Raw genomic sequence first — 142952 nt, 5'->3', positions numbered from 1 at the left:
GTTTGCTTTATGAGAGAAGCCGTGCCTGATCTCTCATCTGTCCCAGTTTTCTCAATATTCCTGGCAGGTTCCATCAGGGGCTGGGACTGGCAAGGGCTGCGCCTTTCCCTGGGGCATAGCCTTTTCACATAGCCCTGCTGAGAGCTTGGAGAAGGAAATAGCAACCCACTCCAGAATTCTTGCCTAGAGAATCCCATGGACAGAGGAACCTGGGAGGCTATAGTCCATGGGGTCGCAAAGAGTCAGACACGACTAAGCGACTAACACACAGAAGAGCTGGACTTCAGGGCTGGCAAAGATGGGAACTTGCCTGACGCGTGTGACTTCCCAAAGTGGAGACCTCTGGCCGAGAGGGCCTCAGAATGTGTTCTGCTTCGCTGACCAGAGCACCTACTTAGCAGCTGGCTGATGGCTTGAATTTGTCCTCATCTGCTCGCTTCTTTCTTTTCAGTTTGGTCTGATGATGACTGGTTGAAGAAGTTCTCTGGGAAGACTCTTGAGGAGAACAAAGAGGAGGAGGGGTCAGAGCCCCCCAAAGTGGAAACGCGGGAGGTAAGATTGCAGGCTGGCACTTCCCCCAGGAGACTTTGTTTTTTTAGGTTTTTATGGAAATCTGCAAATGCTCATGCAAAAGCAGAGAGAATGAAAAGTGAACTTAGGGTGTTTTGGTGGGGGTTGGTAATGAGTGAGCTGAAGAGAAGCTTTAAGTCTCTCGCCCTTGTGCTCTGCCTGAGGAACTTCTCAGCTCTGCTGGATTCTGTTCTGTGATTGTTACTGAAGAGGAGGAAGTGTGAGGTGAGGAAGGGCGGTGAGTGGTCTCTGCACCCTCCTCATCAGTCCCCCTCCTTCACGCAAGTGTTGGGCTCCCAGCTCACCGTCTTCCTGTCCTGACGCAGGGGAGGCAGGGCAGGGTGGGGGTACCTTCCCTTCAGTCTTGGCACAGGTTTGAGGTCCTCCCTCCCAGGGAACCTGCCTTGGCACTTTCTTCTGATTCTCACTGCACCTCTCTAACCATTGCCTCTCCGGCTGCCCCTCCCCCTTGTAACTGGTGTTCCGGGTTTCTTTCTTGACTCGTGGTCTCTCTCCCGTCTCTGCCAAAACAGCAGCAGTCACTCTGATCTTTCACAGCCTCTCATGTGCTGTTGGACTCTCCTGGCCTCTGTTTCTAGCCCTGAGCTTCAGACGTTTCTGCTGCAAGTCTCACCCTCCCTCCTCTAATCTTGTTCATCCTGTGTCCTCCAACTCACCAACTTGCCACTTTCCATGCACACTGACACAAGCAGGAAATGCAGAGGCTAAGCAGAGTGCCTTCAAGTGGAGTATAAAGCAAGGTCCCGGTCACCTCCATTGTAAGCACTTTGGTGCTCCTTGCTTCCGTTGCAGCCAGCCTGTGCACACACAGGGCTACACACAGAGGGAGGGGGTGGTGTTGCAGAAATGGGTCCGTTTAACTGGATTAAGGTGGGTGACCTTGAGCTGGGGTGTGAAGGTGTTGAGGGTTGTCTGTTTGGGGCCAGAAAAGTGTTGTTTGTGACCCCAGGGAGGGTGAAAGTGAGGCAGCCTCATGTGTCTGAGGGAGTGTGATGAGATGACATGCCTGCAGGGTGGGGCTCCAGGTAGACCGTGCTGAAGTCTCCTGTCACTGGATGTCCAGCTGGGGTCATGGCTCTGGCCTTCACCTTCTTCTGCAGCCCCAAGGCCTTCCCTGTCGTCACCCTGTTCAGCTTGCTCACTGTAGTTGGGTTCTCAGGTGTGTTCATTCACACTCGCTCTCCTAGTTGGGGAGTCAGGGCGTTCTCTCTAACCTGGCCGTTTCTCCTGCATCTAGGGAGAGCCCGCTGTAAAAAAGGCCCGGTCAAACCCTCAGGTGTACATGGACATCAAGATTGGGAACAAGCCGGCTGGCCGCATCCAAATGCTCCTGCGTTCAGACGTCGTGCCCATGACAGCAGGTGAGCAGTTTTTTCTGTAATACAAGTGAATGCGTATTCATGGCTGGTTTGTTTTTTAAAGTAAACACACACACACACTCCAACAGTATTGAAGGCAATAAATTGAAAACCTGAGTCTTTGTTCCTTCTCCACATTTAATCGTACTCTTCAGAAGTAACTACCGATAACTAACAACTTCTTGAACATTTTTTCATTTGTTAAATATTGAATTCTGTTTATTCTTCTTTTAATCTAAATATTATTATGTAGACATATAGTTAGGAGTGTTAATTTCACAGTTTGTTTGGAAAAACACAGCAGTGCCCCCCCATGCTGTCCTCTTGCCCTGCTGCATCCCCCAGCACCGTTTGCTGCTTCTCAGAGGCAGCCAGTTTCAACTCTTAACTGATTCTTCTGGTTTTTAACCTCTGTATTTGTAGATGACAGATGTATGTTGCTACTTTCTGTTTTTTTTGTTTTAATATCTTTTCATTTTAGACATCTATTGGCTTCCCACTTGAGAAGTTAAGAAATTAGCTTTTTAAATCACCTTCCCAGCTCCTTCATCCTCCTCATGTTGTTACCATAATTTTGGTTAGGTCACAGGTTATTCTGACTATGTAAGCATCATACTGTGATAGCTTCTTTTCATACACAGCACTTTGTTTTCCCTGGAATTCATAATTATCTTGTTTTCACATTTGCTTAGTATTCTGTACATATATTCCTGAGCTTTCCCAAATTTTCCTGCTTCTATAAATCTCCATCATGTTCAAACACATCAGATATTTTGTCAGTTTCACTTATTCCTCCCTGGAGCCCTCTGACCTCCCCCGGCCTGGACCAGTTGCCTTCCAGGCCCATCTCATAGCTTTTGTCGTGGGATCTCCTGCCTTCACTTCCTATGTTGGAACCTCTGTTGTCTTTTTTGATTTATTCCCTCATTTTGGTAGAGGACGTAATTCTGTAGCTTCTGGAGAAAAGAGCTGGGAGGGTCAGGTTTTTGAGACTGATGTATGAAAATTTCTACTTTCCCATCTGATAGTTTGGATGTAGAATTCTAGAGAAGTCTAATGTCATTCTGATTCTTGGTCCTTTATACAAAACCTTTTTTTTTCTGTCTAGAGCTGAGCTGTCCGAATATGGTAGTCACTGTCCACATGTGACTCTTTAAGCTTAAATTAATTCAAGTTAAATAAAATTAAAATTCAACTTCTTCAGTGATTCAGATGCCTAAAAGCTGTTAGATACTGGTCTGGAGGCTCGGAGGATGTCTGTGTCTGTGTTCTGAAATCCTGTCCCCTTGGAATAGGTCTCCTTCCATCCATGCTGCCAGATATTCAGTGGGCCCTACTGTATTGGTTTCTCTTGCTGCTGTAACAAATTATCACAGACTTAGCAGCTTATAAGAACATAAATTTATTGTCTTAACTGTTGTAAAGGCCAGAAGTCCCAACACAGGTCTCACCAGGTTAAAGGAAGGTGGTGGCTGGGTTACCACATTCCTTATTGGAAGCTCTGTGGGTAGATCTGTTTCCAGAGACAGTCAGCTTGTTGACAGAATTCAGTTTCCTGCATCTGCAGATGAAGGTACCCATTTCCTTGTTGGCTGGCAGCTGAGGGCTGGTCCCAGCTTCCAGAGGCTTGTGACCGCCTTCCTTTGTCATCACAGCCAGCAGTGATTGATTCAGTCCCTCTCATGTTTTGAATCGCTTGCCTCCTTTTCCATCCACTTTTTTTTTTGGGTGGGTTGTGGGGGAGACGGAATATCATTGCTTTACAATGTTTTGTTAGTTTTTGCTGTACAACAGTCCATCTACTTCTAACTATCTCTTTCTGCCTTTAGCTGGGAAGGGTTCTCTGGTTATAGATTTGTGATTATACTAGGCCCACCGAGGTAATCTAGGCCACTCTCCCCATCTCAGTGTCCGTAACCTTAATCACATCTGCACAGTACCTTCTGCTGTGAGCAGCATATTCTTAGGTTCCAGGAATTTGGACACAGACATCTTTCGGAAGCCAATATCCTGCATACCACACCCATCAATTAGGACAGTCCTATCTTTTGAAAAATTTTCCTTGAATTATCTCTTTACTTTTATCCCTTCTGATTTTTCTCTACTCATATTTTGGAATCTTTCTAAATGTTCTTTTTCATAGCACCCTGTGCTTATTTCAGGCATGTACTATCATTTCAACTTGAGAGATTAGTATACTAAAGTTTCTTTTTCCTATACAGCTTATATTTGAAATTACTTTTTTCAGTTTTTTTTCCTGTTTGTTTTTCTTTGTTTGTTATTGATCTCTTTGCTTGTTTCAATCTTTGCTTTTCACATTAGATGCCTTTCTCATATTTAAGACTAGGGTCCTTAAACTCTGCTTGGAAACTCCCTGGACATTGGTAAGGCTTGCTGACTGAGGCTTCCTCTATGAGGTGATTTTGTCTTTCTGTTGGACCCTGGATATCCATATCCCTGAGTTACAGTCTCTTGGATAGAGCAGAGGCCACAGAGAAGACTCTAGTCTCTTGCTAATGGTCCTGTGTCCAGTTGTTTGCCATCATGGAAGGTGGGAGGTTGTGGGAGCAGTATATGAACTTCACTAAATCTCCGTTTGTCTCCATAACTCAACCCTCAGGTATGTGTAGAGCATCCCAGACCAGAGACCCTCTGCTTTAACCTGCTGGAGGGTAGACCTCCCACCAGCAGCCAGGGCTAGGGAAGAGAGAGGATCTGGGGGCTAGCTACTTTAAGTGAGCTTTCAACCAGACTTACTGCTTTTAGAACCACCTTCATCCTTGTCACTGAGTTTTTGGAATTTCTGCAGCAGAAATCAAATTGCTTCTTGGCTTTATCAGCTTAAGCTTCAGCTTTGTTAGGTCTGCTCTGTCAGTTATGGCTCATCTGTTTGTCTTCTAGGTCCCGAAGATTTTTAGTTGCTGTTGTCTCTTCTCTCACTCCTTTTTAGGGGATAGTCATTTTATCCATTTTTTAAGTGTATGATTTACTGGCGTTAATTGCATTCACAATGTTATACAACCATCACCACTATCTACTCTCAAAACTTTTGCACCACCCCTAGTAGAAACTATACAGTCCATGGAATTCTCCAGGCCAGAATACTGGAGTGGGTAGCCTTTCTCTTCTCCAAGGGATCTTCCCAACCAAGGGATTGAACCCAGGTCTCCCACATTGCAGGTGGATTCTTTACTGTCTAAGCCACCAGGGAAGCTCGAGTCCTGGAGTGGGTAGCCTATCCCTTCGCCAGTGGATCTTCCCGACCCAGAAATCAAACTGGAGTCTCCTGCATTGCAGGCAGATTCTTTACCAGCTGAGCTACCAAGGAAGCCCGGTAGAAACTCGGGACTCGTTAAACAGTCACTCCCCTTTCTCTACTCGCAGCCTCTGGTAATGCTAATCTACTGTCTGTCTCTCTGAATTTACTATTCTAGACATTTCATATAAATGGAGTCATAACAGTAGTTGTCCTTTTATGTCTGACTTATTTCACTTAGCACTGTTTTTTCAGGGGTCTTTTAGACATCAGTATGGCTGGGTAATATTCCCTTGTCTGGATAGTCCACAATTTGTTTCTCTACTCATTTGTTGATGGACACTTGAACACTGGCTCCACTTGCCAGTTATTATGGATAATGATACTGTGAACATTTGTGTACAAACAAGTATTTAAATCCCTGTTTTCAATTATTTTGGATGCCTCCCTAAGACTGGAAATGCTGGGTCATATGGTAATTCTAGTTTGACTTTCTGAGGAACTACCAAATTACTTTCTACAGTGGCTGCACCATTTTCCATTCTCATAAACAATGTATAAGCACTCTAGTTTCTTTACATCCTCACTTGTTTTCTGTTTATCATAGCCATCCTAGTAGTTGGGAAGTGGGATCTCATTGTGGTTTTGATTTGTATTCCCCTAATGACTAATGCAGAGAAGACAATGGCAACCCACTCCAGTACTCTTGCCTGGAAAATCCCATAGATGGAGGAGCCTGGTAGGCTGCAGTTCATGGGGTCGCGAAGAGTCAGACACGACTGAGTGACTTCACTTTCACTTCTCACTTTCATGCACTGGAGAAGGAAATGGCAACCCACTCCAGTGTACTTGCCTGTAGAATCCCCGGGACGGCGGATCCTGGTGGGCTGCCGTCTGTGGGGTCGCACAGAGTCGGACACGACTGAAACGACTTAGCAGCAACAGCAATGACTAATGATGTGAAGCATCTTTTCACGTGCTTAGGGGTAGGGGCCATTTGTTTATCTTCTTTGAGGAAATGTCTGTGCAAGTCTTTTGCATATTTACTTACTAGGTTGGTTTTTTGTTGTTGATTTGTAGGAGTTCATTTTATATTCTGGATGTTAAACACTTAAGAGATATGATTTGCAAATATTTTCTTCCATTCCCTAAGTTGCCTTTTCATTTTGTTGAGAGTGTCTGTCCTTTGATGTCCAAAAGTTTTTCATTTTGATGAAGTCTCATTTGCCAATTTTTTGTTACTTATACTTTCAGTGTTGCAGTTAAGACATTGCCAAGTGCAAAGTCACAAAGACTTGACCTGTCTTTTTCTCTAAGATCCTGTTTGGTCTTTCTTTTTAAAAATTGCTTTACCACCAGTTTAGGGTGGATAATGCATGTTTTCATGCCTTCTTTAACTAGAATCCCTTCTAATCCTTCAAGATAGTCAGTATCTCAAAGGTTTATAATGAACATGTCGTATTTTGAAATGAAAATATGAACATTAAACAAATATAACATAGTTTTTCAGAGTCTAGTTAGAGATCTCGTTGTTTGGGGTTTTTTTGACCATGCCCCCGAGGCATGTGGGATCTTAGTTCCCCAACCAGGGACTGAACCTGTACTCCTTCCTTGGAAGCATGGAATCTTAACCATTGGATCACCAAGGAAGTCCCCCCATTGGTTTGTTTTTTGACTCAGGCGCCTTTTCCTTTCTTGGCCCTAGAGAATTTCCGCTGCCTGTGCACCCATGAGAAGGGCTTTGGCTTCAAGGGCAGCAGCTTCCACCGCATCATCCCCCAGTTCATGTGCCAGGGCGGTGATTTCACCAACCACAACGGCACCGGGGGCAAGTCCATCTACGGGAAGAAGTTTGACGATGAAAACTTTATCCTCAAACACACGGGACCAGGTGGGATCTGATTGGTGGATGATGGTCGGTGGGCCGGGCTGGGGCAGGATGACTGCGCACGCGTGGGTGACAGGCTGTGGTTCTGGTCTCCTCCAGACCCAGGGAACAAAGGAGAGGCCTTCGGCCTGGCTGGAGCGGAGCGAGCTTGTTTCCGTCTGAGTGCTGCCCGTCCCCCACTGTGTCCACAGCTGTGGGCGTAGCGTAAATTTTGTGGTCAGCCATTGTAAGCCCGCTCTTCTTCCCTCAACCCCTCTGCCTGCCTCTCTCTGTCAGACTCTCTAGTAAAAAATTTCAGTGGTTGGTTCCCCAGCAGCTAGAAAAAAATACAGAACTGTACTGATATTTAAGACTGCAGTTCTTTAGGGGGCCCTCGGCAGCCGCACTGGACAGAGCTCCCTAGTTCATGCTCAGTCTTGGTCAGAGACGACAGTTGCCTCCTTCACTCCTAAAACCTCCACTTCACCCTCTGCCCCCACTGATGCTTGGCCTCCTGCATCTGTCCACACCTGCCTGCACCGACTTCCCCGCCAAGTACAGGGGCTGAGCCACCTCCCCTCTGCTTGCGACCCAGACCCTCCCTACCCCGCGCCCTTCGGAACCTGGTTCTGCACTTGCGCCCCGCCACTGCCTCGTGTAATGCCTGTCCCCTGCTCTGCTCGATCAGCCCATCAGCACAAAAGCACACAGTGTCGATCTTTGACTCATGTGCCCCCTCAGCTATCACCCACGCCTCTGGTCCCCTTTTTCACCAAAACTTCTTGAAAAAGTTGTCTAGACTCCCTGTCATTGGTTCTCTCTGTCCCCCTCTAGTCTGACTTCCAGCGCCACTGGTCCACTGAAGCCACTCTTCTCCACCCGGCGCATAGTCAGCTCCTGGTCCTCGTCCCATTCGCCCTCCCGTCTGCAGGTGCAGAGGCAGCATCTGCACTCCCCCCTCCATGCCCAGGACCACCAGCAGGGTCGGGAGCTGACGGGCGCTTCTCTCCCCCAGGCCTGCTCTCCATGGCCAACTCTGGCCCAAACACCAACGGCTCCCAGTTCTTCCTGACATGTGACAAGACAGATTGGCTGGACGGCAAGCATGTAGTGTTTGGGGAGATCACGGATGGCCTGGATGTCTTGCGGCAGATTGAGGTAGGTGGCTGCCGGGGCCCCTGGGGCACAGCCGTGAATGTGGGAGAGCTGAATCGGGGACCTAGAGAGAGACCACAACAAGCTGCTGTTGGGGGGTGGGGGTGGGATGGGCAGAGGGGCGGGTACCCCTGAGCCACCCTTACTCTCCACCCTCCCTCCCCTGATTCCTCCTCTTCTTTTCGGTCCGCAAAGGCCCAGGGCAGCAAGGACGGGAAGCCCAAGCAGAAGGTGATCATCTCCGACTGTGGGGAGTACGTGTGAGAGGGGAGCTGTCAAACCGGGGATCCGGCGCCCAAGGTGTCCTGTTTGCAGCGAGCGGGGCTTCGTGTCCTGGCCCTTCCTCGGGGTCAGCGTGGGGCAGCTCCTCTGCAGGCACAGCCTGCGCCACCTCCGGCCTTCCTCAGGTGTGGCCTTGGACTCAGGGCCGCCCTCCCCACTGTGGACAGCTGGGCGTGGCCTTTCCAGGCCTCTGCCGCCAGGGCTTCTCCTGGGCCCACCTGTGTGACTCCTGGACATTTTCTTCTGGTAAATAAATCCTAGTTTTTGTACTGCTGCCTCCAGCTAGTTCCTGGGAGTTGTCAGATGTCGCCTGTCAGGGCTAAAGTGTCCCCCGAGACAGGTTGGTAGGAATAGGGCATAATCTATTCCCCACAGCTTTTCTTTTCTTCCCTTGGACAATTCCCTGAGATGCTGGGTGATATATCTTCAGGCCAGATACCCTTGTCAGATGACCGTCAACACCATGGGCATCAAAGACAGTGGAAAAATTCCTGTCTTCAGTGCCTCCACTCCCACATCACACTGCCAGCCTCAGAGCCAGTGAGTGTATTTCTGTCTCCATGATGCATTTGCTTATTTGCTCACTTTCATTCTACAGATTTTTTTAAATGATACTTTATTACTCACAGTGCCTTCTCCATGCTAGGTACTATACCTGTTTGTCAGGAGACAAGAGGTTAGCAAACCCCTTGGTTCTAATCCAGTCCACTACCTGGTTTTATGAGTAAAGTTTTATTGGAACACAGTCATAGCCATTGGTTTACATATTCTTACTGCAGTGACAGAGTGGAGTAATTGGTGACAGACCATATGGTCCCTGTATTAGAGTTCTCCAGAGAAACAGAACCAATAGGATGTGCATATGTGTACACAGAGAAAGATTCATTATACAGAACTGGCTCTACAGTTGTGGGGGCTGACAAGTCTGATAGCTGCAGGACAGGCCAGCAGGCTGGAGCCCCAGGGAGAGTTGATGTTGAAGCTTGAGTCCAAAGACTGTTCTGAAGGCAGAATTCCTTTCCCTCATGGGATCCTAGTCTTTGTCTCTTGAGACCTTTAACTGATTGCATGAGGCCCACCCACACTATTTGGGGGAGGGTCATCTGCTTTACTTTCAGACATACTGATTTAAGTGTCAGTCACATCTGAAAAATACCTTCACAGCACCATCTGGACTGGTGTTTGGCTAAACTGTGGATACCGCGGCCTAGCTATAGACAGAAAATTAACCAACACCATCCCTCACTAGCTCCTCCAGGGCCAGGCCCCATCTTTGCTGGGTGTGGTGGCTGCACAGAGGAAGAGACCCAGGGTTGTGGCCCCAGGACTCTGTGGCTTGGGAGTGTTTCACAGCATGTCTGCTCCAGATGCTGCTGGCGCAAAAAAAAGACTGTTGAACCTACTTTTTAGTGGTGAAAAACGAAGAGTTCCAGTTTGAAAATATATTTTCAAAACGTATTTATTAGGGGAAATTATACCATATAATAAAGTGGAGAAAGCACATCTAAAGCAGTTTATATAATACAGGATAATTCCAATTTTGTACAAATACCTATCTGTAATATGTAAACATCTATATTATATATATATATAATATATCCTAATAATAATAATAATATATATATATATATATCCTAAGAAAAAAGCCTAGAAATAAATTCAACAAAATATTAACTAGCATGTTTATCTGACTTGTAGGATTATGGTAATTTGAATTGTATTTTATTTTTTTGTTTTTTGCAAACTTTCCTTCTAAATTGCATTATTGCTGTAATAAAAGCACATTAAAAAAAAAAAGTGGGTCAAGTGCTTATAAAGGGCCTCCCCATGAGGAGTGACACTCAGGATGGACAAGCCCTGTCTAGATTGCCTACAGGGCACCTCGGCAGCGCTGAGCGCCCTCAGCAGGCTCCTGGGAACACACAGCACGGAGTCACTGCCCCGGCCACTGCCGCGTAACCGGCCACTTGCCCAGACCTTTAAAGCAGTGAGAACACAAGTCCTGTCCTCAAAGGATTGTGGTGTGTAAATGTTTTAGGAAAAAGCACAGCTCTGAACAAACACCATCACCCACAAAATACATTCTCAGAAGAAGAAAGTTTTAGTGACCAAACACAGAAGGGGCGCAAAACTAGCAAATTCTTTTGTAATAAAACCAACAGATATCAGTTGTTAAGTAGAATCTGCCTGCAGTGCAGGAGACCCAGGTTCAGTCCCTGGGTCAGGAAGACCCCCTGGAAAAGGGAATGCAGCTCACTCCAGTATTCTTAGGGGCTTCTCTGGTAGCTCAGTTGGTAAAGAATCCACCTGTAATGCAGGAGACCTGGGTTCAATTCCTAGGTCAGGAAAATTTCCTGAAGAAGGGCTAGGCTACCCACTCCAGTATTCTGGCCTAGAGAATTCCATGGACAGAGGAGCCTGGTGGGCTACCATCCATGGGGTTGCAGAGAGTTGAACACAATTGACTTTCACCAGTTGTTAAATATTTATATGCCAGAATGGTACTAAATGTTTGTGTACACAGATGACTTTTTAATAGCTTGGAAGGAGAGCGCCACTATCCTGCTCTACAGAGGAAGAATACCCAGGATTCAAGTCCATTTGGCTTCAAAAATCTGTGCTCTTGTTATGCCTGCTGCCTCTTTTCCTATTTCTTAGGAAATTTTCCAGAACATGTTACTAGCCTACCTTGGTTTGAAACAGTGAACCTGACTTGATGACTTGCTCTTGAGGCCAGGATTATACTGCAAATAGCAAAACTTGTGTGTTTCTCCTTTCACTTTTTTTCCCCATATCCTCCTTACCTATCAGCTGTCATTGACTTCCCATTGCTGTCAGTGGGTCTGAACTGACCACCTTTATTTATCTTTCTAGTCTGGCCAGGTAAACAAGCCAGGCCCTGAGCAAGAGAAAGGGAAATGGTGGCACCTCTCTTGCCACTGCACCGCTTGGCTGAGCAAAGATAACTCTCGGGATAAAATACATGGGCCTTGTGTTCATTTACTACTGTGGCACCCCTCAGGGTTTTTCCTATTTGATTTCACTTAGTGACCGGATGGCAAAAGTTGCTGAAGTCTGACTACCAGGTACATAAACAACAACACTTTTTCAGTTGTTCCGGATGAAAGCAAGACTGCAGCTCCATCCCTAAGCACCGCTTGGTTGGGAGGTGAGGTGTGCTCAGCATCTGCCAACCTTTGGGTAACCGGACAGACATGCCTGGTGTGCCCCTAACTAAGCCCATTCCAGTACTGCCTGGGAGAATCTCATGGACAGAGGACCTGACGGGCTACAGTCCGTAGGGTCACAAGAGCCGAACATGACTGAACGACTAAGCACATGCACAGGAGACTATCTTTGCTGTTGGGACGAGAAAACTCTTAGGTAAGCACTAGAATAAAAATAGGTTCCACCTTATGTGCCAGCTCTGATTCATGATGGCCACCTGAGCTCCACGTTCAGGGTCTCCAGGTTGCCTCTGGGCTCAGTGTGAGACAAGCTTGGCAGACACAGTTTCCCAGGCTGAAGGTCCTTTGCAGATCAAAAAGCTTTGTATTACAGATGGGAAATGAGGCCTAGAGGAGGAAGTCAAAAGGCACATCCCTAACATGTAGGCCAGAGCCTAGATCCCTACACTGTTGCGGAGCTCACTGCTTTCCTGTGTCCGTGGAGGGGTCTCTTCCGGTGCACTGGCTCCCAGAGCCCTTCCCAGGTCCAAGCGGAGGGGCTGCTGTCCCACAGCCCAGCCCCCTCCTCCACCCCTGCTGCGCTCCCGGAGCCCCTCGGCATAGAGTGAACTCCCGGGGTGTCATCCTGGGCTGTGCCCCTGGGTTGGGGCGGGCCCAGGATCTGTTTTTAATGATATTTTGGGGTTTGGACAGCTGGGTTCTGTCTGCTACACCAGGTAAAATTACAGGCTTACCAAGTCAGAAATCAAATAAACACTCCAGCTGCCGGTGGCTGCTCCAAGGAGAACAGTGGTTTCCGGGAACCTCCCCACCCAACTCGGCCTAATTGCCACCTGTCACTCCCCTGGGATGCAGGCCTTTTCTTTGGCTCACAGACCCCAAGAAACAGGATGGGACTCTGGGGCACACAGGGTGACGCAGACTTGGGTGACCAGTCTGTTTTTGACAACTTCTGGACACAGGCAGGTGCTGGCCAGCCCTGCCCTTGCCCCATGCCTGGCCACAGGCCACCCAGTGTCCCTGGGTGCAGTGAATTGCTCCTTAGCAGGAGAAGGCAGGCAGTTTTCACTCTACAAACAACTCTAATCAGTTGGTGGTGGCCACCTGAGTTTGGCGCTGATCACTTTGAAATTCTCTCCAGAGCTGAATGAAAAAATATCAAGGTTGATAATTGATGACTGCCATGCAGAAAGTTAAGAGAAACTTTGTCACCCTTGCTGGGCATTATCATCCTGGGCCACCCAATGTATCCACCATACTGGGCCCAGTGAAAAGGTAACTTTTTCACAGAGCTGAACTCCTGATTGTTCAACACAGTGACTGACAGATGGGGTCAATAAAGCCCCCAAGATTTTTTGTTTCACCAAAGTGTCCATGCAAGGCACATCTTCCCCAGACAGCAGAGACAGATCAAGGCAGGAGGACAGGGAAGGTAATTGACACTGGCCTTGGCCCTAAATCATGCTATTCATTCAGCTCTTTCTGGAGGTGACCGACATGCCTCCTTGTGGCCAACAGTCTGGTCATTCAGATGCACAAATATAGAAAACTGAAGATGACTCCACGTTCTGAGTGCCCAGAAATGCCCGGTTTTGCACCCGGGAGGGTCAGGCAACTGGAGATGGACCAGGACCTGTCTGCACATCCCCAAACCCAGTCCTGGGTGGTGAAGGGCCTGAGGTGGCCATCCTGGACTGCAGGTGCCTCAGTTCACCCCACATCCGCCCGCAGCTGGGCCAGCAATGGACAAGAGTGGGTCCTCAGACAGGACTCTCTGTCAACCCCAAAGATAAGTCAGCCTGAGCCTCTGGGGAGGGAGCTGGGGTAGAACCCTGCTGGATGACTGAGACCACCATGCAGAGTTCCACCAGGACATCAGGCACGCGATGGGGCAGAGGGCCTGGGAAGGACCAGCCCATTGGAGGATGTGGGCAGGGGAGGGGGGCCCTCACTGCCACCCTGCCTGAGCTGTGACGGCGCTGGGGGGACTCCTGGCCCCCGCGCCCGCGGAGGGCCGGCCGGCGGGGGCGGGGCCTCAGTGGCAGCCGCAGGCGCGGACCACCATGTTGCGGTGCTTGCGCAGGATGACGTTGTTGCTGCTGTCGTAGTAGAGCACGGAGGTGGCGCTCAGCTTGGTGGGCGCGCAGCACGCCTTGGGGACCGCGTCCGGCTTCATCAGGTGCACCTGGCGGGGAGGGGGCGGCGGGCAGAGACGTGAGAACCGCGGGCTCCTCCCGGGACCCCCGTCCCAGCGCCCAGCTCCTGCCGCCTGGGGCTCCGGCCGCTGGCCCCTTCCCAGCTCCATCTCCCCCCCGCCCCCTCTCCCCCCCTCTGCCCCCCCCTCTCCCCCCGCAGCCCGGCCGGGCAGGTGCTAGCGTAAACTCTGCCCCGGCCCCGCCCCCTTGACCCTGGCCCTGACCACTGCCCTCAGGCTCAGACTGAGCATCTGGGGCTCCTGCCACAGCCCCTCCCCTTAGATGGGGCGACCCTGACCCTGCGGGTCCCCCGCACCTGTGCCAGCGCCGGCCTGGCGCTGCTGCAGCACCGCCTCCCCCTCCCCCTCCCCCATCCCCTCTGCCCCTCTGCAGCACCGCCTCCCCGCCCCCCATCCCCTCTGCCCCTCCGTCCCCGATCGCTTCTATTAACATCCCTGATCGTGTCTTGTCCACATGAGCCGTTTCTGGTCCATCCGCCCCTCCAGGCTGGGAGCCGGTGAAGGAAGGTCCCTGTTACACCTCTTAAAGCCCAGACTTCCAGGCTTACTCTTGGGATATCTGACACCTTTGTTTCTCAAAGCACCTCCACTACCTCCAGGCAGGGATTGTTCTGGGCAGATGACCGCTGGGGGCACAGGGGCTGAGTCACCTGCACAGTTGCAGGGCTGGGCCGGGAGAGGGGAGAGGGCCGGGAGGGGGGAGAGGGCCGGGAGTCCCTGCTACCCTCCTGCAAACAGCTCTACTCCTAAAAACAGCCCATCTGAGGGAGCTGGGGCAGCCTCTACACAAATGTTTAGGCAGAGACTCGGCAGGATGAGCTGCAGTTCATACTGGACTCCTCATTAGGGCACCACAGGGACAGGCCCTGAAGGCACCCCCAGTCAGTGGAGGCCCGAGAGAAAAGGGAACCTGCATCTATCCACCGGACCTCCCAGCCCTCACCGAGGCCGATGAGCAGGACCAGGATGAAGCTGTCTGATTGGGGTGGGGGGGGGGGTGTCCTGTCCAGCAGCTTGGCCCGGGGTCCCCAGAACCCAGCCTTGTCCTGGGAGCCCCAGCTCGGAGCCAGCCTGCTGCCAGGACCGTCAGCCAGGCACCAGGCTGGCCTGGGGCCCAGAGCCTCTCTGAGGCCCCAGGGGGAGCTGAGGCCTCTGTGGGGATGTCCAGCCAGATGTCCAGCACTGCTCCCCAACTTCCCAGCCTCCACCTGGGGTGGCTGGGCTCCACTTTCATAGGCCCACATGAAAGAAACCAGGCGACCCTGCCCACCTGTGCCAGCCAGCCATGGGGCTTTAAGTAGCTGGAAACCTGGGAGGGCCTTTCCTGGGTTGGGACCCTCAAGAGAGGAGTCAGCACCACAGGGGTGCAGCTGTTCTGGAAGTCCATCCTGGACCAGCTTCACCAGGTGATCGACAGAGAGGATGGTCCTTGCCCTGTCTGCACCAAACAGACTGACCTGAAGCCTAATTTGCCTTTCCATTCAATTCACTTTAGAACCATGTGGGAGACCAAATCAGAGGCTCTGTAACTTATTGCCTGTGCATCCTTGGGGAAGAGTCATGCATCTGTGCGCCTCAGTTTTCTCCTCTGCCAAATGGGTATAATGGTATTTTCCTCCCTTCCAACACAACACAACACAACACAAATGTATTTCACATGCCTTGTGCCAACCCTACCCAGGTGGAGAATACAAAAGTGTCCCAGACATGGTCCCCGCTCTCATCCTCAGCAGGAGAGGAGGGGACACGGGAACATCCCAGCAAACACCCAGGACCCAAAGAGCAGCACAGCACACAGCAGCCGTCCTCGCTCGGGGAACACGAGCACTGAGACCAACCCTGGCTGGGAAGGACCCAGAGACAAGGCAGCAGGGTGAGCAGCAGGAGCTGGCCTGGCACAGGGCGGGCGAGGAGGCCCTGGGCAGAGGCAGGGAGGTGCGGGCACTGGGACGTGGGCTGGGGGGCACTGGGGAGGTGGGTAGGCCAGGGAGGGGCCCCAAGTCACAGGCCAAAGGCTCAGACTTCTCCCAGGGATAAGGGATGCATTATCGGGGGGTTTCCTGGCCCAGAAGGAGGTGGTCACATTTGTGCTTCAGTGCCACCCTCTAGCTGCTGCATGGGGAATGTGGGGGGTGAGGCATGGACCCACTTCCTCCTCTTCGGCCCCAGGACACCCTAGCCACCATCTCACCCCTCTCCCTCCCACCCAGGCTCCTCTTCCTCCCCAGGCCTCTCCAGGGAGGAGGCCCATCCTCGCCCACCTCTCCCATCTCCGCTGTCCCTCCAGAAAATCTCTTCTGCTCTCATGACTCGGAGACTCCAGATTTGCAGCGCCCCCAACTTCTCACGTAGGGTCCTGCAGGGTCTCACACACATGGGGGTGGAAGCAGAACCACTGATTCCCTCCAATCCTTTCTTCAACCCAGTACCTTCGCTGCCCCCTCCTCGTCCTGGGAGAGGGTCTCACCTGGAGGCCTGGGCTCCTGCCCTCCTGCCTCCACCATCCACTTCTCACCCCACCAGGTGCCTGGTCCTCCTGTCGGGACCATAGCAGCTCCTCACTCCTCCCTGCCTCCTCCACCCTAGATGACACGGTCTGTCCTCCTGCAGCTGCCAGAGATGCTTCCAGAGAGTGCCCAGATGAGGCCCTGCTTCTCTGAAACCTGCTCCACCCCTCAGTTTACTTGGGATTAACTCCACCACCTGCCGAGCTTGTGGGAGAGGCCCTGCCCACCCCAACATCACCTGCCTCCGTCCTCCTCCCCTCCAAGCCAGGGTCCTTGAGCCCGCCCAGCTCGCCCCAGTCTCCCCTTCCTCAGGGGACCCATGGTCTTGGCTGTTCCTTTCTTCTCGTGTTCACTGACAGCCTCCCCCGAGGGCAGCCACTGCCCTGACAGCACCTAGCACAGAGCTGGCACTCCCTCCTGCTGACTGACAGCTCGGGGACCGAGGGGCGGGGCTGCTGCAGAGCCAGGGGACCAGTCCTGGGGGAGCAGTGCCGTCATCACCCGTGCCCCCCTCACAGGGCAGAGAAGCCCACACACTCTCATCACCCCTGAGATTCTGCAAGGAAGGCGGCTCCTGGGGGAGCAGGTGTCCGGCAAACCCCACGTGACCACCAGGAAAGGAGGCATCACCGGGGGTCCAAGCTGCTTTCTTAACTCACTCACTCACTCTGTGGCATCAGCTTGAGCAGCCTCTAACTAGAGTGCCCAGGTCAACATTCTAGAAATAAGCCTCAGTACACACACACACACAAACCACTGCAAACACTTAGCAATAAGCAGCCTCAACCATGTTCCTACTAGAAACGTCCAGCAAAAGTTACCCCAGACACCAGGGCATCAGAAGCCCTAGGATCTGTAGAAACACAAAGAGCGAGAGGGACCCAGAAGGAAAAGGAGAGGGACGGGAGGGGCAGCCGAAGCCAGAGGGCACAGGGCGCCCTGTGAGTCTCCTGCGGGAAGAGAGGACAGAGCGTCCACGTGTGTCCCCCAGCCTGACCCCCGGGGTGTGTGGCCCACACAGGAGGCCGCACTCAACAGTGAACACGGTGCACATGTGTGTCCCTGGGGCACAGGTGGGCGTGTGGGACGCCCACTTGTCCTGAATGTGCTGTGCCTCTGACCGCCAGCAGGCAGGCCCACCCAATGGACGTGAATGCCCCCCATGTGCACGTGGAGTGCACACGTGTGTATGTGTGCACACCAGTCAGCAAGAGCCTCCTGCACGCTGTTCAGGTGCATGGGAGGCAGGGTCTCCACAGTGTGGCCACACAGGGGCGGTCTCCGTACGGCTGTGGGATTTCACTGCACGTGCAGGCAGGAAGGTCTCCATGTGAAGAAGGCTCCCTGACACAGCAGTGCCACCATCACCTCCTGGCTGCACGCCCCGCTCCCCGGGGTGAACCCCTCTCCCCCGGGTGTCGGGCAGGAGGGCGCGGTACTGACCAGGGACTGCAGGATGGCGTGGTTGGTGGCGTTCATGCAGGAGTCCAGCGGGAAGGAGCACTCCCCTTCACAGTAATAGGCTGAGTAGCCTTGGGGGGCGATGACCCAGTCCTGGGAGGTAATGGGAGAAGGTGAGTCCCATCCATGCGCCCTCCCAGCCCTTCATCCAGCACCTGTCACAGCACGACTCAGGGCTGCCCCCTCCCTCCCTCAGCCTCAGGACACCTCCCAGGGCAGAGTGCCCCCCCCCCCCCCGCCACCAGGCCAGACATCCACCAAAGTCCCTCGGTGGGCAGATCTGGGCAAGAGCTCCATCCCCTTCACGCGCCATCAGCGCTCAGCTGTGTCCTCCCCCACCGCCCCGGTCACAGCGCCCCCAGAGGCACAGCCCACCCTGGCCTCAGCTTTCCTGCTGCAGCTCTGACATTTTCGGCTGAGGACTCGGTCTCCATATTCATGGTTTTACAAAACAGCACTTTTCACTATCAAAGCAACACATTCTCCCTTTAGAGAACTTGGAAAACAGAGGAAAATAAAGACAATCCAAGTTCTCTGTGGGTCTGCCTCCCCTGGGACGCACCTGGGGTCTCCAGGTGGGGACGGTCGTTTAGGAAAGAGGAGAGTCGCACTCACCAGCCAGCCCAGGTCCTGGAAGCTCACGTACAGCTCGTGCCGACGGCACACCTGCCGGCCGTGGGAGCCGTGGACGTCGTCTGCGGGGACACGAGGGGCAAGGACTTTGCTGGGCTGCTGCCAGGGCGGGGAGCCATGACGCGCACATTTGTTGAATAATAAATGGTGGGAAACTGACCCATTTGGTCTCGTGAAGCCCATGTCTGCATCTCTGCTGGTGCCATGACCCAGTTCAAGAACTTTCGATGGCTCCCTATGGTTGCGGTCACCCCACACTCAGCCCAGCCTCCCCTGACTTTCAGCCTGTGGGGTCCTGATAATCCAGTAAAAGCCCCAGGGGCCCTCGGCCGTCCAGGGGCCCCTCCTCCTCTCCCTGGAGTCACCCCGACCTCCTCCGCCTGTCCTGCCACGCCCATCCCACAGGACAAGTGGCGCCCACTGAGGCCAGGCAAAGGCTGGCTCCCGCGGAAGAAGGGCCCCTGGTGGCCTTGACCCGGCGGGGCTCGGCCTGGTGGGGTGACCTCACACAGACACCTGGAGCCTGCGGGGCGCCCGGGGCAGCACGGAGGCCCGCAGGGACCCCTGGTTCTGACAGAGACCAGGGCGAGGCCTGCTGAGCCCCCGAGGCAGAGAAGGGACTCTGGGGCGGTGCGGGCAGCAAGGGTGGATGCTCATTGCCTCGGAGACTGTGGGGGCGTCGCTCCGCAGGGGCAGGGCAGAGGGTGTCAGGAAAGGCGGCTTGGTGACCGTCGGCCTGACCGCGCTGAGGCCAGAGGAGCTCCGTCCCCGCCTCCGTCCCCAGGCTCACCGAAGATCCCCGGCAGTTTGTTCGGGGGCGGCAGCTCGTTGGTTCTTTTCGGCGGCCTCTTCTTCAGCGGCCTCGCCGCTCGAGGGGCTCGGGCGGGGCCCGGGCCGGGGCTCGCCCTGAAAAAGGTGACCACGAAAGGCTGTTTGGAGCGCGGAGCTTGTCGCCCCAGCAGACCGGCCAGGCCAGGATCCACGCTGCGCCCTGAGATGGAGAGAGCAGAGAGGGGTCACTCGGGGGCGGGCGCTGCGCGGGGACACAGCGGGGACCTCTCTGTGGGCGGGCCGGGAGCTCTAGGCTGAGACCTCGGGGGACCCACTGGGCCTGGGTTTCCGCCTCTGAAGCCCCGGGTCCCCAGTCCAGCCCCAGCCCCGCAACCTCCCTGCCCGCTCTCCCCCCACCCCCCTGCCGGGGCGGCGCGGCTACGGGGTCAGGGAGGGGCCTCGCGAGCGCAGGGTCAGGATTAGTGATGACCGAGGGCGTCTCTGGTGCTAACAGCGCTTTACAGACTCCTGTCAGTTCACGTGAGGCTCTCAGCCGGTCTTCACGGTGACCCCGGACCCATCATTTCACCGAGAAACAGAGCTGCTCAGTGACTCCCCAGAGCCCCACTGCCGGGGACTCTCAGAACCAGGGTCAAACCTCTATCGTGCGGCTCTAGCTCCCACCCCATCCTTTCTGGGGATCAGTGTAGGATTTACAGCCCTCACTGGGGAAAGGGTGGGCTCAGTGCTTGCTCTGCTGATACCGCCCCCTAAAGCCCCCAAAGGAGACCCCAGGCTCAGCAGGCAGACATTTACTCCAAGTCCCAGAGTCGGGTTCAAACACAAGCATCTAATCCCAGAGCCCAAGTTCTTGTCCACTTATGTTCTTAGCCACCAGGTCTGTGGTTTAAAAAGGAAGAAAGAGAAAAGGCTGTGGGCAAAGACACAACTGGGGCTTTAGCCTCAAAGCAGGGATGCTTGTAAAAGCAGAATTTTACCCACATCCGCCTAGAGCCTGAGGATGCAGGAAAAACACACTGATTATCCCTGGAAAAGTCAGCTCCACCAATAAAACCATCTTCTTGTACCTCTTTGTATTCCCAATAACCTCTTGTGTTTTAATCGTCAAAGTGATATAAAAACAACTGTAAAGAAACTTAGAAAAAATATCACCCATAAAACCCCTTCCGCACTACAATACACCATTTTCACATTTTCTAGGCTTTCGTTTTTCATGTTAATTTAAATTGTGAGCATAGTGCTGCAACTGCTGAAGCCCGTGTGCCTAGAGCCTGTGCTCTGAAACAAGAGAAGCCACCACGGTGAAATCCTCAGGCACCACAACAAAGAGCAGCTGCACTAGCCGCAACCAGAGAAAGCCCCTGCACAGCGACAAAGATCCACACAACCAAAATAAAAAATAGTTTTTAAAAAAATTTTCCGCAAAGCAAAGAAATCCGTATTTTTTCCCCAATTTTTCCACCTAAACATTTTCTCGGTTAAGTCTCAACTATGAACGTTTCAAATATACAAAATTCCTTTGAGTAGATCTGAACATTTAGATATTAGTTCATCTTTAGACATTTAGGTTATTTCCTGGCTTTCATCATAAAGATGAGAAAGTCTTTTCCTTTTCCATAAAGGGAAAATGTCATTTCCTTTCCTGATGGGATTTTCTCAGACTAAACAACAGGGATGTGACTACAAGCTCACTGTCACATTTCTTAAAACACAAGGCGGAGCATCCCATTTCCACATACATTTCACCCCAATATTACAACACTGATGCACAGGCATGTACACACGTGCACATAAATGTATGTGTACACACAAACACACACAGGCGTGTTGATATGAAGCAAGTGTACACATTAGCGGGTCGGTCTCATGATCTCCACTGCACACGACATGTCAAGGACATTGCCTGCCCCACACACAACTTACCTCAAAGGTCACCCCTTACACGGCTGTACTTTACTACGCCCAAGTCCAGGGGCCAGAGTTGACTGAACAACCAACTGACCAGAAACTAACCTTTGACCTATGACATCACCTGCCACTACATGCACTGGGCCCATCAGAGGGCTCAGCAGAGATGACCCTGCTGAGACAGGAGCTGACACTGAAGGGGCCCGGGGAGAAGCCGTTCGGGGAGTTCGGATCATGGCAAGTGAGGGACCCAGGAAGAGCCGGCCCGTGAGGAGGCGAAGCCACAAGACACAGAGCAGCCCGTCCGCAGAGGGAAAGGGCCCGAGGGCACCAGGAGGTGGCCAAGGAGTGACACAGGCAGGCGGACGGCTGTCGGCCACGCAGCACTGGAGTGGAGCTCCATGCCCAGCGGACATGTGGGGTGGCCTTGGCCCAGCAGCCCTCCGGGCCTGTGTGTGCAGCCCCGGTCCTGTGAGTCCCTGGAGAGCCCTGTCCACGGACGGGCCAGGGAGACCTTCAGTGCCCCAAGGCTGGGCCCACTGTGGGCTTTTCTTTGTGCAACTGTCTGATATTGGGGTCTCCTGGGGGCAGAGAGGTGGGGTCACAGGGCAGGCCTGGGTTGTCCAGGTGGTGGCCCCCAGGCTGCCTGACTCTGGCAGGACCCATTCGAGAAAGCAGAGTGGGAATTCCAGGAGCCTCTGGGGCCCAGAGTCCCCACTCTAGACCTGAGCTGTGAGGGTGCCGGCAGGCATGCCGTCCCTTTGCAGGGGACGAGGGTGTGTGGCCACGCCTGGAGATGGGGGCCACTGTGGCCTTCCCTCCCCCACTGCAGGCACAGATGAAGATGCTGCTCTTCTGGGCCAGGCGGGCCCCCGACACGTCCAGCCTCCTCCCATATCTGAGTCCTCCCCATCAGCCCCCTCCGCATGGGTCAGGCCAAGGTCGCTCCCATCCGTCCCCAAGGCCTCTTTCTGCCCTGGGTGCCACCTGACCCTCCCTGCAGCCCCTGTCCCCTTCTCAGCCTGCAGTCATGGGTGTCCACGTTGAAGGACAGTCAGGACGCCTGGGGACCCTTGGAGGGAAACCAGCTGTGACCAGGCGTGCTTTTGTCCCGCAGGTTGTTTCCTCGCCGGGAGAACTAGGAACGCAGCGCTTTTCCTTCTTTCTGCTGTTGACCAGCCCTCTCACTGCTCTGCTTCTGGAAACCTCTGCCTGTCCTGGCTGCTGCTGGAAGACCTCTCCCGACACCCAGGGCACGTCAAGTCCTCGTCTCCAGAAGCCCCGGAAGGTGCTGCACCCTCCACCCGGTGACGCCCATCCCCTGCCCGCCTGGTGACGGTCCCCTGACACCCCGTGGCTGTCCCTTCAGGGGCACTGTCTTCACTTCAGGATCTGGGCCTCCCGCCAGGGTGAGGCTCCAGGGAGGCCGCTCCGAAAGGCCTTCCTTGACCAGCTGGAGCTTCGTGTTCTTACCCACGAGCTCCTGTGCAGCCCTAGGGCCTCACTGAGAAAGCCTGAGTTCCACGGCAGGCCTGAGTTTGAACCCTAGACACACACATACACACACACACACATTTTTTTCTGTTTAGCTTGTGAGACTGTGGATTCAGGATGAAGTACCTCTCTGCCTCTCTTGAGTCTCAAGGGAGTATGAACAAAAGGCTGGTTTAGGCTGTGATAGAGAGGAAGGGTCCAGTGTCTGATCTGGATGATCTGAGATGAGAAAATTCACTGAAGTCCATCTGTCAGGTTTGTAGATCCCTCCCATCCTAAGCCAAAGCCTTTGGAAGCACATGGCTAGACTGTTTATTCAGAGGAGACCACCCCACAGAACATTAGTACTCACGGTCTCTCCCCCTTCAATTGCTCCTATGACCAGTTTACTGGCTGCCTAGACACTCTTGCTTCCCTTCTAGAGACATATGCTTAGCTACAAGAAGCAGAAATATGGGGGGCAGAGGTGAGGCTACAATGAAAACAAACTTTAGGGACAAAATGAAAGTTCCAGAAGGAAAGTCAAAGGGGCCAAAAGAAAAAAAAGTCATTCTCTAAGATAGCATTTCTCCTGATCACAAATTCACATTTACGTGTGTATGTTTTCATGGTTCTAGGAAACTCCAGACGCAGACTCTGGGTGGACTTGTTCCTCCCCCGTCACTTTCCCTATGGTTCATGATTCATTCATGCCAACAGGCACTTCAATGAAACCCTTTCTATGGGATCATCTCAAACCGCATAGAATTTAATGTAAATATAACAGACAGTGAGGAGGGCGATGGGAGCAGAGCTTTCTCAGAATTCACAGGACATACAAGGTCAACGTCTTTGCTTTCCTTTGGTTTTTAATTAAAGGCATGTCTCTCCTGAGAGAACAAAGCCTATCCAGGGGCAACCAGTCTGGGATGGCAGGCTAAAGCCGGCCAGATGCTGGTGAAATGTACAACTGTGACTGTGGCTTCCTTGGAATGCAGTCCTGGGAGGTGAAGGCAGAAGCACACACTCTGGGACTGAGGTTCACTCTCGGGCTACATTTTGACCTGCTGCATGGGTCTGAGATTTGGGGAGATGGCAAAGGGGCTCCCCGTGCTCTTTTTGATGTCCTCCACGGTTAGGCCTTCCCAGAGCTCAATCAGGGTCAGTCCTGTCTTCTTGTGCACGTCAAACACGGCCTTCTCGGTGATGATTCGGTCCACGCACCGCTTCCCAGTCAGCGGCATGGTGCACTTCTCCACGATCTTGGGTTCGTTGGCCTTGTTGCAGTGCTCCATGGTGACCACCACGCGTGTCTTGGAACTGGACACCAGATCCATCGCACCCCCCATGCCTTTCACCTTCCTGCCGGGTATCATCCAGTTAGCCAGGTCACCATATTTGGAAACCTGCATGGCTCCCAGCAAGGTCAGGTTGATGTGTCCCCCCCGAATCATGGCAAATGACTCATCGCTGGAGAAAAAAGAGCCCCCGGGAAGAAGGGTGACTGTCTGCTTGCCCGCGTTGATGAGGTCCGCGTCCACCTCCTCTTTTAATGGAAAGGGACCCAAGCCCAAGATCCCATTCTCATTGTGAAGGTGCACGGTGATGTTGGGGCTGATGTAGTTGGGGGCCAGGAGAGGGATGCCGATGCCCAGATTGGCGTACATGCCGTCCTCAAATTCAAGAGCTGCCCGCTTGATGATCCGTGTCCTTATGTTATCTGAAGACTTGCATATTTCATCATTCTCTTTCCGGATGGTTAAGCGCTCAATTCTTTTCTCATATTTTTCCCCCTGTATAATGCGATCTACATAAATGTTAGGAACATGGATGTCTTCTGGGGCAAAGGACCCCACATCCACAATTTCTTCAACCTCCACCACGGAGGTTCTGGCAGCTTTGCACATGGGCACGTTGAAGTTCCTGGCGCTGGCCCTGAAGATGACATTTCCTGCCCAGTCGGCCTTCCAGCCTTTCACCAAAGCAAAATCAGCGGTGATGGCGTGCTCCAACAGGTAGTGCTGCCCATGAAACTCCCTCACCTCCCTGGGCTGGCTGAGGATGGCGATGTGGCCGTCCGGTAAGTACCTGATGGGTGCGCCTCCCTCCCGGACCAAGGTCCCGTAGGCCGTGGGGGTGTAGAAGGCGGGCACACCGGCGCCCCCCGCGCAGATGCGCTCGGCCAGGGTGCCCTGGGGCGTGATCTCCAGCTCCAGCTCGCCTGCCAGGTACTGGTGCTCACAGAGCGAGTTCTCCCCCAGGTAGGAGCAGATGATGCGGGTGATCTGCTTGGTCCCCAGTAAAAGGCCGAGACCGAAGTTCTCCACCCCCACGTTGCTGCTGACCACGGTCAAGTCCTTCACGCGGGTCTTCAGCAGCGCCCCTATCAGGTTCTCTGGGATCCCGCAGAGCCCGAAGCCCCCGATCATGATCCTCGAGCCGTCAGTGATGTCTCCCACGGCCTTTACCGGGTCCGTGTAGAACCTGGCGCGCGCGCGGGCGCTGCAGGCGAAGCCGCACGCGCCACCTTTGGCCAACGCGCGCCCCGAGCGGCCGGCGGGAACCCGGCGCCCGAGCACCGACGCCAAGAGCCGCAGAGCCGCCATCGTCCGCTCCGCTCCGGCTCGGGCTCCGGGCCCAGAGGGGACAGGCGGGGACAGGAGATAACCGTGCGTCCCCGCCCGCGCGTCACAGAGCAGGGGGCGCCCAGCCGTGAAGCGCCCGCCGGCTGGTTTCCGCCGCTCCGCTCGGTCTCCGTGCTCAGAGGGCCCGAGGGGCCGAGCTTCCCAGGCCGCGAAGGCGGGAGGCGGGACCGCCTGGATCGTCTGGAGGACCAGAGGGATCCGGGGCCTGACGCTCGGAGACCCCGAGGCGACGTCCCTCCCGGGAAGCCTGGGCCCCGGCCTCCTGCCCTCGCCATCGTCACCCTTCCTCCCAGGCACGCTACTCCCGTCGCCCCACTCCCGTCGCCCCCCACCCTCCAAAAAATCCACCTCTGGGTCACGGGCTCCAACACCTGTGTCCCCAGCACTCCCGGTCCTGGAACATTTCCACGGATGTCTAGCCAGACCTCAGCGACACCCCTGCCGAAAGAGACCTCTTGCCTTCCTGCCTCAAACCTGCTCCTCCTCTGTTTTTCCCCAACTCGGGCAAGAACAACACCAAACCTGTTAAAAAGAGCCACTGGCTCATTCCTGTCACCTACGTCTTCTCCAAGCACCCTCCTCTGTTCACACTGGACAAGCTCCCCCACCCCCAGCTCCCACCGCGACCCTGTGAGGCTCTGGGGCCTCTCTGACTTCACTTTCGTCCCCCAGAGTCTACTGTCCCAACTGAAGTCAGGGGGTCTTTATTTATACCTAAGACAAATGAACTTTTCATTTTACCATAGTTGAGATTCATAGACAATACACCAAGATGGTAAAGAGAGTTATACACTCAGACCAGGTTTCCCCTGGGAAGTGTTAACATTTAAACAACTATAGTACCTTTGTTACCCACTCAATGGACATGGACATGAATTTGAGCAAACTCTGGAGAGAGTAGAGGACAGAGATCTGCGGGCTTCAGTCCATGGGGTTGCAAAAGTCAGACACGACTTAGTGACTGAACGATGTTTGTTACAACTAATGAACCAGCACTGGTGTCTTAATATTTACTAAATACCATGACTGACCCGAGTTCACTAGTTTCTCTAGTGTCTTTTTCCAGGATCCCACCCAGGGTCCTACATAGCACTTAGTCATCACAACTCCTTATGCGCCTATGGGCTGTGAATTTCTCAGATTTCCTGTGGTTTTTGATGACCTTGACAGTTTTTGTATTTGTATTCTGTAGCAAGTTCTTCAGTTTCGAGTTGTCTGGTGTTTTTCTCATGGTGAGACTGGGGTTCTGGGTTTCAGGGATAAAGACCACGGAGGTAAAGGGTTCTCATCTTGTCTGGGAGCTACATGAGGTGTTCATGGGAGCCCGAGCGCCTGGTTGAGGGGGTGCTGCTGAGGTTCCCCCGTAAATTAAATTTACTGCCTCAGTCTGTGCATACTTTTGGAAGCAGGTCACTAAAGTGTAGCCCACACTGAAGGAGAGGGAGATGCTACAACCCCCGTGCGGGGGAGCATCTCAGAGGGTTGTTTTATAAAAAGCTGAATCAGATCCTGCCATCCTCCATTGCTCTTAAATAAAACAATACTGATTTCATACTTCATATTTTGACCACTTCTTTCAACCTCCTCACAATCGCTCCCTGGCCCCCCATGCTCCAGCCACGGCGGCCCCTTATTGCACTTCAGACACACCAACCATGGGCCCACCTTCAGGTTTTCTAGTCATACTGCCGGGATAAAAGAGGCTCTCCCTCAAACACCTGCTGAATGAATGAATGAAGGCATGAATCCTTATTTTACAGATGAGGAAACTGAGGCCTGGAAAGGCAAGCAACCTGCCCTACTGTTGTCCCGCACTGAGGAACCCTCACCCTCTACCCACTGGGTCCCCTCGCCTGAGAAAGGCCAGCCCTCGGGGCCAGATGAGGGGGCTCCAGCTGTGTCTGCTGCCAGCAGCTTCCTTGGAGGAGCCCCCAGAGGACGGTTCGGTGCTGACCCCAGTCTTACCATCATCTGTTTCCACATAGAGGCGGAGTCCCAGGTCCTTGTTACGGTTCAAGAGCCAGCGGTCACTGGCTGCTGTCACGTCCAACACCAGCCAGCCCTCGTCCCCAGATCGGAGCGTCTGAAGATCCAAAAAGAACAAGTCAGACTCCCTGTGGACACGAAAGAACAATTAACCAAGGGCCGGCACAGCTGCCTTTGTGTTTCCAGTGCCCGCCGGGGGACCATGAGTGGGGCATCTACCCGCCTGGCTCTGGCCTGGGTGCCTTCCAGGCCTTATTTCACTGTCTACTCTACAAAGGTGTTACAGAGCCTGTGTACAGATGGGGAAACTGAGGCTCAGGAGTTCAGTGACCCATCCATGGTCCCACAGCCAAGACAGCAAGGCGGGGACTTGAATCCAGGGCTGATGCTGGCCTGTCCCCATGGTGACACGAGGCCTTGGGCCAAACATCTTCTCTGAGGGTGGGCTGCCCAGGAAGCTCCCCTTCTGTCTTCTGGGAAATGCACCCCAGGCCTGGACCAGACACTCGGACAGAGGCTTGAGCGGGTGTGTAGGGGGGTGTGGGGCAGGCACCTGTTGGACTGCTCCGGGACCACCTCAAACATGCTGATGTGGAGTGTCTGGTTGAGCGGGTGGGTGCTGGGCAGCTTGTAAATCCGGAACTCCGCGGCCGTGACGGCTTCCCCGGCCGGGATCTGAGTCAGGTCAAAGCGGAACTCCTTCCAGTGGGGCTCCTGGTGGCCCAGGGCGGGGTCGCGCTCCACTGCAAGGCAGAGCGGGGCTGGCGGTCACTCGTGGTTCGGGCTCGGGCTCCAGGGTGGGAGCCGGGGGCCTGGGCAGTCTAGGCGGGACTGACTGCCTTCTCGAGAACAGGCTTGTCCCAGCTCTGCCTCCTGGGTGCTCAGAGGGCCCCGAGAGCCGTGTGGTGAGATGCCTGGCTCAGCGCCCGGCACGTGCGATGCCACAGGGCAGCGTCCACGTCTGGCCCCCAAGCCCCAAACCTGGCCTGCCCCGCTCAGCGTCCTGCTGGACCCACAGATGGGGTACAGGACAGGTCCCTCCTCTGGGGAGACAGATAAGACCCAAGGCTGAAAAGAGACATAGCTGAGTGCACTTGAGTGGGACAAGGGCTCCCAGCGCCTGCTGGTGTCTGGATGGCAGGTGAGAGGAGATTGGGCGTGTAGCTGACTTAGGAGCTGGGCCTTGGGGGTGAGAGTGGATGTGCCATGATGTCAAGGGAGAGGAAACCATAGCGCCAGGGACCAGCATGAGCAATGGCCGAGAGCTGAGGGACAATGGCACCAGCAGGGAAAATAGCAGCCGTGACACCCAGCAAAGGGTGAGAGGGCCAAGCGGGAGGAGGAGGGGGACCTGAGGGAGACGCGGAAAGGACCAGAAGGCGAGGTAGGATGACAGCGCCCAAAGATGCTGTGCCGAGTGCGGGGGAAGCTGAAGGGTCCCATGGCGTGATCTGAGGGGGCTTCCTGAAGGAGGCGACACCTGAACTGGCCTTGAAGGACAGGAAGGAGTCTTGGAGGACAGGCTTTCTAGGCAGAGGGGACCTCTACGCACAGGTGGGCAGAGCTGGGGCTCGGGGTGTGAGTCTCGCTGTGGCCTAAACGCAAGGGCTGGAATCCTGGCCTCGGAGTGTGGGCTGGGCTCTGACCGTGGAGGGCCAGGGTTCTGGGCAGCAGGAGCTGTGGTCTGAGGGTGGAGTGGAAGCTGTGTGTGGAGGCGAGGGTAAAGCCCAGACTGCAGGGGCCCGAGGTGAGCTGGTAGCGAGGCTGCTCTCACAGTCTGGGCGGGAGACCGCAGGAGTGGAGTAAACCCCACATTTCCCCAGCTGCCGGAAATGCCCAGGACAGTATATTTAGGGCATCTCACTTTAGCCTTCTGTCACTTTCAAACACTAAAAATCTGTGTTTCCATAAAGCAGGGGCGGGAGCCGCCCTAAGCCTTCCCCTAAAACCAACACTGAGATTTTAATTACATGTTTGTGAGTCTTTTTAAAAATTCTCTCTCTGGCTACTGGACTCAGCGACCACAAGTCACCAGGCTGGTGGTGGAGGAGGATGTGGGAGCACTTCCTGTCCTCGCGGTGGGGACCTGGTCCAGGGATGGGCAAACAGCTGTGCTGGGTGGGGCCGGTGGACACACGTGTTTGGGAAGGAGATGGGCTTTTCATCCCCAGACCAGGGAGGAGGGAACAGAACCTCCATTGTCTGTCGGGGGCTGGACCCACAGCAAATGCCCACCCATGGGCCAGGCTGTTTCGTGGGCAGCATGACACAGGTGGATTCAGGTCCTTCCACACAGGCAGGGCATGGAGGGCAGGGTTCTGGACCCTCGCCGAGTGATGCTCACCATGAATATCACCACATGAGTCCCCTCCTCCCTACAGACACACACACACAGCTTTGGGGACAATTTCCATGGATTAGGTAACTGCAGAGACCACCTCTGTTACATGGCTATGGAAGCGGCCCTGATCTGCAGGATGAACTAGGTCCAGGCTGTTAGCTGTTCCAGGGAGTGACCCCAAGAATGAAAAGGGGTCGCCCAGCCATGCCCTGTGCTGGACCCCTCTCAAAGCATCCTTGAGTGTATCTGCCCCCGAGGCACAGAGGGGGCTGACAGGTGGGTCCCTGGGAACCTGTCTGCAGGCCTGACACTGACTCACGTTGGATCCAGGACTGAGGGAACCACCAGAAACCGGCCAGCTCCATGGACACCAAGCTCAGCAGTCTCTGTATCCTTTGCTGACCTGGGGGCCCACATGTGCTGGGTCCAGAGAGCCCTGTTCCCCTGGACTGACCTCAGCTCCCAGCTTCTGTGCTGTGGGTTTGTGAAAGCGATGCCCACCCAACGCCCACCCCATAGTTCCTGCACAGGAAACTGCCTGCCCCAGCTATCCCAGGCAAGCACTAGCGGTGGGACATTTTTAGGAAAATGACTTTCATTAGAAATTGGCTAGGGTTAGGGTTAGTGGGGAGGGAGGGAGAGGCCACTTTGGATTTGCAGCTTTTTCAGTGCCTGTGGCCTTGAGTTAGGAGAGAGATTTTTCCAAAAGTTGGTGTTCTAAGAAAGCATTTTTCTGGCACTTCTCTATCCGCCGTGTTAACTGTGCAGACCAAGCCTGCTTCGGCCAGGGAGGCAGCCTAAGGCAGCCCAGAGGGCCCTGGCCAGGGGTCAGGGCTTCGGTGCAGGCCTGTCCCTGAACTAACCAGGAACGGACATTCCCCTCTAGACCTGGTCTCCTCCTGTGTGAACCAAGAATGAGGAGACAGCCCAGCTTTCCTCACGAGGTCATGAAAGGAGTTTGTAAACAGTCAGGCAACCGACTGGGAGGAATGGTTGTTCAACAGGAGTTTGGGATGAGCTTGACTTGCAATCTCCTAACTTTGAGCGAAGATGTGAGAGGCCGTGTCAGCAGTTCCAAGGCCAAGGGGTGGAGGGGAAGGGGAGATTTTGAGTGATTGTTTTCTAAATAAATGTATGCATCATTCATTTATTAATCCATTCATTTATCAAGTTCAATTTATAAACAAATGTATCAAATTCTTAGTGTGTGTGAAAGCATACTGTTCTGAGCACTGGGAACACAGCAGTGAACAAGACAGAAACAGACAGTGCATTCAAGGGGCTTTCCTGGTAGTCCAGTGGCTAAGACTCCATCCTCTCAATGCAGGGGGCCCAGGTACCATCCGTGGTCAGGGACCTAGATCCCATATGTGATTACTAAAGATCCTGGGGCTTCCCCTGTGGCTTGGCAGTAAAGAACCCGCCTGCAATTTTGGAGATACGGGTTTGATCCCTGGGTCGGGAAGATCCCCTGGAGAAAGGAATGGCAACCCATACTCCAGTATTTTTGCCTGGGAAATCCCATGGACAGAGGAGCCTGGCGGGCTACAGTTCATGGGGTCACAAGGGTCAGATATGACTTAGTGACTAAACCACCACCATGCTACAGCTAAGACCCAGTGTAGCCAAATAAATAAATTTAAATATTCTTTTTAAAAGATTGTGCATTCACAGTGTTTCCAGTCTAATGGGGGAGACAGAATGGAAACAAACAAGACAAGTAAAATAGGGGGTGTCATTTCTATTGTAAGTGAACTACAGAGTGATCTGGGCTCAAGGAATTGGAAGGGGTGTGGGACTTGTCCAGGGGTGCTTAGTATGACCTGCGAGAAGGAAATAAGTAAGTGCAGTTGTGCATATTCCCATATATGGTGCTGATAGGAATACCACGGAGAGGACTTCGGCAACATGCTTTTGCAATATCCTGAATTTATCCTTTGGAACACAAGAGTTCCAAAGACACACTGGGAAAAATGTGAAAGGACAGCCACAGAGCTCTTTATTGGGCACAGGGAGAAGACAGAGTTATGTCTGGCTCCACAGGCATATGTTTCTTTTCCAAAAATTATAAAAGCAGCCCAAAATGTTCAATCACTGATCCAGCTTTTCTGTCTGGGGTGTGTGCTCAGTTGCTCAGTCATGTCCGGCTCTTTGGAACCCCATGGACTGTAGCCCACCAGGCTCCTCTGTCCATGGAATTCTCCAGGCAAGAATACTAGAGTGGGTTGCCATTTCCTTCTGTCTGCGGAAGCAGCAGCAAATGAATTTACCTTCTGGATCACCTTAATGCGGCCCTCCGAACAAAGAGCAGTCATGATTCACCAGTGAGTGCTAACTGGAGCCTCAGCCTTCTCCTCCAGCCTCTGATAAACCACCTCCAGGATCCCCGGCTGAGGGAAGGGCCCTCTGTGGGCAGGAGGCAGCCTCCACCACCATGTCCGTCATCCTCATTCTGCCTTTCCCCTTCTGAGGCCCTGCACCCACCACTCACAGGCTAGAGCTCCAGATGCCACACCCTACGTACACCACCCAGAAGCTACATAGGCTTTGGCTATTTTTGTGCCCTCAACAAAATTTACAGTCACCCGGACAATCTGAATCTTATTTCTGACCAAAAAAGTAAGACTTCAAAAGACACCCACTTCCTCCAGTTTGTTGTGGCTACTAAGAACCTAGAATCTTCTGCCCTGTCTGACCATCCCTCAAGCCCTTCCCCAGCCCCTCAGGGCCCACGGGAGGGTCTTAAGCTTGGCTCTGCTTCAAGGCCTCCCAAGCTGGCCCGGCCGATCCTCATGGTCTCCTGGGCCTCCTTGAAGAGGAGACCCTCCTTGAAGCCCTCTCTGGGGGGTTGCCCCATCCCACCAAGCATGAAGGCTATTTTCTTCTCGGTCCAGCTGTAACAGCCCCTTGCCCTCCCCTGATCCCACACAACAGCCTGCCAGTCTCTCCCTTTCCCTGTCCCGGGGTCCCCATCCCTGGCTCATCTGTCCTCTGGGCGATGACCAGCTTGAGGACAGAGACTGAACAATGGTGTGGAAACGGGAGGCCTCTGCGGTCTGCTCCTCCAGCCCCCCGTGTCCCCGGGGCCCAGAGAGGGGATGTCCGGCCCCTCTTCCCAAGGGCTCCTGGTTCCCAGGACAGCGACTCAGTGTCCAGCAGTGGAGCCCCTGAACTGGGGCGTCCTGCTGGTCTGGGAGTGGCTTCCAGGTCACCTCTGGCCTCCATCTGAAGCCACCCATGTTCTCACTTTTCTGCGGGACTCACCTCTGTTCACAGTCCGACAAGGAGGACAGGCTCCCTCGGGGCCCTGGAGGCGAACGGGCTGGGCCTGTCTGGCTGGTCCCACCAGTAACGAGGCCAAGGGGCCCCTCAGACCTAAGACAAGACCCAGTCTCTGCGGCCCCAGGTCCCAGGGGAGCCGCGGACTCCATCACCTCCTAGTTCAGGCCCCTGAAGGGCTCCCTCCCATCCAGGAATCTCAGCGCTGCCGAGAGCAGGCCCCCGCTTCATTCTGGGGCATTTTTAGTCAGTTCTCATTACTGACTTTTTCAGGGCCTGTTTCCATAAATGGTTCCGTGCTCATAATTACCATCCAGACCTCAGCCAGCTTCAGAGCCCAAATTAAAAGGGGCACCCACCCGCTGCACCACATCAAGACCGTCACGGCCAAAAATAGATCCCAGGAGATGTGAGCAAGGAGGATGCGGCTCCTCCAGGTCAACCAGGAAAAGATCCGAACTGTGGGGCTTTCCAGAAGTACGTGGTCATGGTGACACATGTCCTCTGTCCCGCGGCCCGCGGGGAGCGCGTGCCTGTAAGGACTGGCCGTGTGCTCCCTCCCTGAGCCTGCCTCACCCCAGGGTGGGGGTGGGGGGGCATCAGCGGGCAGGGAGAGTGGGGGGCACGTTCTTTGGTGGGAGCTGGAAAGGCCTTCGGGGCCACCCTGCATAGATGAGGAAACTGAGGCCCAGGGGGGCAGAGGATCGCCGGGCGTCAGGTGTCAGTTTAGGGGTCTTTCACGTGGAATTGAGTTGGACATGACAGCGACTTCACTTCCACTTATCACTTTGATGCATTGGAGGAGGAAATGGCAACCCACTCCAGTGTTCTTGCCTGGAGAATCCCAGGGACGGGGGAGCCTGGTGGGCTGCCGTCTGTGGGGTCGCACAGAGTTGGACACGACTGAAGCGACTTAGCAGCAGCAGCAGCACGTGGAATTGTAGACTTGGAGCCTGTGTGAAATGAGTGGACCTGGACTTGCTCTGGTGGTGATACTGGGATGGAGGGGAGGGGAGTGGTCACCTGTTCACAAGGTTCTTCCATCAACAGGTGCCTGACAGCGACCTGCTGAGGCCACGGTCCTCCAGGCAGGGCCCTGCGGGGACTCAGGTCCCAGGGGAGGGGAGGGTGATCCGCACAGACGGGGAGGCTGGCCCTGCTCTGTGCTCCTTCTCCTGGCTCTCGGTGCTCCCTGCCTCCCGCGGCTGCTTCCCCTCAGCGTCACCAGTCTGCCCTGAGAGCTGGCCACACAGGGGTGGGGGGAGGGCTGGGGGGAAGGCATGAGAGCCAGGTTTGGTCCCTGCTTTCAGGTTGTTCATGGTCTCTTGGCAGGCTGGCGGAGGTGGGGGCATCCTGGGCATTTTTGTTCATCATTACTTCACTGTGTGAGTTAGCTATTGCTGTGTAACAAATCACCCCAAATGTAGCAGCTGAGAACAAGCAGCACTTGCTATTTCACGTGGTTTCTGAAGGTCAGGAATCCAGGCGCTTAGCTGGGTGGCTCTGGCTCAGGGTCGCTCAAGAGGCGCCAGGCAAGCTGTCGGGTGGGGCTGAGGTCCCTGGAGACCTGACTGGGATGAACAGATCCTCAGCTCATGCTTGGGGCTGAGGGTAGCAGCCTCCCACTGTGGAGCTCTCACGACATGATCTTCCCTCAGGATGAGCTCCCTTGGGGGTGGGGGGTGCGGGGCACACACAGAGCCCAAGAGGGAAGCTGCAGTCTTTTATAACTATCATCACACAGACCAGCTCTGCCCCAGTGTGGTGGGGCATGAGGACGTGAAAACCAGGAGGCAGGGTTCTTTGAGAGCCATGTTGGAGGCTGGCGGCAACAGCAACCCTGAGAAAGAAGCATTATTCACTGCATTTTGGAGCTGAGAACACTGAAGATAAGAGGAGGTGGCCAACTTGCACGAGACCACACCCAGAACCCCCAAGGTGGGATGAGGATCTAGGCGTGTCTGTCTGCAAAGTCTACTCTCCTTCTCCTCATCTAAGGCCTTGTCAGGTCAGGGACGTGTCAAGGGAACACGGCGGGGTGGCACATACCAGAACTGAATGCTGAGTACCAAGCTGGCAGGAAGAAACACACAGAAGCACCTCGAGCAAGAGAAGCCACGAGTGCATTTCCATGCGAGGAACTGGAGTTCCAAGAACAGAGCTTCTTCACCTCCTTTTCTCCCCTCGGCTTCTCCACCTTCTCCTCTCACTCCCGTCTAACTAAATTCTACCCTTCTTTCAAGGTTCAGTATAACTCCACCTCCTCCCAAGACTTCCCTGCCCCCAGCCAAGAGGCCATTCGTCCCCATCTTCTGGCTTTGTTCATCTCCCACTGATGAGAGAGGGATCTGGTCTCTCTTCTGCAGTACTGCACCTTCATGTTCATATCTGAGTGGGGAAATGGCCATTTCTCCCACTTGGTGATCATTTATACTGGGTTTTCCGTGGGCCTGTCTTTCCCACTGTAATGAGTGGACCTTGGGCTCAACTCTGCTTTGCAGTGGACACCAAGATAACCAGGGAGGGCTAAAGCACACGCTGGGTTCCCAGGAATATTTGTGAGGGAATGACCGCAGGCTGAAGGATCCAACTTTCTCCGTACCTGGGTCTGGCAGCCTTTGGCTTCCCCAGAACCCTTTGTGGACTTGGAGCCCTAGACTGTTCTGAAGGAATGGCTGCTGCTCAGGGGACAGAGCCAGCAGTCAAAGAAAATAACTGTGCTTTACTTTAGGTCTTGTCACTACCAGCTGGACTTACTGACACTAAAAACAAACCAACAAACGGAGCTAACATTTACTGGGCATTTACCAGGCACTGTTTCAGCCCTTTATACAGAGTTAAGTCGTTCAACAGTCACAGCCAGCCTAGGATGGCTATTATCGTTTCTCTATTACAGATGAGGAAGCTGAGGCACAGAGCAGTAAATAACTTACACAAAAATCAAATAAATAGGGGACTTCCCTGGTGGTCCAGTGGTTACGAATCCACCTGCCCAGGCAGGGGACACACACGGTTTTGATCCCTGGTCTGGGAAGATCACACATGCTGAGGGGCAATTAAGCCCACATGCCACAACTATTGAGCCCTTGCACCTAGAGCCCATGTTCTACAACAAGAGAAGCCGCTGCAATAAGAAGCCTGCACACCGCAACTAAAGGGTAACTTCTGCTCACTGCAACTAGGAAAAGCCTACAGAGCAACAGAGACCCAGTGCAGCCATAAATAAGTATATGTACTAAAAACCATATAAATATATCCTAGGTCAGACTTCCTGGGCAACAGACTGGTTTAGTGGAGAGGGTTCTTGCAGGGAATGCAGGGAGCAGGAGCGGGCACAGGTGATGCAAACAAAAGGGCCAAGCCCACTCCAGCTGCATGGGGAGCTCTGGGGCTGATGGCCCTTCAGAACTGTCCCTCCTTGAGGCAATGAGGCTGGGCATTTATATTCTGATAAGCCTGTCACTGGATGTGCAGTGACCCCAGGGAGGGAGCCCAACCTTAAGCAAGAAGCTAGTGGATTGATGCCTAGGGACAGACCCACTCTCTAGGCAGCTGGGGCAATGAGTAGGGACAGACCACCCTCTAGGAAGCTGGGGCAATGAGTGACTCAACCCCAAAGAGAAGATCTGGGCAGCACCATAGCATCCACTAAAAAGTACACAGTGGAGTGGGGATCTGATCCTGGCACTGTTCTCTTACCACTCAGCTCCAGGCCCTCAATGATGGGGGTGGAAAGGTAGATAAACACAGCAGGCTCTTCCTCATCATTCTGGCTGTGTTTATTGAGCGGTGCCAAGCACTTGCTTGGAGAAGGAGGTGGCAACCCATTCCAGTGTTCTTGCCTGGAAAATCCCATGGATGGAGAAGCCTGGCAGGCTACAGTCCATGGGATCGCAAAGAGTTGGACACGACTGACTTCACTTTTCAAGCACTGGCTAAGTTTTTCAGTGTTGTAACCTACTTATTTAACCATTGCACTATGATACAGATATTATTTATCCTGATGTTTAGAATGAGGAGGGACTTCCCTGGAGGTCCAGTGGCTAAGACTCCTCGCTCCCAGTGCGGAGAGCCAGAGTCCAATTCCTGGTCAGGGTACTCGATCCCACATGCCACAGCTGAGAGTTCACCTACTGCTACTAAAGATCCCACATGCCACAACAGAGACCCAGCCCGGTCAAAGAAACAAAAATAAATAAAAATGAGGAAATTGAGATGCCAAGATTTTAAGTAAGCTATTCAAAACTTCACAGATCTCAAGTAGCAGACCTTGAATTAAAACCTGGTCTTCCGAGCTCTGCTCTCCCATTACCAAGGCCAACCCCCTTCGGGGCTGTGACCCAGCTCTCGTGGCTGCTCCTTTGAATATGGGTACCCAGGACCTTGGGTCAGTCATTTAGACTCTGACACTCTACTTCTTGTCTGTCACCTAGGGGCAGTAGTAGTCATTTACTCCAGAAAAGTGAAAAAAGACCGAGAAGATGGGGGCTGGACAGTGGTAGTCAGTCATCAGGGATTCACAGGGCACACCATCCTGGTGGCAGACAGGGCTTTGGAGAAAAGAGACCCATCCATCTCCAACTCTTGGGAACCATCAACAAAATGAAAAGGCAATCTACTAAATGGGAGAAAATATGTGCAAACCACATACCTGATAAGGGGTTAATATCCAAAACATATAAAGAACACCTACAATGCAACAGCAAAAAACCTCGAACAATCCAGTTTTTCAAATGAGCAGAGGAACTGAATAGACCTTTTCTCAAAGAAGATATACAAATGGCCAACAGGACCAAAACCACATTGAGATATCACCTCACATCTCTTTGAATGGCTGTTGTCAAAAAGATAAGAGATAGTGAATGTAGGGAAAAGGGAACCCTTGTGCACTCTTGGTGGGAATGTAAATTGGTGCAGCCATTACGGAAAATAGTATAGAGGTCCCTAAAAAAAATTAAAAATGGAACTATCATATGATCCAGCAATCCCATTTCTGGATATATATCCAAAGGAAATAAAAAGGAAATATCAAGGAATAAAAAAAAGTATAACTATGTATTCAACACAAATACTGAATCATTATGTTGTACACCTGAAACTGATATATGATGTCACTTGTATCTCAGTTTTTTAAAAAAGAGAGCTATCTGTACTCCCATGATCATTGCAGCACCACTCACAGTAGCCAAGACCTGAAAACAACCTCAGCTTCCATCTACAGATGAACAAAGAAGAAATGGCAGGGACTTACTTGTCAGTTCAGTGGTAGAGAATCTGCTTTCCAATGCAGGGAACATGGGTTTGGTCCCTGCTCAGGGAACTAAGACCCCACATGCTGTGGGGCAACTAGGTCCATGTGCCACTAAGGAGAAGCAACACAATGCAAAAAAAGACCCCAGAGGCTGCGGCTAAGGCCCAAGGCAGCCAAATAAATAGATAAATATTGTTTAAAAGATACAGCATATATATAAATATAATATCTATGTGTGTATATATATACATATATATATATGAATGTTATTCAGCTACGAGAGAAAAAGAAATCCTGTCATTTTCAACAACACGATTGAAACTTGAGAGTATTATGCTAAGTGAAATAAGTCAGAGAAAAACATATATGACATGGTATCACTTATATGTGGGTTTAAAAAAAAAAAAGTCACAAGACCAGAAAAAGTATGTACCAGGAGCTGGGGGTGGGGGAAATAGGGAGAGGTTGGTAAGACAGTACAAAATTTTAGTACTAAATTGAATAAGGTATGAGGATCTAGTGTAAAATACGGTGATTACAATTGATAATACTGTGTTGTATAACTGTAATTTGCTAAAAGAGTAGAAATTAAATGTTCTTACATATGCAAAAAAAGGATACATATGTGAAGTGATGAAATGTGTTAACTGGATGGGGGGGATGCTTTACCATCCTGATGTACACTTTAAATAACTTAGAATTTTATACGTCAATTATACGTCAATAAAGTTGAAATATCCTAAAGGAAATAAACCCTGAGTATTCATTGGAAGGACTGATGCTGAATCTGACGCTCCAATACTTTGGCCACCAGATGTGATGAGCTGACTCATTAGAAAAGGCCCTGATGCTGGGAAAGAGTGAGGGCAAGAGGAGAAGGGGGTGACAGAGGATGAGGTGGTTGGATGGCATCACTGACTCAATGGACATGAGTTTGAGCAAACTCCGGGAGATGGTGAAGGACAAGGTAGCCTGGCATGCTGCAGTCCGTGGGATTGCAAAGAGTCTGACATGACTTAGCAACTGAACAACAACAAAGTTGAAATGAAAATAAATAAATGAAAGGTAGATAGATAAAAAGAGAAATAATGTGGTCATTCCAATATTTGACTTTCAAGATGGATAAAGGATTTATTAAGTGAAAGACAAAAAGGCAAACCAGCAGGCGCTTAGATCCCACTTAAGATCTTAAAAAAGATCTTAGAAAAGATGAACACAAATTGATTTTTTTTTTTTTTTAAATCAGAGCTAAGGACTTCCCTGGTGGTCCAGTGGCTAAGAACACACCTCTCAGGAGACACAGGCTCGATCCCTGGTCTGGGAAGATCCCACATGCTGTGGAGTAACTAAGCCCGTGTGCCATAACTACTGAGCGCTTATACCACAACTAGAGAATCAATGCACTGCAACAAAAGATACTGCATGATGCAACTAAGCCCCAACGCAGCCAAATTAATTAATTTTAAAAAATCAGGGCTGGTTGTGGGGAGGGTTACGCTAAAGGATTAAGACACTGGTTCTCTCTAAGGTACACAGAAGATTACTGGAAGCTTCCATATGATATATTTCCAGACACATGGTCTGAATTTTCTATGATGAAATTCTATAACGAATCTATATGGCATAAATTTTCTAGTGAACATGCATTAGTTCTGTAAATCCCAAAACAAAGATATTTTAAAAATCATGTCCTAGTTTACAACAAAGTCTCACATTTAATACAGTCCAATTCAGCAGCACGTACTGCACCTGACAATGGTCCCTGGGCCGGGGGGAGAGGCCACTTCTGTGTAGGACAAGAGCAGAAGATACACAGGCTGGAAGATGACCAGCTGTGTGGCCTTGGGAAAACCGCCTAACTTCTCTGAGCCTTTGAAAACAAAGATGTGACAGTACTTGTGAGATGAGATGAAAGGACAGACACGGAGGGTCTCGGCATGTGCTCGTCACTGGGTGTCAGCTCACACAATCCCTAAGCAGCCTCCAGGGAGGGTACCGTGAGTATCTCCGTTTACTGCGGAGGAGACTGAGGTTCCGAGAGGCGGACTGGAGAGTCCAGATCACACTGAGAGTAGGAGGCCGAGTCAAGATGCAAATTCCGAGCCCAGGTCAGAACCCCCAGCCCAGTCCTGCCTGTCCTCACGCTGTCCATCCCCTCCTGGCACCCAGAGAGGGGGTCCCTGTAGCCCAGGTGACCGTCACCTCGTGACTGATGCATGGTTGTGCGTCTCTCCCACCAGAAGGTCAGCTCCACAAGAGGCTCTTTGCTTAGTTCCCTCTTATGTCCCAGGAGCTAGAATGGAGCCTGGCACAGAGCAAGCACCACACAACTGTTGAGTGAATTCAGGAAAATATCAAAGAATTCCGTAGTAAGGAACCAAAGTAAGTGACCCCGGGGCTCATGGGGGTGAAGCGTCACCCCTTCCAAGTCAGGGGGCTGAACAGGCCCCGGGCAGGCCCCTTACCCCCACGTAGCCCTGCCTCTCCCAAATCCAAGAGCCTCAGCTCCTTCCCACCCCTCTCCTCAGCTGCCCGGGCCCACGGGAAAGAGTGAGTCCAGCTCAGGGAAGGGTCAGGACAAAGGAGAAGACGGTCCCGTTCAGTTCTGACTACACGTCAGCCTGCAGAGCTGTTTGTGCCTCAGTTTCTCAGTCTGGAGCATGGGCACCCACGCTCTGCGGACAGGAGGTGGGGAAGGATTCAGGAGGAACATGAGAGGTGTCTCTCCTGCCTCATTCCTCTCTCCAGAGGGGCCGGGCCGGCCTGACACACTCGGGGTCCAGCCAGTCACACCTGAGCTGGGCGGAGGGGTGGGCGGTGTGCTGAGAAGGGACCAGATAAAGGGGGGACGTGCAGGAACCCACGGCAGGCCCAGGAGGGCCGAGACCCTGGGTGCTGCCTCCCAGCTCAGGGTCTCCTCCCCGGAGCTCAGGCGACACCAGGGACCAGCTCTGTCCACTCCTCGAGGTCCCAGCCCTATCTCTGTGTCCTGGCCAAGGGGAGCCAAGAGTCCACGGGCAGAGACTGACAGGCAGGCCAGGCGGGGCCCGGCTCTGACCACAGCCCTGGCCCCCAGCACAGGCCCTGGTAGTCACAACTTGGCCCCTGAAGTGTCCGCACGGATGGAGGCCCGACCCCTGGACGGGAGCCTTTGAGAGGCCCAGGCCCCCGGGTCCTACGGGCGCTGCTGAGGGTCAGGGCCCAGCAAGCCCCAGGCCTGGCCTCTCAGGAGCCATGAGGCCGGTGGCCACACGTGTGGGAGCCTCGGCGTGGGCGCTGACGCCACAGCGACTCTGCTGTTGGACTCCACGGTGGTTCAGGGCCCGCCGACCTTCAGGGGCCCGGGGCCGGGGCCTCCAAAGCAGGAAACAACGCTGGTAGGTGCCTAATCCCCACATCAGCCCACGTAATTACCAGTTAAACTGCTCCAACTGAAGGAGTTTTACTAGTGCAATTAGTACATCAGAATAAAGAAGGCCCTCTGACAGCTGGCTGGACCTGCCCACACACCAGGCTTCCCCTGAACAAAGATCGGCTTGTTAATCCACAGCGTCACAAGCCTTAGATCTCCATGAAACATGCAGAGGTGGCGTGGGAAGAAACTGGAATTTGGAATCCACGGTCTGGATGATACCGCGGATGTGCTGTGTAGCCCTGGGTTGCTTATTTAACCTCTCTGAGCCCATGGCTGGTAAAACAGCTTCACAAGTTGCTACATGGATGAAATGAGTATTAAAAGGACTATGGAACTTCAAATGTTAATTTTTATTCAAAAACAGAGACACCTTTGGTTGGCTTTAAAAATCTGTTTCTGGGTCTTGTGTGTCTATAGACAGGTGAGGACATTTCCATACATCCACACCAAGGCTGAGCAGCAGCTGGGAGAGACCGCGGTCAACACTCACCAGGGCTGGTTTCCCCTAAAAGGGGGCTGATTTTCTGCCCCTCCCCCTCTATCAACCTATCTCACAACAACTCTGAAGACAGATCACGAGGAGCCCCATTTTGCAAGGAGAGATCTGAGGCTCAGAGAGGGCAGGGGCGTCCCCAGGACCACACAGCAGAGGCAGGAGGGGAGCCAGGTCCTCCTGAGCTCGGGGTGCTGCTCACTCACAGCAGCAGCGCCCACCAGGGCCGTGTACCCCTTGTCCGGGGGGTGCTGGGGAAGAGGGACCTGGCTAGGTGGTGACTCACGCAGATGGAGGGCTCCTGTGAGGGCATTCTCAGGGGGACTGTATCCACAGCTCTTCTTGGTCCTGTGCCCGGAGTCAGCTTGTCCCCAGCACAGAGCTCCAGCCTCAGTTCCACATATGGATGCCTCTGTCCCCAGCTCCCCACCCTGTCCATCTCTAACCACGAAGGTGGCATCTAGAATCCACCAGCCCAAGTCCTGAGCCTGGCACAGGGCTCTCAGCAGAGGTTAACGGCTGCCTCCTGCGGCTCGCTCTCACCTGAACCCATCACCAGGTCTGGTTTGAGGGGACAGGCCTCCCAGATTGTCCCCTCTTCTTGCCCTACCAGAGAAAGCAAATGGCTGAAGATGCATAAAATCTGCTGTCACTCTGACCCATGAATCCCTCTGCCGAAACCCCTCTGACAGCTCTTTCCACCATGAAAGCCTGACCTCCTGACACAGAACTGTCACCTCCTTGAGCCCGGGATGGAGACCAAACACCCTGAGCCTGTCCTGGCTCGGCCACACAGAGGTCACGTTGTCCTGAGCCAGACAGCGCCTCTCTGAGCCTCACTGTCCTCATCCGGGAGATGGGGATGAATATCATGTCTGCCGACAGGGTTGCTGGGAGGGTTACAAGGTGAAGGGAGGCTGGTGTTCCTGGCCAGGGGCCTGTCCCCGCCCTGGGTCCCACGGCTCTTCCCACCTCGGCCTGATCTATGGTCCTTGGTCCCCAGGTCTAGCCTGGCGTCTGCCGCAGCCCAGATCCCCGCCCCTCACTGGCCTCAGACAGGAAACAAAGCGGATGGGAGACCTATGTTCATGAATGTAAATTAAAGAAAGTTTAGTTATGGACAAAGTGATCTTTGAGAACTTTAAGGGTAAATGGTTTCATGATTTGGAGTATAATTCCTGCAGAGAGGAAAAGCTGGGCTTTGCCTGGAGAACAAAGCGGGTTCAAACTGCCCATCGGGTCATTCACTGGGCCTGGACACTCAGTCCTGACAAGCCAAGTCCCAGATGTGGGCCCAGGGTGACAAGACCACAGTCTCTGCCCCACTGAGCTCAGTCCATGCCTTCCCCTCCCCTACCCCACCCCTAGGTGGCCCAGGGAAGAGGCTGCTCAGTGTGGGCTCAGGACATCTGGGTCCTCACCTCAACTCTGCTGCTTTGATGCCGTGACAGGGTTTTCCACTCTGACCTTTGTCCTGCTCTTCACACCGCCCTTATCACAGGGACAGCATCACAGCCTCTGCTTACTCATCCGTCTCGCCAGGACCAGACTGTCTTCCTGGCACTACCCGGGTCCACCCGACACTACAGGATCTTACGTCGGGGTGTCTGGGGGCGGGTGAAGGTACATGCCTCTGGGACTCACATTCCTCGTCCGTCCCAGTTGGTCCAGCAGCTCACCGACCCCCACATCCCTGAGCCGGGCAGGTTTTCCTCCCGCAGGTCCTTGTCCACGACAAGGTGACTCCCCGCCCCCAGCAGGCGCTCCCCCTGCCCGAGGTGGCGCACACGCCCCAGCCGCTCGCGCGCAGCCCCCGTGGGGCCATTCAGCTCGCTGCCTTCTCCCGGGGTCGCCGCCGCCCGCCCGGGACCCGCGCTCACCCATGTTGACGAAGCTCATGACCAGGTCTGCGCGGCCCAGGCGCCGCTCGGGGGCCCCGCCGTCCTCGTCGTCGTCGCTGGCCACGGCGCGGTACAGGTCGAGCATGAAGAGCGGCGCGGACGCCGGCAGCAGGGCGGCGGGGGGCGCGCGGGGCCGGGGCCGGCCGGGCAGCCCGAGCACCGCCAGGATCTCGCGCTGCAGGTCGCGGCGCTCGCGCGGGCCCAGGCGGCGCTGCGGGCAGCCGAGCGGGGGGCGCGGGCCGGGGACGCCGCCGCCGCTCAGCGCGCACAGCGCCAGGCCCAGCAGCCAGAGCGGCCCGGGGCGCGCGGCCATGGCAGGACGCGGCGGCCTCACCGCGCGCGCATCCGCTCCCAGCGGGGCCCGGGTCGGGGCGTGGGTCGCCCGCGAATGCGGCGCGGTCCCTAGAGCTCCCGGACCGTCGGCTGCGGCCGCACCGCCTCGGGCAGGGGCTCCTCCGGGAAGCAGGGACGGTCGGCTAGTCTGTCCGTTCCGCTGCGCCCGACAGTCCGGCTGCTGCCGAGGCCGCTCAGCTTAGAGGCGCAGGGAGAGCGGGCGGTCGGGTTCCGGGAGGCGCGGGCCGAGTGTGTACCTCTCCGAGGGGCAGCGGCCGCCTCTCTCAGTCCAGCTGGGAGCCGTCGGGTCCCGCCCCTCCGACCCGACCAATGGGGGTGCGGGGGCGGAGACAAGGCTAGGAACCTGTGCCCCAGGAAGGGGCGCTGGGTGGCGGGTCGCGACGGCCCCGAGGTGAGACCCGCCTGTAGGTGGCTGGCGGGACAAGTGAGGAGTCCACAGCCCAGCCGTCAGGGGCTAGCTGTCGTCCTGGGTTCCGCTGCCCACTCTGGCCGCGCTGTCCGGAGGGCGCGGGGACTGGGCCTGGGGAACCCAGGGTATAGGCGCGATCTGAGATCGGACCCTGCGCTCGCACGGGGCATGTTCTTGATCGCCCTGCCGGGGCGTGATCCTAACTCTCTGTCCCGCCGTGGAGTGACCCGAAAGCCCTGCCTGGTGCGTGGGTGTCGCCCCAGGGCCCGAAACGCCTCAGGCTAGTCTAGAGGTGGAGGGGTTCGCAGGTGCCAGCCAAGCCTAGAGAGTGGGGCGCATCCTTTCGCCAGTAGTATCCGGGCAGGAGTTCCTCGCCACCGCAGCTCCTGACCAGCCTCTGCGCTTTTGGGGGGCTCCTTCCGGGACATCTGACACTCGCTGGGTCACGGCTCGCGGCGCGCCCACCCACCTGGCTCCGGCGCGCTCCGGATCAGCGCCTCTGGCGGGCGGCCCCAGCAGCTCCAGCAGCGGCGCTATCACCACCAGCTCTGCTGTGCGCCCTTCGGACCCCGGTGCGGGTCCAGCCGCGCGCGAGATATGCCTCCCACCGGTCAAGGAGCTCTGGCGCCCTTCCTGATTTTTTGCGCGTCTTAATTATTACGGCCCTCAGCGATTTTTGAGAGAAGAATCATCGTGGAAACTCTTTGATTGACTATCCCCTTCTGCATAGCCTGCTCTTCCCTAGGCGCTTTCTCACCGCGTTTATTCAGTTCATTACGGACTCAAGGTGTTAAGCACGATGAGACAGTCCTGTCTTCATGGGGAATGTCCAGCCAGTGGGTCAGGTTACCTCCTGTTAATACACCAATTAAAAATCAGAGATTGTCAAATGATTTAGGGTGGGGGGAAAGCAAGAACAAATGATAAGCTAGACCCCCGTTCGATTCCTGGGTCGGGAAAATCCCCTGGAGAACGGATAGGCTACCTGCTCCAGTATTTTTGGGCTTCCCTAGTGGCTCAGCTTGGAGAAGGCAATGGCAACCCACTCCAGTACTCTTGCGTAGAAAATCCCATAGTTGGAGGAGCCTGGTAGGCTGCGGTCCATGGTGTCGCTAGGAGTTGGACACGACCTGAGCGACTTCTTTCCCATTTCACTTTCATGCATTGGAGAAGGAAATGGCAACCCACTCCAGTATTCTTGCCTGGAGAATCCCAGGGACGGCAGAGCCTGGTGGGCTGCTGTCTGTGGGGTCGCAGAGTCGGACATGACTGAAGCGACTTGGCAGCAGTGACTCAGCTGGTAAAGAATCTGCCTACAATGCGGGAGACCTGGGTTCAGTCCCTGGGTTGGGAAGATCCCTGGAGAAGGGAAAGGCTACCCATTCCAGTATTCTGGCCTGGAGAATTCCATGGATTGTATAGTCCACGGGATGGTGAAGGGTCGGATACTACTGAGCAACTTTCATAATCTTTTCAAAACCATATCATTTAAAAGATTCACTGTAAATACAAAACACAAGTTGGAAGTCAATGGGTGGAAAAATTACATCATGCAAATAAAAGAGTAAGAAGGCCGGAGGGGCTGTATTAATATCAGGTAGACATTAGACTTCAAGATGCAAAATGTTAATCAGAGATAATGATAAAGTGTCACTTTATGTGAATCCACCCTACTGAAACAGAAGGCTTTGTGCAGCTAAATATGACAGACTCATGCAATTCTAAATACTGATGCTTATGGTTCCAAAGTGGTTAAAAGGTCCTCACATTTATCTTGGGAGTCAATGGAAAAGGGCATCTATCCACATGAAATTAAATCCATTTTGTGACTCGAATGATACCAGTGGGTGGTTGGACCAGGGATGGGGGTGGAGGTGGGAGAAACCTCTCAAAATGAAGTTCACACATTGCCAAATCTGAATCAAACCAACTTTGGTCAATTCTTTGTGACTGATGCAGAATTCTGGCAGGAGTTTGCTTAAACACACAGAGGAAGGAGACCCCCCTCTCCAAAAAGCAGACTCTTTGAAACTTTCTTTCTCCCCTAGAAGAGCAGCACGAGCAGAAGGCACTCATGGGTGGAGGACCCAATGGCTTTGCCCTCCACTAAGCCCAGATCTCATCCCTTACCTTGTGGGCATCCATGAGGTTCGTGATGAGATTGAGATTCCCATGCACAGGCTGGTCCTCAGCCAGCTTTGGCTTCATCTTGTACTACCAGAGGAACAAGGCCTGCAGAGCGTCCATGAACTGGCCTGAAATCAGCAGGGCCTCCTCCAACCTGTGCTGCCTGAGACGAGCACACAAACCTCACCATTGGCAAGGGGATGTCTCTCTTATGGGGTGTCCCTGGAGGCAAGGTGGTAAAGAGTCCGCCTATCAATGCAGGACATGGGGGTTCAATCTCCAGGTCGGGAAGATCCCCTGGAGTAGGAAATGCCAACCTGCTCCAGTAATCACGCCGGGAAAATCCCATGGACAGAGGAGCCTGGTGGGCTACAGTCCATAGGGTCATGAAGACTTGGACACGACTGAGCATCTGAGAACACATGCACAATCTCTTCTATGAATGGCCCAACTGAAGAGGAATGTTGCTTGAAATCTATATAAAGAAAATGGCCCAACTGAAGAGGAATATTGCTTGAAATCTATATAGAGAAGGACCTCCATATTGGAATGGTTAGAAATATAGTTAAAAGTTATCAAGATGATGGGAATTCCCTGGTGGTCCAGTGATTAGGACTCATCAGTACATTCACTGCCATGGCCCAGGTTCCATGCCTGCTCAGGGGAACTAAGATCCCACAAGCCATGTGGGATGGCTTAATAACAAAAAAAAGTTATCAAGATGACAATAACATTATAGACAACAAAAGAAAAAACAGATCAATTGGACTTTTAATTATCATTAAAATTTGAAACTGTTTATCAAAGGACATTGTCATTAGGGTAAAAGGCAACCCACAAAATGGAAGAAAATACTTGCAAGTCATGTATATGATAAAAAATTAATATCCGGAATAAATAAAAAACTCATAAAACTAAATAACAATAAACAAACAACCAATTTAGAAATGGGCAAAGGACTTAAATAGACATTTCTCCAAAGAAGATGTATAGATGGCCAATAGCATGTGAGATGTTCAGCATTATTAGTCATTAGGGAAATGTACCCTGCTTATTTAACTTATATGCAGAATACATCATGCAAAATGCCAGGTTGGATGAAGTCCAAGCTGGAATCAAGATTTCGGGGAGAAATATCAATAACCTCAGATATACACCAATCTTATGGCAGAAAGCGAAGAGGAACTAAAGAGTCTTTTGATGAAAGTGAAAGACGAGAGTGAAAAAAACTGGCTTAAAACTCAACATTCAAAAAATCTAAGATCATGGCATCCAGTTCCATCACTTCATGGCAAATAGATGGGGAAACAATGGAAACAGTGACAGATTTTATTTTCTTGGGCTCCAAAAATCACTGTGAACAGTGACTGCAGCCAAGAAATGAAAAGAATCTTGCTCCTTGAAAGAAAAGCTATGACAAACCTAGATGGCATATTAAAAAGCAGAAACATTACTTTGCCAACAAAGGTCCATCTAGTCAAAGCTATGGTTTTTCCAGTAGTCATGTTTGGACATGACAGTTGGACCATAAAGAAGGCTGAATGCCAAAGAATTGATGCTTTTAAACTGTGGTGTTGGAGTAAACTGTCGAGAGTCCCGTGGACTGTAAGGAAATCAAACCAGTCCATCCTCAAGGAAATCAGCCCTGAACATTCATTGGAAGGACTGATGCTGAAGCTGACGCTCCAATACTTTGGCCACCTGATGTGAAGAGCCAACTCATTGGAAAAGACCCTGATGCTGGGAAAGACTGAAGGCAGAAGGAGACGGGGAGACAGAGGATGAGATGGTTGGATGGCATCACTGACTCAATGGAGCAAGCTCCGGGATTTGGTAACGGACAGGGAAGCCTGGCATGCTGCAGGATTCGCTAAGAATCAGACATGACTGAGCGACTGAACTGAACTGAAGAACATCGACAAACCTTGAAGACCTTACACTTAACTAAAGGTAGACATAAAAGGACAGATATGATTTCATTTACATGAGATGTCTAGAGTCATCAAAATTGTATAGACAGAAAGTAAATGGTAGTTTCCAGGGGATAAGGGGAGAGAGGAGTTATTTTTTTTTAATGGGTATGAAAGTCAGTGTGGGATGCTGAAAAAGTTCTGGAGATGGTTGGTAGTGATGGTTGGAAAACAATGTCAATACATTTAATGTCACTGAACTGTATTCCTAAAAGCAGTTAAAGTGGTATCTTTCATGCTATGTATATTTTACTACCATACGAAAAAACTGACCAAGAGTAACGCCTAGACATTTTTACTCAAACCACACTCTAGATGGATTAAGCAGAGTGCAGGGGTCAGGTATAGAGTACCTCAGACATCTTATCATCCAACAACTATGCACATGAACACACCCTAATGACCGAAAGTCTGCACTGATTACTTCATACACTGCTGCAGCAGAGGGCAATGGTTGAGGGTAAGGTAATGGTCAAGAGCACAGGCTCTGGAGTCAGACAGGCAGGAATTCCTATCAAAGGTCCATGCCAGCTGTGACACATATCCCCAGCCTCCTTATGTGTAACCTCCTCTTACTCCTCATGTGTAAGATGGGATCATAATTGTATGCACCTAGATTGCTATAATAGCAGCAGGACAGCTGTCCCTAATTCACCCCAGCCCAAGGCCGGGGTCCCAGGATCTCAGCCCCACCCCTCACTGCCAAAGGACTTCCTGAACCTCACCTCCTCGTCTACAGAATGGCAGAAGTGACACCTGCCTCCCTTGGTTGGTGTTGTTAATAATAAAATTTAGTAATAATAAAAAGAGCAACAACCACAGTGATATAGCCACTTCTCTGAGTACTTCCTCTGTGTTAGAGCTTTACATGAATCTGCACAATAGTGCTATGAGGCAGTTGCTCTCCCCATTTTATAAAGAACTTAGTAATGACTGTGATGAGGAGCCTTGCTCAGGAAATGCAGCTGACTCCCTTGAGTGTGCAGGGCAGTGTGGGTTGTGTGGGGCCCCTGGTGTCTGTGGAGTTCACAGCTGGGGAAGGAGCCCCCACTGTGGTCCAGAATCCATGCCCATCCTGTCTCACCCGGGTGCGGAGGGTCACCTAAGTCTAGGGCCAAGGTCAAAGCTGCCAGGAGGCTGGAGTCCTGGGTTCTGGTCCCACTTGTGCTTCAAACTGGCTCTGCCACCTGGGTTGGTCACTATCCCTCCCTCCCCAGGTTTACCCTGTTGTAACGTGAGAAACAGGGGTCAGATCCTTGACCAAGATCCCTCACCACAAAGAAAGGCTGGAAGTTCAGACGTGGAGCCTGTGTCTGAATGTCTGACTTCTCTCTGCCCCCTGGTGGACACCAGCAGCCTAGCACCTGGGGGAAATAGACTAGAGACCCCAGAGCTATGTGACCTCAGCCAAGGCTCCCCTCCTCTGAGATCCATTAAATGTGGATAATAATAATACCTACCTCTTTGGGCTATTATTGAGAATGCAAAGAGATAATACATGAGAAGTGCTTGGACTTTAGAAATGATCACAGACTAGCCAATCAACAGAAGCCAGATCCTACAACTGAATTGGCAAATCCTATCATCAGTGAAGAATGTAATGACTACAAGCTTTAGGACATACTTGTTACTGGCAGTTGTTTACTTAAGTTGTAAATGGATTCAGGCTCTATGATAACTACCCCATCTCTGGACAATTACCAACTATATGTATTTTTTTCAAGAAAATAAGTTTAAAATATTTTTCCTTCTTTTTTTGCTCTTTTTCCTTGATTTGTGACTTTATCATTTCCTTTGTTCCTGTTTTTAGGGGTTTGTTTTATTGCTGTTCTTCACCATCTTAAATTGAATGCTTGCCTCATTAATCTTTAACACTTCATTAAGGTATAATCTATACACCATAACATTAACCTGTTTTAAGTATAAAATTGAATAATTCTTAGTATAGTTACAGAGTTGTTCAACCATCACCACAGTATAATTTTAAACTATTTCCCATCACCCTCAAAAGACAGAAACACACCCACTTGCAGTTTATTCCCATTTCCATCCCCAGCCCTAAGCAACCACCAATCTACTTCCTCTCTTTAAAGATTTGTCTTTTCTGGACATTTCACAAAAGTGGAATCATATGTGTCCTTACTTAATATGTTTTTGAGGTTCATCTTTGTTGTAGCATGTAGCAGTACTTTATTCCATTTTATGGTGGAAACATTCCATTGTATGGACATGCCACATTTTGTTTATCCATTCACCATTTAATGGACATCTGTATTGTTTGTACTATATGTATACAATAGTTAAAACATTTGCATTATTATGAGGCTATTTTAAACAGTTGCTGCTCTGAACATTTGCTTACACTTTGTCTGTGTGAATGTATGTTTTCAATTCTCTTGAGAGCTTGTTAATTTTTATACATTCACTGTTTCCACTAAATGTGTTTTAATATAATAAATTTGCCTCTAGTACTGCTTTAGCTGTGTCCCACAAACTTTGACCTGTACTTCTGTCATTATCATTCAGAACTAAATATTTTTCAAATTTCTTTTTTATTTCCTTTTTCAACAAAATGTATTTATCAGTAGGATGGTTCCCAAACATGTAAGCCCATTATAATATGCAATTTTACTGAATCATGATTGGGGAACTTAGACTGTATGACATTAACGCTTTAGAATTTGTTGAGGCTTTCTTTATAATTTTTAACACACATGCTTTATTTTTGTAATTGCTCCATTTGCATTCGTTGGAAACTGCTTGAAAGAAATGATTTCTCTAAAATATTCTAACCCTATGGGTTAGCCTAATGGTTAGGATTCCAGGCTTTCACAGCTGTGGATTGATTTTAATCTCTGGTCAGGGAACTTGAGATCCCACAAGCTGTGTGGTGTGGCAAAAATAAATAAATTTTTAAAAAATTCTAACTGAAACACAATGCAAACTCTTGTGCTTCCACACACTCTCCACACAAGTGTGGCCAAGATCCTCTGAAAAGCTTCTATCTGCAAAGAAAGGCACAGGACCATGGCCCATGACTCTGCCCTCCCGGATTCCTTATTCCTTACCTCCTCACTGTCTTCTGAACTTCCCTGTACCCCTAATATCTGTGACAACCCCCTGTACCTTGTCAAAGAGCAGAGTCACTGTAAGCTCACAGTTTTGCGTCTTTCCAACTTGCTTTTCTCCACCCATCACACTCTTCTCTTCTTGAACCTCCTCAAGACATCCAGTTCACTGAACCATCCAATTTCTCCCTATCCATCAACTCTTTTCTGACTTCATTTTGCTCTTTCAGTTCAGTTCAGTTCAGTTCAGTCGCTCAGTTGTATCCAACTCTTTGCAACCCCATGGACTGCAGCACGCCAGGCCTCCCTGTTCATCACCAACTCCCAGAGTTTACTCAAACTCATGTCCATTGAATCGGTGATGCCATCCAACCATCTCATCCTCTGTCATCCCCTTATCCTCCTGCCTTCAATCTTTTCCAGCATCAGGGTCTTTTCAAATGAGTCAGTTCTTCACATCTGGTGGCCAAAGTATTGGAGTTTCAGCTTCAGCATTAGTTTCAGCTTTGCTCTTTAACCAACTTAAATTTCATGTTCTATTGTTTTATTTCATTTACTTATTTATTTTTGGCGGTGCTGGGTCTTCACTGCTGCACGGGGGCCACACTTTGTACAGTGCATGGTCTTCTCATCGCGGTGGCTTCTCGTGTTGCTGGTGAGCACTGGCTCTGGGGCTCTTAGGATCCAGTATCTGTGGCTATGGAAGCCCAGTTGCCCTGTGGCACGTGGGATCTTCCCGAACCAGGGCCCGAACCCACGCTCCCTGCCGTGGCAGGCGGACTTTCAACCCTTGGACTAGCAGGGAAGTCCCCTGTTCATCACCTCCTCAAACAATCTGAACCCCATTGCCTTTACCACTTACACATCAAAACTCCAAACTCTAGGTGAACCCAGCTACCCATCTCCATTGTGCCTACATCCATGCTGCTCAATTGCCGAAGAACATGAACTACAGGGCATGTAAGTGACACTGTAAATTCATAGTTACCAATTTCAAGGCTGCTATTCACTTTTATTATGTTTTGTTTAGATACACTGTTCTCAGACTTCTATCTTCTCTTCTAACCTGTTCACACTTGGCAAATGATGGAATGTTCTACTTGACAGAGAAAATAGAAGCTGTCACACAACTGCCTTCTCCTCCCTTAATTCCCTCCTATCCAAGGACACTTCTTCTGTGCTCAGAATTCCATCTCTCCAGGCTTCTGGGAATTTTGCACTATTCTTTGCAGGGAAACAGGATACTGTGAAGGGAGAAGATTTAGGATATAGCTGCAGAGGTGCTTGCTCTATTTTATTTATTTATTTAATTTGGCTGCACCATACAACATGCAGGATCTTAGTTGCCTGACCAGGGATGAAACCCATACCCTCTGCATTGGAAGCATGGAGTCTTAACCACTGGATAGCCAGAGAAGTCCAAGAAGTGCTTTTATAAAGTGCAAATTTGCATATATTCATTCCCAATAAGTAACCCTATAGCACTTTCCTATTGCTCTTAGAATTAAAAAAATAAAATAAATAAAATTTAATATGCTTGACATGACCTTCATCAATACACAGTTCACAAGAAAAGAGATGCAAGCAATCTTTAAATATATAAAAAATATACCAACTTCACTCATAATAAGAAAAGTACAAATTTTAATTGCATTGAGCTAAAATTTCACACCTATCAAAAGAACAAAAAAAAATCAAAAATTTTATCAATACAGCTGTGATGAGACTGTAAGGAAACAGGTACTCATAAATTCCTGATGGGAGTACGAAAATAGTACAGTGTCTACCAAGGGCAATTTGACAGTATCTGTCAAAATTTTAAATGCACTTGCACTTAGACTCAGCAATCCTTCTTGCGAGAATTTGCTGTATAGACATGTCTCTGGACTGAGAAATGATATATGTAAAAGGATGATATTCAAAATATATAACAAGTGGGTGTGATCATTAAAATGTATGTGTATTTGTCTATATGCTTGTATAGCAATAATTTTAAAATATTCCCTTTTGTCTACATCTTCTATGATTAACAAGTGACACAAAATTGTAGGTGATAATCTTTCTTTATGGGCTTCTAAGGTGGCTCAATGGTGAAGACTCCATCTGCCAATGCAGGAGATGTGAGTTCTATCCCTGGCTCTGGAAGATTCCCTGGAGGAAGAAATGGTAACCCACTCCAGTATTCTTGCCTGGAAAATTTCCTTGGACAGAGGAGCCTGGTGGTCAACAGCCCAGTGGGGTCTCAAAGAGTCAGACATGACTGAGCACGTACACAACCTATTCATCAAATTATTCTAATGATTTCCAAATCATATATTGGTTTTTAGAAAATGTGAGCATGTTACTCATATAATGCAATTGTCACTAGCTAAATGATACTGTCATCTGAGCCATGATTTGACATTAAACTCTTCTTATACTTTCTCCATTAAATTGATCATCATTTAAAAAAAATTGATCATTATTAGGTCCTGTGTCCTCTCAATAGAGAATTTTTCTTCAAAAGCAGTGATATTGTTCATGGTGTTAAAACTTTTCTTAGCTTGTTCTGAACTAACTGTTTATATTCAAAGTTATTCTAACCATTATAATACTGTGTAAGATTTTTTTTATTATTTTGGTTGTTTATTGGACTAGGTAACAAGAAAGGTCCTACCTTTTTATATAAAGTCATGTAAATTGAATAGAAAAAAACATACAGTGAATGAAATTGAGAATTTCTTTAGAAATGTTACTACTGATATTCTCCAGTTTAGTAGGTGTGTGAGATTTTTATATATTATAGAATATCTCTATTATCAACCCAGTCATGAAGATCATTAATTTAAATGTCATACTTGATTAATTGGCTTAATGTTATTGATTTTTTTCTTTTGCCTTCAACTCACATAGCTTTATAAGCATACTTTGACCAAGTTTCAGGGTTCAATAAGCCAGAAGAATTTTTTTTTTAATAGCATATTTTACAAGAGTTTATTCTGTCGTCTGAAAACATTGAAGGCTGAGTCTGGGGGTTTGTTTCCTTTATTATTATTTTATTTTATTTTTGGCCATGCTGAATGTGGGATCTTAGTTCCCCAACCAGGGATTGAACACTTGCCCTTGGCAGTAAAAGCTCAGAGCCTTAACCACTGGACCACCAGGGAAGTCCCAAAGTTGAAGTTCATTATATGTTTTGCTTTTGTTCAAATAACCTCTTTGACTTGCGCCAACAAAATGTGCTGGGCCCTTGGCCCTAAGTCCCTTAGCTATGGCGAAACCCACTGCATGTATAGCTTCCAACTTGGCCCCAGTCTGTTACCACAAAAGTCTTGGAGGTGCACGTTTTTATGTGGGGGAGAGTGAGGCATGAATGCTTCCCCACTAAGGATGGGGGTTGCTTTCTGACTTATCTATCACCCTCTGTAATTATTGACAATTGCCCTGCCCCTTGGGTCACATTTTCTTTGTTGGGTTCCCAGATAAAGGGGGGTTCTAGGAACCAGGAGCATACACTGACCCCGGTTCTGTATAGCAGTATGAGTCATTCCTTGTCAACAGAGACCATGATCCCAAGACCATAATCAGTTACCCACCTAGAATTCCCTGAGGGTCCAGTGGATAGGACTCTGCACTTCCTCTGCAGGGGCACGATCCCTGATCAGGGAACTAGGAGATCACAAGCTGCATGGCGCAGCCAGAAAAAAAATAAAACCAGAGACGCACCTTTTACTTTAGCCACGGAGCCACAGAGATGGCACAGGTCCAAGGTCAGCAGGTCTGTCTAAGCTCTCCTGTGTGGCTGCAATGGCTAGGAGTCTAGCTTTATACTCCCTTGTGGGTGTATGGTTGTATGCATGTGAATTTGAATTAATGCCATAGTCTAAGCGAAATGGCAACCCACTCCAGTATTCTTGCCTGGAAAAGTCCATGGATGGAGGAGCCTGGTGGGCTACAGTCCATGGGGTCGCAAAGAATCAAACATGACAGAGCGACTTTACTTTCTTTCTTTAAGCGGAACAGTCCACCTACAGCACAAAGAAGGAAGCTCAGGTTATCTGAAACAACCCCTACCTATCCCTCTGGGACTTACTCGTTTGGCTGAGTCCAGGAGCCTGGGTCACTACTGCAGCCTGGACTCATATGGCCGATTGGGCTTCTGCTGATGGGGTCTAATCTGAATTTCTGATAGGATGGTCTATTCATGTGAAAATTTGAATTCATTTACAAATGTGGAGCGTTGAGGGGTTGGATTATTGGGAAAGGCAGCCACCTTGGGCCCTGAGAGCCCCTGTCTATCCTTGCTGGACTCAATCAAACTACCTGGCACTGAGCAGTCTCTGCAGCTTATCAGAGAGATGACGGGGCAGGTCAAGGAGACCACAGGAGGCTGATGTGCCCATTCATTCTCCAGGGGATGAGACTGGCTTGCTGCTCATTTCAAAAAGTGCTAGGCCCTTGCAGCCATGGTGGGAAACAGTATGGAGGTTTCTCAAAAAACTAAAAATAGCAATTCTATCCTGGGTACCTATTTTAAGAAAGCAAAAGCACTAATTTGAAAACACACATGCACCCCAATTTTCATAGTAGCTTTATTTATAATTGCTTAGGTATGGAAGCAATCTAAAAGATCAGCAACAGATGAATGGATAAAGAAGATGTGGTACATATATACAGTGGAATACTACTGGGGCATGAAAAAGAACAAAATTTTGCTATTTGCAACAACGTGGATGGATTTGAAGGGCATTATGCTAAGTGAACTAAGTCACACAGAGAAAGACAAATACTGGGCAACTTCCCTGGCAGTCCAGTGATTAGGGCTCTGTGCTTCTATTGCAGAGGGCAGGGATTCAATCCCTGGTTGCGTGCTGTGTGCTAAGTCACTTCAGTCATGTCTGACCCTGTGCGACCCAATGGACTGGAGCCCACCAGTCTCTTCTGTCTGTGGGATTCTCCAGGCAGGAATACTGAAGTGGATTGCCATTTCCTACTCCAGGGGTTCCCGACCCAGGGTTCAAACCCACATCTCTTAAGTCTCCTGCATTCTCCAGTGGGATCTTTACCATGGTGCCACCTGGGAAGCCCCAGTCCCAGGTTGGGAAACTAAAATCCTTCATGCCTCACAGTGCAGCCAAAAAAAAGAAAATAATAGCCCAAAAGAAAAACACTTGAAAAATACAATAAAGATCTGTCTATAGCTCCAATACCTGAAATCTCTGAGGTCTGTTTTTTTTTTCATCTATTGTTGTACTGATTTTGTTCATGTTAACTCCTCATGTGCTTGCTGTGTGTTTGTGTTTACATATGTGCATGTACTGGGTCATCACTGTATTTGGACCATTCCTTACAGAAACAATTTCAGGCTGAGAGTGGTGTTATCTTCCTCCAGAGACCAAGTCCAGAGGGGACTTACTCTTTTGCTTTTGCCCAACACCTGGAGAAATTTGCAATCTAGGATGCTCTTAGTACAATTTCAGGGATTGTGATGGTATAGAGTTGAGGTGCTTTCTTTCTTTTTTCTTTTTGTGGCCAAGCTGCTTGGCTTGTGGGATCTTAGTTCCAAGACCAGGGATCAAATCCATGCCCTTTGCAGTGGCAGCATGAATCCCTAACCATCAGACCACGATGGAATTCCCAATGGACTCATTTAAACCCATTCAGGTGTTAGATAGAATGATTTTTAAGTGAACATGTCCAACTTTTCCTCAAAAATAAGATTGATCTGAATCACCCAGGCTTCCCAGATGGCGCTAGTGGAAAAGAATCTGCCTGCCAATGCAGGAAATGTAAGAGATGCTGGCTGGATCCCTGGGATGGGAATATCAGCTGGAGAAGGAAATGGCAACCCACTCCAGTATTCATGCCTGGAGAATCCCATGGACAGAGGAGCCTGGCAGGTTACAGTCCATGGGGTCCCAAAGAGTCGGACACGACTGAGGTGACTTAGCACACGCACCCAGTCCATAATAATCTGAAGCACAAAACTATCAATATTTTTATTCTATAAATGTAAATTATTTGTCTGATTTTGCACTGATTCTTGCATATTAATAAATTCTCCAGTCTCTGTAGATTTGGACACAGTAATAAAAAGCTACCCCAGGCTGTGATGGATTATTGTTGTTGTTTCTTCTTCCTCCCGGGAAAGGAAGATTCACATTTAAACTATTTAAAAGAAATATTCAGAAACATCCAACATTTCTTGTTTCTTCATTTTGGTGTTTGTTTTTAACATTTTACTGTAAGTCTTAAATTTACAGATATCAAAGCACTGCATGCATCTTACTGAACAAGAATTAAAATGAACCAATAAAAGCTCAGTGAAAACTAAAATATATACAAGCAGTAGGAGCTAGATAATTAGAGGAGAATGATAAACCGGCAAATGTTCTAAAATACAAAATGTTCTATAAAGAATGCTGAATGCAGCCCCAAAGTTCCCCTGCAGCATGGGCCATCCTCCCAGCTGGTCCTGACATTGTTAATCAACCAGGAGGTCCTGTCAGCCTAGAAGCACAGCTTGAACTGAAGCGTTCGAGCAGAGTTTTGTAAGTATATTGATTGTTACAGATGCGGTGGTACTATTTACCAGGCACCACACAAGCATTTCAATATTTTAACAATTGGTTCAGCCCTGCCACTGCCGTGCTCTTGACACTCTTGCTGTGCCCTTGACACCCTTGCCTAAAAATCAGCCCTGGGCAGGTAAGATCACTCATTACAGTCTTGTTTGTGATAGCCAGGGGTCTGGAAACAGCTCAAGTGTAATAAGGAAGGAACTGGCCGATAAACTCTGCTACACCCCATCACGTATTAGGAAGCTCAAAGAAGAAAGCTCTCTATGGACTGATTAAACTACAGAACTCCTTTTGAAATATAATTTATATTTTAAAGTTATTTATTTATTTATTTATTTGGCCATACCAGATCTTAGTTGCAGCATGCAGGATCTAGTTCCCTGACCAGGGATCAAGCCCAGGGCCCCTGCAGTGGAAGCACAGAGTCTTAGTCACTGGGCCATCAGAGAAGTCCCCAAAACACTTTTTTAAGTGAAAAAGGTAAGATGCAGAGTATAGTACGTCCTCCCTTGAGTAAAAGAGGGGTGTGACTGAATAAGAATGCATATCCATATTTGATAGTATTTACTCACCTGAAAAGGATACATAAAAAACTAATAAAGTGGATTACTTGTAGGACATGTGCTAAGACACTTCAGTCGTGTCCAACTCTTTGCAACCCCATGGACTGTAGCCTGTCAGGCTCCCCTGTCCATGGGATTTTCCAGGCATAAATACTGGAGTGGGTTGCCATTTCCTTCTCCAGGGGATCTTCCCAACTTAGGGATGGAACCGGCATCTCTTAGATCTCCTGCATTCAGTTCAGTTCAGTTCAGTCGCTCAGTCATGTTCGACTTTTTGTGACCCCGTGGACTGCAGCATGCCAGGCTTCCCTGTCCATCACCGACTTCCGGAGCCTACTCAAACTCATGTCCATCGCTTCAGTAATGCCATCCAACCATCTCATCCTCGGTCGTCCCCTTCTCCTCCCACCTTCAATCTTTCCCAGCATCAGGGTCTTTTCAAATGAATCAGTTCTGCACATCAGGTGGCCAATGTATCGGAGTTTCAGCATCAGCATCAGTCCTTCCAATGAATATTCAGGACTGATTTCCTTTAGGACTGACAGGTTGGATCTCCTTGCAGTCCAAGGGACTCTCAGGAGTCTTCTCCAACATCACACTTCAAAAGCATCAATTCTTCGGCGCTCAGCTTTCTTTACAGTCCGGCTCTCACATCCATATATGACTACTGGAAAAACCATAGCCTTCACTAGATGGACCTTTGTTGGCAAAGTAATGTCTCTGCTTTTTAATATACTGTCTAGGTTGGTCATAACTTTTCTTCCAAGGAGTAAGCATCTTTTTAATTTCATGGCTGCAGTCACCATCTGCAGTGATTTTGGAGCCCCCAAAAATAAAGTCTGCCACTATTTCCACTGTTTCCCCATCTATTTGTCATGAAGTGATGGGACCAGATTCCATGATCTTAGTTTTCTGAATGTTAAGTTTTAAGCCAATTTTTTTCTCTCCTCTTTCACTTTCATCAAGAGGTTCTTTAGTTCTTCTTCGCTTTCTCCCATAAGAGTCGTATCATCTGCATATATGAGGTTACTGATATTTCTCCTGGCAATCTTGATTCCAGCTTGTGCTTCATCCAGCCCAGCATTTCTCATGATGTACTCTGCATAGAAGTTAAATAAGCAGGGTGACAATATAGTCTTGACGTACTCCTTTCCCGATTTGGAACCAGTCTGTTGTTCCATGTCCAATTCTAATTGTTGCTTCCTGATCTGCATACGGATTTCTCAAGAGGCAGGTCAGGTGGTCTGGTATTCCCATCTCTTGAAAAATTTTCCACAGTTTGTTGTGATCCACACAAAGGCTTTGGCATAGTCAATAAAGCAGAAATAGATGTTTTCTGGAACTCTCTTGCTTTTCCAATGATCCAAAGGATGTTGGCAATTTGATCTCTGGTTCCTCTGCCTTTTCTAAAATCAGCTTGAACATCTGGAAGTTCACGGTTCACGTACTGTTGAAGCCTGGCTTGGAGAATTTTGAGCTTTACTAGCGTGTGAAATGAGTGCAATTGTGTGGTAGTTTGAACATTCTTTGGCATTGCCTTTCTTTGGGATTGGAATGAAAACTGACCTTTTTCAGTCCTGTGGTCACTGCTCAGTTTTCCAAATTTGCTGACATATTGAGTGCAGCACTTTCACAGCATCATCTTTTAGGATTTGAAATAGCTCAACTAGAATTCCATCACCTCCACTAGCTTTGTTCATAGTGATGCTTCCTAAGGCCCACTAGACTTCCCATTCCAGGATGTCTGGCTCTAGGTGAGTGATTATACCATCATGATTATCTGGGTCATGAAGATCATTTTTTGTACAGTTTTTCTGTGTGTTCTTGCCACCTCTTCTTAATATCTTCTGCTTCTGTTAGGTCCATACCATTTCTGTCATTTATTGTGCCCATCTTTGCATGAAATGTTTCCTTGGAATCTAATTTTCTTGAAGAGATGTCTAGTCTTTCCCATTCTATTGTTTTCCTCTATTTCTTTGCACTGATCACCGAGGAAGCTTTCTTGTCTCTCCTTGCTATTCTTTGGAACTCTGCATTCAAATGGGTATAACTTTCCTTTTCTCCTTTGCTTTTCACTTCTCTTCTTTTCACAGCTATTTGTAAGGCCCCCTCAGGCAGCCATTTTGCTTTTTTGCATTTCTTTTTCTTGGGGACGGTCTTGATCCCTGTCTCCTGTACAATGTCACGAACCTCCGTCCATAGTCCTTTAGGCGCTCTATCAGATCTAATCCCTTGAATCTATTTTTCAGTTCCACTGTATAAGGGATTTGACTTAGGTCATACCTGTTCATGGGGTCGCAAAGAGTAGAACAGGACAAGTGATTTGGCACGTAGCACGGGTTTCCCCCTGGGTGCTAGGCTGCTTGTGTCCACCAGGGGGCAGAGAGTAGCCAGACATCCAGACACAGGCTCCATGTTTGCCTGAACTTCCAGCCTTTCTTTGTGGTGAGAGATCTTGGTATCAGGGATCTGATCCCTGTTTCTCACGTTACAATAGGATAAACCGGGTGAGGGAGGGAGAGTGACCGACCCAGGTGGCAGAGCCAGTTAGGAGCGCAAGGGGGACCAGAGCCCAGGACTCCAGCCTCCTGGCAGTTTTGACCTTGGCCCTAGACTTAGGTGACCTGGGGAAGACAGGGTGGGAGCATGGATTCTGGACCATGGTGGGGGCTCCTTCCCCAGCTGTGAACTCCACAGACACCAGGGGCCCCACACAACCCACACTGCCCTGCACACTCAAGGGATCCAGCTGCATTTCCTGAGCAAGGCTCCTTTCACTAAGTCATCACCAAGTTCTTTGTAAAATGGGGAGAGCAACTCCTTCCTGCACTGTTGTGAGGATTCATGCAAAGCTCTAACAGAGAGGAAGTGCTCGAGAAGTGGTGGTATATTATTGTTACTGCTGCTGTTATTATTAATAGGAATTTGTGCAGCAGCCAAGGGAGGCAGGCGTCATTGATGCCGTTCTGTAGGAAAGGGCGTGAGGCTTAGGAAGTCCTGCTTGCAGTGAAGGCTGGGGCCATGGTCCTGGAACCCCAGGCCCTGGCAGCCCCAGTGGCCTCATGAGGGCCTCTTTCTCTGGAAGATTCTCCCATTCATCTGTGCAGGCCATGCTCTGAGCTGGCTCTGCAGTGGGTCAGGGCCCCATGTCCTGGGCTCTGTGATGAACTACAGGGACTGAAATGAGCAGAAACAGGCTGGCCAGGCCCCGAGCCTCCAGGCTCCTGGGTCCAAGCACGGAGCAGTAAGCACAGGGACCAGAAAGCCGGGCCAGAGGGTGCTGGCTCCGTGCCGCCTCTGCCTGATCGTCCACATAGACTAACACACCAGGCGTAAGAGCATGTCCCGGCTAGCATCCTGCCCCCAGAGTGGCCTTGAGGCCACCAAAGGAGCTGGGAGCTCCTCCTCCAGGGGCTGCCCCGGGGCCAGGAGGTGCTGCCTGCGGAGAAGGCGTCCCTCAGTGGTGTTGGGAGCTTTTTCTAGGGAACCCCTCTTGAATCCTTGCCCTGCTCTCTAGAGTTGGTTCGGGCCCATGAAGAAGGACCACCTCTGAAATGGCCTTCCTTCATCCAGCCCAGGGAATATCCAGGTCAGGGGAACAGGGATTGGCCTGGGAATCAGGGGCCGAGGGTCCCGGCTGGGGATTTTCCTCCCAGGCCTTGTTGCTCTGCATGAAGCACCGCCGCTTGGGTCTGCACACACGCACAGAGCGAGAAGCAAGCAGGGGCTGAAGTCCAGCTCCACGCCCTGCTCCGCTTGGCACAGCTGGGGGCCCTGGAGGAAGGCTGCGTCCACCTGGAGAAAGCAGCTTCCTTAGCTGAGTCACCAGAAGCACCACACGGGCTTGCGGTGGCCCGGCTGACATGGTCACTAGAGCACAGGGGTGGGGAAAGGCGCGCTGCCGGCTGGGGCTGGGAGTTGGGCCTGGGGCTCCGGGGTTTTTTGAATGAAAGAGCTGCGGTGGGGTGGTCTCTTGCCCATATTCATGCTCCCGAAGTCTTGTTCACAGGAAGGAGGGGAGGAGAAGGAATGGGCCATAGGCTGGCTACCCGCTCAGGAGGCTGGCTCTCCCCTCTGAGGAGTGTCCAGCTTTGCTCAAGATATGTCCACCAAGAACCACGCCACTGCCCTGAGGGGGGTGTCCAGAGTCTTTTCTATATTTCACTCTCCCGGGCCCCTAGTTCAGATTCCTCTGTGGGGCCACTGGCTCTCCACCAGGGGCTCTCACCCGTCCAGTCTGCTCCGCTGAGCAGCCAGGGCTATGAGATGGCCCTCCTGGCTGGGGGTTGCCAGGCCCTAGAGCTGTGAACCACCTGCCCTGTGAAGACACCTGGCGGGAGAGTGGCAGTAACCGGAAGTCCAGGCAGCCCAAAGAGCCCCTGGGTGAAAATGGGGTGAGAGGAAGAGCACCCCCTGGGATGCCCACCCCAGAAAGCCCGGCGGGTGTTCCCGGCTGGGCCTCCTGAGGCCGTGTAAGGACCCGGCCTGGCCTGGCCCGGGGGTCAGATTCCTCAGCCTCGGCGCTGCAGGCACAGGAGAGGCGGCCAGTCGTGGCGGGAGGACGCCTTTGTTCCAGGTATTTTCTCAACGGTGGGGCCGGGCTGCCTGCCAGGTGCCAGGGTGCGGCTCTGGCCTCCCGCGCACAAGCAGCTTTGCCGCCAAGCCCTGGCCTGGCCTGGCAGCTCCTTCCCGCGCTTCCTCTGCCAGGCCCGGCAAAGCGAGAGGCAGGACCTGGGGGGCAGACAGAGAGATCTAGGCTCTCGGCCCCACCCAGCTTCATTTAGGACTCACTCAGGGCTCCTAGTGGTGTTTAGCATTTAGAACGAAATTCTTCCAAGAGAATGCGTTGAAGATGTCTAAAAATACAAACTTCAGCTCAACAATATATGGTAAAACTGCAGTGTTGGGCATGGGCTCTGTCTGGATGTGAGTGAATCCCAGCTTCACCACCTCCTAGCTGTGTGACCAGGGCAAGTTACTTACCCTCTGTGCCTCAGTTTCCACATCTGAGAATGAGATGATAGTGCTACCTACCTCAGAGAAATGTTATGAGGATTTAACAAGTTATTGCATGTAGAGCTCTCAGACCAAAGTGTGGGGCAAGGTGGGAGGTGTGGAAGTGTTTGCTGAGAGCGTGATGGTGACATCAATGACGTAAATGTTAGCCAAGACTCTTGGCTGCGCAGAACAAAAACCGCTCAGCCAAGCTGAATAAAAGAGAATTTAATACAAGTCTTCAGAGATGTCTCAAGGAACCCAAGGGTAGGGGGCAGCCAGGCCTCCAGGGAACAAGGCAGGCTCTTTAAAGCCATGGGGCAGGGGACTTCCCTGGTGGTCCAGTGGTTAAGAATCACCTTGCAATGCAGGTGATGTGGGCTCGATCCCTGGCTGAGGAACTAAGATCCCACATGCAGTGGGGCAACTAATCCCACACGCCACAATGACTGAGTCTGTGCACTTCCATGGAAGGTCCTGCATGACTGAACAAAGATCCCGAGTGCCACAGTTAAGACCCAATGCAGCCAAATAAATATATAAATAAATATAGGTGTGTGTGTGGTGGGGGAAACATGGAGAGGAGAGCAAGCTTCTCTCCCTCTCAGGGCCTCACTTTCTACTTCCTTAAACACATGGCCAAACGTGACCAGCTTTCAGTTCTCGGGGCAGATGAGCTCAGAAATGGACTGGCATCTCTGAAGCCCAACGGCAAAAGCAGGGAAGGGAGAACCTGTTCCCTAGTCTGGGTCATGCACCCAGAGCCCATCAGCTGCAGCTAGTGCTGGGAGACAGCAGCACAGGCAGGCTGACATCCCCCAGAGCATCCACCTGCCCCAGTGGTGCTCCGGAGCAGGGAGCCTGAGAAACCTGGGCACCAGTTCTGGTATAGCCTCGGGAAATCACTATGTCTCTGGACCCCTTTCCTCTTCCATCATCTTTTATCTCAGTGATTGTGTTGTATTAGAATGATGTGCTTGTGTATCTGTCTTCCCCACTAAGCTGTGATTTTCATTCACTCTTTCAACATAATAAATGTCTACCAAGCACCACCCATGTGTTAGGGATACAGTGATGAATCCAACTCAGTGCTTTCTCCTTCCCAGGGGCTCAGTCTGGCTTGGGGTGTAGCCATGGGAAATAGGGTCACAGCCTCAGTGTCTGTTCTGAAGACTTTCCTACAACTCTGATACTCAGTGACAGGATCCCACCCTTTTCATTTTTTGAGGCTTATAAGGTTCCTGAGCTGTTGTGGACAGTGAGTGTCCACAGGAAATGGCTCTGTTGGGGCATGGCATGGGTGGGCCCCCATCTCCTGCTGGGTGATGGATTCCAGGGCAACGGCAGGCAGCTGTTAAGAGAAGGCCTTCACCGGCAAGTGAGGAGCAGAGCGGGGACTGTGTTCCTCAGCACGGGTGGCGGCAGTGCGGACGCAGAGCGCCATGGATGGTGACTGACGTTGGCTGGACTGTCCTAGCACAGCCTGACCCAGCTGGGCTCCTCTCCAACGGGCTGCCGAAGAGTCCAGGGACTAAACAACAACTGCCGATTAACAATGTTGTGATGGCTTCAGGGGGATAGCCGAGGGACTCAGCCACACATATACATGTATCCATTTCCCCCCAAACTCCTCATATCCCTCTTTGGACTGGGTGGTAGACTTAGTCCAGATGGCAGAGGCAAGCCTGGCTCCTCCCAAGAGGTGCCCAGCGTGTCACCCCTGGTGGCACAGGCAGCCTCACCGCTGCCAGGGCTTGCAGGGCAGCGCGCAGGGCGAAAGTCCAAGTAGGTGAGCTCTGCTGAGCCACATCTGCGTGAGCTCCATCGGATCCGCTGGGCCATCTGAAGACACGGTGTAATGCCCGAGCCAGTTCACCTCGGGGTAGCTGGGGACAGAACCACGGTGTTTCTGACAGGGACAAAAATAACTCGGTGGAGTTTCCCATGAGTTAAACCAAACATTCAAACTCTGAATACAAAGTGCATAGGGTGAAAGTCACATATCATAAAAACATAGCAAACACCAAAGCCTGCTCTTCCTGCGAAACAAGCGGGAGCCGAGGCCTGGGAGCAGATGAGATCATTGAGATCATGCAGGGAGGACTTGTGGCCCTAGAGAAGAGGAGGGCCAGCGAAACCAGCTTCCACAGGGGGTGCAAAAGCGGGGGCGGGGGAGCCCTGACAGCCTCAGTTTATATCCCCAGGGTTGATCAGTGGGAAGTCCACAGATGCTTGATGACTGGCTTGATTTGTGTTTTATCTTCTGTAGAATATTAAAAGGAAAGAAAGAGTATGTGGGGAAATATGTGTACCAATAAAAACAACAACACGAAACCAAATACATACTTATTTTTCAGAGAACTAAATTAAGTATGTGTGAAACTGGATTTCACTCAGGGAGGGCTTAAACTGCAAACAAGATGAATACAAAGTTATCTTAGAATAATGCCAAACTGTAAAGAATTTGCCTGCATTGCAGGAGACCCAGGTTTGATCCTCCGGTCGGGAAGATCCCCTGGAGAAGGGCATGGCAACCCACTCCAGTATTCTTGCCTGGAGAATCCCATGGACACAGGGGCCTGGTGGGCTAAAGTTCGTGGGGTCATAAAGATTCAGACATGACAGAGCAAGTGACACTTTCACTTACTTTCACTAGTGAATAAAGTGAGTGCAAGTTCAATTGCCTTAAGACAACATTACAGGACTATAAAACTAGGCGGAAAAAAAAAAAAAGAGGTAAGGAAGCCCGAAGTTGACGAGGCTGTGGGGAACAAGGGCCCCGCCAGTTGCAGGTGAGAAGAGCATCATGGGCATCTGGACAGCAGCAATAATCGGGTGCACACCCCCAGAGCAGGGCTCCTTAAACTGCACTTTAAAGAAATTCACATAAGCAAAACTGGGACTTTTCAAAAGGAAATGGAGGTGTCCAGGAACCCCAGGAAGCCCCTGAGGCTTAGGGAGGGTCAGAAACCAGGAAGTGGGTGGGAAGCCTGCAGTAAGCTCTTTCATCTGGGCCTCCCTGGCATATCAGCTTTTTTTCCTCTTTCTCTGCAGATCTTTTTTGCCATGCACCCGTTCATACAACCAATATTTATTTTGTGTATGTGTTCAAACATTACATTTCCGTGTTCGACATACCCAGCAAAGATTGAGTTGTAATTTGAAATCCTTGGGAGGAGGAGTCTGATTGACTCAGCCTTGGGTCCTACACTTGTCTAATCAACTAGAACCCAGGGGCAGGGTTTCTTATCTCACAGAGGGCTGGACTCTCTGATTCCTTTTTCGACCGAAAGATGTCTACGTAAAAGTGATCTCTAATTGACATGATCACATCTAATCATGAATGGGATTAGATAAACTGGGGAGGGGTTGTCCCAAGGCAGGGAGGCAGGTAACAACGATCAACCCACTCAGAACTTCTGAACTCCAGGCTTCCAGCCAGAACATCTTTTTCCTGCTTCCACATTCCCTATCCTTAGAGTCCATATTCCACATAGCCGCCAAATTGATCTTTTAACTTGCAAATCAGATTATATTCTTCCACTGCTAAAATCAAACAGACAAAACAGCAAAAGACAAACCAAAAAGACCTCTTCAACTCTTTCCAGTGGCAATTAGAATTATGCATGGCCCACAGCATTCTGCACTCAGGTGTTATCATCCCTCAGAGGGTCTTCCCTGACTTTCCTACCTAAACTAGTAACACCTCCCTCAACACAAATTCTCTCCAGGCTCAACCTGAATATCCAGTTCTATACAGTAGCTCCCATTAGGATTCTCTGCAGACAGGTCAATCTCAAGTTCCAAAGGGAACTCGTCCGATGCCTCCAGCCAATCCTCAGGCATTCTCTTCCTGAGGTGCTCTCCGTATTGGCCAAAGGACCCTTTTTACTGCCTCACCACCAGCATTTAACCAATCAAGTCCTGCCAATTCTACCTGATCAATACTGACACTAGAACCATCCCCCTGCCTCTATTGCCTCTAGGTTGCCTCCAACCTAGAGTGATTTCTCCAGTAAACCCATTGAGGTTGTTATCTTGGGGTTAATCGTTTACAGGGCCCTCTATGACCTAAATCCTACAGCCAGCCTTTCTCCTAACATTCCCCTATCTGACTCACTCCTGTCACTTTTTCTGGTGTTTGCTTAGATGTCATTTCTTCAGAAAGTCTCCCCAGGCTCCTCTGAACTGGGTCAGGTACAGTCATCTCTATTACAGACAGCATTTATCACATTCACTGAAACAGCCTGGAAGACTTGAACTTCTTTGAAGACAGGAATTGTCCTGTTCACTGATACATCTACAGCACCTGAAATGGGGAATAGTAAGCACCCATCAAGTCTGTCGGACAATTTAAACAGATGTTGCTAACCATAAAGCTTTTATCTGTTTATTGGATTAGGCTCCCAAAGTTCTCTACTTGCCTTCATGTTAGTCCAATTCAAGTTATCGTGTGCCTGAAGGAAACTACAACTACTTTGTTGGAGTGCTCATTCCAAATAGCTAGAAGCAGCGTCAAATAGCAGAAAGAACACAACTCTGAAGGCAGGAGACCAGGCTTCCAGTCACAGCTCTGCTGCTCTTTGTGGTGTTTTCAGGGACCCACTTAGCCTCTCTGAGCCTCAATTTTTTCACCTGTGAAATAAAAGGCTGCTCTAGATCTGTGATTCTCAAAGTGTGTTCCACAGGAGAAGGGACTGAATCAGACAGTTCAGAGTCCTCTGTGACCTACCTAGACCCCAAGTCACTCTGCTCTTATCTATATTATATATATTGGAGTTCAGGTGACGTTTTCTTTAGAGAAAGGAAAAAAAAACCTAAAGGATTCACATTCAAAGCAAGTATGAAAACTGAACCAGATGATCACTGAAGTCCCTGCTCTCTTTATATGTTCACATTTAGAACAACTGAAAGGCACGAGTGTCATTATCAAGAAGGCAGTGTCTAAAAAGCATGTGAGGGTTCTGACTGTGAACGTCTGGGGAGGTAGACTGGCACTTCTATCTGCCATCAAGAACTCAGTGATTTTCATGCAACTCTACCTCATTATTCAGATCTAACAGGACCCAGATACATTTCTGAATCCACAAATAACATTTATACAATGGTCTGTATCCCTCTATCCCCTTCATAATGAACAAGGAAGCTCAGACCAAAAATATAGGCCTAAACGGTTCTCTGTCTAGTCTCACTTTCAGATGGCTCATCACTCCAAATCTGGTGACTCAAAGGCTGACCCCAGCCTCACAGGTGAGATGCACTGTCCTGGAGGCCTTGCACACAGAGGGCCTTTCTTCTGCATGAAAAGCATCAGCAGCGTGTGTGTGTGTGCATGTGCGGGCCTTGCACACAGAGGGCCTTCCTCTGCATGAAAAGCATTCAGCAGTGTGTGTGTGTGTGTGTGTCCATGCATGCGCGCCACTGAGGGCTGCAGTCAGATGACCTGAGCTTCTCTCATCTGCCACTTAACTGGCTCGGTGTCACTGCTGCAGACACCGATTGTTCTCTCTACTCAGCATCAATCTTTCTGAAAACTGTTTTTTCCTCAAGCCCCAAGCTAGTCACGTGTTTCTATAATGAGCTGCCATGTTCTCAAGTGACCAGTTCTCTTGATTAATCTGGAGTAGGGGGTGGACAACAGAATTCAGCTCCACTCAAGAGTCCCTCCTTAGGATTTCTGAACTTGGGGCTCAGGTCCACTTCTGATGTGAGGTGTAGAAGCTTCCAGCAATCATTTGAAGAAAACTGGTGGGCGTGGAGGAGAGAGTGAAGTCAGCACACGAGAACGGAAAGGCGGGGCAGACCGTGCTGGTGGTGCCTGAGTCCCTGGCGGCACTTGTTCCTGATACCACAGGCACCTGACCGGCCTTTCAGGAGGGGCTTGGCTGTTCACTTGTCCACAGGTTCCATGAGCCAGTAAATCCTTCTTTATACCTAAATGATTTCAAATTGGCTTTGAGTCCCTCACAGCTGACACCACCTCTACATTAAAACACTTGAACATTGTGAGTTTGATTGCTCATTTGTAGAAACTATTTCAAAGATTTTTGGCAAAGACTAATGAGATATGTAACTCTGTTAAACCCCAGTGAGCTGTATCTCTGTAAGGAGTGACTGTGACAGATGACTGATGAAGATAAATGCAAGTGATACCCCAGCGGTTTGGACACAACATAATCACCCCTGCTGCTTCGAAAAACAAGCATCTTGCTGACTAGAAGGCAGTTTCTCCACAGTGGATATTCACTGCTTGCACAACCAGTTACCCTCCCTCACAGCAACCCCCATGCTCCACCTCTGGAAATCACTCCACATCCACCTACCTGGTTTCCATGGGAACTGCCCTGTTCTTTCAAGACTCCGTCCTACCCTGGCTGATGGGCCACAGGGTAAGCACCAGTTCCAAGCTGAATTAATAAACCCCTTTCCTGGGACCTTTATTTTTAAATTGTGGTAAACATACATAACATAAAATTTACAATCTTAATCATTTTTAAGTGCACAGTTCAGTAATGTTAAGCATTTCATATTGTTGTGCAGCCAATCTCCAAAGCTTTTTTCCATCTTGCAGAATTGATACTATACCCATTAAGCAACTCCGCATTTCCTCCTTGCCCCAGGCCCTGGCAACCTTTTTACTTTCTGTCTCTATGAATTTGACTACTTCAGATACCTCATGTAAGTGGAGTTGTACAGTTTTTTTTTTTTGACTGGTTTATTTCATTTACCATAATATCCTTAAGGTTCATCCAAACTGCAGCATGTGTCAGAATTCCCTTCCTTAAGAATGAATAATATTCCATTGTATGTATATACCACATTTTGGTTATCTGTTCATCTATCGATGAACATGTGGGGGTTATTTCAACCTTTTGGCTACTGTGAATAATGCTATGACTGCGAGTGTATAAAAACCTCAAGACCCTCCTTTCAGTTCTTTTGGGTATATACCCAGAAATGAAATTACTGGATCAGATGGCAATTCTCTTTTTAAATTTTTAGGAACACCAAACTGTTATCTATAGCAACTGTACCATCTGACATTCCCACAAACAGTACACAAGGGTTTCAAACTTTCTACATCCTCCTCAACACTTACGATTTCCTTTTTTAACAGAATCCATCCTGATGAGTGTAGATGTTTCAGCACTTTTGAACTTAGAACCAGAGAAAGCATCAGCAGAGTCTCTCAGATGTAAAAGCTGCAAGATGGAAAGCTTAGCTGAGACGGCAGTCCTGCCTCGCACCACAGAGAAAGCCTGTTTGCAGTGACTGAAGCGAGGGGAACTCCACGGCACCGGCACTGGTGGTACCTGGGGCCTTGATGCTTCTCTATGCTTGAATCTGATAAAACACCTCAGTAACTCTATCATAAAAATCACTTTCTTGCTAAAGGTAGTTTGAGTCTGGCCTGTTTCTTTTGTAACTGTTAACTCTTACCTAACACAAACATCTTAGTAGAAGAGTTACTTCTTCAGGAATTTTTTTCCTTTTTCTTGTCTTGATTCCTTCTTATATATCAGTTCAGTTCAGTCCAGTCATGTCTGACTCTTTGCGATCCCATGGACTGCAGCATGCCAGGCTTCCCTGTCCATCGCCAACTCCTGGAGCTTGCTCAAACTTAATGTCCATGGAGTCAGTGATGCCATCCAACCATCTCATCCTCTGTCGTCCCCTTCTCCTCCAGCCTTCAGTCTTTCAGGGTTTTTTCCAATGAGTCACTTCTTCGTATCACCTGGACAAAGTATTGGAACTTCAGCTTCAGCATCAGTACTTCAGTGAATATTCAGGACTGATTTCCTTTAGGATTGACTAGTTTGATCTCTGTGCAGTCCAAGGAACTCTCAAGAGTCTCCTCCAACACCATAGTTCAAAAGCATTAATTCTTCAGCGTTCAGCTTTATGGTACAACTCTCACATCGACGCGTGACTACTGGTAAAACCATAGTTTTAGACAGAACTTTGTCTGCAAAGTAATGTCTCTGCTTTTTAATATGCTGTCTAGGTTGGTCATAGCTTTTCTTCCAAGGAGCAAGCATCTTTTAATTTCATGGCTGCAGTCACCATCTGCAGTGATTTTGGAGCCCAAGATAATAAAGTCCCTCACTGTTTCCACTGTTTCCCCATCTATTTGCCATGAAGTGATGGCACTGGTTGCCACGATCTTCGTATTTTGAATGTTGAGTTTTAAGTCAGCTTTTTCACTCTCCTCTTTCACTTTCATCAAGAGGTTCTTCAGTTCCTCTTCGCTTTCTGCCATAAGGGTGGTGTCATCTGCATATCTGAAGTTGTTGATATTTCTCCCAGCATCTTGATTCCAACTTGTGCTTCATCTAGCCCAGCATTTCGCATGATATACTCTGCATGTAAGTTAAATAAGCAGGGTGACAATATATAGCCTTGATGTACTTCTTTCCCAATTTACAACCAGTCCGTTGTTCCATGTCCAGTTCTAACTGTTGCTTCCTGTTGTGCATACAGATTTCTCAGGAGGCAGGTAAGGTGGTCTGGTATTCCCATCTCTTAAAGAATTTTCCACAGTTTGTTGTGATCCACAGAGTCAAAGGATTTAGTGTAGTCAATGAAGCAGATGTTTTTCTGGAACTCTCACTTTTTCTGATTCAACAGATATTGGCAATTTGATCTCTGGTTCTTCTGCCTTTTCTAAATTCAGCTCGAACATCTGGAAGTTCTGGGTTCACCTACTGTTGAAGCCTTACAAGGAGAATTTTGAGCATTACTTTGCCAGCCTGTGAGAAGAGTGCAATACGAACTGTGGTAGTACGAACATTCTTTGGCATTGCCTTTCTTTGAGATTGGAATGAAAACTGACCTCTTCCAGTCCTGTGACCACTGCTGAGTTTTCCAAATTTACTGGCCTATTAAGTGCAGCACTTTCAGAGCATCATCTTTTAGGATTTGAAATAGCTCAACTGGGATTCCATCACCTTCCTTCTTACATATAGATGGGATATAAATAATTTGGACATTTATAAAGCCCTAAAGGAATGCCTTTGAAGAAGTACAACATAATGGTTAGAGCATAGGTTTTAAGTCAGCCCAAAGTGATTTCATATCCTAGCTCAAGAAACGTTTACTGAGTGCCTTTCAAGCAGCAGGCCCCTTGTAGGTGCCAGGGATGAAGCAGTTAACAGTGGATAATAGTCACCATCTTCACAGAACTTTCTCTCTCGTCCTCAGCAAGTATTTGCATGTCTACTCTGCTGGCCATCATGAAGCTCTCTGTACATGTATCCCTGATTATAAAATGGGATTTGGGTAGACTCTGGGAGTTGGTGATGGACAGGAAGGCCCGGCGTGCTGCGATTCACGGGGTCACAGAGTCGGACACAACTGAGCGACTGAACTAAACTGATTACATTACCCTGTTCATTTGTTTAAAGAAATCATTATGAGGTATGCACTTGCGTGAGTGCTTAGTCGCTTCAGTCATGTCCAACTCTTTGAGACCCCGTGGACTGTAGCCTGTGGGGCTCCTTCATCCATGGGATCCTCCAGGCAAAAATATTGTGTAGGTTGTCATGACCTCCTCCAGGGTAACTTCCCGACCCAAGGATCAAACCTGTGTCTCCTGTGTCTTCTGCATTGCAAGCGGATTCTTTACCCGCTGAGCCACCTGGGAAGCTCCAAAGTATACATGTACTTCACACAAAAAACCTGGCACACGGCGAAGCACTTAATGAAGAGTAGCCATGTTTAGGGACTTCCCTGGTAGTCCAGTGAATAAGAATCCGCCTTGCAATGCAGGGTACACAGGTCTGATCCCTGGTCTAGGAACTAAGATACCAAGGGACAACTAAGCCCACGAGCTGTTAATTACTGAGTATGTGCACCCTACAGCCCATGCTCAACAAGACAAGTCACCACAATGAGAAGCTCTTGCACTGCAACTGAAGAGTAGACTCTTCATGCAGCAACGAAGACCCAGTGCAATTAAAAAAAAAGAGTAGCCATCTTTACATTTAGACATGCAGTTGTGTCTTGTCTAAACCAGCCTTAGTATCTATTGGGTACCCACTGACCCACTGTGTGTCTCACATTCGCCTTAAGATAGGACTCAACCATCGCAGAACTTAATCTCCAATGAGAACAACAGTTACAGGGGACATGTGCAGTAGCACATAAAGAGGAGGTAAAAGAACATGGTGGATAAGAACACAAGACTTTGGAGCCACCCACCTGGTTTCACATCCCAGTTTGGCCTCCAGAAAATTACTTTTCTACTTGGTTTCCTCAACTGAAAAACAGAGCTAATAACAACAATGATGATACCACCTCATAGGGCTATTGTAAGGACTCAATGAGTTATTATGTGCAAACTACTTAGAACATGCCTGGTATGTGGCACCACATAAAAATACATGCTGATATTATGTATAAACTGCTATGGGAACATGAAGGAAGGAAAAACTAAGCTTCCCTTGAGGAGCCAAGGAAGCTTTGTCTAAGAAGAGGGCATCACATCTGGGCCTGGAAGTATGTGCAGAAGTTTACAAAGTGAAGAGCAGGGGAAAGGGCATTTCAGGTGAATGAGACTGCTCATGCAAACAAGCTGACCCAAAAAGAAATCATATGCATTAAAAACAACAACAATAACAACTAACAACTAGTTGGGTGACAGATAAAGCCTGAGGCACCGTTCCTGTCCATTAGCACAAGGGAACATCAAGCCAGTCAGTTTTAAATATAATCTTGCCCTGATAACTTCTGGAAACTGACAACATACCATAAATCACCACTTAAGTAGCATTAACTATTTCTTCCCCAATGAAGCAAATAAATCCAATTTATGCCTACCACTTACTGGGCATTGCAGCAGCAAACACTATGCTGCTTTCAAAAGGACTTCCTTTAATCCTTACAATGTCCCCAGGAATGGGGGTAATAACACGATTTGATAAACAAGGGAACTCAGGCTACTTGAGCAAAACCTTCTCTGGGTCACAGCAACAGCATATTAGACAGGCGGGCCTTCAGCTGCAGGTACAAATAGCAGTTTCTTTTTTTCCACATCAGAAAGTCTGGAAGTAGACAGTCACAGCCCTTAACTCAGGTATCCTGCAATGCCATCGAAATACCTTCTTGACTTTCCCTCTCCACCACCTTTAGGGCATTAGCCATTGGCCCTAAGGCTCACTCAGTCTCATGTTCACTGTAACACTTTAATACTCATCTTAAAATCTCAGCAGCCAAGAATTTCTCAAGCTTTACTTTTTGAAATGTTTCAGAGGCCAGCTCCTATCACTCGCCGGTTTTACAGATGGGGAAATAAGAGATGTGCCCCTAGCAAGCTATCAGAGCTAATTAGATAAACCAGTGCTCTTTCCACGAGACTAATTCAGTGAAGACTGCAAGTTGCCCAGCAAAATCTGTTCTCCCATTCTTTCTTGGAACATGGCTTGACTCATTTCTCAGCCTTCTTTGCAGGTAGATATGGCCACATGACTAAGTTCTTGCCAAGGCAAAGTGAGCAAAATTATGTGTCCCACTGCAGGGTCCCAGCCTTCCTCCACACTCTGTCCCCTTCCCACTGACTGGAACCAGAGAAGACCCAACTTTAACCAGGCAGTGCTGACAATGCCCCCCAGATGGTGGAGAGGCAACGTGATATAGATGGAATCTGTGTCCCTGAATGACCGCTCACAGCGGAGCTGCCCCACTGACCTGCACCGCTCACTTCGGAAATGTTAACTCCCCTCAGAGTTGTTACGTGAGAAGGAAACAAACTTCTTTGTTCTTTAAGCCACTGTATTGTTGAGTCTCTTTGTCACAGCAGCTTAGCCTTTTACCCTAACTAATACAACCATGCAGAGGCCTTTGTATGTATTCAAAACAGCTTTACAAATGACCTGTTAGCCAGCTTTTCAGAAAACAGCCCTAACCACCCAAGTAGGTGATAATCAAATAATGAAATTCCTTTCTGTGGCTACTATCCCAAGATTTTTTCATCCCACTTAAAGGCTATTTAACAATTAAAAAACAGATTACTTATGTAGAAATCCACTAACTTCGAGGTTTTCACACAATTAATTCAACAAATACTGAACTTTCTAGATGCTGGGGATATACAGACAGGTTGCTGAATTTGTAAAAGCCTTCTTTCTAGTTTTTTTTAAGTGGCGTGCTAAGTGTTTTAAGCAAAATATCTTTGTATAATGTGGAACTGAGGCTAAGAATATAAATAATTACTGAGAATTGTCAATACAAAGGTTCAAACTACAAACCTAGGCTATAGACGAAATGTTCTCTTGCTAAACTCAAAATAGTTTCAAGACTAAGAATCCACCTCTTTCCAGAGTCAAAGTATTTTCTTCCTACTTAAAACAGCACTGTCTGAACTATAAGAAGTGTCTAAAGTCTCAAGATTTCTACTTTATCTGTCAATTCTCTCTTGAAACTGAGGGGAGGCCTATTCATGTTGATGTATGGCAGAGACCACCACAATATTGTGAAGTAATTATCCTCTAAAAATTAAAAAAAATAAACTGAGGGGAAGGTTTTTACTAACAGAGGTAGATGGCCCTAAGTAGCTTGCTGAGAGTGGGAATTGCCAAATCCATTTAGACAGCACTGCCACGGACTGGAGACTCTAGGAACCTGCACCGACACTCAGGCTCTGCTTGTCTAGGGATTAACTGGGGCACTTCTCATCCTCTCTAGGCTGAACAAAATGCCCAAAGGTGGTCCTTCCCTGCTCTCAAATGAGATCTGGTATGAGACTGGGCAGCTGAGTGACAGAGGAGACCTGAGCTTTGTGCTGGCTTTGTCACCACCTGTAACTATGAAACATCTATGTTTGGGGCCTCAGTTTCCCCACCTGTACAAGAAGGTGCTAAGGACCCGCTCACCTCTACATTTTTGACAATCACTAGGCAGGACTGCTTCCTTCCCTACACACAACAGCAAAGTCATTCACGGGGCAGCAGGCAGAAAGGGGGAATCGACCTCAAAGCAGTGCCTCAGATCAGGACCACCAAGTAGATTCCTAGAGAGGAGAGATTGCTGGTGAGGATTCTGCCTTCCCCAGGCCCTCTGCTGCAGGTTCAGGAACTTTATCTTACTGAATTGACAGTTTCTAAGAATCCAGCAAAGAATCTGCCTGCTAACGCAAGAGATGCAGGTTCAATCCCTGGGCTGGGAAGATCCCTTGGAGGAGGAAATGGCAACCCACTCCAGTATTCTTGCCTGGAGAATCCCATGGATAGAGGAGCCTGGTGGGCTACAGACGATGGGGTCACATAGAGTCGGAAACAACTGAAACGACCAAACAAGAAGAATAGGGATAGTGGGCACAACCACAGTGCTTTAGACTGAAGTGTTTCACAAATACTTGGTGCTTGGATTTTTCTCTTTCAAGAAATCCCTGATTGCCAGCTGTCAGAGATAGGCACGGTTAGTTCAAGGAGAAGTTGTAGTTCCAGGTATTTCAAATGAATGGATTAAAGGCTTTTTAAGGAAGGATTACTAAAACTAGTTTTTCCTGCTTCTCCATTTAAGTTTTTTTAAGGTTTAAAACATACTTAGCAACTTCAGTGAAGAGCATTTCAGAGACTAAGGTTCCTCTTTAAAATCTGCCAGCTTAACACAGGGCTCAGCAGCTTGAATCCTGAATTCTGTGGCCTCGTTTCAATTCCAGCTTTGCCACGTCCTGGCTTAGGTACCTTTGCTGCGCCCGCTTCCCCACTGGGGAACATATACAAAAACAGTCTCTCTCTCCCAGGGTTGTATGAGAGGCTAATGTATACACACTGCATGGTGCCGCCTGGCTCACAGTAAGGATTCCTCTCCACTTCCAGAGGGAAGATGCTACCTCCCACCTCATCAGCTCCTGAAGTAGTTAATACACTGATTGGGAAAATTATACCACATTTAATACAGAGAATAAGATGATGTGGATTCAATGACAATTTCTTCTTTGACCAAAAAATACATTTACTCTTGAGATTCAAATCAGGTAATGTGAGTAAGGATCAATAAAACTCAAGGAATCCAGGGCATCCCACAGACTGGAGGTGAGGGGTCGGGGGAAGAAGGCACTGAAGTTGTGAAATCTGACTTTCCAGATCACATGCCACTATGTGCAGTCTTTGCTCCAGACTTGTGCTGTGCCACATCATGTACCTCAGTACACACCTACGCATGCACGCACGCACACACACACACACGAAAGGAGGCGCAGGGCTGCAGATTACCTGTACTCACAGTGAGGGTCCTTTCTTTACAGCCCTTATCACAGCTGTAATTCTGTAACTATTTGACCAATGTGGGCTTTTGTAATCACTGAACTCCCAGAGGCTAGCACAGCACCTTGCTCAGAGTAAGTTCTAAAATATGTGCTGGTTGAATGAAAAAGCTGGCCACAGCCTGAGAATTCCTCAGAGGCTAATTTTGGCCTAACCCCGGCATCTGAATGAAGTTCAGCAAACGTTAGTGAACCCTTACTTAAGGCCTGGGGTCAACTGGGTGACCTTCAGGAGGGTGGTAAAGAAAAGAAACAGGAGACCTGCCTGAGGAGGCAGGAGAAACCCACGCACACTCAGGTACTGCCAACAAGTAAGGAAGCAAATGAAGACAGTGTGCACTACTTGTTATCTTTTGAGTAAGGGGAAGAAACAAGAATATACATTTGCATTTGTTCTTAATTACTTTAAAAAACTCATGAGATATACATAAAAAAATGAGTAAGTGATTATAAGAGGAGAAGGGGATGGAGGTAGGAGCGAGATTTTTCAATGAGTATCTCTTTTTATATCATTTTGATTTTTGAACTATATAAAAAATCTAAAAAATAAAATTTCTGCATAGCTCACAATACATTCACCAAGAACTGCTTTTTAAGGTCTGGTAGAAATACTCCTTTTTCCATGATCCCTCTTCTCTCTTCCCTCCAAGTGAAATTCTATACAGCCTTTATGGTTTTTGACATTCTCTTACCTCAATTTGTTGTTTATGTATAGATAACAATATTTCAAGCTCTATGAAAGCAAGAATCACATTTCATTTTGTCTCCATATCCCTCTAGCCTACTCAGGGCCTCTCATACAGTGTGTGTGTGCGTGCTAAGTCGCTCCGTCATGTCCGACTCTTTGTGACCCCGTGGACTGTAGCCCTACAGGCTCCTCTGTCCATGGGGATTCTCCAGCCAAGAACACTGGATTAAGTTGCCATGCCCTCCTCCAGGGGTCTTCCCAACCCAGGGATCGAATCCAGGTCTCCCGAATTGCAGGTGGATTCTAGATTCTGAACAAATAAAATACTGTTTAAGTGGGTAGTTATTGCTTAACAGGTACACAGTTTGTTTCGGATGATGAAAAAGTTCTGGTTGCATAATATAAATGCTGCTGGACTGTGAACTTAAAAATGCTTAACTTTGGGACTTCCCTGGTGGTCCAGTGGTTAAGAATCTGCCTTCTGGGTGCAGGGGGCATGGGTTTGATCCCTGGTCAGGGAACTAAGATCCCACATGCCTCACAGTGCAGCAATAAATAAAAATAATAAATAATAAATCTTTAAAAAAAAAAATGCTTAACTTTATGTTACATTCATATATGGCTGGTAGCTCAGTTCACTCCAGTAAGAGTTTCAACTAGAAATAACAAATCTCCAATTAAAAAAAAGTCCCCCTGGGACTTCCCTGGCAGTTCAGTGGTTAAGACTCAACACTTTCACTGCAGGGGGCACAAGACTGATTCCCGTTTGGGGAACTAGGATCCCGCATGCCAAACAAACAAAAAGACCCTTTCCAGATGTTTTCCAGGAATATAATGAACTGCTCAATAAGCATCTGCTAAATAAACAAATAGCATATTAAGAACACTGACTTTGAGAAAAAGCTCTCATGTTGAAAACAAAGAACACTATATATGTTAGACATCACATATATATCTTTTTAAGCACTAGCGAGGCGCCTAAAAACTTTTTCTTTATTTAACTTTGAATAAAAATAGATTCCTAACTAAACAGGAATATACCAGTGATTATCACATAGGAAGAGCTCAACAAATGTCAAAGTCTTCAGACTTTAAGTCCCAACCACCTCAGTCTGATTCTCTGCTTCTTTATGGAATTCCTGAAACTGGTTTGGTTCACTTAGTTATCTCACTGGGGCTGATCTTTTCCTGCCATTCACTCCCATCCAGAACTCCGGAACTGTGGTTCACAATAATTCAGTCAGCTATAAAAGTGTCTGGAAATTAGGTATTTCCAGCCAGAGTCAAGGACATAAAACTTTTTTAAAAGGGATACAGTGAATCCCAGTAGTTATCACCAAGAAGATCATATATAAAAAAGTGCAATCTGTGCCTCTTTTAAAAATAGAACCTTTAAGATTAAAAGAAAAAAAAAAAGAAAAACTCCTTTCCTGAACTCATCATTACCAGACCAGACACATCAGCCACACAAGGAGCTAACAGGACCTACTGTCTCCACGGCAGAGAACATGAGACTTTAAAACCACAGCACTGAATGGAAGAACTGGACTCTTGCCACTTTTGCAAAGGTCACTGGACAAGTCCCTTACATGCTGACTTTCAGCTCTTTATCATTCTGCCCAAGGGATCCCTTTTCTTTAAGCTCTTTGTCATGGTCTGGGGAAACACTCTGACTTTCTACGCTGGTGACGGCATCGGAGTCCAACTTTCTTCTTTTCTTCAGTTGGTGCAAGTGGGATTTGGATTTCTTATGTGCTAAGACAAAAAAAAAAAAAATTAGGATTTTCTACAATTAATTCTGGTAGCATACAAAATTAACCATAGAATCCTTGTCTCTAACAATAACAGGATCAACACATGTATTGGTATAGCTGCTTAGCATTTTTAAAAGAAGACTAAGTCATATGCCCAGCCAGCTAGCAAACTAGAATGAGCTATACCATGAACCATGTCTATCTGCGGGTGCTTTCTATCACTAATCTGCACAACAATCTTAGGAGACAGTATTATTCAGCTCATTTATACAGGAGACTGAAGTTCATGGAGGTCTTACATCTTGTCCAAGGTCACACAGCAGGTAAGTTCTTTGGCTTAGCGATAGCTCAAAAAGAGATCCAATTTTCCAGAATAGGGCTCGAGATTCAATTTTTCCACATGGGGCTGCCTGTTACAGATACAATTTCAACTCACACGGCTCAAAAGCTACAAATCCAAATTCTTGTCTGTATTGTAGGCCTACAGTACCCTGAGCTGTCTTCTCACTTCTTACCAGCTTGCTCAGGCTGCCCCTCCTGGTGTGACAACCCTCTGCCTACGTCAGATAAGCCATCTGAATGGCTAACCCAGACACTCACATTCTCTAGCACACAATGCACAGAGAGATCACAGCAAGTATTCTTTTCTGATGGTCCCTTTCAAGGGGTCACAGAAGCAGTAAAAAGCTACTTGCAGCTGATATCAATTTCTGACCTCTCACCCCAAAGGCAGCAGCTTGTAACTCAAAGAAGTTCCTTTTTACTAGCCTGCTCTTTTTCAAGGAAATCTTATTTGGAAATACCTAAAAAGACAGACAGCGAGATTAAACTCTTTTACACTTATTCAAAACATCATTTTTAGGGATTTAGAAGCCAAGTAGGAAAGGAAGAGGTTAGAAGTCAGGGAAAAATTTACTTGAGGGAAAAAGTCAGCTTTTGTCTCCAGCTAGAGCCTAAGGCAAAAAATGACCTCTGGACGGACTCCCCACGGCAGCAGGAGATGGGAGCAGGGACTTGACAGATGGCAGTATAGAAGGCTCACACAAGCTCCACTCACAAAGGCTCACAAATGTTGCTTCTCTATGGCAATCCCTGAAGGACATTCGACAAATCGAACCCCTAAGTTTCCTTTAGAAAAAACAATCAGCCACTCTCTTTCTCTTCCCCTTTCATCATTATGAACCAACGATAATCGAGGCTTCTTCTGCTGCCTGGGCAATCACAGCCATCCCCAGACTCTGACAATGCAGTTCATTTTGCCAGAATTAACAGTTAATAGAACTCATAGTTCTGTTGGTTGGTATGGGGAGAAAAATCCACTTCTGTGAGAATCCTAACCATGCAAAGCAGTCCTCTGAACAGGAGGATTCCAGTCACTGGGTAAAATACAAGTCCTACTTGTGCGTAAAAGGAGTGAGTTTTAAACAAGTTTCTGAATACCACGTAAATCCAAGGCTTGGCACCTAAGACCCTTTTGGGCTTTGCTGGATGACTGTAGAAATCCGACAGAGAAGTGCAATGTGGCTGACTCTGGCAAAGACAGACCTAGATTCTGAAGCAAGGAACTAGAACCTTGCAGCAGGCCAATCCTGGGTTGGTTGGAAGCACCTTGTAAAGAAGAGTACCCTTTCACCACTGTCTTTCTGAGTATCTGACAGTCTTGCTTCCACACAGTTCCCCTTAACACTTTTCATCACAGTTTATGCAACCAACAGCATTTCAACATATTACCTTAAAAATTACTGGAGAAAAAAAAAAAATTACTGGAGATACCACTTTTGAAGAATGTACTCAGGAGGAGTAACTGCACTTCCTGTCCCCTCCCAGCTGTTTCTGCCCCTTTGGTCTCTTGGGTAAGTTGCCTGGCTTCCCTTAAAATCCTACCTCACCCTCACTGAGGTCTAAATATGAGAGGCCATGAAACTCCTCTAAGGCAGGATTACAAAAGTAAAAGGAGCTCTGGACAGTTAACTGCCAACCTCTCAGTATAAAATATCTACTCCAGCCAAAGCTAGAGGGCATACAATCTTCCTTTGAAATTCAGAATACAGAGACAACTCTTCCGTTTGAGAAGGCCTCCATGAAATCTGAACACAGGCTGTTAGAGGAATCTGGCCATCTTTTTACAAACAAGCAGACTCCAGCATTCAAGCTACCAAAGCCCTTAAATTTCATGAAGTCAGTGGGACCCACCCTTACAGATTTCTCTGTGTTCTACCCCAGACTCTCACCTGCCCATTCATGGTCCCCAATGATGATTCGATCACAGAGCTCACACATATGATAACTTCTCTTGTTCTCAGTTTCATTGCTTGGCATCTTTACTGGAGTGGCTGCAGGCTTGTGGCCCTGGAAGAAACAAGGCAGGGATGGGGAAGAAGCATTTGTTCAAAGAGATCTGGATATCATTCTCAGATATTAAGAGGAGTGAGATTTTCCCAAGATTCCTTTTTTTCATGCCAGAGAGCAGGTGGGCTGTGAACAGATTTTAACAACAACCTTTCTGAATGTGAAAGTAGAAACGCAGCCTCCAGGGATCTAAAAGCAGCCAGCCCTTCTGCTTTATTCCATGGAAAAGAATGCTTCATTCCCCAGCATAGCAACAAAGGTGTCAGCTACACAAAGCTCTCAGAAAATCAGACAATAGACGGCACCACGATTAATAATCACCTGGATGAAACTTCGCACAATTTCAAGTGCAGGTTCAAGAACAGACTCCTCCCACTTCGAGACATCAGATACTTCTAAGCCATATACTGGGGGGACACCGGTACCAGGTCCTAATGACGACAAAGAAAAGTTGTGAGAGGTCAGCTTCCAAGACCCAATCTATTCTGCTCCCAGGACTCCAAAATCCTCAAGGGAAAGATATGGGGCCAAAGAAATAAACATTCTGACCATGCCATTCCTTTTAATCAGTAACACAAACCAAACGACTACACACAGTCCAAGAAAGATCCAGAAGGTTGATCGGTCTGGAGCCAACACGTCTAGCTATATAATCTAGGGTCTCGAGTGTGGGATCTCCCAGATCACTCAGGAAAACAACACATAGAAACAGCTCCAGTGGCCACTATATGAGCTACAATATAAAAGGCAGCATCTTATAGGGGGAAATTAGCAGCTTGAAGTGAACACCTGTTCTAAGGTCCATATCATCTGATGGTGATGTCACTCTGTGGCAAGAGAATTCACAGCTTTCTTTAGAAAAAGACACTAATCTCAGGTTTGTGTATCTCCCTTCAGCAGTCTGGCACTCACAAAACTCATTAATACCATACTGATAATCACGGGCTGGCAACAGCAGGGTATCAGCCAGGGAGCTGGTGAATCTGAAAATTAGAAAAAAGCCTTGGAACTGAAGTAGTTGAGCCCAGTTTCTAAGAAACAGATCTAGAGAAGTATTCAAGAAATACCCTATGGCGAACTACTTCTGAATGGAGGTAAGACTGGAGGTAGCCAAATGTACAGCTACAGGCATTTCATCCAAATGAGCCAACCATGTCTAGCCTCTGCTGGTGGCTTCCTCAGTCTGAGGACACACTAAATTGTCTTCCACTTCTAGGTTAAGTCAGTTGCCTAAAGGTAAAGAGCATCACCCCATGGACAAAAACATCAAAGTCCTCGGAATGCCAACGGCTGGCAGGTGCTGGCCTTTTGATTGTGCCAACCACAAATAAGATTCTTCATAAACTGGACTGGGCTGCACCTGCCACCACACGGAAAGGTGAGACTGGGAGGGTGCAGGCAGCATCCACAGCACACCTGGCCTTGGCTAAGCTCTGCACCTGTTTCCAGGCCACTCTATATTTTCCTTTCCCTTCTAAGTCCTTTGTTGGGCTTCTGTGCCCTGTCTCAGCACCTTTCAACAAGTTCTCGGCTCCCAGCTGCTATTTCTGGCTCAGCTCCAAGGCCAAGCTGGGGTGGGGAAGTCCCTCTGGCTCTGTGCCAGAGCCGTATCCCAGCAGACCAGCCCCTGGCCAATCACACGCAGTTCCTGATTTACAGGGCAGCTGTGCCTTTCACTCCAGCACCAGGGCTGTGTGGGCACACACACGAATGAGGAACGAGCGTACGATGCACTGTGCCATCAACCCTGAGTGACTCAAGAGATGGGGGGTTGTTGCGGCTTTACCACAGGAAGAAGTTCCAAATCGTTACCCCAAAAAACCCCATCTTTTGTTACAGGCTAATTGTTAGGCCTGGTGAGAAAAGAGGCTGTGTTAGAAATCTGTAGTAGTGAACTTCAGTTTCGGCTGACAAAAAGACTTCTATCTAGAAGGATGTGCAGAGAAAGCAAGGTAAGTAGAAGAGCTGCATGGAGAACTATGGCAGAGAAAGAGAACTGAGAGAGCGATCCAGCGGTCAAACAACACAGACCAAGGCATTTCTGTTCAGAGGCACTGGGGAGGAGGGGGAGGCCTCGGCTGTACTTACCTGTAACTAACTGAAAGCAGAAATTCAATGGCAAGGGTAACAGGAGTTGATTCAAAAGCATATTTAAAAAGTGCTCAAAAGATAAAAACACGGTTTCATTTATGCTTAATCTCCTTTAAATTAATCTTTTAGCTCATGACCACACCACTCCTGACTCAAGGCCCAATACTAATGCTATCCAGCTAAAGGTATAGCTGAAGGAAACAAGTGCAGTGGGTGTACAGCTGAGTGTGGACTTTGGAGTCAGGCCTGCATCCAGTACTCTACTGCTTATTAGCAAGGGGATTTTGAGCAAGTTATTTAACTTCTCTAAGCCTCTATTTACTTATCCTCTGAAAGAAAAGAAAAATGCCCACCTTGAAGTCCCAGTAATAAATGTACTGCACCCAATTTAGCGCTAAGGATATAGTACAGGGTCCAGTGAATGAGAATTTCCTTCCCTTTTCCTTAAAAGCGCTATTCAACTGAAGTTAAGAGGTGCAGCAGCCTGAAACACCATGTATCTGAACACAAAAGTAATGCTAGGAGAATTGGTAAAGGTTTTGTCTTTTTATACTACTTATCTGGCCCCAAAACCATTTTAATTAGGAAAGCCTTCCTATAGACATCTAATTGTTCTTCAGGTATGAAATCTGAAGCTAACTAAGATCAGCCCCAAGCACCAACTCTGCTAAGAGAATATTGCTACTTTACTCTTACTAGCTTGCAGCCGGTACTCGGGTGCTCAAGGCATAAGGCAGACTCTTCCTCGGGAAGAACTGTTTCCTGAGGTATCAAAAGAAAACACCCCTGGATAATCACTTATGCAACATCCCCCAGGTCAGATCCAGAAACTAAAGGTTACTTTCTGGGTGAGCTGAGAATGCCGATGTTCTATTGAAAGCAGACCCAGGGCATAAGGAAAAACAAGGAGACTTACTGCTCAAAAAACGGTTTTTAACCCATCGGTTTTGTTTCCGGGCGTATCTCTTAGTCACTTGTTTCAGAGCCTCAATACCTAAAAGACAAAGCAGAATGTAAGAACCTCTAAGCACTTCTCACTCTGCCGCAAGGAAGGTCCAGCCAGCCTGGCATCAGAGACAACCAGCCACGTCAGCACGCTGGTGGATACTTGGTATGTGAACATCTCCATTCTGAGCTGAAGGCCATTTGGGGCTCTCTCAGCCTCAGTTCTTACTGACCATATCAGCTGGGCACTCTATCACCCAAGGATGTCCCAGGCTAGGTTAGATGGAGAATTCACACCTTTCTTTAGGAGCTGGTTTCTCATCTCTGGTGTGCATTTTCCTTCAGTGATCAGGTACTCGTGAAATTCCTTGAAGCCAATTGATTGGAAGATACCATGTTGATAGTCCTGGCTGGGAACAAGAGGGCATCAGTAGATAAGCCACTGCATCTGAGAGCTAGAGGGCCCTGCAGATGATCTAGCTGAACCATGTCACCTCACAGATGGAGAAACAGATCCTAAGCAGTCACCACCTCTCTGAAATCCTTCCTCTACACCCCCCTAATCAGCTCCCAGGTTACTTCCATTGAAAATTAACTCCTGGGAATGTTTGTGAGATTAGAAAACTGCAACTGTACAAGTACACCAACCCTCCTTCCTACAAGCAGAGCCAATGCCAAGGACGAAGGCTAATAAACAAGTAGATCCAAAGCCAGTACTGCATTTATGGTCTTCTGACCATAAGCAAGGAATGAAGAGTACGTGACAGTAACAGCCAAATTCTCACCTATTTTCTGCAACTTTCTTCTCATTATAGCGTTTGTGAAAATCTCTTAGTTCATCCAAGAGCCCAGCAGCAAGCATGTTATCCACCCTTTTATCCAAGCGCTCATCTAGAACTTGAATCAAATTAACTCATCAACCAGCAAGCCTGCCGAAGGTGCGTACTATACATGATGAATGCATAAGCTGCCACAAAGAAGAGAATTTGTTCAAATGGAAGAAAAAGTTCAGAGTCCAAAGATTATCTAATAATTCATAATTATATTCAGTCACAAACTCTGCAATTCAATAAAAACAGCAACAATGAGGCACATCATCTTATTATATAAGGAGAAAGCACTAGCCAATTCAGAGAGTCAGACCTCCTTCCACAGGATCCTTCTCTTTCTCCTTTGGATCTTCTCTGGATAGCAGCCCCTCTCCCATCCCATCTTATCTCATCCTTGGTATCTTATACTCATTCCAGGAATACCTTTACCTGCTTTCCAGACCGGTACCCAGGGAAATAACACTGTGCCTTTGGTAATGATAATAAAATTAACAGCGAACACTTGCTTAGCGCTTATTATGAGCCATTCATATGCCACTAAGAACATGTATGTTTCTTCAAAACAACATTTTATTGAGGTATAGTTGATTTACTCTAAACATTTTATATACAGCAATGTAGTACTATAAGCTTTATCTCAGATGGACTCTGGGATACTAAAGGACTTTTACCTGTCTGTTCCGCATGAAGCCAGAGGATGCATGGGTTAGGGAACTTCAGAGGGCCTCCAAGGGGACCACCGCCTTCCTCCGCATGTTGACGATGAAGAAATTCACTATGAGAGATTCCCGTTTCCTCAAACACTTGCAGGCTCCTAAGTCATTTGAAAGAGTAGAGTAGGCACATCCATAACAACCATTAGGAAATATTAATTCTCAAGTAAAACAGGAGAGAGGCTATTTATTATAGAATGCCTCATTGTCATTTTCACCGTTTAAGCCCCTGAACACATGAAGGTCTGGGGTTATACAGCAATCCTATAGCTACACAGAAAAGAGTTATAAAGAAAACTTAAAAAAAATAAAACCACCCTTCTAAGCATACATAAAATTGTCTGAAATCTTTAGGTTCAGAAGCAACAGGTTTCTTCTACACAAACAGAATAGGACATATTCACTTTCAAGTAAGCAGTAAAAGCTTGCTGGGACACCTTGTTACAAGCCAACAAGTCTAGTCTTGCTGGAATGCCTTTCCCACAGCACAAAAGTATGCTGTATATCCAGCTCGTCAACTTCCTGTTTAAATATGTCTAAAATTAATGAAGAATGCTTCAGACTAATTCAGTACTCTACTACACACACAAAGATCCCTGAAGAAAGAATTCACATACTTAAGCCACCATCCACTCTGTTAGTATCTACTATGTTATGCAGCACTAGGTAATTTAACTCTCAAATCTACACTCTACCACTCTGGGTGATTGCAACTTATCAGCTTGAAAGTGATCTATCCCTTCCTGATCCAATTCTACTTCCTGAAACCCTAACACAAGAGTAGAAACCCCTCGTCTTTGCCCATCACCAGTCTTTCAAAAGAGGCCTTACAAGGGGAAAAAAGTAGTAATAGATATCTTACTTATCTGGAGGTTAGAATATACAGCCTCAAACAAAAAGAAAGATGAAAAAGGTCCTTGGATCTTCTTTTAGAGACTCTAGAACTCCTGCTCAGAACCTATTGTTCTTGCTAAAATATATCCTCAACTCATTACTATTTTAGAAGTAGCAAAACAAAGAGAAATTATAAGAATTGATTAATGAAAGGAACAGATAATCATACCATCAAACAATACAGAAATGAATGTTCATCTAGTATCCCTGAGTTTTCCAAAAAAGTTTTGGAAGATTTCTATTAAATGTTTACAACAAAATGTTTGAATACTGGAAAATACATACTTCATTTATCTAGAACATGCATTATTAACAGGGTGATACTGACCTCAAGGGGGCAAAAAACACTTAGATAGTGTAATCACGTGCAGCCTTCCAAAGGGTAGCCATAACCCAAATCTTATTCTTTAGTATCAAAATTTCAAGGAGGGGAGGAAGGGAGTTACAACAAGAGAAAAAATTTTCTAAAAAAGCTTCAAGGGCAGAGTGGACAAAAGAGAAGGCTTAAGAAACACTGATCTAGTGTGAAACAGATCGCCAGTCCAGGTTGGATGCATGAGACAAGTGCTCGGAGCTGGTGCACTGGGATGACCCAGAGGGATGGGACGGGGAGGGAGGTGGGAGGGGGATGTAGGATGGGGAACACATGTAAATCCATGGCTGATTCATGTCAATGTATGGCAAAAACCACTACAATACTGTAAAATAATTAGCCTCCAACTAATAAAAATAAATGGAAAAAAAAAAAGAAACACTGATCTAGAACACTTGAGTGGAATATTTCATAACCCCTATCAATACCAAATGTTGCTACAATATTTAAAGTGTATAAACATCCATATAGTAGGTCTTCATTAGAGCCTCTACTCTGCCAGATATGGTGTCATCTCCAGCACTGCATAAAAGTACCCCTAAGTGGTGATCATACTGTAATGTATAGAAATATCAAATCACTATGTTGTGCACCAGGAATCAACACAGTGTTCCAGATCAATTATACTTCAAAACAAAAGAAAAAGAAATCAGATGCGTGGTTACCAGAGGCTAGGGGTGGGAGAAGGGGGAACTGAATAAAGTTAGTCAAAAGATGCAAGCTTCCAGTTACAGATAAACAAGTACTAGGTATGGAATGTACAACATGATAAATAAAACTAACACTGTTGTAAGCTATAAATAAAAGTTAAGAGGGAGGCCTAAGAGTTCTCATAACAAGAAAAATAGTTTTCTCTTTTATTTTCTATCTATATAAGTACACTAAACTTATCGTGGTAATAATGTAATGATGTATGTAAAATTAATCATTACACTGTATACTTTAAACTTATAAGTGCTGTATGTCAATTATATATCAAGAAAACTGGAAGGAAAAAAGTAGGTAAGATGACTGATAAAATGAAGATGTGGTCAGAAGTGAACAGAATATGGAGCCAATGAAGATGCATATTTATGGAGGAAAAAATAAACCATCTAATACTAGGGAGGGAGGGAGAAAACCACACTTAACATGAGAGGCTTCAATTTCAAAATAACCTAAGAAAACATGGTTAATGAACTAAGATCATCTCTCTCTTCCCTTCAAGAAAGTCTCCATGTGTTAAGGTGAGCTGATCAATATAAGACAATTTATAAAACTCACCTCCAAAACAAGTAAATAAATCAAGTTATGGAAAAAAATAAAAATAAAACCTGCCTGCCAGTGGGCAGTGTGCTGGGGCAGAACTCAGCCACTGCTGCTTGCCAGAAAAAATTCATATGAAAACTGTCATAGAAGCAAAGGCCAAACAGAAAATGAAGCCAGAGCGCTCAGGACTCAGGGAACGACTGCACTGCATGACGAGTTTTAAACGTCACAACAAAGCAGGCTGCAACTATTAACTGAGGGAGGACTGAGGCAGTAATTCAGGGCCTCCTAACCTGCTGTGCTAATAACACATCAATCTCCACTAGGTGCTATTACCAAACCTGTCTTGCCACCCAGGCACCCTGAAGAACTGACTGCCCTCTACCTCTAAAAGGGCTTGGGGTCAGCGGCCCCAGCTTTCTTACCTGGCCACTTTGCGCTTGTCATGTGGGTGCAGCTTGGCAGCCATTTCCGGGTCAACCTGGCTCAGGCGTTTGTGGAGAACATGGCCGTCCTCCCTTTCAAGCTCAACTTTTCGGTCGATCACTTTCTCAGGGCCCATCTCCTGGGGCTATCAAACAAAGGTTTAGAGGTAAATTTAATTCAACAAACACTGAGACACGGTATGTGCCAGGCACTTTGGTTAAGTGTTAGGAAGACAATTGAGATCAATCAGAAGGTCTTGCCATATAGTGAGAGATCATAAACAGAAAATTCCAACACACTACGGTAGTGCTATGAAGCTACAGCAAATAAAGAGGAAAGAGGATCTACTGCCTAGGGAAGTATTCAGGTACACTGCTTCCTTGTCAGAAGTACGAGCTACCCCGGCTAATACATCTATTAACACATCCAAGAGGCTAGCTTCTCAACAAGTATGACCCGAGAATGGACCAGAATTTCCAGCACATTATACTGAAGAGTTTGCAAAGTCCCACCCTATACAATAGCACCTCTGTAAAAAAGGTTGATGTCAGGTATCTCCCTGACATACAGATTGTTACAGCCGGGAAATGCTGAATCAGACTAACATACTGTTAACTTACATGGCGATGCTAATGAATCCACAGAGAACCTTTTTTCCCCACATACAGCCCCTGCTGCCCTTAGGCCAGCCTAGAGGAGCACACTTCACATATGGAAATGGCACTTGCTTCAGAATATTAGGTAGGAAAATTAGTACAGCTGCTGAGTATAAGAAATAGGCAAGAGTCAACTTTCCTCCCACTAAAATCAGCTGGCAAGAAAGAAGAACCCATTTCCTCATTGAACTACAAGGGACCTAAACATACCTTAGCATTGACGAGAACTTTCCAGAGCAGAGATTCGATATAATAATTGGTTCCTCCCACGACAATAGGAATTTTATCTCGGGCAAATATATCTTCAATGTGAACGTTAAGAAAGACATCAAAATATTTAATAACAAGAAGAAAATGCTGACTCACTTGGAAGTAGGGGATTAGTAAGAAACCACATTCATTTGTCATATTTTTGATACTAGTCTTTACTGTTTCTCATGAGTTTTCAGAATCATTTCCTATCAGTTATGGAGGGACTTGCAAAAACCAGAGACAGACACATGATAGTAATTCCTTCCAGTTCTAGAACTTTCTAAGCCTTGATGCTCAAATTCAAAGCCTGCTTAGTGTTCCAAATCAGCTAAACAAGCACAAGCCTAAAGAACTCTCACAGAACCAAGTGTCAGCCGCTCAGGAAGCCACGAAAATGACATCCATTACGTGACTTTGCCTTCTAAGGCAAATTATGAGCTGGTTTCTCTAAGCCGTGGCTCTTAGACTCAGTCAGTCTTCACCATTCTGGGGTAGTAGTATATATTTTACACTTGAAACTCTACCAGATGACCTGGGAAGCATCGGATGTAAAGACAAGAGATTTCAATTACCAGCTCCAACACTCAGCAAGTCATTCAAGTTGTCTAAGCCTCAGCCTTCTCACCTGTAAAATTCTCATGAGCTCTTACGAGCATTACATGTGACAACGCAAATAAAATAAGACAATGCCTGAAATACTTTTTTCTACTGAGTAAGCACACAATTTACTTTAGTCATTATTGTTCTCATACCCCTGTTACTTGGAATTCTTCTCTTTAGAATCTCTGTTAAAAAGATAATATCTACTTTAAGAGGAACTGTGCTTCTGAGGGAAACTGATAAAGAGACTTTCAACCCAGATAAAGACTCATTTATACACTTCTTCCCTCTGCCAGCCACTCTGTGGGCACAGAGATAGATGACCTCTTTTCTATCAGAAACCCTCTATAAGAGGTTGGGGTAGGGTGGGGAAAAAGATGTTACCAGTCAAGGATTATAAGAAATACGTCCATTTTTTAAAAAGAGAAACAAATTGTATGTCCCCCCTTTAATTAAGTATAAGATTCTTCCTCCATAATGCATGGGACTACAACTTCATCATTTTCACTGCTGAAAAAGTACTTAAATGAACAAGGCACATTTTATATATTCCTCTCTAAGTAGGAACTTGAGTATTTATATGTTTTTGCTGTTAAGAGCAATAATGTTGTTAAAATGAGATCTACCACTTACTCCTGGTATAATTGTGGCAAGGTTTCTTTAGGATAAAAACATAGGAACTGAAATAGTTGAAATACACTTTTACCAATGGCTAGTAGCTAGTGTAAGTCACACAGTCATGTCCGACTCTTTGCAGCCCGTGGACTATAGCCCTCCAGGTTCCTCTGTTCATGGAATTCTCTAGGCAAGAATACTGAAGTGGGTTGCCATTTCCTTCTCCAGGGGATCGTCCCAACGCAGGGACGGATCCTGGGTCTCCTGCAGTGCAAGTAGATTCTTTACTGTCTAAGCCACCAGGGAAGCCAGTACTCTTACCAATACAAATTCTTGTATTGGTAATACAAGAATATATCCACATCTAGCTATTTTCCTTAAAAAAAAAAAAAAAAAAGACTATTATCGGCATAGATGGTAGTGACGGCTGCTCAATGTGAATATACTTAAGACTACTGAACTCTACACTTAAAAATGGTAAATTTTACATACACTTTAACACAATAAAAAAGAAAAAGTTGAATTAAAAAATCCTTAAAAAAAGACTATATCTACAAAGTCCTTCCCTACTCTAATATCACATAACTACTCAATTACATGTTATCTCATTTGTTTCAAAGTTTCATTTAAAAAAAAAAAAGACATTTATTTAACTCTGAAATCCATCTGGAACTTATGTCACATATAATAAGGACCTGATTTCACTTAAAAAAAAAAATTAACTGTCCCAGGAAAAATTATAAACTACTGCATTATTTCTTCATTGTTTTGAAATGTCATCTTGATCATAAAATACATACATACACACAAACATGCAACTTCAAGTTGTATGTGGCTTATCTGTGCTATAAATCTGTCTAGTATTATGTAATTTTCATGCTATGACAACTATTATGACTTTTCAATATGTTTTAATATACAGGAGTCCAGATAGTAAAGGCAGTTTGGACATTAAAATATAAGGGCAGCCTCTCACGTTATTCTTTTTTCCAAAATTTCTTTGGTGTTACCCAGAATTCTTTTTTCCTACTATAATCCAGTTATATTTCTAAATTAATTTCTTATCCCCATTTAAAGGATGGGAAACAAGCTCAGTGGATAAATGCTTTACCCAATGAAATGACATTTATATGGTCAAGAGAGGCAGTTCTAAAACTAGGACACAGATTTTCTGGTTCCTAAGTCAGTGTTCTCTCCACTAAAACAGCACTTTCCAAATTTTAATACACCTATGAATCACTTGGGACTCTAGTTAAATGCAGATTTTGATTCAGTAGGTCTAGAATGAGGCCCAAATTCAGCACTTCTATAAGCTCCTAAGTGATGCTGACCCTGCAGTCTGAGGAAAAGATTCAGCAGCAAGGACACTGTATCTTTCAATCCAAAGAGTTCTGATGGGGATGCTACTGTTGTCTTGGGTATCTCTGCTCAGGAGAAACTGTCACTACAAAGAAAAGGTCTTTCTTGGCTTGGGCTGCCATGCAGCCACCAAGCCTCGCTGCTATCTCCCCAAAGGATATCAGAGCAGTTGCTTTGTTCCTGAAGTCCACCACTGTGTAATTCGTCACGAGAGGATCCACAAAGCTGATCATGTGGTGCTGGCACAGCCTCTGCTCTTGGGCAGAAACCTTATTGGTGATAATGTCGAGACCTTCATAAACCTAGGGGAAAGAAAATTAGTGTGAGAAAGTCATCTACTCCATAAGATGCACACCTCATGGGCAGAAATGATGATCTATTGCTCACTGCTCACTTGACTGACCCAAACCACCAGAGGAAATGTGTTCGAACCAGAGCTCAGCCAGATCCACATAATCCAAGACAAAAGACGCAGAAGAAATCAGAGCACTGTTTGTTTTTTTTTATCAAATAGTGGTTACTAACTCAGACTTAAAGATAAAAAGTATATGTAAATTTGTGCCCAAATAAGAACTAACTCTGCAAGATTAACTGGAGGTTCTCTGGCCTGAACTTCAAGCCCTTAAAGTGGGCAGGTTGCTTTATTTACTCTACTTATCACAAGTCTCCAGAAAGGTAACATTTTGCGTTGCACATAGTTCTACTTCAAATGCTTAGATATTTTTTGGGTTTAAATGGCTCTGAAAGGTTTTCAGAATTTATGTAAGATTGGCTCCATTTGTGGAGAAGTGGTCTATCTACAAAGATATATATAAAACACACATATACACACTTTGAAGTCAAAACCCCTAATACTGCTGAACTCTTAGCAGAAACACTGTGCCAAATTACTGCTTCAGGGGGTCAGCAAATACAGTCTAAATACTCAGAGGCAATATCCTGTCTGTAAGCTCTTGATCTGCCAATTCAACTAAAAAGTTCAAGTGTACTTTTTCTAAATGCAAGGTCTCAGATGGAGAACAGATCTGAAAATACCAGTTTGAAAATAGGGATGAATGCTTTAGATTAAATGTTCTGTCTGTAATCACTGATTCTACAGGGAGCACTGAATGAACAAATAATAAGTTCCACAGAGCCCACAAAGATGTTAAGAACGTTTTTTATCTCACATTTCCCTTTACTTAAATGGGTGTCAAGTAAGTACAACAATAAAGGATAACGGCTAGGAGGAAGGACCCTGGCGCCAGGCTGCCTCGGATCAGTTCCTAACTCTGCCACTTACTAGTTAGCTGTACTTGGAGTAGTCAGTTTACAAATCTCTGTGTGCCTTAATGCTTCAGCAGTAAAATGAGGATAATAATATCTATCTTATATGGTTGCTGTGTAAATTAAATGAGTTAATACCTACTTACTTTTTGCCTGTGCCTAGTCGTTCAGTCATGTCTGACCCTTTGCAACCTTATGGACTGTAGCCCGCCAGGATCCTCTGCCCATGGGGATTCTCCAGGCAAAAATACTGGAGTGGGTTGCCATGCCCCTCTCCAGGTGATCATCCCAACCCAGGGATCAAACCCAGGTCTCCTGCATTGTGGGTGGATTCTTTACCATCTGAGCCAACAGGGAAGCCCAAGAATCCTGAAGTGGGTAGCCTATCCCTTCTCCAAGGGAATGTCCTGACCCAGGAATCGAATCGGGGTCTCCTGCATTTCAGGTAGACTCTTTACCAGCTGAACTACGCAACTTCCATATAAGGGTCATTATGTTACTACCATCTATATATTACTGCAACAACGGAAGGAGAACGTACAATAACTTCAGTGTCACCATCACTCCGAAGCCTCTGCGCTCTCAGCTACTGAGGTTACTTAACGAACAAGGATATAAACTATCTTCAAACAAAAAGAAAATGGTTCATCAGCAAAACAGCACAAGAAAACATATAAACAGAGCCATAGAGAAAGAACTAGCTCTGCCTTTAACCCGTTTATCTGTGCCTGACAACAGAACTACATTCTTACACCTGAACACTGACAGAATCTTAAATTGTAGGGAGCTCTTTTCTTTGTATCTTGAACAAGACTTCCTCCAAAAGTTATAAAGCGCAGTAGCACATACTGGGATCTGCTGTGCAAAATAAGAAAACTATAGGAGGGGAAAGTGAATAACTGTGTGTTCCTTTCTTTCTCCCACAGCCTTTCGTTGGCTCTGCTGTAGTTTAGATTTCAAATGACCCAATGGTAAAGAATTTACACAACCTGATTTTGCCAGTAGAGGACTTCTAACCTATAAGTAGATTCTCATTTTTAACACTGATATTATCATTAAGGAAATGCACAGCTGCAAATGTATAATTACCAGCCTTCACCTCCAAAAAAGCCAAAATGTAAACACAGTCTCTACCAGCACATTCTATCAGATATGTAGATAAATTTGTAGATACATTTTCATCCTATAGTCTGCTTTTAGGTATATTTTCTGGAGCCCCTTAAAATGGTCAATTTTAACAAACACATAAACGTAAATCAACCTCAGAATTAAACTCACCTTATTTGCTGAAGGCAGTGGCCACCTATTGTACTATTTACGGTATATACACAAAAGCCAACAAATATCAGGAAGAATGGTTTTAAATAACCAGACTTCTTGCTCACAGAGTTAACAAACTAAAAACTGTAACTGAATCTTGGTTAGCAATGTAAATTGTCATCTTTGAGCAACTTGTTAGTAATCCTTTGTCTCCTGTACCATCAGATTAAAAGAAACTGAGCATAAAGATATGGGTGACACAAACAAGGTATCTGAAAAAGAATTCTTGTTAACTTTTTGGTATAATATGCTTTTACAGTATAAAAATATAAAAATTTTCTATTTTTTGCTGAATAATATGGTATTTCTACATATGAGCAGTATGTAATATACTGAGGTATACAGTATATTGAAGTACTGCAAATGAAAGCATATGTCTTTAAAAAAGAGAGAAATTGAAGCTGTGTAGATAAAGGATTAGTGGTTGCCAGAAGCAGGGGTATGGGGTGGGCAAAATGGGTGAAGACAGTCAAAAAATACAAACTTCCAGTTATAAAATAAGTAAGTCATGAGGATGTAATATACGGCACAGTTAATAATAACTACTACTGCATATTAACAACTCGCTAAGAGTAAACTTTGGCTTCCCTGGTGGCTCAGATGGTGAAGAACCTGCCTGCCAATGCAGGAGACCCAGGCTAGATCCCTGGGTCAGAAAGATCCTCTGGAGAAGGAAATGGAAACCCACTCCAGTATTCTTGCCTGGAGAATTCCATAGACAGAGGAGCCTGGCGGCTACAGCCCATGGGGTCACAAAGAGTTGGACATGACTGAGCAACTAACACACACACACACAACAGTAAATTTTAAAGGTTCATCCCAAGAAAAAAAAATCTATAACTATGAATGGTGACAGGTGTTAACTACATTTGTCATGGTAATTATTTCACAATATACACAAACATCAAATCGTTACACTGTTTATCTGAAACTAATATATACGTTGTATGAGAATATATCAGTTCAGTTGCTCAGTCGTGTCTGACTCTTTGCGACCCCATGGACGGCAGCACGCCAGGCCTCCCTGTCCATCACCAACTCCCAGAGTTTACTCAAACTCATGTTCACTGAGTCGGTGATGCCATCCAACCATCTCATCCTCTGTCGTCCCCTTCTCCTCCAGCCTTCAGTCTTTCCCAGCATCAGGGTCTTCAAATGAGTCAGTCCTTCGCATCAGGTGGCCAAAGTATTGGAGTTTCAGCTTCAACATCAATCCTTCCAATGAATATTCAGGACTGACTTCCTTTAGGGAGGACTGGTTGGATCTCCTTGCATGAGAAAATATATACCTCAATAAAAGCATATTAGAAGTGACTCAAGGTGATGTTTAGGGCTTCCCTGGTGGCTCAGGAGCAAAGAATCTGACTGCAATGCAGGAGATGTGAGTTTGATCCCTGAGTAGGGAAGATTCCATGGAGAAAGAAATGGGAACCCATTACAGTATTCTTGCCTGGGAAATCCCATGGACAGAGGAGCCTGGTGGGCTACAGTCCATGGGGTTACAAAAGAGTCAGACACAACTCAGCACTAAACAACAACAGCAAAGTTATGTCTATAATGATGTCGCTTCACTCTTTTCCATTCTAATATGACTTTTGGCAGTTACTAATACGCTGTTAAAGTTGTGTTTACAAATGACTATGCAGCCTGTGATCACAGTAACTGTATATTACAAAATTTTACTCATGAATAAAATTGTTAACAAGCAAGAAGGCAAGGGTAGATGAAAGGCACAGGTAAAGTATATCTATATCTACACTATACAAGAGCAAGAATGACGCTGAGAACATATTTGTTAACAATGACACAGAGGTATGGATCATTGAATCAAATACATGGCTATGACCCAAGGAAAATTCACAAACATTATTTATATTAATAATATTGTTTTATGCTTTATTTTGTCTTTGAGAAAGTTTATATATTATAAATCAACTATATTACTTCAATTTTTAAATTAATTAATTAAAGTTTATGATGACTGGCGTCTGAGTTCCAATAATGGGGGAGAAAGAGATTTTCATTGGAACAAGACTGGCCAAGTTTTCACAATTATTGAGCAAAGGTGACAGATACATGGGAGTTCAACTACTACTTGCTCTACTTTTTTATATCACGAAATTTCCATAACAAAAAGACTCTTTAAAAAAACCTGAATGCACTTTATTAGGATGGTTATTATTTAAAAAAAAAAGGTTGAAGATGTAAAGAAATTAGAATCCCTGTACAATGCTGTACAATGTACAAAATGCTGAATCCCTGTACAATGTACAAAGGGAAGATTATTCAGCCTTAAAAAGAAAGGACACTCTGACACTTGTTATAACATGTGTGTGAAGTCACTTCAGTCATATCCGACTCTTCATAACCTTAAAGACTGTAGCTCGCCAGGCTCCTCTGTTCATGGGATTCTCCAGGCAAGAATACTGAAGTGGGTTGCCATGCCCTCCTCCAGCGGATCTTCCTGACCCAGAGACCAAACCTGCATCTCTTATGTCTCCTGCCTTGGCAGGCAGATTTTTTACCACTAGCACCAACATGGGTGAACCCCAAAAACATTATGTTAAGTGAAATAAGCCAGTACAAAAGGACAAATACTATATGACATATATCATATTACTATATGACATATATCATCAAATTCTGAGACAGAAAGTAGAATGGTGGTTGCCAGAATGGTCTCTGTCATTCTGCCAGGGGCTGGGGCAGACAGGAATGGGAAGTCAATGTCTAACAGGTACAGAATTTTAATGTGGGAAGAGGAAAAAAGTCCTGGAGATGGTGAATGATGATGGCTGCAGAACAAGCTGAACGTGCTTAGGGCCACTGAAATGGTAAAATGGTAACTTCTTTGTTGTGTATATTTTTCCAGTAACTTTAAAAAGGCTTGATAGAATGAGCCTTAGACACAATGAGAAATTAATGAATATTAGCAATAACATAAAATTTTCAAAGATTTGTTGAATTTTTCAATTCTTTTGAATATATAACCCAGAGTAGAATTGCTGAATCATACAGCATTTTTCAAAATTATTGAGAGGGCTGGTAATGTTCTATTTCTTGAACTGAGTTGTGGTTACACAGGTATTTTCACTTGCTTTAGTGAAGGAAGTTCACTTTAATGAACTATGCAGTTATAAATTATGTGTTTTATGGTGTACATTATTTATCAATTAAAATCATACTGCTAGGCCAAAAAGTAAAACAGAGCAACATTTTATATATTTGCATTAAGGATAAACATGTAAACAAATCTGGAAACCAATCAGTTTTATAAATGTCACATTTCATTCATATTATTGTAAATGCCACAACTGGGCTTATAATTTTATTACCTGCCTAGAAAGCATCATTCCACCAGAATAGGTTAGGTTTGCAACTGATTGCCTGACATTCTGCCTATTTCCCAGCTTTACCTATAGTTTCAGTGAAACTCTGAAACTACCTACAGCACAGTCAGCTCCAGGTGCTAGAAGAGGTAAAGGGATCTGTGTTATCATTTAAAGCCAGCACGTCATTCTCTTCCATTTCCCATTCTCCCAGAGGACTCTATCCTCACAGAAATAACTGGATATAATTTTAATTTTTTTTTAATTTTTAAATAAAAATAAAAGAAATGATGGGATAAAACGCTTCTCCACACAAATCAGACTTTGACAATACCAAGGGAACTCTAGCCTCTTTTTGAGGCCTGATAACTCTAATACTCTAAGAAACTGCAGGTTTAACCTATTTATCCAATTATCAACAAAACTGGCTTATCTCAGTAGACATTTACTGACAGTGTACTATGCGCCAGATAATCTGCAAGATATTAGCTATGCAAAGACTTAGAAAAGGTCCTTGTCCTCAATCTCTCCTTGCTATTCTTTGGAATTCTGATTCAAATGGATGTAACTTTCCTTTTCTCCTTTGCTTTTCACTTCTCTTTTCACAGCTATTTGTAAGGCCTCCTCACACAACCATTTTGCCTTTTTGCATTTCTTTTCCATGGGGATGGTCTTGATCCCTGTCTCCAGTACAATGTCTCGAACCTCCATCCATAGTTCATCAGGCTCTGTCTATCAGATCTAGTCCCTTAAATCTATTTCTCACTTCCACTGTATAATTGTAAGGGATATGACCCAGGTCATACCTGAATGGTCTAGTGGTTTTCCCTACTTCCTCAATTTAAGTGTGATGTGGCAATAAGGAGTTCATGATCTGAGCCACAGTCAGCTCCCGGTCTTGTTTCTGCTGACTGTATAGAGCTTCTCCATCTTTGGCTGCAAAGATTATAATCAATCTGATTGCAGTGTTGGCCATCTGGTGATGTCCATGTGTAGAGTCTTCTCTTGTGTTTCTGGAAGAGGGTGTTTGCTATGACTAGTGTGTTCTCTTGGCAAGACTCTATTAGCCTTTGCCTTGCTTCATTCCATACTCCAAGGCCAAATGTGCCTGTTACTCCGGTGTCTCTTGACTTCCTATTTTTGCATTCCAGTCCCCTATGATGAAAAGGACATCTTTTCTGGGTGTTAGTTCTAGAAGGTCTTGTAGGTCTTCATAGAACTGTTCAACTGGGGATGTCTGGCATCGTCTAAAAACATTTTTAGTTGTCACAAATTGGTAGTGGGGGTGCCATCTAGTGGGTAGAGGCTAGGGATGCTGCCAAACACCCTTCGATACATAAGACAGCCCCTGCCTCCACAACAAAGAACTACCCAGCCCCCAAAATGTCAAGAGTCTCAAAGTTGAGAAACCGGATTCAGAGAAATTTCACCTTGGAGATACTCCTCCCAAAATGTGTACAGCCTAAGGTCACCCTCCTTTAAGCTCCAACCCTTTGGGGTTGTCATGCTGTCGGGTGGCCCCAATGAGCGTGCTAATCAGAAGAGGCACTGGGCGGATTCTGGAGCTCTGTCCGAGGGCTGGTTGACTATGACGCACCAACACAGTTGTCTACAAGCAAAGGGAAGCACTGCCCCCCACCAGTTTGGTTCTATCCTCTCAAGTTATCTTCCCCCTTTTGACTTCATTTACTTCCCAATCCAAATTATATCCTGAAATCCTTTCCTCAATTTCTCTGAAGGCACTTTCTCACCTCTAGGGATTATATCTACCTCGAAAACCACAATCTTGGATTATGCATCAATCTATAATAACTACCCATCCATCTTCTCTACTGGCTGATCCCCACTGCTCCATGGATATCTCACTCACTCAGATCTCTAAGGAACCCTGACTGCCAAATATAACATTTTTTCTACTAAGCTCTCAAAACACATAATGGAAAATACAAAAATCTGATACACCCAAGCTCTCCTTCATAAATCATTCTCCTTTGGGACTTCATATGGCACCATCTTTTCCAGGTTTTCTTCCTATTCACAGAACCTTCCCCCGATCTATTAGCAATGTCTGTCATGGGAAAAGGGGGTTCCCCCAGTGGCTCAAGGTAAAGAATCCACCTGCAATACAGGAAATGCAGGTGACTCCGGTTCAGTCCCTGGGTTGGGAAGATCCGCTGGAGGAGGAAATGGCAACCCAGCAGTATTCTTGCCTGGAGAATCCCACAGCAGAGCCTGGCAGGCTATAGTCCATAGGGTCACGGAGAGTCAGACACAACCGAGCTACTAAGCATGTCATGGGAACAATACTGAGAAATGGCAGTCTTTACAGCATCCATCTGCCATTTCTATACTATAAACTTTCTCTGGGTGACCCCCAAGGCCTTTATAACCATTTTTTGTGTGTGTGTTTTAACTCCCCAAATCCTATCTACAATCTAGTTCTCTCTCATGATGTACATTTAACTCCCTCATAGACATTTCCATCATCAGTGAGAACTATAAAATACAGTATTGAAGTGGTTAACAGTAAGGACTCTAGAGTCTGATTGCCAGGATTTAAATCGTGGCTTCAAAACTTCCTAGCTATGTAACCTTGGGCAAGGCATTTAACCTCTCTGTGCCTCACATTCCTTATTTATAAAGTAAGTGAAAGTCACTCAATCATGTCCAACTCTTTGCAACCCCATGGGCTATACAATCCATGGAATTCTCCAGGTCAGAATACTGGAGTGGGTAGTCGTTCCCTTCTCCAGGGGATCTCCCCAACCCTGGGATCGAACTGGGGCCTCCTGCACTGCAGGCGGATTCTTTACCAGCTGAGCCACCAGAGAAGCCCAAGAATACTGGCATGGGGAGCCTATCCCTTCTCCAGCAGACCTTCCCGACCCAGGGATCGAACCGGGGTCTCTTGCATTGCAGGCAGATTCTTCACTAGCTGAGCTATCAGGGAAGCCCCATTTATAAAGTAAGGATAACCTTAAATCTAACCTCAAAGGATTATTGTAAAAATTAAATAAATGATACAGTAAAGCACATGGAATAGGCTTGCCCTACAGGAAGCAGCAATATAAAGCTATCATCATCTTTATCACCACCCCAAGCAGGCGCCTGAAACCTGCTATATCCAAAACTGATCGCCTTACCTTTCCACCCATACCTGAGTGAACCACCTAATCAAAGTAAAAGCTAAATGATCCCAGTATCTCTCTCTCTCCCACATTTCTAATCTCCCTCAACTTCTATCCATATGAGTTCCTAAAATTATCTCAAAGCTTACCACCATCACACTGCCCACTGCCATTATCAACTGAAGGCTTCATGATTTCTCAACTGAACTATTCCATCAGCTTCCTCACTGATCTTCCTTCCTTTGGGATATAACCCCTCCAACTTAGTACACACCGTAGCCAGTGATTTTTCTAAAATGAAAATCTGTATCCCCAAACCCTTTAGCATCACCTCTGATGAAAGCCTGCTTTGAGATCTCTCCCCAATTCTCCCCAATCTGTGCCTGTCCTCCATGCTCCCACATTACCTCTATCACAGAACTTCTTATACATGAGAAGTATCTCGATCTCCTCCACTAGACGACAAGTTCTGAGGGAAGACTGTATTTTATCTCTAGTTCCAACATCTAGCACAGTGTCTAATACATGGAATATATTCAATGGATACTCCAGGCTGGAGGTATACAGTGCTAGATTTTATGCTAAGAGTTTCATTCTCTATGAAGTTATGTTGCCTCATTTCACCAGTGAGGAAATAGAAATGTAGACACATTAGGCAATCTGCCCAAAGTCACCCAGCTATTTAGTGGCAGAGACAAACTGTGAATCCATGTCTTCTTACTTCACAGTCAGTTTTTCCCTACTATGTTGCTAATCTCTGCTCCACACAAATCAGCTTTGTGAATTTGGAAAGTCAGTTTTTATTCCTGGAACCTCAAGTTCCTCACATCTAGCAAGGCTTCTAGTTCTAATAGCCCGAGTTTCAAGAAAAGTTTTGGCACAGGAGGGTGAAAGGAAAACAGAAGTTTTTTAAGATGTTGACACTCAAGAGAAAGCTGATTTTCTTTTTTAATTAAATTAATTTGAATTTGGTTATTCAACTGTAGAGATGTTGAAGAGTAGACAAAAGGTCAGTCTCTTAGCTAACTTTTCTTTCTTAATAAAATGATAACTTTTAAAACAATTTACACTTTACTAGATTAGAAATGATGAATTAGCTGTAGGAACATCACGGTAGGCAACTACTTCTTTTAGCTTTGTTTAGCAGAGATCCAACTGCAGACATGCTGAATAAATCAGACAGATTAAGATGCCCAGAAAGCGGGAGAACCAGTACCTTGACATGTTTAGTCAGTCTAGTAATAGAAGTGGTTTGAAGTTTATAGTGCCAGTGACGTCTTTTACTTTCCTATAGAGATCTCTCTTCAAAGGAAAAGGGACTAGAATCACATAAGGCTATGGTTAACAAATTAAAAGTGCATACATAATATGTATGTGATGTATTCTTTCAGAGAATCTATCTTTTGTTTTTATTCAGTCCCTAAGTCGTGTCTGAATCTTTGAGATCCCATGAACTGCAGCACACCAGGCTTCCCTGTCCTTCACTATCTCCCAGAGTTTGCTCAAACTCATGTCCATTGAGTCAGTGATGCCATCCAACCATCTCATCCTCTGCTGCCCCCTTCTCCTCTTGCCCTCAATCTTTCCCAGCATCAGGTTCTTTTCCAATGAGTCGGCTCTTTGCATCACGTGGCCAAAGTATTGAAGTTTCAGCTTCAGCATCAGTCCTTCCAATGAATATTCAGGCTTGATTTCCTTTAGGATTACTGGTTTGGTCTCCTTGCAGTCCAAGGGAATCTCAAGAGTCTTCTCCAACGCTACAGTTCAAAAGGACCAATTCTTCAGTGCTCAGCCTTCTTTATGGTCTAATTCTCACATGCATACGTGACTACTAGATAGTGCTGACTATATAGACATTTGTCGGCAAAGTGCTATCTCTGCTTTTTAATACAGTGTCTAATCAATCTTACTTGGTGGCAACGAGCATCTGAAACATTTTGACATCTAATAAATACAGAGAGATTAGAACAGAGAATGCAAAATTAGCACATACTTTTAAGTGAAAATGAAAAAATTTGCAATGCAGAGCCTTTGCAGTGGGTGCTTAACAGTCCATCTGCAAACACTGATGAAGCATGGATATAAGGAAATTCAGAGATAACATAACTAGTCTAATCACCTGGACTTTTGTATTGAGAACACTGAGGCTCAGAGAGCAACCCTGGCCATATAACTGATGGCAGGGGAGGGAGGCTAAAGCAGGGTGCTTTGCCTGTAACACAAGCAGTTTCTGCTGCCTTTTGGGGGGCGGGACCATGACACATGGCATGCGCGATCTCAGTTCCTCAACCAGAGATCAAACTGCGCGGAAGCACAGTCGTAAGCACCAGACTGCCAGGGAAGCCCCCTCTGCTGCCCCTTATCAGTAGAATTTTTATCCTCATTTGACCCTAGCCTGTTTGCTTGCCTGAAGTAATGAATTTCTACTGAGGTGAAATTAAATTTGAGAAGCTGAGGAGAAAACAGTTACCAGACACTGAAGCCCTTCAAAGTTTTCAAGAGGAAACGTGACATGGCTGCCCTGGCAGTCCAGGGGCTGGGAGTCCACCTAGCAAAGCAGGGAACGCCCGCCCGGCCCCTGATCCGGGAGGGCGATCCACGTGGTGCGCAGCTAAGCCCGAGCGCAGCAGCCAGTGAGCCCGAGTTCCAGAGTCTGTGCGTCGGAACCTCTGAAGACCACATGCCTAGGCCCGTGCTCCGCAAGAAGAGCCGCCCCAAAGAGAAGCCTGCGCACAACCAGAGAGAGGAGCCCCCACTCACCGCGACTAGAGGAAGTGACAAAGACCCAGCACAGCCAAAAGGAAGTAAAGAAAGAAAGAGTAAGTGTGACAGAAAGCTAGAAATACACACACAGACACTGCCATATGACCACAATGCTAAGACAGAAACCAAAGGGCTGGTTTAAGAGAAGAAAACAGAGTTAATGATAAAGGTTCTACTCTGTGGTCATCTTCACAGCCTCAAGATTGGCCCACTCTTGATGGCTTCATTGATAGTTTTTCTTAGGATGGAGAGTAATGGCTGACGTGCTCCATTATTTGGAGGTGTATGTCTAAGGCAGGGAGAGGAGCATAACATAACAGATCAGGTCCAAACCCGGCTCTACTACCCAGCTGTAGCCTTCATCTGGCAGGTTTGCCTCACGTCTGCCTCTGTAAAACGGGGATAAAAACAGCACCTACACTTCTTGCTGGGTTATTCTGCGGATTAGAGTTAATACATGCAAAGTGTTTAGAACTGTGCCAGACAAATGGTAAGAAGTACACAAAATACTTGGTATCTATATTTTCCTTGGCTTTTTGTGGTGAGATCCCTGACTAAAGTTTGAAAGAACAGAACTGCAAAACACCAGAGCTGAAAGGGGTTTCAGACCCTGTGACAAATAGATACTGTATGGCCCACAAAGCATAAAATATTTACTATCTGGACTTAAACAGATCTGGTCCAATCAGTTTCCCCTCCCTAACATACCCAAGAGGAAATTAAAGCCTAGACACCAGTAGGAACTTTCCAAAGTTATATATACAGTGGTCAGTGGCAAAGTTGGGACTAAAACCCAGTTTTCCCAGTAAATAAAGCTGCCTACCAGGCTAAATGGGCTTTCCTGATGACTCAGTGGTAAAGAATCTGCCTGCCAACAGTGCAGGAGACTGGGGTTCAACCCCTGGTCTGGGAAGATCCCCTGGAGAAGGAAATGGCAACCCACTTCAGTATTCTTGCCTGGGAAATCCCATGGAAAGAGGAGCCTGGCAGGCTACATTCCATGGGGTCGCAAAAGAGTGACACATGACTTAGCAACTACAACCAGGGTGAAATAAATGAGCTAAATGAAGACCTCAGAGTAAAAACTAGGACTATAATTTAGGAGAGAATACTGGCACCTGAAAAGTTAGGCAAATCATGTAATCTGAATCAACAGGTATTTACTGACTACTATAAGCCTATGCTGGAGAAGGAAATGGCAACCCACTCCAGTGTTCTTGCCGGGAGAATCCCAGGGACGGCGGAGCCTGGTGGGCTGCCACCACTTACACAGGAAAAGAGCACAAAAATTCAACTGATACAGAACTGAAAGTCACAACTACCCAATGTTGTTTGCGATCACTTTTCAATTTCTTAAATGGCTTCCCTCAATTTTTTAAATAGCCTTGCCAATTTTCAGCTGAAATAGAATCAAGTTTTCAAAAAATTAAGAGCCTCAGCGAAGGGACCAGCTTTTAAGATAACAAAGGTGACACCAAGAGTCTCCTAATAGGACCAATTCTACCGAAAAATTCCTGAAGCACATAACTACTGAGTCTGGTAGAACAGTAGCTCAGAGACCATCAGGGATTAGTTAGAACACTGACTCAGGCGGTCCAGTATGCAGAGAGGGCAAACAAAAAAGCTGCATTTCCCTGTCAGATGAGTTCACGTAAGAAAACCAAGGAGGTGCTAAGAAAATACAGACAATGGCTGCTCAAAATAATTAAGAAGGCATTCTAAATACCACATATTATTAGACAACAGTGTGTAAAGTGATGCAATTAGAAAACAGGCAACTTAAAAAAAATATGGTCACAGGTCTTTGAGAACTCAAGAAAAAAAAAAAAAACAATAGCAAACACAAGAGCTGAAAGTCTTCTCAGCTGAGGGGTGAAAGTGAAAGTGAAGTCGCTCAGTCATAGCCGACTCTTTGCGACCCCGTGGACTGTAGCCCACCAGGTTCCTCCGTCCATGGGATTCTCCAGGCAAGAATACTGGAGTGAGTTGCCATTTCCTTAGCATCATTTATTAAGCAAAAAAAAAACAAAAAACAAAAAAAAAAACCCAAAATTAAACTTACTAAATGTCCTTCAGAAGAAACATGGTTAAGTAAATTATGATACATCTATGAAATGGAATACTACACAGAGATCAAAAACAATAATGTAGAAAGTTGTACAGCTTACATTATCTAATCTCACGACCTATTATAAAGGTACAGTAACTAAAGACAAAGTGATACTGGCAAAAGAATAGACATACAGATCAATGGAACAGAATAGAGGCCCCAGAAGCAGACTCACAAAAACAGTCAACTGGTCTTTGACAAAGGTGCAAAGGCAATTCAGTGGAGAAAGAAGAGTCTTTCAATATCAGATCTGGTTCAACTGGACATCCATACATATCTCACAACCTTATATAAAAATTGACTTAAAGTAGATCACAGGTCTAAATGTAAAATGAAAAGCTATAAAACTCACGTGTGTCTGTATATATGTGTGTGTGTGTGTGCGTTGTATATATAAACCTCTTTTTTAAAGAACAGGAGAAAAATCAGCATGTCTATGGGCTTGGCAATGAGTCTGTTTTGTTCCGTGTTCTTGCTTTGCTCTCTTTGGTAGGCCCTGCCTATGTGGTCTCAGTTCACAGACCAGGGTCTGAACCGGGAGCCCGGCACTGAAAGCTCTGAGCCCTGACCACTGGGCTGCCGGGAGCACCCTGCAGTGAGCTTTAAATATGACACCAAAGACACAGCCCATGAAGGAAAAAACAGACGCGCTGGACTTAATGAAGACGTAAAACTGTTCTGTGAAAGACACTGAAGAGAATGAGAAAATAAGATACAGGTTAGAAGAAAATATTTGCAAATAACATTCTATATAAAGGATTTGCACCCAAAATACATTTTAAAAAACCTCCTAAAATTCAACAACAAGACAGCCCCTCCCAAAAAGAGATCAGACAGACATTTCACCAAAGATATACAGAGAGCAAGTAAACATATGAAAAGATGTTCAACATTATTAACCTTTAGGGGAATTTAAATTAACCACAATGAGACTCCAGTACACACCTCTTGGAATTGTTAAAATTAAAAGCAACAATACCAAATGCCGAAAGAATACAAAGAAACAAAAATTTTCATTCACTGCTGGCAGGAATGCAAAATGGTACAGTCATTTTGAAAAACAGCTTAGTAGTTTCCTAGACTATTTTAGGAAACTATTTTCTTAGTTAACCAGTGCGGTAAAGTTAAATCATTAGCTATGTTTATAATAGCTTTCTTTAAACTGGAAATTCAGGTGGCATTTCATAAATCAAAGGACATATAACGTACAATGGAATAATACTCAACAATAAAGAGAAACAGACTCATGCAACTACATGGAAGAATTTTAAATGTATTTTGCTAAGTGAAAAAGTCAGACTGTGGGACTTCCCTGGTGGTCCAGTGGTTAAGACTCCACACTTCCATTGCAAAGGGCCTGGGTTTGACCCCAGGCCCCAGTTTCCTGGTTGGGAAACTGAGATCCCACATGCTACCACGTGGCCAAAAAAAAAAAAAAAAAAAAAAAGGTCAGACCCCAAAGGCTGAATACTGTATGACTCCACGTATATTACCTTCTGGAAAAGGCAAAACACAGGGATGGAAAACAGATCAGTGGTTGCCAAAAACTGGTGTAGGTAGAGGAGGTGACTACAAAGAGGACACACAAGGCAATTTTTAGAGCGATGAAAGCGGCTCAGGATGATATGTGATGGCAAACACCGGACTCTCCATCTGTAAAACCCAAAGAACTGTACACAGAAATGAATGCACTCTACTGTATGCAAACTTAAAAATAATAATAACCAGAATGACTGAGGAACCAGGACAGAATGCAGTCTGCAATAAATGAATCTAATTATATCACAGATGTATGACATAATCTCACTGAAGGGGGAGAAGGGGAGTTGACCTAAATAACTTTGTAAAACAATGCTATGGCTAGATACTATATGGCTAAAATTGCAAAATGAATTATACACAAACATTGTACTCTAGTTGGTAAATTTGTTTCTCATAGGATTAACTAGTTAAACTATTTTACAGGTTGTACAAAAAAAGGAAATATTTGTAGACAAGGAGAGCCAGGTTTATACCTCTGAGGAAGAAGTCACAAACAACAAGAAGGAAAGATCAGAATAAAACCTGTGGTGGAATACAGAGTCAGAGGTATCAGTATAACTCAAGTTTATTTTAACATCTACACAGATATATACAGAAATAAACATAGATATTTGGGTATGCATGAATTTGTGTACATACATATGTTGCCTAGTTCTTCCCATTGAAGGGACTAGAAGCAATGATATCCTAGTAGCAACAAGCACAATTAGCACCCAGTACTTTGTATCTGAATACCATTCACCAGTAAAAGGAGCCAAGGCTCCTTGGAAAAATGGCTGATTCTAGAACTGAAACAAGGCAAATGTAAGATGAAAGCATCTTGCAGTGCCAGAAAGTAAGGAAGTGCTAAACAAACAAATACGGGACATGCCAAAGGATACAAGCATCAACATGAAAGAGCACCCACTAATCAAAGCTGAAACAGTGTGAACAATAAAATAACTCAGTATGGGATTATGGCAGAAAGCAAAGAGGAACTAAAGAGCCTGCTGATGAAGGTGAAAGAAGAAAGTGAAAATGCTGGCTTAAAACCCAACATTCAAAAAACGAAGATCACGGCATCCAGTCCCATCACTTCATGGCAAATAGATGGGAAAACAACAGAAAGTGATGGACTTTATTTTCTTGGGCTCCAAAATCACTGCAGATGGTGACTGCAGCCATGAAATTAAAAGACGCTTGCTCCTTGGTAGAAAAGCTATGACCAACCTAGACAGCACATTAAAAAGCAGAAACATTACTTTGCCAACGAAAGTCCACATAGTCGAAGCTATGGTTTTTCCAACAGTCATGTACGGATGTGAGAGTCGTGTATGGATGGACTATAAAGAAGGCTGAGCACTGAAGAATTGATGCTTTTCAACTGTGGTGCTGAAGAAGACTCTTGGGAGTCCCTTGGACTGCAAGGAGATCAAACCAGTCACTCTTAAAGGCAATCAAGCCTGAACATTGCTTGGAAGGATTAATGCTGAAGCTGAAGCTCAAGTACTTTGGCCATGTGATGCGAAGAGCCAACTCATCAGAAAAGACCCTGATGCTGGGAAAGACTGAAGGCGGGAGGAGAAGGGGATGACAGAAGAGAAGGTAGGATGGCATTACCGACTCAACGGACATGAGTTTGAGCAAGCTCTGGGAGACGGTGAAGGACAGGGAAGCTTAGCGTGCTCCAATCCATGGGATCACAAAGAGTTGGACATGGACACCCCTGTGTAAATCTGTAATTACTTCAAAATTTAGAAGCTAACAATAAATGTAGAACAGGGTTTCTCAACCTCAGTACACTATATTGACATTTGAGGCCAGGTAAACCCTTGTTGGGAGGGGCTGTTTTACATGTGGTAGGATGTTCTGCAGCATTCCTGGCCTCTGCCCACTAGATGCCAGGAACCCACCTTTCCATTTGTTACAACCGAAAATGTCTCCAGAGACTGTCAAGTGCCCCCTGCGGTGGGGGTGGGAGGGTATACTACCCCAGAGTGAGACCACTGATACAAAATTATATACATTAACACACAAAAGTAACTGTAACATATTGTTAAGGGGAAGCCCCCCACAGGAGCAAGATACAGAGCAGCATGAAATGTATGAGTCAGTTTATGTTAAAAAGTATCACAGGAATGAACCTGAGGACATTAGGCTAAGTGAAATAAGCAAGTCACAAAAACGACAAATACCATATGATTCCACTTATATAAGTTATGTAAGAGTAGCCAAAATCAGACACAGAATACAGGATGGTGGTTGCCAAGGCTGGGAGGAAGGAGGAATGGGGAGTTATTAATTAATGAGTACAGAGTTTTAGATTTTTTTTTAATTTGAAATATCTAATTTTCTTTATTTTTTACTCATTGTTTTTTATTGAAGTATAGTTGATTTACAATGTTGCATTAATTTATGATGTATAGCAAGGGATTCAGTTATACATATACATACATTCTTTTTTATATTCTTTTCCATTATGGTTCATAATCGGATATTGAATATAGTTCTCTGTGATATACAGTAGGGCCTTGTTTACAGAGTTTCAGTTCTGCATGATGAAAAGCGTTATGGAAATGGAGAGTGGTTATACAACATCATGAATGCATTTAACACCACAGAACTGTACAGTTAAAAATGCTTAAGATGATGAATTTTGTTACATGTATTTTATAATTTTTGTAAATTGGAAAAAACACATATACATACATGTACGAATACACAAACAAAAGGTCTAAAAGGATGTGCACCAAAATGTCAAAATGGTTATCTTCGGACGCTAAGATTATGGTGATATTTCCTTTGAACTTTTGTATATTATTTGGATTTTTTTCAAACAGCATGTTTTCTTTTTTCCAAACACAAAAAGGCTTTGTTCTCCATCTTTTTTCCTTACAATGTTTCCAGTTCAGTAACCAAAATCCTATTGGTTCTGTCTCCAAAACATCAAAATGATTACCCCTTTTCCCAGCCACAACCCAACTCCAGCCCCTCTTACTCAAGCTAATGTAACAGAATCCTAAACTGTTTATCCCTCTCTAACCCATTCTCCACCCAGGCCTCAGAGTTACCTTCTGAAATAGATTTACTATCACTTCCATGTTTAAAACCCCAAACCTCATGGCATCCCTCTCAAGGGCCTCAGGGTCTGTATTCCTAGTTTCACCTCTGACTACTACCCTTCTAGTGTCTATGCCAATGACAGTTGCTGGTCATGCCTTGAAAACATACCATGCATTTTTGCCTTCCTTTACTTTGCTCATGCTCTTCTTTCATCAGGAATATTCTTTTTCCTTCTCTGCCTGATAAAATGTATACAGTGGTATACAGGAAAAGAATGGGATGGAAGATGAATGGATAAATAAATAGGAAGAGGTGGAGAAAAAAAACACAAAATAGCACAGAGATGAGGGTTCAAGAAGCAATTTTTAAGGGTGAGATCAATAGTGTCTACCACCTAAGGTTTTGGTGAGCATATTAAATGAGATAATATATGACCAACTTTTAAAACACTGCCTGACATATATTTTATTATTGTTATCATTTTCAGTATAATTATTATTCACAGCACAGTGGTAAGAGCTTGAACTCTGGCTGCCATAATGAGGAAGGAGCAGTGGTGAAGTTCCAGCTCAGAAGCTCTGGGTAAACTGAAAAAGGGAACCTGGTCTGATTCAAATTATCTAAAGAATCCAACAAACTACACAAGAAACCACAACCAATTTGGTTAAGCCATACTAGAGTACATACAGAGCACACAGGTGAACTCTTGTGTAACCCAAATAACTTACACCCCTCATATATATACTCCCTCGTGAAGCCGAGCTGTTTCAGCACCCTGCCCCCACACTGAAACATCAGAGCAGTACCTCATCCTCACAAATCTGAAACTGCAACCCACATGTGCTCTCTTATGTCTTCCCATTTAGCCAGTAGCCACTTCTCTTTCCTTATATAACATGGCAGATTTAACTCTAAAGTTCTTCCCACAGCTGCAAAAAAAAAAAAAAAACCAACTAAATATATGTGTACAACCCACCCATGCTTAATACGATAGCCAAACGAAAACCAAACTCACTCACAATGAAGGCGAACCCAGAAATCTAGAAATTAATATACACTTTTTCTAGATGAGCCAAAATTTTGGGTATTTCCTCTGGTCCACTCTCATGCTTAGTCCTTTAAAAGACTGCCTCTGTGAGTTGTGGCAAGTAGACTCTGGGCAGCCCTCATTCCTCTCAGTTAACAGGTTTTTGTAACTTTCATTTTCATGCCTAGTAAGCCACTGTAACCCACTATCCCATCTCTTCTTTCATATCCCTCCCCCATGCAAGCCAGATCTCCCTTGAGCACTATCAGACAAGCAGTCCTTTGGTTTAAAAAAAAAACAACAAAAAACACTGCTCCTAAATTATGTTCCAAAGCAGACAAAGAATGCAGAACTCCACATTTATTAGATGACACATAGCCTGCTTACTAGTCAGACTGCCAAAAATAACTTGCTTCTCCTCTTGGAGGTTTAGGCAAACACAAGGGAACTGTGCTCCTATGTATGACTACTGCTTCTCCACAGGACTTGAAGAACTAATAAGGCATTAGAGATACTTCCTCTCTAGAAACCCAAATAGAACACTTTGTTTATTTTCTCTTGGCATATAGTTGGCAGTCTGTATTTCCAGGCAGCCACTGTACATCTTTTGACAAGTGCCTTCAAATTTCTCAGTACAATGTTTCATCGAGTCACTGAAGGCGAAGCATTGTACCTTAAATTTACATACCAAGAAAAGACTGAAAAGAAGACCTTCAGTATCATCTTCCTGCAATATATCAGACACTACACGAGTTAGAAGATCCAGATCCAATTCCCAGGTGTGCAAGTGTCTTGTAGTGTGATCTCTAGTCTGCTCTTTAATCTTTCTGCACCTCAGTTTTTCCATCCTGGAAACTGGGATTGTATTACCTGTCCTTCTTTGAGTTTACACTCCTACTGCTAGCTGAGAATATGTATGCTTCTACAATTTGTGAAACTGGAGTCTGGAAAACTCAGAAAATTAAGCACAAAGGTTGTTTTTCCACTTTTGTCAGACCTACCATGTAAAGTCCACAGTTGAGCCTGGAAGTCCCTAAGCAAGTAATCCCTCAGAGAGTTAGTCTGACTTCCTACTCAACAAACCAATGAGAGGCGAGAGGTAAGGCAGGACCTCAGGTGTTACCTGGCTATAAAAGCAAGTCATTATCTACATTCTGTAACAATATTATCACCCTAGACACGACCCTTAACACCCTGTGGTTTTATCTCAAAGAAGCTACCTCAATACTTAGAGCACTTCAATGTTTACAAAAACAAGTACTTTCCTTGGATGGGAACTGCCCTGCTGGGATTGCCTTGGGATGACCCAACAATTAAGGTAGGACAAAAGGATGATACAAGAAGTATGAGGTGTGAGACAATTTAAGATTTAAGACAGTGTTTACAATCCTTTCTGAGTTACTGGTATACTTCTGAGATGATTAAAATTCAAATGCTGGTTTAGAAAGGTCAATCTGGAAACTTGCAAAAACTTTCTAATTATCGCACTTTCCACTTGGTCACCCTTTAGCCTGTGTGGCTGTTGTAACAGGTAAGTTTACTGCTAGTTCTAAGCGCTCTACAAGGCCTTCGTTTCTTCTCTGTTCCAGTAAACATTCTCTGCCTTTGGTACCATCAAATTATTCACATTAAATTATATCTCAGCTGCAGTTAAGTTTTAGCCCCCTAAGCAATGCATCATGTGGCCACCACTTAGTTCAACACTCAACCTGAGGAATCACTAGGAATTCACACTACGATTCACAATATGAATCCTAAAATACATTTTATATCTTGACCAAAATGTAACATACTCCTATGAAGGATGAGTGTCATACAAGTTAAGAAGTACTCTCTAATGACTGACTCCCACAGCTCCCGCCTCATCTAAAAGGGATGACAATTTTGTGTATAGATAAGGAACTGAGCATGTAGAGACCTATGTCCAATTCCAGGTCTGCTACTTACTGTAAGACCTGTGTGTCATTACCTGTGAAGTGATAATTGTATCTACCTTACAAGGTTATTGTGAGGATAAAAAAAGCATATACAGAAGCATTTTATAAAAAGTGCTATACAAATTTAAGTTATGATTCTGCTTGTGGATTTAACTGAAACTGTTCTTTCAAGAAGCTGGTTAATAAAAAATAAAATGAAAAAAAGAAAAGAAGCTGGTTAACTCCAACATTAAGAATATCACTCACTGGGACTTTCCTGGTGGCACAGTGGATAAGAATCCGCCTGCCAATGCAGGGGACACGGGTTCAATCCCTGGCCCAGGAAGATTCCATATGCCCCAGGGCAATCAAGCCCGCGAACTGCAGCTACCAAGTCCTCGCACCACAACCAGCCTGTGTGCTCTGGGGACTGCGAGCCACAACTACTGAAACTGCATGCTGCAACTACTGAAGCCTACGTGCCTAGAGCCTGTGCTCTGCAACAGGAGAAAACCACGGCTACGAGAAGCCAGTGCACCCTAACAAAGAGTAGCCCCTTCTCCCCGCACCTAGAGAAAGGCCTCGGGAGGCAATGAAGACCTAGTACAACTAAAAATAAATTAACTTCTAAAAAAAAGAGTATCAGGGAATTCCCTGGTGGTCCAATGGCTAAGACTCTGGGCTTCTGATACAGGGGGGCTGGGTTCGATCCCTGGTCAGGGAACTAGATCCCACATGCCACAGCTAAGACTCTATGCAGCCAAATGAATAAAAATAAATGTTTTAAAAAAAAAAAAAAGAGTATCACTTGTTTACAAGTTTGACAGAAATTTTCTGAGTCAAGTTCAAGTCACTGAAAAGCCTCATCTCATTCTATTGGTTAAAAAGCAGAGTAGCACTACCCCATCAGGGGCACAGTAAGCAATGGTAGAAACGAAGAACTGTGTATACCCACAGTGAAAGGGGCAGAGATACTTTATTTCATTAATTGAACCAAAAAGTAAAAATCAAAGGTCAAAGTTTTTCAATAGGTATGAGAGGAAATGTTATGAATATCCCAGGTTTAATCAAAATTAAACACAACCTTCCCTGGTGGCTCAGACTGTAAAGAATCTGCCTGCAGTACAGAAGACCTGGGTTCAATCCCAGGGTCAGGAAGATCCTCCAGAGAAGGGGATGGCTACCCACTCCAGCATTCTTGCCTGGAGAATTCCTGGACAGAGGAGTCTGGCGGGCTACAGTTCATGGTATCACAAAGAATCATGACTGAGCGACCAACTCTTTCATAGCCAGTTCAGAAAGCTCAGTTATCTTCAAAGTGTTTTTCATGCCACAATTAAATCCTCATGGCATCCCAAGGATGAAAGAAATTTAATTCTCATATTCTAGTTACTTACAATCACAGGAAGAATCTAAATGGATCAAGATGTGTGATTTTGATGAGACAGGCCAACAAATATTTCATCAAATGTTAAAGATCTACCATATCATCAGCACTGTACAAGACACCAAGTGTCTAAGTGTCTAACTATTCTACCTCGAGCAAGACCTCTAGCAAGCTCAACCTTGTGGTACACAGATATGAGTGAAGAAACATTTCTGAATAATGGATAACACTATTACAGAGCAATTACCAACATTTATTGCCAGGACCTGCCAATTTACTTAAAAACAGATGTAAAATTAAGACGTTCTATTGAGAACAGCTTCCTGATAAGTGTGGTATATGAGGAAGAGGGGGAACAGGGGGCAACAGTGTGCTGTTTTAAATAAGATGGTAAAAAACAACAACAAAATAAGTAAGATGGTCAAAGAAGGCTTCAATAAGGTGACATCTAAGTAAACACCTAAACAAAGAAAGTAAAAGATGCACACTTATGGAGGGGAAAAGGTTCCACGAGGCAGAGAAAACCTCTGAGCGTAAGATTCCTAACATGGATCATACCTGCTGCATTCTCCACACACCTGCTAGACTTTCCCATGGACGTAAGATCTAAAATTTGTAGTCTCTCTCCTCTCCACCTCCCACTCCTGTACCTTGCAAATCATCATGAAAATCTCAGTTCAAACATGCATAAATTTCCTTTGTTTCATATTTAGCTGGACTAAACTCCTTGAGAACAAGCACTGCAGTTTTGTCTCCCCAAAAGGGCCTTGCAGAAAACAGCACCTACCATATTTTTAGCACTTACTACCTGACTCATATTATATTAAGTGTTTTACATATTTAATCTGTTTAACCATCACAATAATATTGTATTACTAATTTTATTCTTCCTATTTTACAAAAGAAACAAAGACATGGAGAGGTCAAGCTGAGGTTGCTTATCTTAGAAAAGGCAAGGCTGGGATTAGAGCTAAAGCCTGTCTCTCAAAGTCAACACAAATTAGAGGCTGCAAACAAATATTTGTTGAATTACCCCAATCACCTGATCCGTGCTGATGGTCGTGTCACCCCAAATGAACTAATGAGGGTGGAGACCATGCCCCAGAGGTTTATGGGGTACAGTGGGGAGAAGGACTGCCCCTCCTTGCTGAGGTTCAGCAGCAGGCATTTCACACCAAGCATCTCATTTACTCTGTAAAAACTCTTAACTCGTAATTCCTCCATCAGAGATTTGCCCCAAATGTCACCCACCCTGAATCGAAGCACAAATCACGACCTTATTTAGGTCACGTGGCCGATGGCAGATTAGGGAGGAGAATCCAGGTCTCAAGACTACCCACGGCGATCCATTCCCTCAGCAGACAATCATAGATGGTAAATGATTTGTCCTGGTTTCGATGGAAATTCTAAACAGCAAAAGCTCTGGAATAATTTTCAATCAAAAGGTATGTATTGGACGCCTACATGTCAACCTTGTAGGTTCAAACACCATCGCCTCCACATATTCGCTTTGTGACACGGCGGTGGTCGTTTCGCCTCCCGAGGTGAACTCCCTCATCCGTAAAAGAAAAATAATAAACCACACCAGACAGTAAAGTCGTCAGCAGTAAATGAGATGTTAGCACGATGTCTGGCGTATGGTGGGCGCCTACTAATTATGGGTGCCCTTCCTCTGCCCCCTCCGCCCCACAAGCTTCGGAGTTCACCCACTTCCACCAAGCGACAGGATATCTACTCGGCCAAAGGCCCGCACGCGGCCTCCGGTTCCCCAGGTCGGGGACAGCCGCACTGTCATACCTGCATAGAGTCAGCGCTGACGATCTCGCCACCGAGCCGCTGGCCGAGCTGTAACGCCAGGGTGGATTTGCCGGTGCCCGTGGCCCCGAGAATCACTACGAGAGGTAGTGTCCGCTGCAGTCCCCGGAGACCAGGGCCCACGGACACAACTCTAGCAGCCGCCGTTGCCGCCATCTTGGATACGTCTGCGCTTGCGCCGGATCAGCTGTCCCCATGGCAACCGTCAGTGCGCCTGCGCGGACCTCGGGCTCTAGAGGGAAAGGGCGGAGGGAAGGAGGAGACAAGGGACTGAGGTCCCCAAGCTCAGAAGCTCCTGCTGTGACTGCCATCAACTAGCTAGTGTGAAAACCTCAACTACCTCCTCTCTTAAATGGGAACGTATCAGTCGTATCTAAAATAGATTTATACCTATTATTCTTTTTTTAACTAGCTCCCACTTCTTTTTCTTCATAGCCCTAATTATAGTATGAAATTATGTTTTGACCTCTACTGTCTGACTTTCTCTCTAGACTGTTAATTCTGTAAAGGCTAGGAACAGATTCTGTCTGGGACATTACTGTATCTCCAGTACAGTGGGTGCCTGTGTGCGTGCTAAATCGATTCAGAAGTGTCCGACTCTGCAACCCTAAGAACTGCAGCCTGCCGGGCTCCTCTGTCCATGGGATTCTCTAGGCAAGAATACTGGAGTGGGTTGTCATGCCATCCTCCAAGGGATCTTCCCGACCCAGGGATCCAGTATAGTACGTGATACCGAAAAGACACCCAATAATGATATGTTAATAGAGAGAATGGCTTGCCTACCTAGTGCTACAGCCAGTGAGCTCAGAGGTGTGACCTTCTCTAGGATCAGATCTTCCCAGTTCTCAGGAAAAGAGGGCTGCTGTTATGTTTTCATCCAACAACTCAAACTCAGACACAATCAGAAGGCAAAACAAAATTTTTCATCTGTTTGGTGAAAGGATGCAAGAGATAGGGTGAGAACAGAGAGAAAACTAAGCAAGTAAACAACCTACAACATACAGAGGGAAAATAAGGAAGGCAGAAAGGATATAGTAACAACCCTCAGATTACAGTAGGGATGGGGAAAAATCAAGTCCAGAGAGAACCAAAATTCTGGCGACTCCACAACCTTTAAGAAAGGGCTTTGGGGGATTCCCTGGTGGTTCAGGCGTTAAGATTCCACACTTCCACTGCAGGAGGCAGGGGTTGGATCCCCTGCCTGGGCACCTGGTCAGATGAACATGGATTTGAATTCCAACTCTGCCACTTATCAGCTGAGTGACTTCACACAATTAGCTTAGCCTTAGTTTTCTCATCATTAAATACCTCTCAGGATTGCCATAAGGAGAAAATGAAGTAATGTCTGAAAAGTGCCTGCTACAATGCCCTGGCACAAAATAACCACCATTTGTTGAACACTTTGTGTTATTATAATAGTAACACCCCATCTGCCTCACTAAAGAGGTAAGAGCAGCAGCCTAAGGGTAGAGAAATTTCCAGTAATGTGTGAAAGTGCCTAAATACCTATTCTACTCACCCCTTGTTAGCAAGTTCAAGAGTTCTAATTGCTTTCTCCCTGAGATTACTACTTGGCTCTGCCTACCTCTCAGGTCATGTCACCCTTGGGCCAGAGGAATCACCCCTGGATGGTTACAGCATATGATAGACCTGTCTAGAATGACTGCCAATAAATACATTACTCAATCACTTGGATCACTACTGGCATAATGGCTATTCTTGCAAACCCAGCCTCAGACTTATAGTCACATGTCGCAGGGTCCCCTATACCTCCTCTTCTCAATCCAGCCTGCTTTGATCAAAAGCCTTGTTCTCTCCAATTTGTGGTACCCGCCTGGGGCTTGTTTTAAAATCGAGATGTGTGGCCACATATTGGCAGACACTCTCACATGATGGTTGTTAACTGTAGAGCCTTTGCCTAGAGATTTTCCGAGGGTACAGTTACCTTGACAACCACCAGAAAGAAGGAAGGCCAGAGAAATGATGCAAATAAAGCAAAAGGGAGGTTAATATCATGATGACAATCTAACCATGACAGGGGAGGCCCACTTACAGATGGGAAAGCACTGTCTGAGTCATGACCAGGTGACTGTTGTGAGAGAAAGAGAGAGAGAGGGAGGAAGAAGCGGGGAGTGGAATTTACTACTGAGAGACCAGAAGAGGGAGAGGCTGGTTACCGAGGCAACAGGGGAGCAAGGAATGAAAAAATGGGGCTTCACCACAGCAGTAGAAAATTGCTTCTAACCAAGCAACACAGGACTGTTGCTATAGAAACAAAGAGAACAGGGATCCTATAGACCATGGGGAGAATTATCACTGAAATACTGAGCAGGAATTTCATTCTGACTCCTAAATCAGAATGGAGCCTGTAGTCCTAAACAACTGAGGAGAAAGGAGAAGTGAGGGGAAAAAAAATCATACTATTTCCATTCATTGTAATTCTAATTCTGCCAGCCTCACCAAAGGAGAAGGAGAACATATTTTTAAATTTCTCTAGGCTACTTTTTGGACCTAGGTCTCCCTAATGATCTTCTGAACTCTAAACTATACTAAGAATAGTTACTTAAAGATAACCTGTAACTTGAAAACCTAATTGGAGAGATCAAGTTCAAGTAAAAATTGGGAAATTGAAGTCTCTGACCAAGAGTTAATAAGTATTTCTAAGAAACAATGTGCTCAGACATGTCCAACTATTTGCGACCCCCATGAACTGTGTGGTCTCCCAGGCTCCTCTGTCCATGGAATACTGGAGTGGGGTGCCATTTCCTACTTCAGGTGATCTTCCAGACCCAGGGATCAAACCTGTGTCTCTTGCGTCCCCTGCATTGGCAGGCAGATTCTAGCACCATCAACACCCTCTAATGGGAGCACTGCAGGGAAATAAAGAAACAAAAGGCGGCAAAAGGGAGTCAGAAAAGCTATTTGTAGTCATGCCCAGGTATTAGCCCTGACCCCTCTCTGCTTTGTATAAGGCCAGATGGGAAGCAGCTCAACCTATTCAGAAAGACAGCTCAAGAGGAAAGGCAGTCTCTCACTTAAAATATATGTGTATATCTAGAGGTGGAGGATTCGGAAGCCCGTCTTCAATATATTCCACTGCTTACAGACTATTTGGAGTAAAAAAATTTTTTTTTTAGTTTAAAAGGCAAAAATGCAGGCTTTCCTGGTGTCTCAGTGGTAGAGAATTCACCTGCCAATGCAGGAGACACAGGTTCAGCCTCTGATACAGGAAGATCACACATGCCACAGAGCATCTAAGCCTGTGCACCACGACTATTGAGCCTGCGCCCTAGAGCCCACATGCCACAACTGAAGGCCACGCACCTGGAGTCAGCGTTCTGCAACAGAAGTCACCAGAGTGAGAAGCCCCAGAACGGCAGCTAGAGAGTAGGCCCTGCTCCCCATTATTAGAGAGAAGCCCGCACAGCAACAAAGACTCGGTACGGCCAAAAATAAATGAAATTATTTCTTAAAATGCTGAGATAGGTTCAGTCTAGAAGAGCATGTCTAAAATGCAGGAATGAGATACTACGAAGACGAATTACCTGGAGGATAATACTTCCTGCCTGCCCTTCTGAAAGTCCACAGTCTGCCACCTAACTGTCACCACCTGTGTATGTGTATGCGCTATCCTAGGCCAGATATAACCTGGGCAACATCTACGTTGCCTCACCTTACCTTTAGGAAACTGAGAGCGGTACGTGGGGTGGGCATGGAAACATGACTGAAAAGGAGAAGTGCAAAAAGGTAGAGGGAAAATCTGGACAATGACCCAATTAAAAAAAATTTTTTTTAAAGAAAGAAAGGTAGGGAGAAGCCATTAGAGTGGAATGATCATTCAAAATGGAGCATCCAGAAAGTTTGAACTTTTTGGAATTCTAATGGATGCTGCGACATTTATGACAGGAGGAGGAATGTGTCATGAAAGGCCTGAAGCATCTGTTTCTAAATTAAGAGAAGAAAGTTGGTTCAAAGACAAACACTAGATTTTTGGTACAATCCAAAGTGCTGGAAATTCCCTGGTGGTTCAGTGTTTGGGACACCATGCCTCCACTGTCAGGACCCTGGGTTCGATCAGGGTACTAAGATCCTACATGCCACATGGTGCAGCCATAAAATTTTATTTTAAATCACAAATAAGTGGACTTCCCTGGTGGGCCAGTGGCTAGGACACTCCACTCCCAATGCAGAGGGCCCAGCTTCCTTCCCTAGTCAGGGAGCTAGATCCCACATGCCACAACTGAGACCCAGCACAGCCAAATAAATATTAAGAAAAAAAAATCACAAATTAGGTATTTACCCGGTGGTCCAGTGGTTAAGAAACTGCCTTCCAATGCAGGGAACTAAGATCCTTCATGCCGAAGGGTAACTAAGCTCATGTGCCACAACTACTGAGTTCGTGTACCACAATCCAACACAGCCAAATAAAAAAATATTTTTTTAAAAAAATCACAAATTAAAAGATACAGTGCTTTGCAGCCTAACCCCTATCCTAAATTAAAAAAAAAAATGTTTCCTGAAGGAATATTTCATGATGAACTTGGTGCCTGTATTTGTTTCCTCAGGCTAGCATAAAAAATTACTGCAAACCGGATGGCTTAAAACAACAGAAATATATTCTCTCCCAGTTCTAGAGTCCAGGAGCCCAAAATCAAGGTATTGGTAGGGTCACACTCCATGCTTCCCTCTAGTGAAGAATCCTTCCCTACCTCTTCTAGCTTCTGGTGGTTGTTGGAAATTCTTTATATTCCTTGGTTTTCAGCAGTGTGACTCTTAATCCTGCCTGTCTCACATGGCCATCTTCTCTGTTGTGGGTGTGTCTCTGTCCCCACTTCCCTCTCTTTAGGATCCCAGTTATTGGATTAGGGCCGTCCTAATCCAATATGACCTCACCTTAATTTGATTATATTTGTAAAGACTGTTTCCAAATAAGGTCACATTCACAGCTCTGGATAGGCATGAGTTTAGTTGGGGGACAAAATACAACCCAGTACAGTGCCTGTGAGTAATTATAACACCCTCCATTGGTTTGGTGGTTGTCTGTTTCCATTACTGTTTCCTTTGGTGATTGGCCAGTTCAAATCTGGGAGCATCAGAGTGCTCAAAACAAGTAAGGGGAAAGAGAGTGGAGCTCACCATGTTGTAGGATTTATGTTGTGTTATAGAGTTTGCTCCAGAGCACACCAGAAGAGGGAAACTTCTAAGACTCAGGGAGGTTGAGTGATTGCCCAAACATCACATAGGTAGTAACCCCAAGTTCCTGTTCTCAAAAGGAGCTCACTGTCTGCCTTCCCAGATTGTCAAGGGAGCCTACACATGACCGGGGATCCCCAAAGGCTGCAAAATCAGAGTGGGGAGGTGCAAAAAGACCGAAGATGCAGAGCCATCAGAGGTCCTTTCTGGTTCTAATTTCATGGCTTCTTCAAGCCCTCTCCTCTGCTTCTCTGGCCCTTTCTCTTTCTTGTGACTTGGCACTGTGGGCCTTCATCATCTTTGTATCTTGGTGAGTCTTAAACCTGTATCTTCATTTCAACCCCCTTTCCAAAGTTTTAATGTCACATTTCCAACTTCCTGTTGGGTGCTCTATTTTGAATGACCCCAGCACCTCAATCTCATTGTGTCCCAAACCACAATCGGCTTCTTTTGTTGACTTCCCTATTTCAAAGAAACACAGAGGATGTTTGTGGTAAAAGGATCCTTTTAGAAATCTAGTGCAACTTCTCTTGTTTTACAAAAATGAGACCACCTGGCCTGAAAATCACACCAGACCCCTCCCCAGATTTCACATAACTTTCCCAATCCTCTCTTCCCCGTAGCTATTCCCTTAGCTTAGAACACCTTCCTCCTCTTCACTTAGCCGAATGCTACTGGGACTTGTAGTTCCAGTTATATCTCCAACAAGAACTTTCTTGATGACTCCAAAGTGCTCTCTTCCCCTTCTGAGGCTTGCAGCCCTTGTTTGAAACACATATTGCCTTATTCTGTGATCATGTTTGCATGCTCATAAACTTCCATTTGAAAAAAAAAAAAAACGCAGAGACATTACTTTGCTGACAAAGGTCCATCTAGTCAAAGCTACAGTTTTTCCAGTAGTCAGGTATGGATATGAGAGTTGGACCATAAAGAAAGCTGAGCACTGAAGAATTGATGCTTTTGAACTGTGGTGTTGGAGAAGACTCTTGAGAGTCCTTTGGACTGCAAGGAGATCCAACCAGTCAATCCTAAAGGAAACCAGTCCTTAATATTCGTTGGAAGGACTGATGCTGAAGCTGACACTCCAATGCTTTGTCCATCTGATGCGAAGAACTGACTCATTGGAAAAGACCCTGATGCTAGGAAAGATTGAAGGCAGGAAGAGAAGGGAATGACAGAGGATGAGATGGTTGGATGGCATCACTGACTTGATAGACTTGAGTTTGAGCAAGCTCTGGGAGTTGGTGATGGACAGGGAGGCCTGGCATGCTGCAGTCCATGGGGTCGCAAAGAATCGAACATGACTAAACAACTGAACTGAAACTTCCATAAGGAACCATCACTTCATATATCATCGTTCTTACTATGTGGCAGGAACTATTTTGAGCACTTACATACAGTAATTTATTTTTAATCTTTTCAACAGCCCTATGAGGTAGGTATTAATATTATATCCAGTTTAGAGAAGGAAACTTCTAGGACTTGGAGAGATTGAATGATTTGCCCAAACATCACACAAGTAGTAACCCCAAGTCCCTGTTCTTAACCGTTATACTATGCCATCTATAGCACCTTCTGTGAATATTTTTGTATCTCCACAAGACCTGGCTCTAACCCCTTATTCCAATGTTTTTCTAAGTGTGACCACAGGATTCCATCTTCCTCCTTGCTTATCAGCAAGGTAGATTCCTGGCCCTGACCTACTACATCAAGGTTTTAGGGATTTGTTTGTTGTTTAGTCGATAAGTTGTGTCCAACCCTTTTGCAATTCCATGAACCGTACTAGCCCACCAGACGCCTCTGTCCATGGAATTTCCCAAGCAAGACCACTGGAGTGAGTTGTCATTTCCATCTCCAGATTCTTAAGACCCACCCAAGTTTGAGGATCACTGCCTGAACAAAAATACACATTAGAGGATTTAATGACTGAATGGAGTCATTGACTCCAGCTCAATTTGAAGACATCGCAGTGTCCAGTAAGGACAAATGGAGGGCCCATATGTGCAACAGCATCACAGACTCCTACCTCCTGCCTGCCATGGGGCATGGGATGCTGTGGACCAGTCAGACTCAGGTCTTTGCCCTTCTTTCCTTCTCTGCTCGTCTCAGTCTCCCCAGATCCTAGCTACTCCTTCCCTGATGATTTATTGCATCTTGAGGCATTAATACATCCACCCCAGATTATTTTAAGTACTCCTTCTGGGAAGATTTCTTATTTTACCAATCCCTTCTATCACCTTTTAAATATGATTAATTGGTGTTCTAGGTGGGGCTTGTTAAACGGTTGGCTGTTGCTGCTGCTGCTGTTAAGTCACTTCAGTCGTGTCCGACTCTGTGCGACCCCATAGATGGCAGCCCACCAGCCTCCCCCATCCCTGGGATTCTTCAGGCAAGAACACTGGAGTGGGTTGCCATTTCCTTCTCCAATGCATGAAAGTGAAAAGTGAAAGTGAAGTCGCTCTGTAGTGTCCGACTCCTAGGGACCCCATGGACTGCAGCCCACCAGGCTCCTCCGTCCATGGGATTTTCCAGGCAAGAGTACTGGAGTGGGTTACCATTGCCTTCTCTGTTAAATGGTTTAAATAATACTAATCATTTACTGAGCACTTAGTATTGCTCACTACAACCCTAAGAAGCAGGTGCTATGATTTATATTTGTTTTACAAATGTGGAAATTGGGACTGGGAGAGGTTAATAATTTGTCCAAGGTCACAAAGCTGGAAAATGGAGAGCTTGATTTGGAACTGAGCTCTGTTGGTTGTGGGAGGTTACCTAACCATACTACTTCCCACAAGTTTAGAGGTGACTCAACAGTTACTTCCTGGGCACCAACTTGACCCCTGGCACTGAGTATTAATTGTTTAATAACTCACCTGATTAGAGACCTTATGATCATATTTAGATTTACTCACCAAAAGAAAATGGCAATCTTAATACAGGTGCGTGCATGCTCAGCTGCTTCAGTCATGTTCAGCTCTTTTTGACCCTATGAATTGTAGCCCACCAGGCTCCTCTGTCTGTGGGATTCTCCCGGCAAGAATATTGGGGCGGGTTGCCATGCCCTCCTACAGGGGATTTTCCCAATCCAAGGATGGAACCCTCGTCTCCTGGGTCCCCTGCATTGCAGGCCTGGTGGCTCAGATGGTAAAGAATCTGCCTGCAATGCAGGAGATCCAGATTCTATTGATCCCCCGGAGAAGGGACTGGCTACCTACTCCAGTATTCTTGCCTGGAAAATCCCATGGACAGAGGATCCTGGAGGTCTTCAGTCCATGGGATCCCAAAGATTAGGACACGACTGAGGGACTAACACTTTCACTTTACTTTTTTACCCACTGAGCCACCTGGGAAGCCCAATCTTAATACAGTTGATCCCTTTAGCAGCAGTTCTAAATAAAGACATTAAGAGCTGTCCACTAAGCTTAAAGTAGAAATGTCCACACCCCCATGGAACTTTAGCTGACGTATTTAGAGACCTCCACTTTACCCTCCCCAGTCACCAGTCACCAGTCATCTCCCACTGGTTATCTTATCCTTTGAGTCCTCTTTCACACTCCCTATCACCTTCCAGAGCAACAAAACCATCCCCATCCCCCACCTCCCCACACCACCTGCCCCTCCACACCGCCCCCCCCCCAATCCCTTCTCCTTCTAAAGTGCATATTCTGAAATATCCTGACTCCAGGGGCACTTAAGACAAATTCAGCACTTCTAAGATAGTTCAACCTGTCTCAGTCCCCCTAAAATAGCTACCAGTAGGGGCAGGAGTTAAGCACTCCATTTAGCCTTTGATTGTCTAACAGAGCAGATGGCCTTTCTTTTCCATGCCACGTGTGTCTTCTCAGCTGTTCCTTATTATCTACGTCCACATCTCTGGGAGGGGTATGTAGTCCCTTAGGTGTACTATTCAGAGGCAAACCTAATTTGTAGAAAAATTTCTCCGAAATCCAGGAATAAACTCCTGGCTATTTTCAGACAAAGATAGAGGTAGGAGTCTGCAGAAGTGAGCTAGGAAGGAGCTTAAAATACTTCACATTCCAGAAACACCCTTTCTTCCCCCCAGGAGATGGCTTTATTCCCACTCCTTTCTCAGCAGAGTTTCAGACTCAAAGGAACTGAAGCTTAAGAGTCAGGCAAGTCAGGCAGTCTGTACTAGCTGTCTGGGCTCAGACAAATGACTTCAATGTCTCTGAGCTCCAATTTGCTCACCTGTGAAATGGGGCTGATACCATCCTTTCCTCCAGGTTATTGTGAGAATTAAGCTTTGTAAAGCAACATTAGGATCAGCTTTACCTAGGAGTTCTTATGATTTTACTGAGGACTCCTGAATTTTTTCAAGGTCTAGTAAAGGGAGAGAAGTGCCTCCAAATATTCTTATTTCTTAACAAATGGCCTCAAAAGCAGAAGAATGGGGACTTCCCTGCTGGTCCAGTTGTTAAGAATCCATCTGCCAATGCAGGGCACGTGGGTCTGATACTAAGTCCATGTGCCACTACTACTGAGCCCGCACTCTGGAGCCCATGCACTGCAATGAGAGGCCACCACAATGAGAAGCCCTCGTATTGCAAGGAAGAGTAGAACCTGGTCGCCGCAACTAGAGAAAGCCCGAACGCAGCTACGAAGATCCAGCACAGCCACTCTGTTCAGTGGGAACAGAGTGACTGTAACCAAAAGAGCGATATGGAGTTTTAAGGAAATTATCCCAGTAATACAAGTCTGTTTTTATCAAACAGCTATTTATGCCCTGGGTTTGGGGACCTAGGGGTCATAGGGGTGGAGTGGGAAGTTTACCTGACAGATGACTGATTTGGGGATTTGGATTCTGTTCTGTGACCTTGAGCAAGAAACCTGTTTCGGGGAGTTCCTGGTGATCCAGTGGACTCCATTCCACTGCAGGGGGCACGGGTTCCATCCTTGCTCAGGTAACTAAGATCCCGCAAGCCACAAGGTGTGGCCAAAAAACAAAAACAAAAACAAAACTGTCTGGGCTCCAGTACCAAGTGGCAGATATTGCTTACTTACCAGGTTGTGATGAGAGTCACTTTGTAAATGTGAGGAATTTATAGTAGCTTTTGGACTCAGGCTTCATAGGAATGCAGGTGGGCAATATCGACCCAGGTCTCAGCTGTAAGGCAGGATTACATGACATACAGTGGCCTTCTCCTACCATGATGCTCATGGTTTTTCTGACCCACCCCTGTTTTCCTTTCACAGTCCTAGAAGGGGCTTCTCTGGGGCAAGACGAACTTACTCAACCCACAAATGTGGCAGAGTGGCTGGTCACAGGACATTTGCTCCACTTCTTCCTGATAAGTGGCAGGCACAGTGGCCCCAAGGAGAGTTCCAGCAAGCAGTTAAGTGATGAAATTCCCTACTTCCTCTACACACCCCATAATAACAAAAGAAGCTAATCATTATTATGTGGTGGTGAAGACCTCTGGCTCTAGAGATAGGCAGAGCTGGTTTCAAATCCCTTGAACTCATTTACTTACTAGCTGTGTAACGTTGGGCAGTTACGTTTCACTCTTAGAACCTCAGTTCCCTCTTCTGTAGTCCTGGCATGTGATTGGTGTGGTCTAACATGTAGGAAGGAGCATGGTGCTTAGACATAGGCAGTGCTCCATCAGGAGTGGCCATTATTAAAGTCTCCCCTCTTGCATTTAGGGCAAATTTCTGAGAACTATGTTCCTGTATTAATCAAAGGAGAAAGAAAAAAAAAATCACATCATATCACCGATTCTCATAAAATTTTAAAAAAGACATCCTGCAAGGGAACTCCCTGGTTGCCCAGTGGTTAGGACTCTGCTTCCATGGCAGGCAGCATGGGTTTGATCCCTGGTCAGAGAATCAAAATCCTGCAAGGCAGTGCATGCATGCATGCTCAGTCGCTTCAATCATGTCTGACTTTTTGTGACCCTATGGACTGTAGCCCTCCAGGCTCCTCTGTCCATGCGGATTCTCCAGGCAAGAATACTAGAGTGGGTTGCCATTCCCTTCTCCAGGGATCTTCCCAACCCAGGAATCGAACCCACATCTCTTCTGTCTCCTGCACTGGCAGGCAGGTTCTTTTATCACTAGTACCCCCTGGGAAGCCCACAAGGCAGTAGGCATGGTTAAAAAAAAAAAGTATTAAAATACCTATGGCAAGAAAAGTACCACCTGAAAAGATTTAAGGCTTTATAGTTTAAAGCAGTTTAAAGTCTATACTCCGGCGGTCCAGTGATTAAGACTCTGCACTGTCACTACCAATGGCCCAGGTTCAGTCCCTGGTAGGAGAACTAAGATCCCATAAGCCTTGCAGCTGAAAAAGAAAAAGTCTACATTTAATGTCTGCCAATCCCTGGTGATAAGCTTCCCTCGTGGCTCAGTTGTAAAGAGTCCGCCTGCCAATGCAGGAGATGTGAATTTGATCCCCTGGAGAAGGCAATGGCAACTTACTCCAGTATGCTTGCCTGGGAAATCTCATGGACAGAGGAGCCTGGCAAGCTATACAGTTCATAGGATTGCAAAAGAGGTGGATGCGACTTAGCAACTAAGTAACAACAATCCCTTGGGAAGTAGCATTTATCCCCATTTTACAAGTAGGGAAACTAGGGCTTTCAGATAAAGGTAAAAGGCACAGAATGAGTTAATGGTGGAACACCAGGATTTCAAGCCTTCTAAAATACAAATTCAGCACTCTGGAATTCACAAGACAATTTCGTGTTTACTGAGTACTGAACTTACGTTGTTTAGACATGTTTGAAATGGCATTTCAGGAACCCAGGGTGGATTGACCAGGTTAGCAACATGGTTAGAGATCACTTGTGGCTACCCTAAAAAACAGTCTCCTTTGGTTCTGGGGGACATGGTGGGCATAAGCTGCCCCCCCACCCCCCCGACTCTGACACATTTGAGAAATCTTTTATTAGAAGATGTCCTAGAAGGCAACGTTTTAAAATCAGGCAATCAGTATTCACAACTAAATACAAAATTTCAGGTAAACCTGCCTTTTAAAATAAATCAGACTTTTGCAACAGGAGAATTACCCCAGAGTTTTTGTTTTTTTTTTTTCCCTTGTACAAAAACAATTAACACCACTTTGCAAAAGGCATACAAAAATACAGTATTAAAAAGAAGACTGCTCCCAGCGTAATACCCAACAGCAGCTTATAAAACACGAGCTCTTTAGGTAAGACATCAATAACCTACATCCCACCTGTTCTCCAAAGACAGTTCCAGAAGTCAATTGGCTCCCCAAAACCAAGCTCCAGAAGCGGGGGGCTTTTTGCAAAGTTCCACTGGGGTTCTCTGAGGCCAGGAAGGAACCTCAGGAACAGACCATTGTGCATAACAGGTTTAGAAGTAGCAGCTGGCTTCCCAGAGCCACATATAGCGCTCTAGCATCCTTCCCTCCCCCATTTTCAAACCCCCATTCAGTAGGCACCTGCTGCCCTGAGCATAGTGCTAGAAGGGCCGATCTTTCTTCCAGGCTAGACTTAGGGTTGCCCACATGACACTTGTTGGGTTAGGTGACTTTCTCAGACCAGAGGCTGTGCCTGGAATCCACCTGGAGAGGCTGAGCCCAGTTGGGTAAAACCCATCATGGTCCACTGAGCAGAGCTCCTGGAAGCTTCTTACAAACCCACCAGGAAGCTCATCCGCCTTCTGGAGCACTGGATGAGTCCCAGCAGCTCTCCCAGTAAGAACTGCAATAAGGCCCAGATTCTGGGAATGGGATTCTGACTCACGTCAGGCTGGCAGAGGGCCCAAGGGTGGCTACAGACAGCAAGCTCCTTGGAGTTGCAAGAGAAGCACAGTTTGTATGGTTCTAGCATCACCAACTCAATGGATATGAGTTTGAGTAAACTCCGGAAGTTGGTGATGGACAGGGAGGCCTGGTGTGCTGCAGTCCATCGGGTTGCAAAGAGTCGGACACAACTGAGCAACTGAACTGAACTGAGTAGAACTTCAAACTTATCAGTCAGAGGTTGAGATGAGAGGGAGGTGGGAAAGGGGAAGTGGTACAGCTCTTCCCCCTCAGGTGCCTGGCATCTGCTTGGAGAGGATTTCCAAGATGGAAAACACCTGGGCAGGGAACACGTTCACAGCCAGGACTCCAAACCTTCCCCCCGCCACAGGCTGGGACTCTTTGCCCTGTGTCCTGGGGAAGTATTTCTGACCTGTGGGAAATGGCCTTAGAGCCCATTGCATAACAAAGGTGGAAGGAAACCAAGTTTCTGGTGAGGATGGGATGGTCTCTGCCCTCAGAGGAAAGGGCCGGGAGGGCCTTAAGACAAAGAATCTAAAAGGCCAAGCTCTTTAAAAGTTCTCAAGATCGCAGCATGGAGAGTGGGAGGAGGGGGTGTCAATGAACATGGGAATATATATATGTTAAAGGTTTCCGACTCCTCAGCTACTGTAAAGTGTCTGACAGTGAGGTAATGGTCCCTGTTGATCAAGTCTGAGAGCTCGTCTTCACTCAAGACAGCTCGTATGTCTCCTGGAAAAAGGAGCCTGGGGAGAGCGTCCAGGCCCAGCTGTCCTAGCATTACCCCAGAGACACCAGTGGGAGCATCCTTTCTCAGTCCAAGGCTCATCCGCAGTGTGAGATTTCATGCAGGCTGGAGCCCCCTGACAACATCCACCACCTGTTGCATAGCATCTGTCAGGCTTTTCTTCGGAGCTAGTGAGCTCAAGAGACCCCAAGTCTCCTCAGTGCTGCCCGCCTGAGAAGCCAAAGGCGCCAGAGAAGCCACAGCGCTCCCGCAAGTCAGGGCAGAGGGACAGCCGGGTTGCAAGGTTTCCAAGAATGCGAGCCCTTCTTGTGTGTGCACCGGCTGCAATGCATTCTGGGAATCTATTGTCCAGGCCGCCCCACCTGAACCGAAATGTGCAAATTCCTAAGGGGGAGAGGGGAGGTTAAAAAATAAACTTGGGTCTCCGTGAAGACAGAGCAGTCAGACTTTTTGGTCAGTTAGTAGCCACTGAGGTACGCGATTCTCTTCTGCAGCTGTTGCTGCCGACACCGGAGCTGTCTTTTCTCCGTAGCCATCCTCTTCTCGGCTCCCACTAGGGCTTGCAAGTATTCCAAGGCCTTGCTCAGGATCACTACTTTGGGGGCCTTGGAGCAGGTGGCCAGGGTAGGGACCTGGTCCCTCAGGGCCAAGAACCTGGAACGGAGGTCATTCCGCCTTTTACGCTCCAGGAAGTTATGGTTCTTCCTCTTGGTCACATCCTCAGTGTCGGAACTGACAGGTTTGGGGTTGCAGGACTGGGAAGGCTCGCTTTCTACCGGTGGGGGACTCACAATTTCTTCATCTGCCTCATCTTCCTTTTCCTCCGGTGCATCTCTCTCCAGACCGTCTTCATGGGGCCCTGGCTCTGGAGCCTCTCCTTGGGAGCAGCTTTCTGGAGGAAAACGGGCCGCATAGTTGTGCTGTTGTTGATGGATGGAGATGTGGAAGTGTTTCATGCAGGGGTCCAAAGGGTCTGCTCTCACTGTGATGGTGACCGGCTTCCGGACACCCAGGGACTGCCTCTTCTCCACTGTCACAACATCAATTTCTTCACCCTCTGTCCGAGAGATCAAGAAGAAACACTCCATGAGAAACACATACACAGACCCCATGCTGGAGTTTAGGAAAGGAGGTAACATTTTCCCAATTTAGATGTAAACAAATTCAAGTGGGGAGAAAGACAACTGATTCAGTTGTATCAAGGCTAAGCGTGGTGTGAAGGAAAGGAAGGGAAATAAGCAGGAAGGAAAATATTCTCCAATTTCTCTTTGCACAGCAAGGCTTAGATAAGAACAAAAGGCAGACCCAAGCCAACAGCCCCCAGTCTGCACAGGCTCTCCCCTCCCCCACTGACGGGATGGGGAGAAAGAGCTATCGGCCTGGGACAAAGTTTTAACTATAAAGATCTTCCCCAGTCGGGCTCTTTCATACCCCATCAGAATTGTAAATGAGGGGTCTGTGGGCAGAGCTGCCCTTTGTTCCAGCCCAGCACAGCCAGCACTTGGGAATTGTTACTTTTCACAAGTTATAAATCCTATTATTCCCCCACCTCTCTATTCTGTCATCCCTTTCAGCAGAAGAGTCAGAGAAGGGAGGGCTACAACCCATCCCTCCTCACCCACAGAGGGGAGGGAAAGGGTTTCCCTTAGGAGCATTTTGCTCCTGGGTTCAATGGGTTTCTAAAGTCATCCATCATTTATAGGTCGCCTGCCCCACCCGCTTCCCTGGACCAGAAGAGGATTGGATTTGTAATCACAGGTCGGCAGAAGCAGCAGGAACTTCACAAAGGTACAAAAGACCATTTCCAAGCTACCTGTGCTAGGGGGTCAGAAGTTGGGGGCAGGAATTGAGCGTCAAGGGAATGTCTTGATACAGGGGCCAAAACACTAGCAACACCTGGACTTGCCTCTATCACTCCCTTATTCCAAGATCTCTTAGGTTACCCCAGCCAGGAGAGGGACAATTAGGGGAGAACGTTACTGCTCCGCACTGTTTTGCAGCCCCCACAGAGAAGGCCACCTTTATGCATTTCAGCCTGACAACAGAAGAGCTCAGTTCTCGGCCTCTTTCGCAAATCACGAAGCTTGAGCCCCTTTGTCAGGAAGGCTTCCATTGTGTGGACAATCGCATTATTTCTCCATTAATAAAACCTGACCATTCAGCCCTCCTGGCCCCAAGACCTGTGATTGGCTGGCTGAGCGGAGTTTGGAATGCGGTCTTACTCAGCCCCTAGCCCCTATTGGCTGAGCTTTGCCGTCAGTCACTCTCCCCACCCCCCTCATTGTTTGCAATCTGTTGCATTTTGTTCTGGGCCATGTGGCCTGTAAGTGAACCAGGAGCTTGCAAACAGGTTCAGGGTAAAGGGCAGGTTAGAAAATGATTCAGGAGGTTTCCCCACATCCCAAACCTTTAATACTTCAGGGTTAAGCCCCATAGTTGGGGAAGGTTCTGCTTAAGAAAAAAATAACGTGAGACACCATTCTCCTTTTCAGAGAGCAGCATCTAACTCTACCCAGACAAGGACATGTCCTCAGCTGGATGATCAGGTCAAACTCCCTAACGTGCAAAGGCAGAAACTGAGACTCAGGTCAGCCAAGTCCACACAGCACCTTTATAACATTCTGGATCTAAAACTAAGATCTTCAGATTCCCGAAACAATGCACTTTCCACTCTACCATTCCATCAGCTTTTGTAGAGATACATCTTTATTGGTTTCTTGATCTCAAAGTTTCCATTCCAGCCATTAAACAAACAGAAGGTCTTGGTGTAAAAAGCAAGCAGGTTAAAAATGACCTTAACATAGTGAACTGGAAAAAAAAATTGACTTTCAATTCTTTGTGTTTCCTTCCTTACGCTCACCCTTAAGTGTATGACAACCTCCATACCCATTCCCCAGTTCCCTGTAAATGGTCATGTAAAATTATTCTTAAAAGCTACTTGAGTTTTCAGTCCTGATTTATCTGACACAAGCCTCAGTGTGCACCCTATAAAACATCCTCCCCAGTATTTCTCATGGGCACCTCGAAGAAGAGGTTAGGCTAAGAACAACATAGTCTAGTGTCACAGATGCAGCAGGCTGTGCTCAGTGAGATGTACACTTGCATTCAAGGATGGGGAAGGGGAGCCTGGAGCTCCATATCTGTGACCCCCAGCACTAACCCCAGAGCTTAGCACAAAGTAGAGGCCAGTGAACATTTGTTGAATACAAATGAAGCAGCTGAAAGCCCTCAGATGAATTGTCCTAGAGGAACACCTTCCCACCTCAGGCCAGAGCAAAATGGCAAGATGTACCACTTCTCAGATAATCTACCAATAAGTTCCTCTAAACATCAGAAAAGTGCCTGGTTGGGATGGAGGATTGAGCAAAAGAAGCTGGCTGGATGGCAGGAAGCTGGCGTTCACTTCTGGCGATTTCCTATTTCTAAGCCTTGGTTTTTCCATCTGTTAATGGGGAGCAGTCATTCCTCCACTACCTGTCTCATGGGTGATGGTGAGGATGAATACGTGGTAAGAGGGGGGATGCAGCAGGAACCATTATTGTCATGTTAAAATAAAGCAGGCAGGAGACCAGGTTTTTTAAAGGATGAAGGCTTTGGCTTTGCACAAAAGGCTTCTCAGCTTCTCTCCCCAGGGTAGTGAGTTTCCCAGAGAAGGAGACAGCAACAAAAAATTCAAGTCTGGAGTGACCCTTAAGGGACCCCTTCCAGCCTTCGGAGGGCAGAAATCCCCTATGGTCCAATCCCCGTATTGTTCTCCCTAAGCGCCAAGCCTCACCCTGTCTCCCTTGTCCCCTGGGGCTCCAATCATCATCAAAGGGACGCTGGCTCCCACGCCACTTCTTCAAACTGTTTACTAACACTCCCACGTGCCAGACAGACACCGCTGGGGGCTACACCGGCAGCTTCAGCCAGAGGGAGAGGGAGATGGCGGAAGGGCTTGCGCAGACCCAGTGCCTGACCTCAGCTGCAGAGGTTTGGCCACCCATGGGGTGCCCCCTCTTGGATGACCCGGGGCGGTCCTTACCCGAGTCGCTTGGGCTCTCGGACCCCGAGCAGGCCTGGGTCTTGGGCTCGCCCAGCGGACAGGGGGCAGCGGGCGCCGGGTTGCCGGCTTCGAGGCTGGGAGCGCAGTCCGGGACGGCGGGCGCCTTGGGCGGGTTCCCCCGGGGCGCGCCAGCGGCGAGCCGGTCGCTCACCGCTCTCTCCAGCCGTTCCCGGGCCGAGAAGCCGCTCCACATGCAGTCTCGGCGGATGATGGAAGCGTAGTTCCTGCCCCAAGCTTTCGAGTGACCCCGGGATTCTGCATCGTCCCCGGCGCCCCCTCCGGGCCATGGCTCCGGAGGACCAATTCCAGGGCCCGCGTCTCCGTCGCCGGGACCGGAGCTCCAGGGCGGCGACGTGGGGGGCGACGGCACCAGCTCGAATTTCTTCCAGATGTCCTCGCTGGGCGCCGTGGAGCGGTAGAAATCCTCTCCGCAGTCATAGTCGTAGAAATAGTGCTGGTACGAATCGAAGTCCATGTCCGCTCCCTGCGGGAGGGAAGGGGGACGTGCTGACCCAGGTGCGGGCCCAGGGAGGGAGGCGTCCCCCGGCCCCCCAGTACAGCTGGCTGCCAGGCTCTCGTACCTCTCCAACCTCACGGCTTGGAGCCCGCGCCCTTCCCTAGCGTCCCGGACAGCCCGGCCCCGGGTCAGCGTGCCTGGGGAAGCAGCTCACAGCGCGCGGACTAGGCTGCAGGGAGCGAGTTCAAAGCAAACTTTGCCAGCGCCGCCCGGAGCGCAGCTCCGAGGGCCCGGCCGGGTCGGGCGGGGGCGCGCTGTGCCCAGAAGGCAGACTTCAGCCCGTCCCCCGGGACCCGCGCCCGTTCCCGGGCTGCCCGCAGCCTCACCTCGCTCCCGCCACCGGCCACCTGGAGCGGACCGGCTCCCCGCCCGCTCGGGGCAGCGAAGCAGCCCGCACACTTGCACATGCGCGCCACCGAGTGCGAGGCCCGCACACAGGCGTTAGCCCCCCAGCGCGCGCTCCCGCCCTCGCTCGCGCACGGCGGCGCGGACGCTCCCGGGAGCTGCGCGGGAGCGCGAGATGCAGGCGCATTGTTTCCAGGCTGCCTTATATCTCGTCGCGCGCCCGCGGCTCAGGGACAGGGGGCGGGCCCTATGGGACAAGCCCCGCCCACGCCCCGCCTCCTCGGTCGACAGGTGGGGGCTGTGGAGTCCCAGGCCTATCAAATGAATTGCACAGTGGGGCGCGCCGTGCGGGCGGCTGGCTGATGCGGCCCGGCGGTCGCCCGGTGGGGTCGTGACTCTTTAGCGAGGCTCGGGAGGTCCTCTGGAGGCCGAACGAGAACGGAGCTCCTTGAAGACTCTGGGTTCAGGAAAACTACTCCCCGCCCTGCGAGCCTACTTCCCCGAGCTCGCCCCGTTTAGTTCTGGTACATCTGGCCTACGAGGGGTGAGGTAGTACGGGGCAGCCGCACCTCCACCGCGCCACCTGCTGGTCCTCAGCCTTAAACCCCAGCCGGGTCCCCGGCACTGTCTTCATTCATCACCCTTTGGTCCCCGCTTCATCAGCTTGGTGTTCCCAAACCTGGACGGACCTCAGCGAAGCAAGGTGGTGAAGATTCCGGAGCCTGAAATTTAAACTTTGGAGCCTGAAATTTAAACTTTCTGAGCTTCAGTCTCATCTATAATAATGAAGGGATGGTAATACCTCACAGGACTGTTGTGAGGATTTATGAAGATACAGTATCTTCTAGGGAAGGGAACTAGGCCAGGAGAGGCAAGCAGAACAAACTGAGCCCCTGGTATGGGTGATAAGGAGAATTTTCCCCCAAGAACAGATCAGGGAGATTCCCCTACCTCAAACACACACAAAACACTCTGTATGAGCCGTCCTAATACAGGAAAGAATGGGAATTTGGAGTCTGGAAACTTCATTCAAGCCTTTGTTTTGCTACTTGCTAGCTCTACAGTCAAGTCCTTTGAAGCCTCTGTTATCTGTAAAATGAGAACTTCGATTGCAGCTGCATCTCTGGCCAAGATGATGGACATATAAACCTTGTACCCTCTTCTATGCAGACTTCCTTCAGTAGAAGAGGAAAAGCTAAACTATGGGATATTCTATTCAGACCAAGGAAAGTAACCTGGGATAGCAGTCAATACATCTAGAATGCTCTAACTGGCCTTCAAGGTCTGGTCTACAAGCAGCAGCCCAATTACCTGCTGTCTTTCTCTCCCACCGCTGTGCTCTAAGAACACCAAACTACTCACTGTTGAAATCCCAGCAGAGGGATGTGAGATGTGCAAACAGTTCAGTGTGGTTGGAGCATGAGACACTAAGTATGAGTTGATATACAAGTTGACAGAAAAGGAAAGAAAGATGACAGCCTCAGTTTTGCATATGTTAGCTTGAAGGTGCATGTGGACATCTTTGAAGGCAGCAACTAGTTCTTACTAGCTTTGCAATTTAAGTACATAGAACAGCTTGTGATTGAACTTACTAAGTGACTCAGCCAACCAGATTTTATTGAGACAGCCTGTGTGTCTTGCTTTGTGCTGAATGGAAAGCACAGATCAGAAAGTTTCCAGGTTGGTTGCAGCCCTGAGGCAGAGGGGTTGGAACTGTCTTTTGGGAACTTGTTCTCTCGTCTACAGATATCTGAAACGGTTGCTGTACTAGTCCGAGTTCTTGGTTACAAACGGCAGATGCATTTAAGCAGAAAATCATTTTACTGGGAAGATTTGGGGCATAGAATCCACAGGAGGCTGGGAATATGTGCTTGAGAAATGGATCTTCTTTCTCTATCAAGATGAGATTCATTACTCAACAGCCCCTCCCCATGGTGCGTTGTAGTAGGTGTTTTCTGGAGACAACCAGGATGTGTCCTCACCTCAAGAACTAGAATAAAGTAAATTAAGTTGTCTTCTGAGAGTTAGGCTGCTCCTTCACATCGCATACACTGTTTTCCTCACCAGACTGTAAGCTCATTGAGGGCTGGGTCAGATGGCAGCCTTGACTGCTGCAACTCCAGAGTTTAGAACAGAGCCTGACACATCGGGGGTGCTTTGTAAATGTGTTGTCTGTTTGGAGACAAGTCTCTAATGCTTTAAAGTAGAGATGTGCCAGTCTACCTACTGGAAACAGAATCACTGTCAGGCTCAGTCTAGACTGTAACCTGAATAAAGATATTGATACAACTAAAGAAAAGAAGGTGCTAGTAAGGAGGAGTCTGGACAATCAACGAAAAGAGATCAAGAAGCAATCACCAGAGTGTCATCCTAGCCCTGTCTGGGGACAAAGATGCTGGTCCAGGAACAAGGGAGATGGAAACATCATTCTTTGAAACTACCCAATTCACCGCCCCCTCCCCACTTCACTTGTGCTCTGGATCACCAAGCAACCTGCTGAAAACCACACTGTTCCCTATGTAGATCCGCCCACAGGGAGAGAAGGCACTCATCAGTGAACAAGAAGATCCAGTCTGCTTCAAAGCCCTGCTTCCCCTTATAACTTAATGAATTGGCATCTGATTTGAAATATTACTCTCCTGAGCCTGGTTAATGTGTGTCTGTTCTGCAGAGATGATGCTGCTTTTAGGGCTAACAGCTCTGGCTTCTGAGTGATGTCTGGACCTAGGATGGTGATGAATTCATGAATTCAAAAACTGAAAAAATTCAGTTTTTCTGCAATTTTAAATTTTATTTCCTTTTAAAAAAACAATTCTGTTATTTATTTATTTGACTATTTCAGGTCCTGGTTTCAGTGCATGGACTCTCTTCTGGCTCATAGGCTTAGTTCCTCTGAGACACCTGAGATCTTAGTTCTCTGATCAGGAATCAAACATGCTTCTCCTGCATTGCAAGGCAGATTTTTAACCACTAGACCACCAGGGAAGTTCCTCAATTACTATTCTGAAAACATATTTTGAATAAAAAAAATACATGTAAATCATTTTTCAAAATCAACTAAATGTTCAGTTCAGTTCAGTCAGTCGCTCAGTCATGTCCGACTCTTTGCGACCCCGTGAACCACAGCATGCCAGGCCTCCATGTCCATCACCAACTCCCGGAGTTCATCCAAACCAATGTCCATTGAGTCGGTGATGCCATCCAATCATCTCATCCTCTGTCGTCCCCTTCTCCTCCTGCCCTCAATCTTTCCCAGCACCAGGGTCTTTTCAAATGAGTCAGCTCTTCACATCAGGTGGCTAAAATATTTGAGTTTCAGCTTCAGCATCAGTCCTTCCAATGAACACCCAGGACTGATCTCCTTTAGGATGGACTGGTTGGATTTCCTTGCAGTCCAAGGGACTCTCAGGAGTCTCCTCCAACACCACAGTTCAAAAGCATCAATTCTTTGGCGCTCAGCTTTCTTTATAGCCCAACTCTCACATCCATGCATGACTACTGGAAAAACCATAGCCTTGACTAGATGGACCTTTGTTGACAAAGTAATGTCTCTGCTTTTTAATATGCTGTCCAGGTTGGTGGTAACTTCCCTTCCAATGAGCAAGCGTCTTTTAATTTTATGGCTGCAGTCACCATCTGCAGTGATTTTGGAGCCCCCCAAAATAAAGTCAGCCACTGTTCCCACTGTTTCCCCATCTATTTGCCATGAAGTGATGGGGCCAGTTGCCATGATCTTAGTTTTCTGAATGTTGAGCTTTAAGCCAACTTTTTCACTCTCCTCTTTCACCTTTATCAAGAGGCTCTTTAGTTCTTCATCACTTTCTGCCATAAGGGTGGTGTCATCTGCATATCTGAGGTTATTGATATTTCTCCCTGCAATCTTGATTCCAGCTTGTGCTTCATCCAGCCCAGAGTTTCTCATGATGTACTCTGCATAGAAGTTAAATAAGCAGGGTGACAGTATACAGCCTTGATGTACTCCTTTTCCTATTTGGAACCAGTCTGTTGTTCCATGTCCAGTTCTAACTGTCACTTCCTGACCTGCATACAGGTTTCTCAGGAGGCAGGTCAGGTGGTCTGATATTCCCATCTCTTTCAGAATTTTCCACAGTTTATTGTGATCCACAAAGTCAAAGGCTTTGGCATAGTCAATAAAGCAGAAATAGATGTTTTTCTGGAACTCTCTTTTTCGATGATCCATCGGATGTTGGCAATTTGATCTCTGGTTCCTCTGCCTTTTCTAAAACCAGCTTGAACATCTGGAAGTTCACAGTTATACGTATTGCTGAAGGCTGGCTTGGAGAATTTTGAGCATTACTTTACTAGCGTGTGAGATGAGTGCAATTGTGCGGTAGTATGACAAGTTTAAAAAATAAAAGGTAATCTTCTCCCCTCCCCTTACCACCCCTGATTCCCACCCCCCAAAGACAACTACTGGTTTATCAGGCTTTTTGTCCCTGATATTTCCTTCCATATTTTGACCAATACAGATGATCTAATTTTAAAATTGGGGAAGGGCATATAAACAACAGAAATTTATTTCTTACAGCTATTGTCTGGGAAGGTCAATAGGAATTTTTAAACTGCTATTTACATTTAAAATAGAAGGAGATGGAAAAAAACCTAGAAGATGTAGGGGCTTCCCTGCTGACTCGGTGGTAAAGAATCTGCCTGCCAATACAGGAGACACAAGTTTCGATCCCTGATCTGGGGAGATCCCACATGTCTTGGAGTAACTAAGCCCATGTGCCACAACTACTGAGTCTGTACTCCAGAGAAAGAAAATCACAACTGTTGATCCTACGTTCTACAACTTACTGAAGCCCATGTGCCCTAGAGCCCATGCTTCACAACCAAGAGGAGCCACTGCAATGCAACTAGGGAAAAAAAAACTCACGCAACAATGAAGACCCAGCACAGCCAAAAATAAATGAATGAAAATAAATAAAATTATAAAATATAGAAAAGAAGGAGATGTAGCTCTTATATTTCCTTTTCCATCACACATACTTCGTCTTCCCTTAGTCATCCAAATAGAATTATAGATCAATTCCTTGTTCTTGGGTGTGTGCTCAGTTGTGTCCAACTCATGCAACCCCATGGACTGTAGCCCACTTGGCTCCTCTCTCTGTGGAATTTTCCAGGCAAGAATACTGGAATGGGTTGCCATTTCCTACTCCAGGAGATCTCCCTGACCCAGAGATCGAACCTGCATCTCCTGCATTGGCAGGCAGATTCTTTACCACTGAGCCATCAATTATGAAATAAATATTCAATATGTATAATATTTTGACTGTAGAGTATGGTTTATGGATTGTGAATATGGATTACTCTGACTACATTTCCATTATTATTTTTAGCTGCGGCATGTGGGATTTTCTAGTTGGTGCATGGAGGATCTTCAGTTGCTGCATGTGAACTATTAATTGTGGCATGTGAGATCTAGTTCCCTGACCAAGGATTGAACCTAGGCCCCCTGCATTGGGAGCACAGTCTTAGCCACTGGACTGCCAGGGAAGTCCCTACATTTCCTCTCTTAAAACATTTATTTTCAGAGTTAAATTGTAATTTTTCTTTTTGGCTTAGATATCAATGTAGATATTCCTTTCT

At 47.0% G+C, this 142952-nt stretch overlaps 5 protein-coding genes across 6 annotated transcripts in view; 1 reads left to right on the top strand and 4 right to left on the bottom strand.

The window, feature by feature from the left end:
- The window catches only part of PPIE (peptidylprolyl isomerase E), a 14599-nt gene extending 5821 nt beyond the window's left edge, over positions 1 to 8778 (top strand). Inside the window, exons 6-10 of the mRNA XM_043461786.1 lie at positions 452 to 552; positions 1829 to 1952; positions 6911 to 7096; positions 8088 to 8230; positions 8423 to 8778. Coding sequence (XP_043317721.1) covers positions 452 to 552; positions 1829 to 1952; positions 6911 to 7096; positions 8088 to 8230; positions 8423 to 8491 — 623 coding nt within the window. The 3' untranslated portion in view covers positions 8492 to 8778. The remainder of the gene's footprint in view (positions 1 to 451; positions 553 to 1828; positions 1953 to 6910; positions 7097 to 8087; positions 8231 to 8422) is intronic.
- Positions 8779 to 10877: 2099 nt separating this feature from the next.
- On the bottom strand, positions 10878 to 44344 carry BMP8B (bone morphogenetic protein 8b). The gene is made up of 7 exons (XM_043461785.1): positions 43977 to 44344; positions 27871 to 28060; positions 27297 to 27445; positions 19304 to 19504; positions 18496 to 18575; positions 17863 to 17973; positions 10878 to 13882 (listed from the first exon to the last, which is right to left on the bottom strand). Exons 1-7 carry the CDS (start codon positions 44308 to 44310, stop codon positions 13733 to 13735), a joined length of 1215 nt encoding a protein of 404 aa, XP_043317720.1. The 5' UTR covers positions 44311 to 44344; the 3' UTR covers positions 10878 to 13732.
- LOC122437172 (succinyl-CoA:3-ketoacid coenzyme A transferase 2, mitochondrial-like) lies at positions 19511 to 27282 on the bottom strand. Its single transcript, XM_043461784.1, has one exon. It carries the CDS (start codon positions 25290 to 25292, stop codon positions 23739 to 23741), a length of 1554 nt encoding a protein of 517 aa, XP_043317719.1. The 5' UTR covers positions 25293 to 27282; the 3' UTR covers positions 19511 to 23738.
- A 34345-nt stretch (positions 44345 to 78689) lies between the features above and the next one.
- TRIT1 (tRNA isopentenyltransferase 1) lies at positions 78690 to 118925 on the bottom strand. Its single transcript, XM_043461782.1, has 11 exons — positions 118727 to 118925; positions 94261 to 94401; positions 91484 to 91582; positions 90617 to 90762; positions 87635 to 87777; positions 86919 to 87030; positions 86431 to 86543; positions 86105 to 86182; positions 83419 to 83528; positions 82980 to 83097; positions 78690 to 80749 (listed from the first exon to the last, which is right to left on the bottom strand). The coding sequence occupies exons 1-11, from the start codon at positions 118898 to 118900 to the stop codon at positions 80580 to 80582; spliced, it is 1404 nt and encodes a 467-aa protein (XP_043317717.1). The 5' UTR covers positions 118901 to 118925; the 3' UTR covers positions 78690 to 80579.
- An 11903-nt stretch (positions 118926 to 130828) lies between these two features.
- Positions 130829 to 137544, bottom strand: MYCL (MYCL proto-oncogene, bHLH transcription factor). 2 transcript variants are annotated; one of them, XM_043461780.1, is made up of 3 exons: positions 137324 to 137544; positions 136460 to 136964; positions 130829 to 133492 (listed from the first exon to the last, which is right to left on the bottom strand). In XM_043461780.1, exons 1-3 carry the CDS (start codon positions 137402 to 137404, stop codon positions 132894 to 132896), a joined length of 1185 nt encoding a protein of 394 aa, XP_043317715.1. In that variant the 5' UTR covers positions 137405 to 137544; the 3' UTR covers positions 130829 to 132893. The 2 variants fall into 2 exon arrangements, with proteins under 2 accessions (XP_043317715.1, XP_043317716.1); XM_043461781.1 differs by lacking the exon at positions 137324 to 137544 and adding an exon at positions 137062 to 137313.
- Positions 137545 to 142952: the final 5408 nt, after the last annotated feature.

Source organism: Cervus canadensis, chromosome 2, assembly GCF_019320065.1.
Source record: "Cervus canadensis isolate Bull #8, Minnesota chromosome 2, ASM1932006v1, whole genome shotgun sequence".
Taxonomy (NCBI): domain Eukaryota; kingdom Metazoa; phylum Chordata; class Mammalia; order Artiodactyla; family Cervidae; genus Cervus; species Cervus canadensis.
This window is presented reverse-complemented; position numbering and strand designations above follow the sequence as displayed.

What these genes read in the sequence shown, in the direction of transcription:
- LOC122437172 (XM_043461784.1), bottom strand. Translation starts at nt 25,292, where the DNA reads ATGGCGGCTCTGCGGCTCTTGGCGTCGGTGCTCGGGCGCCGGGTTCCC.
- BMP8B (XM_043461785.1), bottom strand. Translation starts at nt 44,310, where the DNA reads ATGGCCGCGCGCCCCGGGCCGCTCTGGCTGCTGGGCCTGGCGCTGTGC. An exon ending in CTATGTGGAAACAGATGATG is followed by an intron (nt 19,505 to 27,296) that starts GTAAGACTGGGG and finishes TCTCCATCTCAG; the next exon opens with GGCGCAGCGTGGATCCTGGC. An exon ending in TCCAGGACCTGGGCTGGCTG is followed by an intron (nt 17,974 to 18,495) that starts GTGAGTGCGACT and finishes ATTACCTCCCAG; the next exon opens with GACTGGGTCATCGCCCCCCA.
- TRIT1 (XM_043461782.1), bottom strand. Translation starts at nt 118,900, where the DNA reads ATGGCGGCAACGGCGGCTGCTAGAGTTGTGTCCGTGGGCCCTGGTCTC. An exon ending in GGAACAAAGCAACTGCTCTG is followed by an intron (nt 91,583 to 94,260) that starts ATATCCTTTGGG and finishes CTTAACGTTCAC; the next exon opens with ATTGAAGATATATTTGCCCG. An exon ending in AAACCAGCTCCTAAAGAAAG is followed by an intron (nt 86,183 to 86,430) that starts GTGTGAATTCTC and finishes TTTGTCTTTTAG; the next exon opens with GTATTGAGGCTCTGAAACAA.
- MYCL (XM_043461780.1), bottom strand. Translation starts at nt 137,404, where the DNA reads ATGTGCAAGTGTGCGGGCTGCTTCGCTGCCCCGAGCGGGCGGGGAGCC. An exon ending in TGGCCGGTGGCGGGAGCGAG is followed by an intron (nt 136,965 to 137,323) that starts GTGAGGCTGCGG and finishes TCCCTCCCGCAG; the next exon opens with GGAGCGGACATGGACTTCGA. An exon ending in CGAGAGCCCAAGCGACTCGG is followed by an intron (nt 133,493 to 136,459) that starts GTAAGGACCGCC and finishes TCTCTCGGACAG; the next exon opens with AGGGTGAAGAAATTGATGTT.